General features: G+C 45.3%; 2 protein-coding genes and 1 long non-coding RNA gene across 4 annotated transcripts; 2 read left to right on the forward strand and 1 right to left on the reverse strand.

Annotated features, from left to right (window-relative positions):
- Positions 1-15,564: 15,564 nt before the first annotated feature.
- Positions 15,565-87,877, forward strand: LOC103125606 (A-kinase anchor protein 17B-like). Of its 2 annotated transcripts, XM_060183467.1 has the most exons (8): positions 15,565-15,902; positions 16,761-16,879; positions 24,641-24,782; positions 36,190-36,291; positions 60,707-61,481; positions 65,631-65,761; positions 78,122-78,443; positions 83,188-87,877. In XM_060183467.1, the coding sequence occupies exons 5-8, from the start codon at positions 60,723-60,725 to the stop codon at positions 84,796-84,798; spliced, it is 2,823 nt and encodes a 940-aa protein (XP_060039450.1). In that variant the 5' UTR covers positions 15,565-15,902; positions 16,761-16,879; positions 24,641-24,782; positions 36,190-36,291; positions 60,707-60,722; the 3' UTR covers positions 84,799-87,877. The 2 variants fall into 2 exon arrangements, with proteins under 2 accessions (XP_060039450.1, XP_060039451.1); XM_060183468.1 differs by lacking the exons at positions 15,565-15,902; positions 16,761-16,879 and having other exon boundaries at positions 24,611-24,782.
- A 3,628-nt stretch (positions 87,878-91,505) lies between these two features.
- PGRMC1 (progesterone receptor membrane component 1) lies at positions 91,506-103,120 on the reverse strand. The gene is made up of 3 exons (XM_007536414.3): positions 102,700-103,120; positions 98,488-98,643; positions 91,506-92,882 (listed from the first exon to the last, which is right to left on the reverse strand). The coding sequence occupies exons 1-3, from the start codon at positions 103,022-103,024 to the stop codon at positions 92,779-92,781; spliced, it is 585 nt and encodes a 194-aa protein (XP_007536476.1). The 5' UTR covers positions 103,025-103,120; the 3' UTR covers positions 91,506-92,778.
- Positions 103,121-103,254: 134 nt separating this feature from the next.
- LOC132535769 (uncharacterized) lies at positions 103,255-135,733 on the forward strand. Its single transcript, XR_009547467.1, has 3 exons — positions 103,255-104,042; positions 134,944-135,242; positions 135,545-135,733. It is a non-coding gene; the product is annotated as an uncharacterized LOC132535769 (long non-coding RNA).
- The last annotated feature ends 7,799 nt before the right edge of the window (positions 135,734-143,532 follow it).

Genomic DNA, 143,532 nt, shown 5'->3' on the forward strand with positions numbered 1-143,532 from the left:
CCTTGTGTCTGGGGTACCAGCTGAATATGTTGCAAAAGTTTCTATGAGTTCAATTTTAGAAAAAAAAACCAAATAGATTATATATGATATGTTATATAATATATAATTTTTATTTGATAGGACAGAGAGAAATTGAGAGGGAAGGGGAGACAGACAGACACCTGGAGCACTGCTTCACCACTTGTGAAGCTTCTCCCCTCTGCAGGTGGGGATTGGTGACTTGAGCCCAGGTCCTTGTGCATGGTAATGTGTGCTCTCTACACCATCTCCTGGTTCCTAGATTGCCGATATTTTACATGACTAAAAAGGGCAAAGGTTATGATGATGATGATGATGATGATGATTTCCTAGACTATAAGACTGCTGGAACCAAAGTGTAGAGATGATCCAGCCTAACCTCACCCTCATTATACAGCTAGAAAAACTGAGCTTCAAAGAAGTAAAATAAATCGCTAGAGGCCGCCCAACTACTGCAGAATCTGGATGAGAATGAAGTTCCCCAATTCATATGCTTTTTTTTTTTTTTTTTTACAAAACTCCAGCAACCTTTTCCAGCCAATGAATCACTCCTTGCAGCAACTCAGTGAAGCTGCTTGCTACGATTTATCTTGACTTTTAGAACTCTTTTGCAGAAGTGATTAGATGCCTGTAAGCCCAAATGGATTCTCTAGCACTTAAACATGTCTTTTCTCACTCTATGAAAAACAGACTCTTAAGCAGGCTTATTGTCTTAGGAATTTTCTTGCTGTTTCTCCTATGACCAGTTGAAAAGATCACCCCTTCTCATCTGACATTTGAAATTCCTTTTTCTCTTAGGCACAAAGCCTGCATTTGCATAGCAAGGCCAAGTAAATGCATAGATGGGCTGCATCTCCTTGTTCCTTTCAGCAAATGAATGAGTGGGGGAAGGCATCCCTTTGCCTGTCGGGTTTCCCTTCCACATTCTTTCCTTGGGATGCAATTTCTCTTTCTTTTTAAAAAAATATTTATATTTATTAATCACTGACTAGAAACAGAGAGGGAAATCAAGAGGGGAAGGAGGAAGAGAGAGGAGAAGATACAGGGAGACACCTGCAACCCTGCTTCATCACTCATGAAGCTTTCCCCTTACAGGTGGGGACCAGGGGCCTGAACCTGGGTCCTTGTGGTCTGTAATGTGTGCACTTAGCCAGCTGTGCCATCACCTGGCCCTGGGCTGCAATTCCTTATCTGCCCTCTGTTATATGGAATAAGCCGGGGCTGAGTCATGAATTTCCTTAGGTAATTTACTATGGGAATTGTTGCCTAAATATGATCAAATTCTTTGCTCAGGCAGACTTTAATTAAGGCTGGCATAGTCTCTCTGTGTGTGTGTGTATGTGTGTGTGTGTGTGTGAGAGAGAGAGAGAGGGAGAGAGAGAGAGATTTTTCTCACTGCTTTGGACTGACAGGTTTTAGATAGAGACAGGGAGACAGAGAAAGAAAAACTCTATAGCATCGAAACTTCCTTCAGTGTGGTGGGGGCTGACTTGAATCTGGGTTCTACCTATGGCAAGGCAGGTTAAGTGCATTATCCAAGTGACCTATTTCATCAGCCATAGAATACTCTTTAATTACTCATGCAAATGAGGAAGAATTTATTATTATTTTTTTTTAGAACAGAGAGAAATTGAGAGGGGAGGGTGAGGTAGATAGATAGACAGACAGACAGAGAGACACCTGCAGACCTGCTTCACCTGCAGGTGGGGAGCTGGGGGCTCAAACCAGGATCCTTGTGTGGGTCCCTGCATTTTGTACTATGTGCTTATGACCTGCTGCGCCACCACCCGATCCCCCTCCATAGATTCCTCACCGCATCCTTCCCATGAGAAGACTCATAAATTCTCTGACCTTTCTTCCCAAAAGATTTAAAGATAAAAGATGCCTTATTTCTTGATAGAAAAGTCCCCTCTCTTATTTCCCAACTAGTGCACCAGTGGCCAGTTAAATAAGAGAACTTTCCCTTCTGTCCTGTGGATATAGAAACTAGCCCTGAAAATCAGTTAACCTAAGGTGAACATTTGTCTTTTCTTTAGTCCTTTTTTTTAAAAAAAAATATGTATTTATTCTTTTTTTATTTTTTTTATTTTTTTAATTTAAGAAAGGATTAATTAACAAAACCACAGGGTAGGAGGGATACAACTCCACACAATTCCCACCACCCAATCTCTATATCCCACCCCTCCCCCGATAGCTTTCCCATTCTCTATCCCTCTGGGAGCATGGACCCAGGGTCATTGTGGGTTGCAGAAGGTAGAAGGTCTGGCTTCTGTAATTGCTTCCCCGCTGAACATGGGCGTTGACTGGTCGGTCCATACTCCCAGTCTGCCTCTCTCTTTCCCTAGTAGGGTGGGTCTCTGGGGAAGCTGAGCTCCAGGACATATTGGTGGGGTCTTCAATCCAGGGAAGTCTGGCCGAGGAAGAATTTATAGTTTGGTATTTTTTATATCTTTTCCCTCCTTATATTTGATATGACAGAAAGAAATTGAGAGGGGAGGGGGGTAGGGAGGGGGAGACACAGAGAAATACCTGCAGCACTGTTTCACTGCTCATGAAACTTCCTCCCCGCAGTTGGGGAATGGGGGCTTGATCCTTGGTCCTTGTGCATGGGAACATGCGCATACCACCAAGTGAGCCACTGCTCGGCCTCTGTAGTTCAATATTTGAAATAAAGGGAGTCAGAGAAGTAGCTCAGTGGTAGAACACACATTTCACATGTATGAGTTTCGGGGTTCAAATCCCAAGATCTCCTTCCCCTAATTCACTGAATAATTAAAATATTAATAAAAACAGCATGTTTTTGTTGTTTTTAACAAATAAATAATCTTGTTTAAATAATTAAAAATAACAACAACAACAAAAGTTGAATTGAAGTGGTTGTATCATAGACCCAGAGAGTAGGTAAGCTAGAGTGCTTGGGGTCTCTTGTCTGTCCTTTCTCAGATTTTCTTTTTTTTTTAGTTTTAAAAATTATCTTTATTTATTTATTGGATAGAGACAGCCAAAAATCGAAGGGAAGGGGGTGATAAAGAGGGAGAGAGAAAGAGAGACACTTGCAACACTGCTTCATCATTTGAAAACTTTCCCCCTAGGGGCCAAGTGGTGGCTGGTGCACCTGGTTGAACACACATGTTGCAATGCACAAGGACTGAGGTTTGAGCCCCCAGTCCCCACCCCCATGGGGAAAGCTTTGCGAGTGGTGAAGCAGGGCTGCAGGTGTCTCTCTGTCTCTCCTCTTCTCTATTGCCCCCTTCCCCCTCGAATTCTGGCTGTCTCTAGCCAGTAAATAAAGAAAGATAAAAAAAAAAAAAAGCTTTCCCACTGTAGGTGGGGGCTAGAGGCTAGAACCTGGGTCCTTGTGCAGTGTAATATGTGTGGTCAACCAGGTGTGCCACCATCCAGCCCTATTTCTTGGATTTTCTTCATGCTAGTAGTCCCTGCTCCCATGGCATCTGCCACGGCATCCCACCAAAGCTTGTTCTCTCCCTAAAGTTCCATTAGTGCCAAAGTATTTCCTCACACCATAAAGATGCCCAGGACCCCAATGCCCCAGACTTGAACAAGAGAAGCAGAGGGAATGCAAACAAAGCTGGAAGCAATTTAGGGAAACATCTCATTTGATGTGACTGAGGGGGAAGCCATGATCACTTGTCCACATCTGATAATAGCAGAGTGGGGAATTTGAATAGCCTGGGAAGGGTTCAACCTGCAGGTGTGTTCACTTCCTCCTGGGTGGGGAGGACAGAAAGAAATTGAGAGGTGTGGGGAGATAGAGAGGAGAGACACAGAGAAATACCTACAGCACTGCTTCACTGCTCATGACGGGCGGTGCACAAACATAAGCATGGATTTAAGGATCTGGGTTCCAACCCCGGCTCTCCATTTGCGGGGGGGGGGGGGGGGAGAGCAGGGGTCGCTTCACAACAGGTGAAGCAGGTCTGCAGGTGTCTATCGTTCTCTCCCCCCTCAGTCTTCCTCTCCTTTCTCCACTTCTCTCCGTCCTATCCAACAACGACGACAACGATAACAACAATAATAATCACAACAACGATAAAACAACGAGGGCAACAAAAAGGGAAAAAATAGCCTCCATTTGGATCGACCAGTCAACGCCCATGTTCAGCGGGGAAGTAATTAAAGAAGCCAGACCTTCCACCTTATGCAACCCACAACGACCCCGGGTCCATACTTCCAGAGGGATAGAGAATGGGAAAGCTATCAGGGGAGGGGATGGGATATGGAGATCGGGTGGTGGGAATTGTGTGGAGTTGTACCCCTCCTATGCTACGGTTTTGTTAATGTCTCCTTTCTTAAATAAATAAAAAAGAAAATAGCTTCCAGGAGCAGTGGATTCGTGGTGCAGGCACCGAGCCTCAGCAGTAACCCTTGGAGAAAATAAAAAATAAATTAAATAATTAATAATAAGTAAATAAATGAAAAAGAAAGAAAAAAGATGGCCTCCAGGAACAGTGGATTAGTAGTGCTGGTGATAACCCTGGAGGCAAAACAAAACAAAACAAAAACAAAAAGTTTGGTTCTGTATTCAGATGACTCGAGACTAAAACTGGCAAAATATGCGGGCCAGGCGGTAACGCAGCGGGTTAAGCGCACATGGCGCAAAGCGCAAGGACAGAAGTAAGGATTCGGGTTGGAGCCCCTGGCTCCCCACCTGCAGGGGGTTGCTTCCTAAGCGGTGAAGCAGATCTATTTTTCTCTCTCCCTGTTTTCTGCTATCTAGATTTTTCTCTGTCCTATGCAACAACAACAGCAATGACAACAAGGACAACAAAAGGGAAAAAAATGGCCTCCAGGAGCAGAGGATTCCTAGTGCAGGCACTTCTTCTTCCACTGAGCCCCAGCGATAAACCTGGGGGCAAAACAAAACAAACAAACAAACAAACAAAAAAACTGGCAAAATACACAGAAACCTTCTGATAAATGCAATGGGGCTGTATATGCCATCATTATTATTATTAATATTATTATTTCTTTTTTTTTTTACTCTTTTTTAAATGTTTTATTACTTTTTTTATTTTATTTTTTTTTATTTAAGAAAGGATTAATTAACAAAACCATAGGGTAGGAGGGGTACAACTCCACACAATTCCCACCGCCCAATCTCCATATCCCACCCCCTCCCCCGATAGCTTTCCCATTCTCTATCCCTCTGGGAGCATGGACCCAGGGTCATTGAGGGTTGCAGAAGGTAGAAGGTCTGGCTTCTGTAATTGCTTCCTCGCTGAACATGAGCGTTGACTGGTCGGTCCATACTCCCAGTCTGCCTCTCTCTTTCCCTAGTAGGATGGGTCTCTGGGGAAGCTGAGCTCCAGGACACATTGGTGGTGTCTTCAATCCAGGGAAGTCTGGCCGGCATCCTGATGACACCTGGAACGTGACTGAAAAGAGAGTTAACATACAAAGCCAAACAAATTGTTGAGCAATCATGGACCCAAAGCTTGGAAAAGTGGAGAGGTAGTATTAGGGAGGTACTCACTGCAAACTCTAGTATACTTCTGCTTTCTTACTTTGGTGCCATACTCCAAACTCAGTCAATTTCTGCTTTGCGTTTCTACTTCTTTTTTTTTTTTTACATGCATAACATTCCCCAGATTCCCATTTAGCAATACAACCCCCACTATTTAATTCATCATTTTTCATGGACCTGTATTCTCCCCACCCACCCACCCACCCACCCCAGAGTCTTTTACTTTGGTGGAATATTCCAATTCCATTTCAGGTTCGACTTGTGTTTTCTTTTCTAATCTTGTTTTTCAACTTTGGCCTGAGAGTGAGATCATCCCATATTCATCCTTCTGTTTCTGACTTATTTCACTCAACATGATTTTTTCAAGGTCCATCCAAGATCGGCTGAAAACGGTGAAGTCACCATTTTTTACAGCTGAGTAGTATTCCATTGTGTATATATACCACAACTTGGTCAGCCACTCATCTGTTGTTGGACACCTGGGTTGCTTCCAGGTTTTGGCTATTACAAATTGTGCTGCCAAGAACATATGTGTACACAGATCTTTTTGGATGGATGTGTTGGGTTCCTTAGGATATATCCCCAGGAGGGGAATTGCAGGGTCATAGGGTAGGTCCATTTCTAGCCTTCTGAGAGTTCTCCAGACTGTTCTCCACAGAGGACCCCTCACAGAATGGGAGAAGATCTTTACATGCCATACATCAGATAAGAGTTTAATAACCAACATATATAAGGAGCTTACCAGACTCAACAACAAGACAACAAATAACCCCATCCAAAAATGGGGGGAGGAATTGGACAGAATATTCACCACAGAAGAGATCCAAAAGGCCGAGAAACACATGAAAAAATGCTCCAAGTCTCTGATTGTCAGAGAAATGCAAATCAAGACAACAATGAGATATCACTTCACTCCTGTGAGAATGTCATACATCAGAAAAGGGAACAGCAGCAAATGCTGGAGAGGATGTGGGGTCAAAGGAATCCTCTTGCACTGCTGGTGGGAATGTCAATTGGTCCAACCTCTGTGGAGAACAGTCTGGAGAACTCTCAGAAGGCTAATATTATTATTTCTATTATGATTTCCTTGTGCTAGTCGATAACATTAATAACGACTGCCACCTCTCCAGATTCAAAGGAGGTCTCGAAACTTTACATCAGGCTCAACCTGACTCTGTTGACTGGCTATGGAAGAAGGGCAAACGCTAGAAGAAGAAGAAGATTAATAACTCATAGATTCACATGGGGATCTTTTTTTCTTTATTGAGGGGATTAATGGTTTACAGTCAACAGTGAAATACAACAGTTTATACATGTATAAAATTTCTCAGTTTTCCACACAACAATTCTGCCCCCTCTAGATCCTCCTATGCCATCATGTTCCTCATGGGTCTACATTAGGAAAGAGGAGGTCCAGGACTGGTGAAATACCATCATGGTTCTGCAAAAAAAAAAAAAAAAAAATGAATGTTATGTCTGAGGCAATAAAAGTCCTAGGTTCAATGCCTAGCACCACTGTAAGTCAGAACTGAGTAGTGCTCTGATCCAAAGAAACAAACAGCGAATAAAAAAGAAAGAGGTGGTCCAGAGACACATTTAACCATAGAGAGAAATTTTGGTTTTTTTACAGAGCCATTACCCCTCAAAGCACTTAACTCCTTATAGTGGGGGGAAAAACTTGCTTTCAGGGGCTAGGGAGGAGGAACCCACAGAGTAGTGTAGCATCTAGGGTGTAGTATTATTAAATAACCTTCTTTATTCTGGCTGAAGTTTTGCACTAGTGTGACACCAATTTATTTTCCCAGAGCACTGCTCAGTTTTGGTTTTGGATAGTACTGAATATTGAACCTGAAATTTCAGTCTTAGGCATGAGGGTCTTTTTGTATCAACAATATGTTATCTGTCTCCCCAACTTTCATATTCCTTCCTTCTTTCCTTTCTATTTTTTTAAAGATGAAGTCTTTCTTTCTTTCTTTCTTTCTTTCTTTCTTTCTTTCTTTCTTTCTTTCTTTCTTTCTTTCTTTCTTTCTTTCTTTCTTTCTTCTATTCTTCTTTCTTTTTACCAGAGCACTGCCCAGCTCTGTCTTATGGTGGTGCAGGGGATTGTCCCTAGGACTTTGAAGCCTCAGGCATGAGAGTCTCTTTGCATAACCATTATGCTATCTACCCCATGCCCTTTCCTTCCTTTTTCAATTTATTGTCACCAAGGTTATTGCTGGGGTCTGGTGCCTGCACTACGAATCCACTGATCTTACGGCTATTTTTTCCTCCTCTGTCTTTTTTATTAGATAGGACAGATAGAGATTAAGAGGTGAGGAGGAGATAGAGGTGGAGAGACAAAAAGAGAACACTGCAGACCTGCTGCACTACTTATGAAGCTTGTGGGGCTCAGGGGCTCAAACCCAGGCCCTTGCACATGGTATCATGTGCATTCAACTGGGTGTGCCGCCACCCGGCCTCCTTCATACACTTTAATATTTATAAATTACAACCCAGGTGCCCAACAACAGATAAATGGCTGAGAAAGTTATGGTATATTTACTCAATGGAATACTACTCAGCCATTAAGAATAATGAACCCACCTTCTCTGACCCATCTTGGATGGAGCTGGAAGAAATTTTGTTAAGGTAGGTAAGTCAGAAAGAGAAAGACGAGTATGGGATGATCCCACTCATAAAAAGCAATTGAGAAAAAACAGACGGGGAAAAACAAAGTAGAATTTGACTGCATTTGGAGTATTTCACCAAAGTGAAAAAAAAAAACAACTTCTGGGTGGGGGAAGAATGTAGGTAGATTTTTAGCTTCACTATAAGGGGGTGGGGTGGGGACACAGACTTTTGGTGGTGGGAACGGTGTTAATATACTAAACAAAAGAAAACTTACAAATTGCTTATGAGAGAGTTTTTCTAGGAATCAAAGATAGGTGGAAGTCAGAGTAACACTCTACCACATGAGCTGCCAAGGATTGAACTAGGACCCTCAGACATGGAAGTGTGATTCTCTGCCAGCTGAATCATTTTCCCAGCTATCCTTCATAAACTTTCTCTTCAGACCCAGAAGCATGAACTCCTATTATATGTTACACATAGTTACCTTGATCCTACTCTCTCTCTCTATTTCTTTTTTGTTTGTTTGTTTTGCTTTATCTTCAAATCATTTTATTGGGAGGTTCATGGCTGACAGTACAGTTGTTGACACATGGTTACAATTTCTCGTCTCCCCATGCTAAGTGTCTGCAAAATACTCTCACCCCCTAGCTTAGCCCTTTTCCACCATCATGCACCAGGAACTCAAGACCTGCTCCACCTTCTCCCTTCACCTTCTTCCCCAGAGTCCTTCGCTTTAACACAATATTTTATTAGTGATTTAATAATAATTGACAGGATCGTAGGATTAGAGGGGTACAATTCCACACAATTCCCACCACCAGAGTTCTGTATCCCACCCCCTACACTGAAAGCTCCCCTATTCTTTATCCCTCTGGGGGGTATGGACCAAAATTCTTTATGGGGTGTAGAAGGTGGAAGGTCTGGCTTCTGTAAGTGCTTTTCCCCTGGACATAGCTGTTCACAATCAATCTATACCCCCAGCCTGTTTTTATCTTTTCCTACTGCAACAAGGCTCTGAGGAGGTGAGGTTCCAGGACGCATTGGTGAGGTCATCTTCCCAGGTTAGGATGGTGTCGTGGTAGTGTCTGCAACTTGGTGCCTGAAAAACGTTAAGATATAAAGCAGGACAAATTATTTAATAATCAGGAACCTAAAAGGTAAGAATAGAGCAGATGAGATTTGGGTTCCTCATGTTGGAAAAAAGCTAGGAAGTCCATTTTAGGCATATTCCAAGAGGTCCATGACATGAGTAATTTTTGCCTGAGCCCAATAGCTAAAATGCAGGTAGGCTAAAAGTATTGTCTGGGAAGATGGTGTCAGAGTTTAGAATAGGATAAGAAAGCTGGATAAGGACAGAGAGTATTCCCCAAATATGAAGAAAGTATATCAATTCCATTAACTATAGACCCCACGGACCTGACCTAGGGCCCATATCTATTCATATTTAGCACAAGAACCTATATAACATCTAAGTTCCTGTCAGTCTGAGCTCACAGTCCATGGTCACAGCTAGGAACATTTTGAGCTGCACTCATTTCAGGACCAGTCTTCCTCGAGTGGCAGTGTAGGCTGTCCCAGCCTTTCTTCAGAGAGTGGGGCATAGTGCAATATTTTTATTGGGTTAAGTGACACATTGTAGTGTGGAATTTGATGTGTTTGGATTGATTTCTCCCTGATCTTAGAAAAGGACTCCATTGTTTTCACACATTAAGTTCCTCACTCAGACATCTGCCGAACATTCTAACAAGCTGGGATTGGGAAAACCCAAATAAAGGAAAAGCATAAAGGAAAGAGGCTACAGATTGTCTCTTATATTCAAACTTCTGATCTGAGTGGAATGAGCTTGAATACTGTGTGAAGATCCTTGGTGCGGCAGGGAATGCCCATCTCAGTTTCACCCAACACTTGAGTCACTTGGCTGAATCTGAAGTCCAAACCAATTACTCTGTGACACTGTGGGACACTGTGAATAGAAGCACCTGCTGAAGACAGTGAATCAGATTCTCCTAAAATCACACACCACCTGGTAGAACACACACATTACAGCTCACAAGGACCCAGGTTCAAGCCTGCAGTCCTTACTTGTAGGGAGGAAGCTTCACAAGTGGTGAAACAGCGCTGCAGGTCTCTCTCTCTCTCTCCCTCTCCCTCTCCCTCTCCCTCTCCCTCTCCCTCTCCCTCTCCCCCCTCTCTCTTCTTTCCCTTCTCCCCTTTCCTCTCAATTTCTCTCTGTCTCTATCCCAAAATTAAAAAAAAAATCATATGCCACACCTAGACACAGGGAGGTGCTCAAGATGTGTTTGTTCAATGAATAAATGAAAGAAATGCATCAGTCTGTTGTGGGTCAGAATGAAGAGGGTATGAAGCAGGTTAGTTCAGACTGTAAATGGCATAGCCAGCAGGCTGGCAAGACAGCTCACCTGGACAGTGCACTTTGCCATTCCCACGACCTAGGTTCGAGCCCAGTCCCCACTTCCCTGGCAGAAGCTTCAGTGCTGTGGTCTATCTATATATCTATCTCTATTTCTATCTCTATCTCTCCTATCTGAAAGAAGTCAACAGCAGGTGGAACAGTTGCTAAAGCACTGGGGTTTCAAGCAATAGGTCCCAAGTTTGATCCCTGGCATCAATGATACACTGATTCTCTCCTTTCTATCACTCTCATACGTACATATATAAACACACCCAAAATTTAAGGAAGTGAAATGTTTTTAAAAAATATTAGGGTGGGGGTGATAGCTAATGGTTATGCAAACAGACTCTAATGCCTGAGGCTCCAAGGTCCCAGGTTCAATCCCCCACACCATCATAAAGCCAGAGCTGGGCAGTGCTCTGGTAAAAAGAAGAAAAAATTACCTTCTCTTTGTGGTCTGGGAGGTGGTGCAAGAGATAAAGCACTGGATTCTCAACCATGAGGTCTCAAGTTCAATCCCTAGCAGCACATGTACCAGAGTGATGACTGGTTCTCTCTGTTCACCTTTCTCATGAATTAATAACAATATATTTTTTTAAAAAAAATGTTGGGGCCAGCAATATAGCTCACATTGACAGTGCACTGCCTTGCCATGTGTACAATCCAGATTTGAGCCCTGTCCCCACTGTGGGAAGCTTTGGAGCTGTGGTGCCTTTCTCTTTCCACCCCAAAATTGAAAGAAATCTTGTTGCTGGCAAAAAAAAAAAAAAGTTAGCCCAGAAACAACGAAATTACACTTGAAGAACTGTCTAGCTGTGCAAAAAAAGAGAAATTTTTATATTTATTTACTTATTTTCACTTTTGTTGCCCTTGTTGTTTTTCATTGTTGTTGTAGTTATTATTGTTGTTGGTGATGTTGATGTCGTCATTGTTGGATAGGACAGAGAGAAATGAAGAGAGGAAGAAAAGACAGAGGGGGGAGAGAAAGACAGACACCTGCAGACCCGCTTCACTGCTTGTGAAGTGACCTCCCCCTGCAAGTGGGGAGCCAGGGGCTCAAACTGGGATCTTTGTGCTGGTCCTTGCGCTTTGCGCCACTGTGTGCTTCTTCTTCTTCTAGCGTTTGCCCTTCTTCTGTAGCCAGTCAACAGCATCAGGTTGAGCCTGATGTAAAGTTTCGAGACCTCCTTTGAATCTGGAGAGGTGGCAGTCGTTGACTATGTGGGTCATAGTCTGTCTGTAGCCGCAGGGGCAGTTCGGGTCGTCTCTGGCTCCCCAGCGATGGAACATAGCGGCACACCGGCCATGGCCTGTTCGATAGCGATTGAGGAGGGCCCAATCATAACGTGCTAGGTCAAAGCCGGGTTGACGCTGGCAGGGGTCTGTGATGAGGTGTTTGTTCTTTACCTCAGCTGACTGCCAACTCTGTTTCCAAGAGACTGGAACAGAGAAGTTCAGTGTAGGCGTAGTGGACCAGATTGGGTGACGAGACGTCAAGCGTTGGACAGGGTGGGCGAAGATATCCGTGTATATTGGCAGGTCCGGTCGAGCGTAGACGTGGGAAATGAACTTAGATGATGCCGCATCCCGACGAATATCTGGCGGGGCGATGTTGCTAAGAACTGGCAGCCATGGAACCGGGGTGGAACGGATGGTTCCAGAAATTATCCTCATGGAGGAATATAATTTGGAATCGACCAAGTGGACATGGGGGCTACAGAACCATACTGGGGCACAGTATTCTGCAGTGGAATAGCATAATGCCAGAGATGATGATCGTAGTGTGGAAGCGCTCGCGCCCCATGAGGAGCTGGCCAGTCTTGCAATGATGTTATTCCTCGCACCCACCTTTGCTGCAGTTTTTATGAGATGTTTGTGAAATGACAGAGTGCGATCGAGAGTAACGCCAAGATAGACTGGCTGGGCTTCATGCCGGATTCTCGTGTCGCCAAGCTGCACATTAAGCTCACACGAGGCTTAACCCACTGAGCTACCGCCTGACTCCCAAAAAGAGAAAAATTTAAAAGGTTAGTGAAATTTGAAGGGACATATGCACCCCTATGTTCATAGCTGTATTATGTACAACAACCAAAGAGTGAAAGCAGCCTAAATGCCCATCAACAGATGATGACTGGCTAAAGAATCTATGGGCTATATACTCCATAGAATACTACTATGCAATCAAAAAGGATGATATTGTGTCCTTTGCGACAGAAATGGATGGAACTGGAGGTGATTATGCTTAGTGAAATAAGAGATGAAAGACACCTACCAGATGGTTTCATTCATATGTGGAATCTAGAGATCAGATGCGCGTGAACTTGAATAAAGAATACGGAAGCAAACAAACTGTTTCTAAGACTTGTGAGCACTGTGGCGGTGATCTCTGGAAAGTGGGAGGGTGGGAACACAGAACTGTGGTGATGGGTGTGGTGTGGAGCTAGACACTGTAGTAGTACCATCTTGTAACCCATTATGAGGCACAAAAATCAATCAATTAATTGAAAAACAATGGTTCATTAGCTAGCAACAACAAAAAGCTAGTGAGCTGTTAATATAGTTCACTTGGGTCGTGTACTGCTTTGCCATGTGTGTGACCCAGGTTTGAGCCCCCCGCCACTGCATTGAAGGAAGCTCTCTCTCTCTCTCTCTCTCTCTCTCTCTCTCCTCTTTTCTCTGTTTCTATGTAAAGGTAAATGAATATATCTGTAATGGCAGCACAGAACAGTGAAGCCTCAATGATGAAAAGAAAGAGGAAGGAAGGAAGGAAGGAAGGAAGACAGAAAGACTGACAGAGACATGCCAGAGACCGTGGCTCATTTGCAAAATAACAGGAAGTGCAGTCTCCTTGAAGCACAGTGTGCTCTGTCTGCCTTGGAGGTAGAACTGACAGAAATAAAGTCAGTCAGGTGAGGCCAGGTCATTAAGGTTTTTGGTAGTATGCCATGGTTTTAAGATCTTATCCAGAAAACTAAAGGAGACAGAAAGCAGAAAGGGAATAGAAAGGAACTTGAAGCCACTGTGGGCCTTAAGGTTGAGGCATGGTGGTGGAATTACATTTATTATTATTTTTAATATTTTATTCTTATTACTTTTATTTTTGGCCATCACTAAAGTTTCACCACTCTGGGTGACTTTTTTTTCTTTCTTTATTGGGGGATTAATGGTTTACAGTCAACAGTAAAATACAGTAGTTTGTACATGTGTAACGTTTTTCAGTTTTCAACATAGTGAGGTAACTTTTTGAGAGAGGGAGGGAAGGAGAGACAGAGAAAGAGAGAGGGAGAGGGGATGGGAAGGAAAGGGAGAGAGAGAGAGAGGGAGAGAGACACCACAGCATCAAAGCTTCCTCCAATGTGGTGGGAGCTGGGCTTGAACCTGGGTCACACACATGGTAATACCTTGGTGTTTTGGTATTTTAGAATTGGTGCCAGTTAATGAGATAGACTAGGGGAGAAGAGAGAGGCACATTGGGAGGCCAGCCAGGAGCGTGCAAGCAGAGAGGCAAAATGGCCAGTTGTGAGGTTCTTTGGCAGTTGTACAAACAGGATGAAGTCCAGAGCAAGGCAGAGATGGAGTGATATTTGGAACAGAAAGTATGGTCAAAGAGAGAACAAATGGCGTATCGCACCAAGGTAAAAGACTCTGGGGTGGGTGCGTGGGGAGAATACAGGTCCAAGAAGGATGACAGAGGACCTAGTGGGGGTTGTATTGTTATATGGGAAACTGGGGAATGTTATGCATGTACAAACTATTGTAGTTACTGTTGAATGTAAAACATTAATTCCCCAATAAAGAAATTTAAAAAAGGAGAGAGAACAAATGATCACTGCCCCCACAACTAACAAACAAACAAACCACAGTGATGATTTCCAAGGACTCAAGTTCAAAACAGAAAGGCTGTGATAGCAACAGCAGTCAGTGGAGGAGAGCAGAGTGGAGTGGACAGTGCAGATAAGATGCATGGGCTATGCACTGTACAGGCATGTAAATCAACACCACCTGCAAAGTTTAGTGTCCAGACAAGGTCAGCTCTGTGCCTTATGGTTGGGAGGGAAGGATGGACTCAGTCACTGCCTTCCACTTGCAAAAAACACAGAAAAGAATGGACTTCAGCAAACAGAAAAACAGAAGTCTTTACAGAGCTAGAGCCTGGAAGAATCACGGAGCCCAAAGATTCAGCTTTGTATTGTTGGGCCATCCACCAGAAGAGGGGTGAAGTTAGCTCTGTGTGGACTCGAGGGGGTGGGTGGGGGACAGAAGTTAGCAGAAGGTCGATGCCACTTCGCCTCAAGCTAGGAGGCAGAGAGTCAAGATGTAGACCGCAGAGTAAGAGAGACCAGGTCACTAACAGTTGTTGGGTCCAGAGGATGGAAGGGCCCCTGGGCTTGGGACCAAACAAACACAAAGAAAGACTTTCTTTTTTTGCGGGGGGGGGGGTGGTGGTGGATGACTTTCGCCCCTGGCAGTGACCCTGCGAGGTATAAGTTGTGGTCAAGCAGGTGTCTATTTGGCAGCCCAGTTAGGGGGCTGGGGGTGGGCTGCAAGGCCTCTCTGGTTAACCTACTTTTTTTTTTCTCCATCCTAATGGATTTTAAGGAACGAGGTCGCCTGGGGAGAGTGCTCGGGGAGCAGGCGGACCTGGGCCACAAAATCTCTGTAGCTTCGCTGGGGCGTGGGGGCTGGGTGGAGGGGTGGGGCTGCTTAAAGCCTAGTAGTCTGCAGGCGCCGCTTGGCGTAGAACTTTGCAGCCTCCGTGCACGAGTGAGGCAGGCTGGCTTGAGCTGGTCCCCAGGCGGCAGCGATTGGCCCAGGGGCCCAGCAGGGCGGGGACATACAGTTGTTGCCATTGGTGCCGCAGGCCAGTGGAGGGCTGGCGGCCTGGGGGCGGGGCCGGCGCGGGTAGGTGATTGGCTAGGCGGGCGCCCACCACGGGGAGCGCGCCGGCGGGAGGGCGGGGAGGCGCGAGACGGGAGCCGGGAGCCGGGAGCCAGAAGCCGCGAGCCAGGATCCGCAAGCCGGGAGCCGGGAGCCGGGAGCCGTGAGCCGGGAGCCGGGAGCCGGGAACCGGGAACCAGGAGCCGGGAACCTGGAGCCGGGAGTCAGGAGGTGGCGTGCGTGACGGCGAGCTAGCCAGGCCCGCTGCGGGGAGAGGGGGCGACCGGGGCGTCGGCAGCGGGGTGCGTGCCTGCGTCGCCAGCTTGGATGCGGCGGGGACGCTGCAGCGCCGGGGTTCTGGGTGCAAGCTGCTCAACAGCTGGCCCCGCGGGAGCGCCGGGCCGCCTGGGTGGGTGCAGCCGAGGCGGTCGGGGAGAGGCGGCAACTCGAGTGGAGGCGCGGCGGCGGCGGCGGCGGCGGCGGCTTCGGGGGCTTCAGGTAGACGTCCTCCTCCCCCCTCCCTCCCCGGCCCCCGCCCCTGTTTGCGGAGCGGCGGCCACGTCCCACTGCGTCTCGTCCTCCCCAGCTGCAGGGAGCGGTGGTCCCAAGCGGACGGGGCCACGGGGGACCCTGGGAGTGGATGCGGTGGAGGGAGCGGGGGGAGGGTGCACGGGAGACTCGGCCCGCCCCACCCGGTGACCCTGCAGCTTTGTCCGCAGATGCACCGAGATTCTTGTCTGTCCTCTCTCCCCTCGCCCCAGACCTGCCGCACCTTCTCCCCTCGCCCCTGGCGTCGCTCTAGGGGGCGCTCACGCCACCGCTCCAGCCGAGGTCAGGAGAAGCAGCGTCCCCCCCCCCACTCCACCCCCCCGGGGGCTTGCTGGTCGCGACACCCCGTTAGTGAGAACGGAAGATCCCCTTTCCTATTCCATCTAGATTCTTCCTTAGGAGCACCCCACCACCGGTGACCCCAAGCCTTGGAGTCAGGGAGTTGGCTAGAGTCTTAGCTTGAGGTTTCTGGCGCGCATGAAATAAGGTCATTTCCAATACAACTGGGAGGATACAACTTGGGGTGCAGGGCAAGGGGCTAACACAGTCAGCTAATGGGAATGGCCCACGCGGTGGGAGAAGCTCCCATGTATTTCCCAGAGCTGGGAAATATTATTCTTGCTCTTGGGGGTTGGGTGGGTGGACGAGGGTGTGGTGGTAGTGGTGGTTGGTGTCTAACTTTCTACCATTTCACTTAAAGCCAAGCACCACCGCGGGCTGACTTTAGCAGGCAACCACTGGCATACTGGCTTCAATCTGAAGGTTGCCTGCTCTATAGGCTTCGCGTTTTCCCTGTGTCTTTTGCAGATTGTGACTTAGGTCTCCAAGATCGTGCTCATCCCGTGCTCTCTGGATCCAACTCTCCTGCCCGCCTCTGCTCTAGGATCCTTGGTGCTGTCCAGCACTAGCCTGTGCAGCCTGCTTGGGTAAGACTGACCTTCCAGCTGAGAACACCTCTTGGGGATCATCTCACGCACCTCTTAAATTCTGTTGTGGTTGTCTGCTTGCTTTTTTTTTTTTTAATTGCCACTAGGTTTATGGCTGGGGCTGGGTGCCAGCTGTACGAATCCATGGCTCCTGGTGGCCATTTTTCTTTTCTTTCTTTTTTTTTTCTCTCCCCTTTCTATTTTTTTTATTTGATACAACAGAGAAAGAGACACTTGCAGACTTGCTTCACTACTTGTGAAGCTTTCCCCCTGCAGGTGGGAAGTGGGGGGCTCAAAACCTGTTCCTTGAGCGTGTTCACTTAACCAGGTGTGCCCCCAACTGGCCCCCTGTTGGTTTGCTTTTGAAAGGATAGGATTTTCCAGTACCAGTTTTTTTCCTTTTCTCTCCTTCCTCCCTTCTTTCCTTCCTTCCTTCTTTCCTTCATTCCTTCTAGTAGAACACTGCTCAGCTCTAGTTTATGGTGGTGTTGTGGAGTGAACCTGAGACCTTGGAGCCTTAGGCAGGAAAGTCTTTTTTTTTTCTCTCTCTCTCTCTCCCCAGCCTTGTTTTTCTGTGCCCTGTGTTTGCTCGGGAGGGAGTTACTAGAATCTGGGAATAACTCTCTGGAAGGTACATAGTAAGTGTTCAGTGGACTAAGCCTTGTGTTGGTGGGATCCCCTGTGATTGTCTACAGCAAAGGGTGTTGGGACTGACTTGAGGTGGCCAGCTCAACTCCTGCTACATGGGCTTTCCATTTAGTTCCAGTCAAAGATCATCCCCCCCCACCCGCCCCATTTCATGTGCTATAGTCAGGAGACGAAAGGAAGCACAGAGATCTGATTGTGGCGGCACTGGGATGTGTGTGACTTGCTTTAGATGGTAAGGCAAGCCACTACCCACTGAGACTAGGTGGAGCTCCAGTGGCACAATCGGTTAGTGCGAGGTATTTATACCACGGAGAATGGTGAGGTTTCTCTCTTCCCAGCATGCTCTTTGCTAGAGAAGTACTTGACTGAGTTGCTTCCAGGCTGGGGCATTACTGGTGCAGCTCATAGATCTGACATCCACTTGATACGGCCTGTGAACTGGTGTACCTGGTGCTTGAAGTTATAGGAAAGTCCAACTGGAGGGCCAAGGTGGAATCATGACTTGGGTCACAATCCAAACCAAGGTGGACATTGGTGAAATTCAGTGGGGTCTTTCTCAGAAGAGATGAGAGGGAGGGAGGGTGGGAGGGGACATTATAATGGTTACGCCAAGAGACTTCTATGCTGAAGTCCCAGGTTCAGTCCCCTGCACCCCAAAAGCCAGAGCTAAGCAGTGCTCTGGTCTTGCTGTAACTTTCTCTTTGTATCTCTCTTATTAAAATCAATAACTAAAAAAAAAGAGAGATGAGAGAAGTGCTGGAGGTATTTCCAAAAGGGAAGAAAGTCTGCTATACCAATAAGAGCTCATATTAGCTGGGCACTTACTGGAGGGTATGTCACTATGTGATTTTTTTTTTTACAACTTTTATATTACTTGATAGGACAGGGAGAAATTGAGAAGGGGAGGAGTGAGAGAAAGGGGGGGGAACCTGCAGCAGCACTTTATCTCTTGTAGAGCTCCCCATCTGCAGGTGGGGACGGGGGGCTCCAACCCATGTCCCTGTGCATGGTAACATGTATGCTCTACTGCGGGCACCACCATTTGACTCTCTCTCTCTCTCTCTCTCTCATTTTTTACAGTTAAAATGATTTCCTTTATTATTTATTTATTTATGTGAGGGAAGGAAAGAGAGAGAGAGAGAGGGAGAGAGAGGGAACCAGAGCACCAATCCAGCATTTGCAATGCTAGGGTAGAACTTGTGACCCTACACTTGAGAGCCCAACACTTCATTCATTGAGCCACCTCCTTTTATTTTTTCTCTTCTTAACCAGAGCACTACTCACCTCTGGCTTCTGGTGGTGCTGGGGGAATTGGACTTGGGTCCTCAGAATTCAGGCATGAAACCTGTTTACATAACCATTATGCTGTTTTATCAGCCCTGCAGCATTTAAACCAGAAAGAAAAAAGTAAAGAAAAGGAAAAATAAAAAAAAAAATTAATCAAAGGGGGTACTGGGCAGTGGCGCACCTGGTTAAGCACACATAGTACAAAGCTTAAGGATACACACAAGGATTCGAGTTCCAGCCCCCTACTCCCCACCCGCTTCACAAGCTGAGAAGTAGGTCTGCAGGTGTCTGTTTTTCTCCCTCTCAATTTCTCTCTGTCTTATCCAGTAAAATGGAAGAAATATCCACCAGGAGCAGTGCATTTGTAGTGCTAGCACCGAGCCCCAGCAATAACCCTGGAGGGAAAAAATAATTAATAAAAGTAGTTCCTGGGAGCCAGGTGGTGGCACAGAGGGTTAAGCACACATGGTGAAAAGCGCACGGACTGGCATCAGGATCCCGGTTCGAGCCCCCGGCTCCCCACCTGCAGGGGGTTCACTTCACAGGCGGTAAAGCAGGTCTGTAGGTATCTATCTTTCTCTCCTCCTCTCTGTCTTCCCCTCCTCTCTCAATTTTTCTCTGTCCTATCCCACAACAACAACAGCAGTAACAATGACGATAAACAACAAGGACAACGAAAGGGAAAATTTTTTTTTAAAAAAGTAGTTCTTGATAGGATTCCTCTCTCCTCTCTTCCTCTGTCTCTCTTTGCCACCAGGATTATCACTGGGACTCACCGCCTACACAACTCCACCACTCCTGGTAGTCATTTCTTATCTTATTCTTCCCTCTGGGTAGAAGATTAGAGAGAGAAAGAGAGAGGGAAGGAGCGACAGCACAACACCACTCTGCTACTTGTAAAACATCCCCCCTGCGAGTGCTCTCATATGGTGACCCAGGGACTCAAATCCAGGTTCTCATGCTTATGACGTGTGTACTTGACCCTGTGAGCCAACTTCCAGCTCCCCAGTAATTAGCACTTCTACCATGTGACATAATCACCATTTCTTTTTGGTTCTAGTCTTTTAGTAAGTTTGAGGATTTTCATGCACTGATCTGTTTACTCAGTGTATCAGATACATTTCCTGTTGAGGTTTTATCAAGGCACACTGGTACCCTCAACCCACGCCTGTCTCAGCTCCGACCCCTGGTAACCACCATTTCTCTCTCTGGTCTTGTGACTTTGGCCTTTTGCAGATTACACTCAGGGGATACTGTCACACAGTTATCTTTCTCAGTCTGACTTGTCTCACTTAACACAGTGCCTGGCACAGAAGCTCCTGTGAGTGTTATTCAAGATGCAGATTCTCAGGCTTCCACTTAGACCTGCTGCATGGGAATCTTTGGTATTTCATTTTATTTGAAGATACTTTCATTTATTTTGAGTAGAGACAGAGAAATTGAGAGGACAGGGGGAGACAGAGGTGGAGAAAGGGAGCCAGGTGGTGGTGCACCTGGTTAAGTGCACACATTAGAGTGTGCAAGGACCTAGGTTCAAGCCCTTGGTCCCCACCTACAGGGGGAAAGCTTCACAAGTGGTATAGCAGTGCTGCAGTTGTCTCTGTCTCATTCCCTCTCTATCTCCTTCTCCTTATCAAGTTTTCTCTGTCTCTATCTAATAATAAATAAATTAAAAAATAGATGGAGAGAAAGAGAGAGACTGACCTGGAGCACTGCTTCACTGATTGTGAAGCTTACCCCCCTGTAGGTGGGGACTGGGGGGCTTGAACCCTTGTCCTTGTTCACTGTAATGTGTGCATTCTACCAGATGTGCTAATGCCCAGCCCCAGGATGGATTTTTTTTGGAGGGTGTGATCTGTGAAGCCCTCCCCCCCCCCCCAGGAGCTCCTATGAGCCCAGGGCTCAAACCTAGATCCTTGTGCATGGTGACATGTGTGCTCTACTGAGTGAGTAGAGCCAGTTCTTTTTTTTATTATTATTGTATTTATAAAAAGGAAACAGACAAAACCGTAGGATAAGATGGGTACAGCTCCACACAGTTCCCACCACCAGAACTCTGTATCCCATCCCTTCTCCTGATAGCTTTCCCATTCTTTATCCCTCTGGGAGTATGGACCCAAGGTCATTGTGGGATGCAGAAGGTGGAAGGTCTGGCTTCTGTAATTGCTTCCCTGCTGAACGTGGGTGTTGACAGGTCGATCCATACTCCCAGCTTGTCTCTCTCTTTCCCTGGTGGGGTGGGGCTCTGGGGAAGTGGGGCTCCAAGATACATTGGTGGGGTTGTCTGTCCATGGAAGTCCAGTTGGCATCTTGGTAGCATCTGTAACCTGGTGGCTGAAAAGAGAGTTAACATATAAAGCCAAACAAATTGTTGACTAATCATGAACCTAAAGGCTGGAATAGTGCAGATGAAGAGTTGGGGGGGTGGTCTCCGTTCTGTAGATAGCTAGTAGGCCTATTTTAGTTATATTCCAAAGGGCCCGTGACTGTACTAGTCTTTTTTTCCCTGAGCCTGACATCTGATATGCAGGTGGACCCAAGTTATTGTCTGGGGGAGATGATATCATGGCTGGAAAAAGGACCAGAAAGCTGGATCAGGGAAGAGAGTAGCTCCCAGATATGGGAACGGTGTATAAATATTATTGACTGTAAACCCCATTGACACCTGCCAGTTCTTAACTGGGCACTCTCACCATCTTTTGAGGTTGTAAGGGGTGAGGTAGCCACCCACGTGGACCATAGCAGAGGTGGACATTTGCATCCAGCTTGACACCAGTCCCTGAGCTGTAACAGATCTTGCCAAAGGTGGTGTGTGTGTGTGTGTGTGTGTGAGAGCTGTGAGCAAGTCTTTGAAATCTAGGTGAGATTGAGGAACGGAGTGAGGACATTTGGCTGAGGGGACTGGCAGCATTGGAGCTGAAGGGTGTCAGGGAAGATGGGCTTGGACACAGAGACATGATCAAATCCAAGGCAAGTGGGTCTGGGTAGTGACAAATTCAGTTGAGTACACACAGTACCATGTTCAAGACCCCCCCACAGAGGGGGGAAAGCTTCAGTAGTGGTGAAACAGTGCTGCAGGTGCTCTCTCTCTCTGTCTCCCTCTCTGCCTCCTCTTCCCATTTCAACTACCCTTTGTCCTATCATCAAAAATGAAAAAAACAAACAAAAAGTACATGGTACATGAGGTAGGGTAGGGCCAGGCTGGAGGGAACCTTGAAGGGAACTTGTGATTCAATGCGGTAAGAAATAGGAGAGAGTGGTCCAGGAGGTTGTGCAGTGGATGGGGCATCGGACTCTCAGGCATGAGGTCCTGAGTTCGATCCCCGGAAGTGCATGTACCAGAGTGATGTCTGACTATTTCTCTCTCCTCCTATGGTTCTCATTAATAAATAAATAAAATATTAAAAAAAGAAATAGGAAAGAAAGCCTGGGGAAATAATACAGAGATTCTTTCCTGCTTGAGGTGCAGATATCCCACGTTCAATCCCCAGCACCATCATAAACTAGCGATAAACAGGGCTTTGAATAAAAAAAGGGAGTGAGGGAGTTGGGCAGTAGCGCAGCGGGTTAAGTGCCGGTGATGCAAAGCACAAGTACCCGGCATAAGGATCCCGGTTCGAGCCCCTGGCTCCCCACCTGCAGGGGAGTTGCCTCACAAGCAGTGAAGCAGATCTGCAGGTGTCTGTCTTTCTCTCCACCTCTCTGTCTTCCTCTCCTCTCTCTAATTTCTCTCTGTCCTATCCAACAACGACAATATCAACAACAATAATAACTACAGCAATAAAACAACAAGGGTAACAAAAGGGAATAAATAAATGCTTTTTTAAAAGAGAGAGAGAGAGGGAGAGGGAGAGGGGAAAGAAGGAAGGGAGGACGGATGGAAGAAAGGAATAACTGGGAGAGGCCAAAAAATTTGTAGCAAGGACATACATGCCAAAGTTAGTACCAATTGTGTGGGGTGCCCTACTGGGGTACCCACGACCATCATTCCTCTAAGTAGATTGTTCATCTTAATCACTCACTGGTGACCAAGAGATAAAACGCGGTGGGGGGGGGGGGGGATAGAGAGCACAGTGGTCATGCAAAGCTCCAGCTGGAGCTGAGCCGAGCTGCGCTCTGTGGCCCTGTGTTTCTGAATATATCCTGATTTCTGAGGGAGTTATTCACCCTTTTTTGCTAATTTATCAAGAGAATGAGGTGGAAAGGCTCGTACTACATAGCCATACTTCGTGACCACCAGGAGTGTAGTTTTCCCTGGAATCACCTGGCCTGCTCTCTGCACCACCCCCCCCCCCCCGTCAGTATAGGGCTTCCTTGCTGCTTTTCCAGCCCCTGAGGGACAACAACAGTGGAGACACACAATTATAACTTGGTGAGGCTTTAGTTCTCCTCCCTTCAGCAGTGTGTGTTGATAAAACTCAGACTGGCGGTGATGTTTCAACTGGCAGACTGCCGGACTGGTACCAGCCGTTCCTGAGTAGTTATGGACTTTCAGCCCCAGGAATCTCTCCTTAAGGTCCTCTGTCCATGAGCCGCATGTGTTTACACTCACCTGTGGCTTGGTGGGTTCCTGGAGTGATCCTAGTCTTGTTGCGTTCTCAGGTGATCCTAAGACCATCATCCCTATGCCACGTTTTCTTGAGAACCCCACAGAACTGTCAGTGTTAGCATCTAACCTTTGGTTTTGACTCCCCAGCACTCTTGGCCAAAATGATTCCAGGGTTCAGTGTGCAGAAGGAGCAGGCCAGAGCGAAGGGTACAGGGTCATGGTGAGCCCTAGATGGCTGTGATTTGGCTTACATGTGGTGGTGGTGATGATGGTGATGATGATGATGACGATGTTGATGATAACCAGGGTTATTGCTGGGGCTTTGTGCCTACACAACAAATCCACTGCTCCTGGTATGTGGGTTTTCTTCTTTTAATGAAGGATAAGAGATAGAGACAGGGGAGCTTGGTGGTAGCGCAGCGGGTTAAGCGCACATAGCGCAAAGCACAAGGACTGGTGAAAGGATCCCGGGTTCGAGCCCCCAGCTCCCCACCTGCAGGGGAGTCACTTCACAGGCCGTGAAGCAGGTCTGCAGGTGTCTATCTTTCTCTCCCCGTCTCTGTCTTCCCCTCCTCTCTCCATTTCTCTCTGTCCTATCCAGCAATGACGACATCAGTAACAACAACAATAAGAACTACAACAATAAAACAAGGGCAACAAAACAGAAAATAAATAAATATTTTTAAAAAATAGATAGAGACAGACAGAGAGAGAGAGATAGAGCGAGAGAAAGCGCTGCAGTATTGCTCTGTGGCTTGTAAAGCTTCTTCCCCTGCAGAAGGGGATTAGGGGCTTGACCCAGGTCCATGTGTATGGTAACATGTGCCTTTTACTAGGTGAACCACAATTTGGTACTGGCCTGCAGGGTGTTATAAAAAGCCGTGGAGTGTGTGCAACCCAGATTTGAGCCTGACCCTTGGTGCATTGAAGGAAACTTCAGTGCTGTGGTCTCTCAGTGGCTGCCTGCCTACCTACCTACCTACCTGTCTGTCTGTCTATCTCAGTCAGTCTGTCTGTCTGTCTGTCTGGGGAAAAAGCAGTGGAGTGAGGGGTCAGCATTGGAGAACAGGGCTGGGGTGGCAGCACAGTGCTTCTTCAAAAAGCCTTTCATGCCTGAGGCACCACAAGTCCCAGTGAGGTTCAGTCCCCAGCACCACCATAAGCCAGAACTGAGCAGCATCCTGGTATAAGTAAATCAGTTAAAAAAAATAAAGAACAGAGATCTACAAAACTCAGAATTTCTTGCTTTTCTCTCTTTCTCCCTCTGTCACGACCAGGGCTTCACCTCTTTGGTCTGAGTTTTTCCAGACAGAAAGAAAGAGAAAGAAGAGCCACTGCAGCACTGAAGCTTCCTTCAATGTAGTGGGGCCAGACTTTTGAACTGGGCTCCGTCACGTGGCAAAGCAGCGCACTAACCAGGTGAGCTATTTCACTGGCCTTTTCCCGCTTCTCCCAAATGATCCAAAGACTTGATGTGCGTGGCACTGGGTGACAACAGAACGGTGCAGTGTTGGCTCCTTTTAGCTGGGGTCTGAGTGCTGATGTCACCACCCGCCCTCTTTTCCTGGGACCTGCCTGACTGTGGGGTCCCAGACTCCAGGGAAACCAGCCCCACCTAGGAGGAGTCTCACTCGATTAGCTTCCTGACTCACGGCGTAATTCAGGGAACATTGGATCGAGGCAGAACCAACTCTGTGAAAAGAAAACAGTCTTGAGTTTTCAGTCCAGCTATTTCGTGCTATTATCCAAACAATTCATATTGATTTGCCTTTGGTCTCCATAACTATTTGGGCTGTCAGAAAAGTCATGATGCATTTTTGCATAGAAACACATCAAAGAATATGTCATGTGGGGCCAGGCGGTGGCACACCTGGTTAAGGGCTCACATTATAATGCTCAAGGACCCAGGTTCAAGCCCCTGGACCCCAACTGCAGGGAAGAAGCTTCATGAGTGGTGAAGCAGGGCTGCAGGTGTCTCTCTGTCTCTCTCCCTCTCTAGCTCCCCCCTCCCCTCTCAATCTCTCTCTTTCTCTGTCCAATAAATAGATAAATAAATAAATAAATAAATAAGTAAATAATCAACGAAAATATGTCATAACTTTTACAGAAACAAAATATAACACTAGAGGCATATGTCTTTGTGCTTGTAGACGTGGAGAGACCTCACTGAGCCTGTCACCAAAGCCCTAGTGCCATTCCTACTTCCCTATCCTCACACTCTACCACTAGTCCTCTAGTATTTTTCGGTCCAAGAGTTATTTTTGCTGCATCATTTTAATTTTTCATAGAGGAGGAGAGACACCTAGGGGGAGAGAGACAGAGACGAGAGACACAAGCAGAATTTCTCCATGGCTCATGATGTTCCCTTCCCCCTTCCCCCTCAGATGGGGCCCAAGGATTTGAACCTGGCTTCTTGTACTTAGTCAATGTGTGTGTGTCTACCAGGTGAGCCACCATTTAGTCCCACTTTTGTTGAGTTCTAAGGGGGAATAACCTTTTTAATTATTGCTGTTCATGGGCATTACTGCTCCAGGCTGACTCTCGAGAGAGAGCAAGAACGAGAGCGAGAAGGGGGAGAGAGATCACAACACTGAAACTTAGTCCAGTGTGGTGGGAGCAGGGCAGGAAGGATCTTTTTAAAATTTATGTACTCGGGGGCCAGATGGTGGTGCACCTGGTTAAGTGCACACATTACAGTGCCCAATGACGTAGGTTCAAGCTCCTGGTCTCCATCTGTAGGAGGGAAGCTTCATGAGTGGTGAAGCAGGGCTGCAGGTGTCTCTCTGTCTCTTTCTCTTCTTATCTCCCTTCCCCTCTCAATTTCTGTCTCTATCCAATAATAAATAAAGAAAAAGAAAGTCTCAATCCCCAACATCACTGTGAACCAGAGCTGATCAGTGTTCTGGTGAAAAGGAAAAAAAATTACTTATGGGGTGGCGGGGGCAGAGGCGGGGGGACGACCAAAACACCATTCAGCTCTAGCATCTGCTGTGCTGGGGAATCAAACCTGGGACTTAACACCTGTAAACCTTGCAGCCCGCTCATGATGTCAGCTGAACTGGGGACCTCGGAGCCTCAGGTGTGAAAATCAGTGGCATATTCATTGTGCTTTCTCCCTGGCCCCCTAGTTGTCTGACTTTCTCTTTCGAGACTCAGCTCTTTGAGGGTGAATCATCACCATAGCACCCAAAGTGTCTTTAAATTTTTTTTTCTGAACCGGGGTCCCTCACGTGGCAAAGCAGCGCACTAACCAGGTGTGCTATTTCACTGGCCTTTCCCTGTTTCTCCTGAATGATCCGAAGACTTGAAGCATGTGGCACTGGGTGACAGCAGAGCTGTGCAGTGTTGACTCCTTTTAGCTAGGGTCTGAGTGCTGATGTCACCAGTGTTATTGCTGGGCCTCAGTGCCAGCTGTATGAATACACTGCTCCCAGTGGCCATTTTTCCCCTTTTCCTTTCTCCCTTCCCTTCCCTTCCCTTCCCTTCCCTTCCCTTCCCTTCCCTTCCCTTCCCTTCCCTTCCCTTCCCTTCCCTTCCCTTCCCTTCCCTTCCCTTCCCTTCCCTTCCCTTCCCTTCCCTTCCCTTCCCTTCCCTTCCCTTCCCTTCCCTTCCCTTCCCTTCCCTTCCCTTCCTTCCTTTCTTTCTTTCTTTCTTTCTTTCTTTCTTTCTTTCTTTCTTGCCTCCAGGGTTATTGCTGGGGCTTGGTACCTGCACTATGAATCCACTGCTTCTGGAGGCCATTTTCCTCCCATTTTGCTGCCCTTGTTGTTACCTTTGTTGTCATTATTGTTGTTGTCATTGGATAGGACAGAGAGAAATGGAGAGAGATGGGGAGACGGGGGGGGTGGGGGAGAAAGATAGACACCTGCAGACCTGCTTCACCACTTGTGAGGCAACTCCCCTGCAGGTGGGGAGCCGGGGGCTCAAATTGGTATCTTAAAGCCATTGTGCTTTGTGCCACATACACTTAACCCGCTGTGCTATCGCCTGACCCCCTTTCTTTTCTTTATTCTCCCCCCCACCCCTTTGATAGTATAGAGAGAAATTGAGAGGGGAGGGGAGAAATAGAGAGGGAGAGAGAATACTAGACATGTGCTGACTTACCTTACTGTTCATGAAGCTTCCTCTCCAGAGGTGGGGAACAGGGGCTCGAACCTAGGTCTTTGTATATGGTAACATGAGTGCTGAACTGGGTGCACACCGCCCAGCCCCCACCCCCTAAGTGTCTTAGATGAAGTAGATGCTTGCTAGGTACTCTAGATTAGTCTCCATGCTCACTGATTAATATTATTTTTGCCACCTCTGGGACTTCACTGCTCCCAGCTAACTTTTTTTTAGATATAGATAGAGGCAGAGACAGAGATAGATAGATAGATAGATAGATAGATAGATAGATAGATGGATGGATGGATGGATGGATGGATGGATGGATGGATAGATAGATAGATAGATAGATAGATAGATAGATAGAGAAATCAAGAGCCAGCCAGCCCATAGCACTGGAGCTTCTTCCAGAATGATGTGGGCCAGCCCCAAACCTGGGTTGTACACATGGCAAAGCAGCACATTGCCCACAGATGAAGGCCAATAACCCCCAGGGCATGAAAGACATGCAAGTGTACATTATCAGTTTGCTGTCCAACTTTAGGCGATATTACTGGAAATTTCAATAACCAAGTAAAACCTCTATTGAAAAATATTTTATTTATTTAATTTTTTATTTATAAAATGGAAATATTGACAAGACTATAAGAGGGGTAAATTTCCATACATTGCCCACCACCAGAACTCCGTATCCAATCTCCTCCCCTGATACCTTCCCTATTCTTTATCCCTCTGGGAATATGGACCCAGGATCATTATGGGACGCAGAAGGTGGAAGGTCTGGCTTCTATAATTGCTTTCCTGCTGAACATGGGCACTGACAGGTCGATCCATACTCCCAGCCTGTCTCTCTCTCTTTCCTTAGTGGGCCAGGGCTCTGGGGAGGCGGGGCTCCATGACACATGGTGGGGTCCTCTGCCTAGGGAAGTCAGGTTGGCATCATGGTAGCATCTGGAACCTGGTGGCTAAAAAAGTTAAGATATAAAGAAAGCAGAACAAAAACGTTGACTAATCATGAACCTAAAGGCAAGAATCTTACAGATGAAGATTTGGGGTCTCCATTTTGCAAAAGGCTAGTAGGTCTATTTTAGGTATATTCCAGAGGGCCCATGACTTTACTAGTTTTTGCCTGCACCTGACATCTAATATGCAGGTGGACCCAGGTTATTTATTTTTAATGAGAGAGATAGTGGATAGATAGATAGGCCAGAGCACTGCTTGGCTCTGGCTTACAGTGGTGCTGGGGATTGAACCTGGGACCTCAGAGCCTCAGGCCTGAAAGGCTTTTGTAGAACCATTAGGCTGTCTTCCCAGTCTCAAGTAAGACCTCCAAAATGTGGCAAATGAGCCAACTATCTGCCATAGATAAGAGTGAGCATTAAGTTCCTACTGTATACTAGACAAGTGAACTAAGTTCAGGGAAAGTGCTCGCTGACATATTGATCCTGGAATGTTCTGAGGAGGTGACATTCACGCCATCTCTGAAGACTGAGAAGGAACTAGCTGGCTGGGAGAAAAATCTTAGGAGTGAGAGCACTTCAGTCAGAGGGTAGCTCAAAGACCACAGCCCCAGAAGCAAACGTGGGACATGTGCAGACAGTGACAAGGCTAGTCTAATGGGGATGCAGAGATGAGTAGAGAAGGAGTTTAAAAGGATAAGGTTAGGGGTTGGGTGGTGGAGCATCTGGTTGAGCGCCCATGTGACCATGCACAAAGACACCAGCCCCCACCTACAAGATGGGGGGGGGGGCTTCCTGAACAGTGAAACAGGGCCACACATTCCTACACATTCTCTCTCTCTCTCTCTCTCTCTCTCTATTTCCCTTTCCTCTCCATTTCTCTCTGCCCCTATCCAAAATAAATAAGCTTATGGTGATAAGTGCACTTAACCGGACATGTCACCACCATATTCCCACTATCGAAAATAAATAAATAAGACATTTTGAAAAAAAAATGGATAAGGTTTTGGGGGGGCAGGTGGCATACTTTGTAGAAAACACACACACACTCAGGCACAAGGACCCAAGTTTGGGCCCCTGGCCCCCACATGGGAGCACCTGTGACATGGGGGGGGAGCTTTATGAGTGGTGCTGCAGGGACTCTCTTGTTCTCTCTCTCTCGTTCTCTCTCTCTCGTTCTCTCTCTCCCTTTCTTTAACTTTTTAAAAGAAAAAAGTGGTTGCTGGGAGTGGTGGAGTCCTGCAGGCACTGAGCTCCATTGATAACCCTAATGGGTGAGAGAGAGGGAGAGAGAGAGAGAGACCCTAATGGGTGAGAGAGAGGGAGAGAGAGAGAGAGAGAGACCCTAATGGGTGAGAGAGGGAGAGAGAGAGAGAGAGATTAGGTGGCACCTGCTGAAGGTAATCAGTATGGATTTTGTTTAGTGTATGATGAAAAACCTGGAGGGTTTTGAACTGAAGCAACACTCTTTGACTTCCGGTTTTAAAAAATCCTGGGTTGGAAGACAGAATAATTGTTCTGCAAAGAGACTTTCCTGCCTGAGTCTCCAAGGTCCCAGACTCAATCCCCAGTACTACCAGAAGCAAGAGCTTAGCAGTGCTCTGCTCTGCTCTGTCTGTCTGTCTATCGGTTTATCTCTCCCTTTGTATCTTTCTCTCTCATTAAAATAAAACATTTTAAAAAATCCTTCTGGGGCTGGTGAAATAGTTCGCTTGGACAGTGCCCTGCTTTACCATGTACACAACCTAGATTTGAGCCCAGCTCCCACTGTATTGAAGGAAACTTCAGTGTCGTGGCCTGTCGGCCTCTCGGTCTCTGTATCTAGAGGAAGCATCCCTCTGGCTGTTAGGTAGCCTGGAGTCTGTGGGCTCAGGAATGGCAGAAGAAGAGAGACTGGGAGACAAGCAGTGACACTGGAGACAGGAAAGGTAGTGTCCAGCTTGCTTGCAGAAGGACTGAGGTGGAGTGGAGGCGATATCTCTGGTGTCAAGCCAGGTGTTGGGTCAGGTTGAAACTGAGAGTGGTGGCGGAGCAGGCAAAATTCTTTTGTGAGCAGGGTGGGGGGTGAGGGGGGTGCCATGGGTGGGGATAGAAGCCAGAGATGGGCTACAGGTCTGGAAAGTAGAGATTGCAGGCTTTGGGGGTGTGGCCACTGGGAGGGTCCTGCACTGGCTAGCTTCCCACTGGCTCAGTGTGTGGAGCTGAGATGTTGGGGGGAACTAACCCATGTGGGGCTGGCGAGGGACAGACAGGTGAGGCTGGTGGGAGCTCCAGCCTGTCTAAGACCGAATGCAAATGAAAATGGCTTTAGGTTGCCGTTGTGTACTGATCCAGGTCACCAAAACAGCCAGGACAGATGAGTGGCTAGGAAAGGGGGGGGTTATATAGCCACAGTTGAATACTACTCAGTCGTTACGAATGATGAGGTCATGTCCTTCACCTCATCTTGGATGGCCCATGTTAAGTGAGATAAGCCAAAAGGAGAGGGCTGACTATGGGATGATCTCGCTCATAGGCAGAACTTCACAAATAAGGACCAAAAAGGGAAACACAACGTAAAACTTTGGACTGGGTAGGGTCTATTGCACCTGAGCAAAGGACTGTGGGAAGGGAGGGCAGGGAGAGGGTTGGGTGGGGGGAGCTTTGGAGTCCTGGTGTATTATGGTGGAAACAGATCCAAGTTGGGGGTGAGAGTGTTTTGCAGATATCTGTCATGGGGAGATGAGAAATTGTCTCTGTATCAACTACTACTGTGCGATAAACTATTAATTTCCCAATAAAATTATTTCAAAAAGGGAAAGCAGCAGAGATTGCTTCTGTTTAGGAAAATGGCTAAAGCTTTCCTTCAGCCTTAGAACCTTTCTTCCTCTTACCTCACAATCATCTGTATTCCTTATTTATTTTTATTGGAGAGAGACAGAGAGAAATTGAGAGAGAAGAGGGAGATAGAAAGGGAAAGAGACAGAGAGACACCTGCAGCCTGCTTCACCACTCATGAAGCTTCCCCTGCAGGTGGGGATCAGGGAAAGTGTCCTTGCACACTGTAATGTATGCACTTAGCCAGGTGCACCACCGCCTGACCCCAGCATCTGTATTCCTGAACCAGGATCCTTAAGACCAGTTATGAACATTTTGGAGCTGTTGGATTTGGGGACCTTCGTTAATCAGGTCATCAGTTGGGCAGGGGTAGCTAGCATAATGACTATGCAAAGAGACTGTCAGGCCTGAGAGGCTCCACAGTCCCAGGTTCAAGCCCCCACACTACCAGAAGCCAGAGCTGAGCAGTGCTCTGGTAAAAATTAAAAATAATAAAGTCATCAGTTAATTTTCACTAACATATTCTCATTAAATAATCAAATTTTCATCTCAAATAAAACAAAAAAATGAAGCACTCACAGGAGGGCAGGGAATCGCATGTGCCCGTGCTACTGGTTACTCTTTCTGAGGAAAGCCAAATGGACTTTCTCTTTGACATGGGCGTCCAGTTCAAGGAGAGACTGTTTCAAATGGATATTGTGCTGTGCTGGGGGAAATAGCTCACCTGGATAGTATGCCTGCTTTGCAATGTGCACAAGCCAGGTCTGAACCTGGCCCCACTGCACTGGAGGGAACTTTGGTGTTCTGGTCTCTTTCCCTCTTTTTTTTTCTTTTAATTTTTATTTATAAAAAGGAGACACTGACAAAAACCATAGGATAAAAGAGTACAACTCCACACAATTCCCACCACCAGAACTCCACATCCCATCCCCTCCCCTGATAGCTTTCCTATTCTTTATCCCTCTGGGAGTACGGACTGGCTTCTGTAATTGCTTCCCTGCTGACAGGTCGATCCATACTCCTGGCCTGACTCTCTCTTTCCCTAGTGGGACAGGGGTCTGGGCAGGTGGGGCTCCAGGACACATTGGTGGGGTTGTCTGCCCAGGGAAGTCAGGTTGGCATCATGGTAGCATCTGGAACCTGATGGCTGAAAGAAGAGTTAACATATAAAGCCAAACAAATTGTTGACTAGTCATGAACCTAAAGGCTGGAATAGTGCAAATAAAGATTTGGGGGTCTCCGTTTTGTAGATACTTAGTAGGCCTATTTTAGAATCTTTCCCTCTTTCACTTGAAGTAGTGAAACCCTAATGATGACCAAGTAAATAAGGAACAAAAAAAAGGAAGATTTTCTGCAAAGATGTTCTTGGTGAGGCACTTTTTTCTTTTCTTTCTTTCTTTTCTTTTTTTTTTTTTTTTAACTATAAACATTTAATTTTATTTGAGCCTGGCAATCACAGAAACACAGATCTGTTCATTTGTTATATATACAGTTAGAATTTAGTTGAAATGAAAAGACATTCAGTTCCCATCCCGCAGGTGGGAACAGGACCCTGTGTACTGAGTTGGGTGATGCACCTCCTAGGCCCCTAAAAGACACCTAAGTTCTCGGGGTTCCCCTTCTCCTTAGTAGGTACCTGCTGCTCCGTGTCTGAGTTAGAGTCCTGCTCCTCATGTGATAGCAAGAGGATAGCAAGGCAGCGACTGTACCAGTGAGCTCTTTCTTTCTTTTTTTAAAATTTCTTTACTGGGGGATTAATGCTTCACAGTCGACAGTAAATACGGTAGTTTGTCCATGTATAACCTTTTCTCAGTTGTCCACATAACAATACAATCCCCACTAGGTCCTGTACTCCCCCCACCCCACCCCAGAGTCTTTCCCTTTGGTGCACTACACCAACTCCAGGTTCTACTTGTGTTTTCTCTTCTGATCTTGTTTTTCAACTTCTGCCTGAGAGTGAGATCATCCCATATTCATCCTTCTGTTTCTGACTGATTTCAACTAACGTGATTTTTTCAAGTTCCATCCACGATGGTCTGAAAACAGTGAAAATCACTCTTTTTAATTAGCTGAGTGTAGTATTCCATTGTGTATATATAGACCACAACTTAGTGAGCTCTATCTTGACACACCTTCAATTCATGATTCACCTTGCAACCTGCCAGATAAAGGATCCCAATATAGTCGAATTAACTGAAGCAAGTGAAGACATCTCCCGTCTAAGCCTGCCATCTGTAATTCCCAGTAAAACCACGTGTACCTACTTCCCCGTGAGAGCGTATCCGAACACTGTGAGGTACTTTTTTCATACTAGTCATATCTAGTTCTTTTCCTAGAAAGAGCAGTGCACTTTGAAATAATTGGTATATTTATTTATTTCAGTGAGAGAGATGCAGAGAGAGAGATAGAGATAGAGAAAGAGAGGAAGGAAGGAAGGAAGGAAGGAAGGAAGGAAGATAGGCCAGAGTGCTGCTCAGATCTGGCTTATGGTGGTGCTGGACATTGAACCTGGGATCCCAGAGCCTCAGGCAGGAAAGTCTTGTGGAACCATTATGCTCTCTCTCCTGCCCAACAGTTGGTATATTGTACCAAAGCAAAGGACCCTGGGGGAAGAGGTGGAAGAGTGTACTGAGGTCCTGGAGCACAATGGTAGAAAAAGACTTAAGTTGGGGGTGTGAGTGTATTACAGAACCCCGTTACCAGGGAGCTAAGAAATTGCACTCATGTGCCACTTGCTATACCATAAATCATCACACACAATAAAGTGACTCAGAGAAAACTAAAAGGGAAAAGAATTGGACTTGGAGATGCCTCACCTGGTAGAATGCAAACCATGCTGCATGTGAGGACTTGGGTTCGAGCCTTTAACCACCACATGGGAGCACTATGCAAAGGGGAAGTTTCAGGAGTGGCGAAGCAGTGTTGTGGTGTCTCCCATTTCTCTATCTCTCTCCCTCTTCATCCCCCTCCCTTCCCCCTCTCCTTCCCCTCCCTTATCTTTCCCTCTCTGTCTTTCACCTTCTATCTGAGGGGAAAAAACAAAAGCCCAGCAAGAGTGGTGGAATGATGCAGATATAAAGCCCTAGTGGGGAAGAAAAACGGAAGGAAGGAAGGAAGGAAGGAAGGAAGGAAGGAAGGGAGGAAAGAAGGAGCACACCCACAGGGAGGATATCTAACACATCTGTAGTAACTAAATTAAGGGTCTGGGAGGTGGCACACCCTGTGAAGCACACACATTACAGTGAGCAAGGACCTGGGTTTAAGCAACCCCGGTCCCCACCTGCATGGAAAAGCTTCTTAAGTGGTGAAACAGGGCTACAGGTCTCTCTCTCTCTCCCTCCCTACCTTCCTCCCTCCCTCTACCCTCCAGGGTTATCACTGGGGCTCAGTGTCTGCCCTATGAATCCCACTGCTTCTGTGGCCATTCTTTTCAATTTTCTGGAAAGGACAGAGAGAAATTGAGAGGGGGAGGGGAAGATAGAGAGGGAGAAAGATAGACACTTGCAGACCTGCTTCGCCGCTTGTAAAGTGACCCCCTCCCCTACAGGTGGGGAGCTAGGGGACTCGAACCAGGATCCTTAGACCAGTCCTTAGGCTTCATACTGTATGTGCACTTAACCTGGTGCCCCACTGCCCATCCCCACCCCTCCCCTCTCAATTCCTCTCTGTCTCTATCCAATAATAAACAAAGATAAAAATTAAAATATCTAAATTGAATTTCGACAGACATCTACTGTAGGCATGGAAGGTGAGAGATGCATTGGCCGCATGGTAGCGGAAATCGTCATTAAACAGGTGTGAACCCCCAGTTCAGGATAGCACTCAAGCAGCACTGTGTGAATGTTACATGTGCCCAGAACTGTAAAATGCAGTCATCTAATTTTTCCCCAACAAAGTATGTCTGGTGCTTGTTTAACCATTTTATTGGGAAAGGGGAGAGGTAATGGCTTACAGTACCATTGTTGACACATAGGGACAATCTCTCACCTCCCTGGGATAATAGATGTCTGCAAAATAAAATAAACTCTCTGGGGGCCGGGTGATAGTGCAGCGGGTTAACTGCACATGGCACAAAGCATAAGGACCCGCGTAAGGATCTCAGTTCGAGCCCCCAGCTCCCTACCTGAAGAGGGGGGGTCACTTCGCAGGCGGCGAAGCAGGTCTGCAGGTGTCTGTCTTTCTCTCCCCCTCTGTCTTTCCCTCCTCTCTCCATTTCTCTCTGTCCTATCGAATAACAACAGCAATGCTAACAAGGGCAACAAAAGGGGAAAAAAAGGGCCTCCGGGAGCAGTGGATTCGTAGTGCAGGCACCCAGCCCCAGCAATAACCCTGGAGTTAAAAAGAAAAACAAACAAACAAACAAAGAAAAATACTTTCATCTTGAACTGAGATCCTGGTCCACCATCGTGTACCAGGACTCCAATCTCCACCTAATTTTCAAAAAAAAAAATTTTTTTTCCTTATTTATTTCTTGGATCAAAACAGATAAATCAAAAGGGGAGGGGGAGATAGAGAGGAAGAGAGAAAGAGAGACATCTGCAACAGTGCTTCACCATTCAGAGAGGCTTCCCCCTGCTGGTGGGGACTGGAGGCTGAAACCTGGGTCCTTGCGCATTATATGTAACCTGCCTGCTCTACCAAGTGCACCACTGCCTGGCTTTCTAATTATTTATTTATTCTTAATTATCTTTTTATTTCTTTATTATTGGGTAGAGACAGAGAAATTGAGAGGGAAGGGGGAGGAGGAGAGGGAAAGAGACAGAGAGACACCTGCAGCCCTGCTTCACCACTCATGAAGCTTTCCCCCTGCAGGCGGGAACCAAGAGCTTGAACGTGGGGGCCTTGCACATTGTAACATGCACGTTCAACCAGGTGCACCACCACCCAGCTCCTGACCTAATTTCTTTGTACCCCCTATTGATTCTGTACCTCTATCTCTCTGGCAGCTGTTGCTGATCAGGATGCCACCACACAGCGACCTGCTATGATGTCTTTGTGAATTGTGGTGTCTCCACTGTCCCTTCTCTTGATCACCTTTCTGCCACTAGGTATGGGGGTACAGTCCAGTTGTGTGTGGGGGGGTGGTGAGGGGCTCATGGTGGAATTAAGTTCACCTTTGGGTTGTGGAAAGGTTGGGGAGTTGGGTGGTTCTCAGAACTCCTTGGCAGTTGAGCCCAGTCCAGTGTAAAGGTTGTTTCCGGCCTGTAGGTGGCGACGGGTGGGCAGAAATATTGTTGGTGCCAATAGAACTCAGAAACACACACACAATGGTGACCTCAGCGATGGACCTTTCCCACAAGTAGAGCTCTGACTCTTTTTAGTGAGCAAGGGGAAAAAGGACAAAAGCTGGCCAGCCACATTCCTATAGCCCGATGGTTTGCCCTTTTTTTTTTTAACACACACACACACACACACACTTTATATATATATAGTGTGTGTGTGTGTGTGTGTGTGTAGGGAGAGAGGGAGACAATAGCAGCACTACTTCACTGCTTGTGAAACTTCCCCCCCTGCAGATGGGGCCTGGGGGCATGAGCCCGGGTCCTAGTGCATTATAACCCGTATCTTCCAGTGAGTACACCACCACCCAGTCCCTTCAGTGGCTTGCTTTTAACTAGCAAAAGAGACAGTGTTGAGGTTACTTGAGTAGTGTGGGAATCTAAGAGCCCGAAGGGTACTGTGGTAGAGTGCACACTTTACCATGCACAAGGACCTAGGTTCAGTCTCCCATTCCCCACCTGCATGGGGAAAGCTTCATGGCTAGTGTAGTAATGTTGCCCATCTCCTTCTTGATTGCCCTCTCCCCTCACAATTGCTCTCTGTTTTTTTTTTTTTTTTTGCCTCCAGGGTTATCGCTGGGGCTCAGTGCTTGCAACATGAATCCACTGCTCCTGGAGGCTATTTTTTCCTTTTGTTGCCCTTGTTGTTTATTATTATTATTGTTATTGATGTCATTGTTGTTGGATAGGACAGAGAGAAATGGAGAGAGGAGGGGAAGACAGATAGTGGGAGAGAAAGACAGACACCTGCAGACCTGCTTCACTACTTGTGAAGCGACCCCCTCCCCCCCACAAGTGGGGAGCCGGGATCCTTAAGCCGGTCCTTGGAACTTTGCGCCATGTGCGCTTAACCTGCTGCGCTGCCGTCCGGCCCCTTGCTCTCTGTTCTGTCAAATGAAAGAAAGAGAGAGAGAGAGAGAAGAATGAAAAGAAAAAAAATGGCTACTGGATGCGGTGGATTTGTCATACTGGCACCAAGCCTCAGTAATAACCCTGGTGACAATAAAATACATACATGCAGTGGCCAGATGGTGGTACACCCAGGTAAACTTGCTCATGACCATGAGCAAAGACCCAGGTTCAAATCCTGCTCCCCACCTGCAGAGAGGATGTTTCAGGACCTATGTGAAACAGGTTTGTAGATGTCTCTCTTTCTCCCTCACTTCCTCTCTCCCCCTTCCCTCTCAGTTTCTATCTGTCCTTGCTAATAAAAGTAAAAGGGAAAAAAATGGCTGCCAGGCTCGGTGGATTAGCCGAGTAGGTACTGAGCCCCAGGGATGACTCTGGTAACAGTAAAAATAAATAAATAAACACAAAAATATGAACATACTTACATATTTAGCTCCCCCCTTGCTATCATTAAATGGCTACTTACTGGCCCACAGAATGAGATAAATGCATTTGTAGAGAAAATGGGCCGAAAATCTTTTCTCAGGTTAATTTCTTTTCTTTTTTTTTCTTCTTCTTTCTTTCTTTCTTTCTCTCTCTCTCTCTCTCTCTTTTTTTTTTTGTTGATGATTTTATTAGGGGAACAGTGGTTTACAGGACAGTTGTTGACACATGGGTACAGTGTCTTTTAAAAGAAGGATTTATTGTTATTTCTTTCTTTTAAAAAAATATTTATTTATTCCCTTTTGTTGCCCTTGTTGTTTTATTGTTGTAGTTATTGATGTCGTCGTTGCTGGCTAGGACAGAGAGAAATGGAGAGAGGAGGGGAAGACAGAGAGGGGGGAGAGAAAGACACCTGCAGACCTGCTTCACCACCTGTGAAATGACTCCCCTGCAGGTGGGGAGCCGGGGGCTTGAACCAGGATCCTTACGCTAGTCATTGCGTTTCGCACCATGTGTGCTTAACCCACTGCGCTACCGCCGGACTCCCTGTTATTTATTTCTTATGACAGAGGAGGGAGAGAGAGATAGGACCATAGCACTGCTCCACTCTGTCATAAGGTGGTTCCTGGGATCGAACCTGCGGTCTCTGGGGCCTCTGGCGTATAGGTTGGTGCTCTTAACAGGCTGAGGCATACTCAACCCTGGATACAGTTTCTCATCTCCCAGTGACAGGTATCTGCACACCATTCCTCCCACCCACCCTAGTCCCACTTCACCCTTGGGCACTGGGTACCTGGGGTCCCCCCGCCACCACCCCCCCAGCCCAGATTCCTTTGCTCTGCTGTAGTATACCCCACCCTGTGCTGGTGACTTCATTTCTTTTCTTTCTTTTTTATTGGGGGTGGTGGTGGTGGTGGTGGTTGCTGTTGTTGGTAGTGTCAGTGGTTTATAGTACACCTGTTGGCGTATGGATAAACTTTCTCATCTCCCCATGATAGGTATCTGCAAAGCACTCTCACCCATGCCTAGGTCTTTTTCCACCATCATGCACCACCAGGACCCTAGAGGTTCCCCCCACACACACACCCAACTCCCTCTCCCAACTCCCTCTCTCCCCCACCTCCCCAGAGTCCTTTGCTTTGGTGCAATACACCAAACCCAGTCCAAGTTCTACTTTGTATTTTCCCTTTTCTGTTCTTGTTTCTTAAGTTCTCCCCAGGAGTACAGTCATCCTGTATTCATCTTTCTCTTTCTGGCTTAGCTCACTTAGCATGATTCCTTCAAGTGACCTTATTTCTTTTCTTTTTTCCCTTTAGTGGAGGATTAACGTTTTCTAGTCGATAGTCAACACAGTAGTTTTTTACATGTATAACATTTCTCAGTTTTCCACATAACAAGACTTTATTTCGATTGTCCTCACAAACACTTCACCTTCAGCAGAAGGATACCTAGACTCTAGATGAAGGAGCATCAATGTGATTATTGAAAACAGGGAAAGGGCACGAGGAATTGAAGTTGCCTGAAGACTCGAATCCCCATGGACCCAGTTTCCTTCATTTCAAGATGAAGCCATTTTGCCAATATCTTTTTATTTTAATTTATTTATTTTTCCCTTTTGTTGCCCTTGTTGTCTTTTTATTATTGTTGTAGTTATTACTGTTGTTGTTATTGATGTTGTCATTGTTGGATAGGACAGAGAGAAATGGAGAGAGGAGGGGAAGACAGAGAGGGAGAGAAAGATAGATACCTGCAGACCTGTTTCACCACCTGTGAAGTGACTCCCCTGCAAGTGGGGAGCCGGGGGCTCAAACTAGGATCTCTTTGCCAGTCCCTGTGCTTTGCACCACATGTGCTTAACCCGCTGTGCCACTGACCAACTCCCCCTTTTTTAATTTTTTAAAAAAATTAAATTTATTTTTTGGATAGAGATAGAGAAATTGAGTTGGGGAGAGGATGATAGAGGGGAAGAGAGAAAGAGAGACACCTGCAGCACTGTTTCGCCACTTGTAAAGCTTCCCCCTGCAAGTTGGGATCAGGCAGGGGCTTGAACTTGGGTCCTTGTACATGGTAATGTGTGTGCTCAACTGGGTGCACCACTGTCTGGTGGCAAGAAGAAGCATTTCTACCATGGTGCCCCTCCCCTCTGACCCCCCACTGGTGGTAGAAGAGATTCTTTTTCAGTAGAGTCCTATTTCATGAAGGGATAGATTCGTCATTGTTTGGGTCTTTGGGCCTCCACAAGTCCCTTCCTTTCAATCGTAAGAGCCCTCCCTGTGAATGCTTTAGAACCACCTTGATTTGGAAAGTTGGTCATTGAAAGTGCCTGGCATTGACTACATTCCTGCCATTGCAACATCGAGTGCTTCTCATCTTAACGAGGTGACTTGCATTTTTTTTTTCAAGATCAAAATAGATGGTTAGCCTCCCTTCTTGAAATTGTTTGGGTTAATGGTGTGCCAGAACCTGTGGGCATTTGTCCATGACCTCTGTCAAGAGCAAGGGAACATTTCTGCTAGGATAAAACCCATTAGAATGGGCTTGGGGAGATAGCACAGTGCTTCTTGCAAAAGACTCTCAGGCTTCTGAATCCCAGCTTCAATCCCCAGCACCACCATAAGCCAGAGCTTAACAGTGCTCTGGGAAGAGCAAAAGTAAATAAGTAAATAGACAAGCAAAGCAACAAAGCCCATTGGGCTTTTGTACTCACCAGTAATTTGGAAATCATGGTGATTTGAGCCAAATACCTTTTGGCTATCCCACTAATGTAAAATCTGTTGGTCATGTTATATATAGTAGATACATTTTGCAAAAACAGTTAAGTAACTCTGCAGTTTAAGAGCCTTGAGAGGGGAGAGAGGAGGAGGAGGAAGAGGAAGAGAGAGAGAGGCAACACCAACTATTTTGAAAGGATATTCGTGGGTAGGGGGACACAGTATAGTGGTTCTGCAAAAAAAAAACTTTCATGCCTACAATTCCAAAGTCCCAGGTTTAATCTCTGGCATCACCGTAAGGCAAAGCTGAATAGTGCTCTGGTAAATAATAATAATAATAATAATAATAATAATTTTTAAAAAAGATAATATTCACTTGTGCAGGTCAATTGTTCTGTTTGTTCACTGTTTTTTTTTAAATGCCCCATTCAGGGAGCTGGGTGATGGTATCCCCAGTGATACCATTCACCAGGACCCAGGTTCAAGCCCCTGGTTACCACCCTGCAGGAGGGTGCTTCACAAGTGCTGAAGCGGTGCTGTAGATGCCTCTTTTCCTTTCTCTCCTTCCCTATCTACCCCTTCCCTCTCAATTTCTGTCTCTGTGAAAGAAAGAAAGAAAGAAAGAAAGAAAGAAAGAAAGAAGGGAGAGAGAGAGAGAGAGAGAGAAGGAAGGAAGGAAGAGGGAGAGAGGGAAGGAAGGAAGGAAGGAAGGAAGGGGGAGAGAGAGAGAGAGAAGGAAGGAAGGAAGAGGGAGAGAGAGAGAGAGAGAAGGAAGGAAGAGGGAGAGAGAGAGAGAGAAGGAAGGAAGAGGGAGAGAGAGAGAGAGAAGGAAGGAAGGAAGGAAGGAAGAGGGAGAGAGAGAGAGAAGGAAGGAAGGAAGAGGGAGAGAGAGAGAGAGAAGGAAGGAAGGAAGAGAGAGAGAGAGAGAAGGAAGGAAGGAAGGAAGGAAGGAAGAGGGAGAGAGAGAGAGAGAAGGAAGGAAGGAAGGAAGAGGGAGAGAGAGAGAGAGAAGGAAGGAAGGAAGGAAGAGGGAGAGAGAGAGAGAGAAGGAAGGAAGGAAGAGAGAGAGAGAGAGAGAAGGAAGGAAGGAAGAGGGAGAGAGAGAGAGAGAAGGAAGGAAGGAAGAGAGAGAGAGAGAGAGAAGGAAGGAAGGAAGGAAGGAAGGAAGGAAGGAAGGAAGGAAGGAAGGGGCTCCGGGAGTAGTGGATTCATTGTGCAGGTACCGAGCCCCAGCAGTAACCCTAGTGGCAAAAATAAATAATGATGATAATAATAATAATAATAATAATAATAATAATAATAATAATAATAAATCAAGCCCCATTCAAATGTCCTCACTAACATTCTGGTAGCAAATAGTTCTGAGTGAGAAAGTCAAAGACTTTACTGATTTTTTTTTTTTTTTTTTACCAGAGCACTGCTCAGCCTTGGCTTATGGTGGTGCAGGGGATTGAACCTGGGACCTTGGAGCCTCAGGCATGAGAGTCTCTTTGCAGAACCATTATGCTCTCTACTCCCGCCTGGCTTTATTGATTGTCTACTGCACTCTGGGAGAATGTCTCTCTACTCTGGCGTTCTGCTGTTCCTCAGTCAAGTTCAGCCCCTGGTATAGAGACAAGGGAGCCATGGGCAGATGATTTGAGAAGGCAGCCCACACTCTTTTTGAGATTTTTTTGTTTGTTTGATTTTGTTTTTCCCAGAAATGCTCTGGCCCGAGGAGCATGTAGAGTGCCCTATTTTGGGAAAGCTATGTACACAAGGGTCTGCTGGAATGCGCACTGGGTATAGATGCCTGAATAACAGCCATGCTTCAAGGCTGGAGGGGAGGAGAGCTCATTCTCTTAGACGAAGTGTCCGCAGCAGTGCCGCCTTTCACAGCAAGTGTCAAAGAAAGATAGGTGCTGTGGGGGAGGGGCGGTTGTCAAGATCACAGTTGAACCTAATAGGACAGAGGGCCAGTTACATATTTCCCCCCATTTTTTTTTAAATTTAATTATTTATTTATTTATTCCCTTTTTGTTGCCCTTGTTGTTTTATTGTTGTAGTTATTATTGATGTCGTTGTTGTTGGATAGGACAGAGAGAAATGGAGAGAGGAGGGGAAGACAGAGAGGGAGAGAAAGACAGACACCTGCAGACCTGCTTCACCGCCTGTGAAGGGACCTGCCTGCAGGTGGGGAACCGGGGGCTCGAACCGGGATCCTGATGCCGGTCCTTGAGCTTAGCGCCACCTGCGCTTAACCCGCTGTGCTACAGCCCGACTCCCATTTCCCCCCATTTTTATGTGACAGAGAAGAGAGAAATAGGGGAGGGGGCACCTGCAGCACTGCTTCACTGCTCGTAAAGCTCCCCCCCATCACAGGTGGGAGCTGGGGGGCTTGAACCTAGGTCCTTGGGCATGATGCATATGCGTTTTATGGTTTCAGGCGCACTATCCATATCTTTAACCCAACTGCGTTGACTTTTCTGCCTGGAGTGAGGCAGTGATTCATTTGCTATTATTATTTGTTCTACTTATTACCAGTGATCTATTTATTATCATTATATCATTATTTGATAGATAGTGGGAGGTAGAGGGAAGGGGAAGATGAGGGAGGGAGGGGGAGAGAGAGAGAGAGAGGGAGAGAGAGAGAGAGAGGGAGAGAGAGACTCCTGCAGATCTGTTTTACTACTCGTGAAGCTTCCCCTTACAGCTTGATGGAGACCAGGAGCTTGAACCTGGGGCCTGGTTGGTGCATGGTAACGTGCACTCTACCAAGTGCATCACCTCCAGCCCCAGTTAAGTGTTTTAATTAATATCCACCTTTTTTCTTTTTTTAAAAAAAATATTTTATTTATTAATTAATGAGAAAGATAGGAGGAGAGAGAGAAAGAACCAGACATCACTCTGGTACATGTGCTGCCAGGGATTGAACTCAGGACCTCACGCTTGAGAGTCCAATGCTTTATCCACTGTTCTACCTCCCGGACCACTAATATCCAGCTTTTTGATAACTTATGGGGCTCTTAATTATGGCATTCCTGAATATCAAGCTTTGTTGACTAAAGTAACCTGTGCATATGACAGATAGGGACATGAAAAGATGTTGGGAAAACTATGAAAGAACTCAAGCCTTACTGACAGTTGAAGGAATTTTATGTCATAGCATAAGAACTTGATCTCAGGAATTCCACCTATTTAGATAGGTCTATTTTTGTTATATAAAAATATCCGGAAGACATAACTATATCTAGTAAATAATATATTTAAATAGGTTCCCTTTAGTTGATTTTTTAAATATCATTCTCTCTTTTTTTGATTTTTTTTATTAGTAACCAGAGAAATTGAGAGGGGAGGGTGAGGGAGAGGGGGGAAAGAGAGACACCTGCAGCTCTGTTTCACCACTCCTGAAGCTGCAGATGGGAACCCGGAACTTGAACCTGGGTCCTTGCAGCTGAAACATGTGCGTTCTGCTAGATGTGCGACCACCCAGCCCTGGTTTAGTTGATTTTAAAAACAGGATTAAGGGGGACTCAGGCAGTAGTGCAGCGGGTTAAGTGCAGGTGGCACAAATTGCAAAAACCAGCGTAAGGATCCCGGTTCGAGCCCCCCAGCTCCCCAACTGCAGGGGAGTCACTTTACAGGTGGTAAAGCAGGTCTGTAGGTGTCTGTCCTTCTCTTCCCCTCTCTGTCTTCCCCTCCTCTCTCCATTTCTCTCTGTCCTTTATAGTTACAACAACAATAATAAACAAGGACAACAAAAAGGATAATAAATAAATGTGAAAAAAATTAAAACAAACAACCAAAACAAAAACAGGATTAAGGGGCCAGAAGGTGGTGCATCAAATTGAGTGCACATGTTGTAATATTCAAGCCCCCGGTCACTACCTTCAGGGGGGAAGATACATAAGCAGTGAAGCAGGGCTAAAGCATCTCTTCCTCTCTCTCTCTGTCTCTCTCTCTCTCTCCCTCCCTCTCTCCCTCCTTCCCTCCCCTCACAAATTTTCTCTGTCTTTGTCAAACAGGAGAGAGAAAAAAAAAAGGAAAAAATGGCCTCCAGTAGTGGTAGATTCATTTTGCAGGCACTGAGCCCCAGCGATAACGCTGGCGGCAATTTAAAAATATTTAGAAGTACATGTTTTGTTAACATGAATAAAAACAGAAGCCATAAAAACAAACAACTACAGGCGCCCAGCAGTGGCACACCTGCTTGAGCACACACATTACTATACACAAAGGTCTGGCAGGGAGAAGCCTCACTAGTGGTGAAGCAGGTCTGCAGGTGTCTGTCTTTCTCTCTCCCTCTCTGTCTTCCCCTCCTCTCTCATTTTCTCTCTGTACCATCAAACCAAAATAGAAATGAAAAAAAAAAAAAAAAAGAAAGGCAAGAAAAGGAAGGAAGGAAGGAAGGAAGGAAACAATGGCTGCCAGGAGCTATGGATTTGTAGTGCCAGCACTGAGCCCCATAGAGAACCCTGGTGGCAATAAAAAATAAGAAAAGAAAAGCCAGTAAAAGCTAAGAAAAAGAGGAAGAGGAAGAGGAGAAGGAAGAGGTGAAGGAGGAGGAGAAGAAGAAGCAGAAGAAGAACAAGAAAAAGGAGGAGGAAAACAAGAAGAAGAAGAAGAAGAAGCATCAGTAGCAGCTATAAGAAACCTGCAGGTGGGGGCTCTGGCGGTACAACGGGTTAAGCGCACATGGCTCAAAGCACAAGGATCGGCATAACGATCCCGGTTTGAGCCCCCGGCTCCCCACCTGCAGGGGAGTCACTTCACAGGCGGTGAAGCAGGTCTACAGGTGTCTATCTTTCTCTCCCCTTCTCTGCCCTCCCCTCCTCTCTCCATTTCTCTCCATCCTATCTAACAATGATGACATCAATAACAACAATAATCACCACCACCACAACAACGATAAAACAACAAAGGCAACAAAAGGGGGAAAATAGCCTTCACAGCAGTGGGTTCATAGTGCAATCACTGAAGCAATAACCCTGGAGGCAAAAAAAAAAAAAAAGAAAGAAAGAAAAGAAACCTGCAGGTGAAGGGCCATCCTTTATTCCTATCCTCCCAGTCTATTTCCCAGGGAGAAAACGGTGTTCACAATATGCATATCTTTGCAGATGAGAGAGAGAGAGAGAGAGAGAGAGAGAGAGAGAGAGAGAGAGCCAGAACATTGCTCAGCTCTGGGTTATGGTGCTGCTGGGACCTCAGAGCCTCAGGCATGAAAATCTCTTGCAGAACCCTTATGCTGTCTCCCCAGATCCCCATTTTGCTTTATTTAAAAACACCGCATGGGGGCCAGGCAATGGCATACCTGGTGGAGTACACACATTACCATGTGTAAGGATCAGGGGGTTCAAGTTCCCAGTCTCTGCCTGTAGGTGGGAGCTTCATGAGCAGTGAAGCAGATCTGCAGGTACCAGTCTCTCTCTCTCTCCTCCTCTCCCTTCCTCCCCCTACCTCCCACTATCTACCAAATAATGATAATAAATAGATCACTAGTAATAAATAGAACAAATAATAATAATAATGAATCACTGCCTTACTCCAGGCAGAAAAGTCAACTCAACTGGATTAAAGATATGGATAGTGCACCTGAAACCATAAAATGCATATTCATCATGCTCAAGGACCTAGGTTCAAGCCCCCCAGCTCCCACCTGTGATGGGGGGAAGCTTCATGAGTAGTGAAGCATTGCTACAGGTGTCTCTCTGTCTCCCTCCCTATTTCCCCATCCCCTCTCAATTTCTCTGTCTTATAAAATAAAATAGAAAGAAAGAAAAAAAGGAAAACCATGGCTGATGAGAACGGTTGATTCGTAGTGCTGGTACTGAGTCCCAGAGATGACCTTGGTGGCAGTAATATATATATCCTGCACATCTTTCCAAGCTAGTCAGTACAAATCTCCTTCCCTTCCTCCCTCCCTCTCGTCCTGCCTTCCTCCTCCTTCTCATCCTCCTTCCCTTTCTTCTCTTCCAGCAATCTCCTCTTGTTTCATTCATTGTCGGTTTCAGGCCTGAAGCCTCCTTAATGGAAAAACAGAGCTACATAGATGAATAATCATGTGCTTCAGAGCCACACACTGTTTAGTCCATTTGTAGTGACTTGACAGCAGTTGCCAATGCTGTTGCTGTAGCAATGAAGCCATGCCATGTGTCAAAAACTGTCATTGTGCATACCAGCCCGTGTGTGTGTGTGTGTGTGTGTGTGTGTGTGTGTGTGTGTGTGTGTGTGTGTGTGTGTTGCCACCAGTGTTATTGCTGGGACTCAGTGCCTGCCTGATGCCATCTATCCTGGCTTCTTTGCTTTCTTCTATACAGAGGGAGAGAGAGAGAGGCAAAGAGAGAGAGACTGACAGACAGACAGACAGACAGACATGGCAGGACCACTCCACTGCTGGTGAAGCTTCTCCCCTGCAGGAGCCTACATATATAGGCCAGGAGCTCGAACCCAGGTCCTCACGGGTGGTAATGTTGCATGAGTCACCTGCAGCATCTTTCCCCCTCAATATTTTTTCTTTTTCTTTTATTATATTTTATTTTTGTTTATTGCTACCAGAGACATATCACTGGGTTTTGGTGCCTGCATGATGAATCCACCACCCCTGGGAATTCTTTCTTTCTTTTGTTCTCTCTCACACTCGCTTTAAAAAAAAACAAACTTTTTAAATAATTATTTATTTATTATTATTGGATGGAGACAGGGAGAAATTGAGAGTGGAGGGAGATAGAGAGCAGGAGAGAGACAGAGAGGCACCTACCACCTTACTTTGCCATTCATGAGCTTTTCCCCTGCAGGTGGAGACCAGGGGCTTGAACCCAGGTCCTTGAACACTGTAATGTGTGTACTTATCCAGGTGTGCCACTGCCTGGTCCTTCCTTCCTTTTTTTTTTTCCTCCCTCCCTCCCTCCCTTCCTTCCTACCCCTCCTCTCTTCCTCTTTCTTTCTTTCTTTCTTTCTTTCTTTCTTTCTTTCTTTCCTTCCTTCCTTCCTTCCTTCCTTCCTTCCTTCCTTCCTTCCTTCCTTCCTTCCTTCCTTCTTTCTTTCTTTCTTTCTTTCTTTCTTTCTTTCTTTCTTTCTTTCTTTCTTGATAGAAATTGAGGGGGAGTGAGAAATAGGGAGGGGAAAAAAGAGACACCAGCACTGCTTCAACACTCATGAAGCTTCTCCCGTGCAGGTGGGGACCAGGGCTTCAAACCTGGATCCTTATATATGTGCATCCTACCAAGTACACCCTACCAAGTGCACCACTGCCTTCCCTTCTCATCATATATATATGGGACAAAATAATTATAGGGCACTGGTCAGTTCTGGTTTATGATGGTATGGGGGATCGAACCTGGGACTTTGGAGCCTCAGGCATGAGAGTCACTTTGCATAACCATTATGCTGTCTACCCCTGCCCTCTCAATATTTTTTTTTTATTTCTTTACTGAGGGGTGAATGGTTTACAGTTGGCAGTAAAATACAGTCGTTTGTACATGTGTAACATGTCTCAGTTTTCCACATAAGAATTCAACCCCCACTAGGTCCTCTTCTGACACCATGTCCCAGGACCTAAACCCCCCCACACACCAGTCCACCAACTCCAGTCCAAGTTCTGCTTAGTGTTTTCCCTTCTGATTTTGTTTTCAACTTTTGTCTATGAGTGAGATCATCCCATATTCATCCTTCTGTTTATGACTTATCTCACTTCACATGATTCCTTCAAGCTCCATCCAAGACGGGCTGAAAATGGTGAAATCACCATTTTTAATAGTGAGTAGTATTCCATTGTGTATATAGACCACAACTTACTCAGCTACTCATCTGTTGTTGGACACCTGGGTTGCTTCCAGCTTTTGACTATTATAAATTGTGCTGCTATGAACATAGGTATCCACAGATATTTTTGGATGGGTGTGTTTGGTTTCTTAGGATATATCCCCAGGAGAGGAATTGCAGGATCATAGGGTAGGTCCACTTCTAGCCTTCTGGGAGCACAATATTTTTTAAAACTGTGATTGCAAGATTTCTTCTTTGCTCTGGGAGAATATATCAAGATGAAGTATGGAAAAAAAAGACAAAATCTGTATAAGTATTTGATTTTTTTCCCCTCCGGATCATTCTATTGGGGGTAATGGTTTACAGTCCAATTGTTGACACTGGGATACAGCTTCTCATCTCACTATGATAGGTGTCTGCAAATCATTCTCACCCCCAAATTTGGTCCTTTTCCACCATTGTGCACCAGGAGCCCAATGCTCTTAGCTTTTAATTTTAAGATCTAGCATCTGTGGTCAGTAGGGAAAGAACTGAGAGCAGGGGAGAGCGGAATAGCTCACTAGGATTGCGTGCTGCTTTGCCATGTGTGCAGCCCAGGTTCGAGCCCTGCCCCTACCACACTGGAGGAAGCTTCAGTGCTGTGGTCTCTTTCACTAAACAAACAAACAAACAAGAATAGACATATACTGTATTGTTGAGGGACAGGAATTCAAGTTGAGGATTTTCAAGAAGGCCTGTGTTTTTTTTCTTTCTTTTAATTTATTTATTTTCCCTTTTGTTGCCCTTGTTTTTTTTATTATTGTTGTAGTCATTGTTGTTGTAATTGATAGTGTCGTTGTCAGATAGGACAGAGAGAAATAGAGAGAGGAGGGGAAGACAGAGAAGGGGAGAGAAAGATAGACAGCTACAGACTTGCTTCGCCATTTGTGAAGCGACTCCCATGCAGGTGGGGAGATGGGGGCTCAAACCGGGATCCTTACACTGGTCCTTGCACTTTGCGCCACATGCGCTTAACCTGCTGCACTACCGCCCGACCCCCTTTCTTTCTTTCTTACTCTTTCTTTCTTCCTTCCTTTCTTTCTTTCTTTCTTTCTTTCTTTTTTTTTTTTTTTTTTTTAAGAACACTTGGGGCCTCTTGGGGAAGTCAAAAGTGAACTTACATCACACGACCCCCTCCTCAGACTGGGTGTGGAGTCCTTCACCTGGACGAGGTCACGGCCAAACCAACCTGATGAGGTCTGCAGGTGTGTTTACTCGACACACATTTTTCAGGCTCTGCAATTACTGTGATTTAGTTCCAGCACCTGAAGATCAGATTTCTCGAGTCTCCGATGGCCCTTGAACCCCTAGTGGGCTGGAGCTGAGGAGCCATGTCCCTGTGGATGGAGCACTGTCCCCAGGTGCTGCTTCAGTTCTCCCAGTTCACAGTGACATTTTATTTTATTTTATTTTATTATTTTATTTTGCCTCCATGGTTATCGCTGGGGCGCTGTGCCTGCACTACAAATCCACTACTCCTGGAGGCCGTTTTTTCTTTTTTGTTACCCTCATTGTTGTTGTTGTTATTGTTGCCATTGCTGTTGTTGTTGGATAGGACAGAGAGAAGTCGAGAGAGGAGGGGAAGACAGAGAAAGGGAGAGAAAGGCACCTGCAGACCTGCTTCACTGCCTGTGAAGTAACCCCCCCAAGTAGGTGGGGAGCCAGGGGCTTGAACCGGGCTCCTTATGCCAGTCCTTGTGCTTCTTGCCATGTGCGCTTAACCCCCCTGACTTTTTTTTTTTTTTTTTGCCATGAGGGTTTATTGCTGGGGCTTCGTGCTTGCAAGATGAGTCCTTTACTCCTGGCAGGTATTTTTTCCATTCTTTTCCCCTTTCTGTGACAGGTCAGAGAGAAATTGAGAGGGGGAGGTGGGAGAGAGGGAGACACACCTGCAGTACTTGTTTCACCACTTTTGGGGCTTCCCCCTGCGGCTGGGGAATGGGGACTCAAACCTGGGTGTTTGCACAGGGTAATCTGTGTGCTCAATCAGGAGGGCCACCGCCCAGACCCCCTCCCATCTTTCTGCCTGATGTTGTCACTTGCAGGAGTTATTTTGAGTTGTGGCCTCTGAAACAGAATTGCCTGCTTGTTGCATGTTACCACACGCAAGAACCTGGGTTCAGGCCCCCAGTTCCTTCCTGCGAGGTGGTGGTGGGGGACCTCCAGGGGTGTGGAGTAGTGCTACAGGTGTCTTTCTGTTTCCCTCTCTGTCTCCCCCTCCCTCTCAGTTTATTCCTGTCTATATCAGAAAAGAAAGAAAAGGGGGAAAATTGACCACTGGGATCAATGAAGTCTTTGCGCAGGCCCTGAGCCCCAGTGATAACCCTGGTGGGGAACAAAATTATTTTTCGAAAAAAGGAAAGAGCAGTCCGGGAGGTGGTGCAGTGGTAAAGCACTGGATTCTCAAGCATGAGGTCCCGAGTTCAATCCTCAGCAGCACACGTACCAGAGTGATGTTTGGCCTTTCTCTCTCCTCCTGTCATTCTCATGAATAAATAAATAAATTCTATTTAAAAAAAGGAAAAGAAAAAAAGAAAAGAACTGACTGCTTGCTTTTTGCTGCAGCCAGAAGTGATGACATTTTCCCCAAAAAAACCTGTCAAACATACAGTACATTCAAATGCCCCCAAACTGTCTTTGATACAATTTTCTCTGGCATCAATAAGAGCCACTATCCCACTTCAGGAAGGCAGAGTGAGTGAAAAAAATAGACACGACTCTGATTGTGTCTCGCCCTTGAGAAGCATTGGGGGCAGGTTCATTGCATCTCAGAAACAGCGAAGGATTTTGGTGGGCTTTGTGAAGTTGATCTCTAGTAGAAGAAATCGAAGTTGTAGTTGATCCACAAGTTTGAGATTATTCTTGTCCCATTGATTTATACCATCGTACATGTGTGTACATGTGTATGTCCCACTCACGTGTGTGTGTATGTGTGTGTGTGTGTGTGTGTGTGTGTGTGTGTGTGTGTGTAAAACACACTCCACCTGCCACGGCAGTTCCTGTGAGAAAGTGAAGTTTTGAGGCTGAGCAGTAGTACACGTGGTAGAGTGCACATGTCACCACGTTTGAGAACCCAGGTTCAAGCCCCCAGTCCCCACCTGCAGAGGGAAAGCTTCATGAGGGGTAGAGCAGTGCTCGAAGTGTCTTTCTTTCTCTGTATCTGTCTCTGTCTCCCACTTTCTCTCTCTGCCCTCTGTTTCTCTCTCTGGCTCTATCAGGAAAAGACAGAGACCACCAGAAGCAGTAGAGTCATCATGCAGGCAATAACCCTGATGACAGGGAGAAAGAGAGTGGGGAGGGGGAGAGAAGTTGAAATAAATTCCCCTTTATATTTAATGAGTGACTAAAACACAGCTCTTAATAGTTTAAGTCAGTTAAGATGTTATTATTATTGTTACTATTTTTCACCAGGGTTATCATTGGGGCTCATTGTCAGTTGGGGTCCCCCATTCCCAGCAGTCATTTTTCCCCTTTCTTCTCCTTTTCCTTTTTTTTTTTTTTTGATAAAGGTGAGAAAGAGAAGAGAGACACCCGCAGCACTACTCCATCACCCATGAAGCTTCCTCTTTACAGATGGGGACTGGGGGCTTTGAACCTAAATCCTTGTGCTTGGTAACATGTGTGCTGTATCTGGTGTGCCACCACCTTGCCCCAGATATTCTGTTTCATTGAAATAGTTATGCATGGGGCCAGGCAGTGGCTACCTGGTTGAGTGCACACACTACCATGCACGAGGCCCCAGGTTCAAGCCCCCCAGTCACCACCTGCAGGGGGGAAAAGCTTCATATGTGGTCTGCAGGTGTCTCTCTTTCCATCTCTACCTCCCCTCTCAGTTTCTCTATTCAAAATTAATAACTAAAATTAAAAAAAATTTAAAGGAGCTACTGTGTAAAAGAGTTATGGGGGAGTCAGGTGGTAGCGCAGTGGGTTAAGCGCATGTGGCACAACATGCAAGGACCGGTGTGAGAATCCCAGTTCGAGCCCCTGGCTCCCCACCTGTAGGGGAGTCGCTTCACAAGCAGTGAAGCAGGTCTGTGGGTGTCTGTCTTTCTCTCCCTCTCTGTCTTCCCCTCCTCTCTCCATTTCTCTCTGTCCTATCCAACACAACGACATCAATAACAACAACAGTAACTACAACAATAAAAAATAAAAAAGAGTTATGGAACGATTTCTGAACTTCCTTCTTCTGTATACCTAGCTTTGGCAGAATTATATCCTGAACAACACTGCAAGAAGCAGTTTTGACCATGTTTTCTTTCTCACTGTTATTTCCCTGGGGTAAGTTTCTAGAGCAGGTTCCTGGCTCAAAGAGGGTGAGTTGATTTTTGTTCCATGGGTTGGGTTGCTCTGCCAAATTAGTCCAGAAAATGCTGGCATTAATTTACACTTTCCGTAGCAAAGTATCAATGTGCCTGTCTAATTATTATTATTATTATTATTATTATTATTATTATTATTATTATTATTTCTTACTGAAGTCTCCCAGGGTTGGATATTTATTTGTTTGTTTTGGTCATCCCCAAGGCTTCTGTGATAGAAAGAGACAGAAACAGCAACAGAGATACAGAGAGACACACACACACACACCAAGGCACCAAAGTGGGGAGGGGACCAGGCTTGCACTTAGGCCACATATGACAAAGCAGTGCACTAGCCAAATCAGCTACCTAGCCTGGCCCAGGGGTTTGTGATTTTTTTTTTTTTTTTTTTTGGTTTATGTGTGCAGCAGGGATTCAGTGGCATTTCATGTCTGGGAATGAATGACAATGTAAACATATGTGTAGTCAGTTAGCCATAGTAAGACAAACCACCCTCAGACAGAAGCCTCTTATTATTTCTCACAGGTATGTCGAACAGAAGTGCCATTTTGCTCAGGAGTGTTGAGGCCACTCCAGTGGGACTGACCTCACACGGGAGTGGGTGGTCATTGTTGAACTCACCAGAAGCGAATGTCATATGGCTTCCCATCCTCGTGCAGGCCAGTTCAGCTTTGTCCCCATGGGGTGATGGCTTTCCAGGAGAGCAAGTGTTACCTGAAACTTTGCTTTCATATTTTATTCATTTATATATTTTAGATAATGGCAGAGAAATTGAGAGAGGAGAGGGAGATAGGGAGGGAGAGAGACACCCGCAGCCCTGCTTCACTGCTCTTGAAGCCTCTCCACCCTTGTAGGTCGCGAACAGAGGCTAGAACCTGCTGGGCTAGCTTCGCGGGTTGGAGAGAGGACCAGGGACTCATGGCCGAGCTGGGAACGCAGTTCAATCTTTATTGATGAGGAATGCAGTGCAAGCTAGCTAATCTAATCTCTCTTCATTAGAAAGCCCTGTCCTTTATATCTCCTGAGGCAGAAGTGTCAGATTGGAGGAGGATGTACATAGGATAGGGGGTGGGGAGAAGGAAACAGCTATTGAACCAGTGGGGATTAAAAGGTGGAAAACAGGATGTGACTAGGAGAGGGGGCGGAGTGGAAAAGAGCTCGAATCAGTGGGGATTAAACCAGTGCAAACAAAACAATGATTATGTAAATAGACCACAGCATCAAGCAATGCAACAGAAGGGGTCTTAGAAGCAGAATTTAGAAGCAGACCAACATGAACCCAGGTCCTTGTGCATAGTAACTTGTGTGCCCAATTGGGTGCACCACCACCCAATGCCACTTTGTTTCTTCTTTTTATTTATTTATTTGTTTTCCCTTTTGTTGCCCTTGTTTTTTATTGGTGTTGTAGTTATTATTGTTGTTGTTACTGGTATCATCTTTTGTTAGCTAAAACAGAGAAATGGAGAGAGGAGGGAAAGACAGAGAGGGAGAGAAAGATAGACACCTGTAGACTTGCTTCGCTGCCTGTGAAAGGACCCCCTCTGCAGGTGGGGAGCTGGGGGCTCAAACTGAGATAGATCCTTATGCTGGTGCCTGTGCTTCGTGCCACGTGCGCTTAACCCTCTGTGCTACCCCCCCGACTCCTGCCACTTTGGTTTAGAAGTGGCATTCTGTTACTTTTGCCCCCTGCCATATTCTGCTGGCCAAGAAAAGGGCCAGTTCATACTTAAGGGCAGGGAAAAAATCGACTCCAGTTCTTACACTTTTTAAATAATATATTTACTTTAATGAGAGACATACAGATTATATATATATATATATATATATATATATATATAGAGAGAGAGAGAGAGAGAGAGAGAGAGAGAGGGGAGAGAGAGAGAGAGACCGAGAGACCCCAAGACCAGAGCACTGCTTATCTCTGGCTATTGGCATTTCTGGGGATTGAACCTGAGACTTTAGAGCTTCAGGCATGAAAGTCTTATAGAACCATTATGCTGTCTCCCTGGTCTTACTCCAGTTCTTGAGAGAGAGAGCTATCACTCAGCCACATAAAGGATCCAGGGAAAAGTAGAAATTGCAGGCATACAAACTGCCAGAACTCTGTAATGAAAGCTGTTGTACATGGTCACATTTATTATTTATTTATGTGTTTATTTATCAGAGTTAACAGAGAGAGGGAGCAGATCATCATTCTAGTACATGTGATTCTTAGGATCAAACTTGGAACTTCATGTTTAAATCCAAAATCTTACCCAGTGAGCCACTTTTTGAGCCATAGAATTCATCTTTTTTTAAAATTTATTTATAAAAAGGAAACACTGACAAAACCATAGGTTAAGAGGGGTACAACTCCACACAGTTCCCACCACCAGAACTCCATATCCCATCCCCTCCCTTGATAGCTTTCCTATTCTTTAACTCTCTGGGAGTATGGACCCAAGGTCATTGTGGGATGCAGAAGGTGGAAGGTCTGGCTTCTGTAATTGCTTCCCCGCTGAACATGGGCATTGACAGGTAGATCCATACTCCCAGCCTGCCTCTCTCTTTTCCTAGTGGGGCGGGGTTCTGGGGAATCAGAGCTCTTTTTAAGCCTTGTGCTTATTCCCACAATGTACTCATTGATTCAAATTGAAAAACAGAGTCAGGGAGTCGGGCGGTAGCACAGCGGGGTAAGCGCACATGACGCAAAGCACAAGGAACAGCGTAAGGATTCCAGTTTGAGCCCCTGGCTCTCCACCTGCAGGGGAGTCACTTCACAGGTGGTGAAGCAGATCTGCAGGTGTCTTAGCTTTCTCTTCCCCTCCTCTTTCCATTTCTCTCTGTCCTATCCAACAACAACATCATCAATAATAACTACAACAATAATAAAAACAACAAGGACAACAAAGGGAATAAATAAATAAATAAATATTTAAAAAAAGAAAGAAAAACAGAGTCATTCGAGTGGTCAGTGGTCTGGCTCCGTGGGCTGAGTACAAGGCTTGCATGTGGGAGGCCCAATGTTCAGTCCCTGGTGCCACAAGTAATGGAGCAGAGCAGCATTCTGATCTCTACAAATACATAGATAATTAAGTAGCTTTAAAATATATAGGGACTGGGGGAGTTGGGCTGTAGTGCAGTGGTCTAAGTGCACGTGGCACAAAGCACAAGGACCGGCGGAAGGATCCTGGTTCGAGGCCCCGGCTCCCACCTGCAGGAGAGTTGCTTCACAGGCGGTGAAGCAGGTCTGCAGGTGTATTATCTTTCTCTCCCCCTTGCCGGGAGCCGGCCCCAGTGAATTAAGAGTCCCTGAAGGAAAGGGGGAGTCAGCAAGATGGATCAAGTGAGAGACATATCAGCTGTTTAAAGTGCAGGAGAGAGATGTCTCTCTACCCTCTGTCTGCAGAGGTTTATTATTTAAACACTTTTTGCCCAGATGTAGTTGACATTATGTAAGAATATTTTCATTAACATCAAGGATACAGATGACATCATGTATAATTGTTTTCATTAACATCAGGAATAACCTTAAACAACATTATTATTATCATAGGTATGTTTTCCTTAGAAAGTTCCCTAGGTCTAGGTCATCCTGATCTCCCCTTGAAAGTTTCTTGGGTCTGGGGTAGCCTAAATCTCCCCTTGAAAATTTCCTGGTTCTGGGGTAGCCTAAATCTTCCCTTGAAAGTTTCCTTGGTCTGGAGTAGTCTGAATTTCCCCTTGAAAGTTCCCTTGAAATGACCATCTGTGTTTTGACCAGCTCCCTGTTCTGACCTTCTGTATGAATAAACATTTTTCTCTGGAGCTAAATCTAATAGCTTTTATTTTTAATCTTGAGTCTAACTAGATCATAGTAAGCTGTCCACCTAAAGAAATCTTTTGCTGTAAAGTAAGAACACACCATGGGGGCTCTTTTCTGGTTAGCCTTTGCATATATGAAAGTTCACTGACTTCTAGCTAATGAAAGTTGACTTACTTCCACCCATATATCCTAACATTAGCTATTTAAGTACACAACCTAATTTAACTCATCATGGATGCCTATAAGTGGAAGCAGGGGGTTTGTGTGTGGGGGTAAGCAATAGGGCCTCTTTATATTTAGATGGAGATCACAGTCTGCCACTCATGCTACAAGCTTTTGGTCTGAGTCCAGCTAATTGAGAAGCTATAGTGGTGACAAGTAGCTCTTTTTCTGAAAGCCTCCCAATGGGTACAGCAGCTTCAGCTCCTAGGCCATGTTTAGTCTTGTCATGCTCACTGCCATGATTGTTGTCACAGTGTACTTCCCCTGGGGATCTCTTTCTCTAGTCCCCAGGTAATGTTTGTGTATTTGCAGTATAGCCAATGAGTCCTCAAGTTATCAATGTAATTAAAAACAAATATTTTCAGTTTAGTCTAGAACTTCCCACTCTGCAGTAGGTTCCGGTCTGTTGGACTTTGGCAACAGACATGACGTCACCTCCGCCATTACACAAAAAGGATGAATAGTTTCCATCCAGTCCTGGCTTGCTCAGACTTTGTCTGACAGCAGCCATGACATCGCCTCCACCGTCTCATCTCTGTCTTCCCTTCCTCTCTCCATTTCTCTCTGTCCTATCTAACAATTATAGCATCAACAACAACAGTAGTAACTACAACAACAATAAAAAAAGATATAGGGACTGGACAGTGCTGCATCTAGTCAAGAACACACATCACTGTGCGTGAGGACCCAAGTTCAATTCCCTGGTCCCTATCTGTGTGTGTGTGTGTGTGGGGGGGATGTTTCATAAATGCTAGATCAATGCAGCATGTCTCTCTTTCCTCCTCTCCCTCTCTACCTCAGTCTCACCCTCTATTAAAAATAAAAGAAAGCAGAAACAAAAGGATGAATATGGGATGATCTCACTCATAGGCAGAAGTTGAAAAACAAGATCAGAAGGGGAAAACACTAAGCAGAACTTGGACTGGAGCTGGTGTATTGCACCAAAGTAAAAGACTCTGGGGTGGGGGGAAGGGTTCAGGTTCTGGAACATGATGGTAGAGGAGGACCTAGTGGGGGTTGTATTGTTAGGTAGAAATGTTATGCATGTACAAACTATTGTATTTTTACTGTAGACTGTAAACCATTAATCCCCTAATAAAGAAATTAAAAATAATAATAATAAAGAAAAGGATTGAGATGGTAGTGGAACCATGTAGGCACTGAGACCCAGTGATTACACTGGTGACAAAAAAGACAAAAATAACTTAAGTAATTAGAGTCTCTCTTGAAATTTCCAGTGGGGGCATTATAAGCCAATTAGAATATTAGTTGTTTATTTTTAGATAGAGACAGGGAGGGAGAGAGAGAGAGAGAGAAAGAGGGAGAGGGAGAGAGAGACAGAGGGAGAAAGAGAGAGAGACATAAAGTACTGCTCAACTCGTGTATTGCAATGTCAAGGATTGATCCTGGGGCCTCTGGGATCTCAGACATTCAAACTCTATGCTCTGACACTGAGCTGTCTCCCTCACCCTTAGTTTATTCTTTTTTATTATTGTTGTTATCACTATCATTATTTAGTTTTATTTGTTTGAGAGTATAGAAATTGAGGAGACAGGGTGATAGAGAGGGAGAGAGAAAGAGAGACACCTGCAGACCTGCTTCACTGCTCATGAAGCTTTCCTTTTACAGGTGGGGAGTGGGGGCTAGAACCTGGGTCTTCACACCCAGGGTAATGTATGTGCTCAGCCAGTTGTGCCACCACCCAGCCTAGTTTATTCTTTATTGAAAGTATTTATTAACACATGAGTGGACGAAGGAGAGAAAGAGCCAGATCATCACTCACTCTGACAAAAGTGATGGCAGGGATCATCATTTTTTAAAACAATTTTTTGTATTTATTTTCCCTTTTGTTGCCTTTGTTTTTCATTGTTGTTGTAGTTATTATTGTTATTATTGTTGTTGTTATTGTACAGAACAGAGAGAAATGGAGAGAGGAGGGGAAGACAGAGAGGGGGAGAGGACGATAGACACCTGCAGACCTCTTCACCGCCTGTGAAGGGACTACTTTACAGGTGGGGAGCTGGGGACTCGAACTGGGATCCTTCCACCAGTCCTTGCGCTTCGTGCCATGTGCCCATAACCCGCTACGCTACAGCCCAACTCCCCATCATTTTTTTTTTTTCATCACTAGGCTTTCACTGCTCTGGAGGTGGCGGGGTGGGGGAGGGAGAGAGAGAGAGAGAGAGAGAGAGAGAGAGAGAGAGAGGGAAGAGACCATAACACTGAAACTTCCCGCAGTGTACCTAGGGACTCAAACATGGGTCACACACCTGGCAAAGCAGGCACCCTCCCAGGTGAGCTCTCTCTCCTGTCCCTTAGCCTACTTGTGATAGTCATTCTTAGTTATGGGGATTTTCATAATTTCTAAATATCAGTTATGATACCAGAATTTCACAACTGACCTTTTTTTTTTTCTTTTTTTCCTTTCTTTCCTTCTTTTTTTTTTTTTTTTTTTTGCATCCAGGGTTATCACTGGGGCTCATTGCCAGCACTACGAATCCACTGCTCCTGGCTATTTTTTTTCCCATTTTGTTGCCCTTGTTGTCACCCTTGTTTTGGTTGTTATTGTTATTGTTGTTATAGCCGTTGTTGCTGCTGGATAGCACTGAGAGAAATGGAGAGAGGAGGGGAAGACAGGGGGGAGAGTAAGATAGACACTTTGCAGAGCTGCTTTACCGATTGTGAAGTGACTCCCCTGCAGGTGGGGAGCCAGGGGCTCAAACCTGGATCCTTCTGCTAGTCCTTGTGCTTTGCACCACCTGTGCTTAACCCGCTGTGCTACCACCCAGCTCCTTACAATTGACCTTTTCTAAGATCATTTAAATGATTACAATAATCCTGAGTTTTTGCAGTCAATCCAAAAGCAATAGTCTAAGATGTTGCAAACAAAGATAGCACCTCTGAAACAATTGGAAGGCATGACAACTTGATTGATTTCTTTTTTGTTGCCTCCAAGGTTATCGCTGGGACTCAGTGCTCCTGGAGGCCAATTTTTCCCCTCAATTTTTGTTGCCCTTGTTGTTGTTATTGTTACTGCTGTTGTTGTTGTTGGATAGGAAAGAGAAAAATCAAGAGAGGAGGGGAAGACAGAGGGGGAAAGAAAGACATCTGCAGACCTGCTTCACCACTTGTGAAGCAACACCCCTGTAGGTGGGGAGCTGAGGGCTCAAACTGGGATCCTTGTGCCGGTCCTTGCATGTGTACTTAACCCAGTGCCCCACTGCCCGCCCCCTAACTTGATTGCTTTTAATCACAATCCTGTGTTGAATGTGTTAAAATATTCTCTGCAACTTTTGAACTGTGACTTTAAATTAAGTAATAAAAATAAATAACCATTGATAGAAGTTTTGCAATTCAGCACATCTTAATTTTTCTCTTGAAAGAATTGAGTGTTGACTCCTATTTGTGTTGCAAATTACAGTAAGCTCACTTTTTTTTTTCATTTTTCTCTTGAGATGTTATCTTTGGAGAAAGAGACCAGGTGTATTCTCATACTATGCTAGTTCAGTATTGCTGTCCTAAGAATTTCTAGAACCTAGTATATTTGGTCTTGTCTTTGATAACCATTAAGAGGACAGTCCAGGGGCTGGGCAGTGATATACTTGCTTGAGCAAACACAAGGGCCCAAGTTCAAGCCTACCCCCCTATTTCTTACCTGCTGGGTGGAAGCTTCACGAGCAATGAAATAGTGTTTCAGATCTCTCTCTCTCTCTCTCCTCTCTCTTTGTATCTTCCCTTCATTGCTCAATTTCTCTCTATCCTATCAAATTAAAAATAAATCTTAAAAATAAAATAAATCAAAAATGGCAGTCCAAAATAGTGCATGACCTCACTGACAATGATTCTCACTGACACAAGAAACTTAAGAAGTCAAATTCTTGGTGTATTTTATGTGAAGACACGTCTGATTGGAGTAGTTGTTTAATATACATAAGCACACACCTACACAAATGTGTGTGTGTGTGTGTGTGTGTGTGTGTGTGTGTGTGTGTGTGTGTTGACCCTTACATATAGAATGTTGTCTTGTGCCCTCTAAGGTATCCGGAGGCTACCATGACCATCACAGTAGTGTACGACAACTCTGAGGTAACCGAGCTCTGTGCAGCTCAGCACCTCTACCTCAAGCCCATCGCCAAGCTGATGATCAATGTGTTGCTCCCTGAGTGCACAGAGCCCATGAGGCCCTTCTCCAACTGGGAAGTCCTTGACAAGCTCAAGAGCCTCATCTGCCCTGACCAGTTCACCACCGTCCGGCTCTCCAAGAGCACGAAGGACTTCATCTTATTCGAGGGAGAGGCAGAGACACAGAGACTGATTCAGATCTTCAAGACCAGGTTACATGGGAAGTTCATCAAGCTCAACGGCCTGAAGACTGACCTGAAGGTGGTGGCCACAGATGCCCAGGGAGAGTGGGAGCACTTCCCCAAAGACAGGGGGGAGCAGGATTGGAGCGATGAGGAGGAGGAGGAACAGGACCTGGAGAAGAGCCCAGATTCCATCTACTTTGAAGGTTTACCCTGCAAGTGGTTTGCACCCAAAGGTTCCAGTGGGGAGAAGCCCTGTGAAGAGATCCTCCGGGTGGTCTTTGAGAGCTTCGGGAAGATCAAGAACGTGGACATCCCTATGCTCGACCCCTACAGGGAGGTGATGACAGATGGCAGCTGTGGAGGCTTTAACATGGGCTTGCAGACCTTCGAGGCCTTCATCCAGTATCAGGAATCCACAGACTTCGTGAGGGCCATGGATTCCCTTCAGGGGATGAAGCTATTGCTTAAAGGTGATGATGGCAAAGCTCTGGCCTGTAACATTAAGGTAAGGAGGCTCTTGTTTCCAGCTGCTCAAATGCTCCTGAGTACGTGCCGCGCAGGGAAATCTCCAGAATAGAGACTCTGACCCAGTGAAATACATAATCAGCTGCTAATGGGAAGGTTTGTGTTAGCATCACTCAGTGGGTTAGGAAGAAAGATCAAAAAAAGCAAAAACATACCTGTATGATGACCTGTGTTCAAGCCTCAACTCCCCACCTGTGTGTGTGTGTGGGGGGGGTGCTTTATGAGTAGTGAAGCAGTGGTGCAGGTATCTCTCATTCTCTAGTCCCATTTCCTCTTGATTTCTTCTTGTCTCTGTAAGAAAAAAAATAGCAAAGGGGTCAGGTGGTGGCACACCTGGTTGAGCAAACACATTACAGTGTGCAAGGAGCTCCCTGTTTCCACCTGTAGGGTGTATAGCGGGGAAACTTCAGTGTTGCAGGTCTGTCTGTCTGTCTATCCATCTATCTTGTATCATTTAAAAAAAAATCATTTATTTGTTATTGGATAGAGACAGAAATTGAATGGGGAGGGGGGAGATAGACAGAGAGACATCTTTAGCCCTGCTTCACCACTCATGAAGCTTTTCCCCTGCAGGTGGGTACCAGGGGCTTGAACCCAGGTCCTGTCATATTGTAGTATATGTGCTTAACTAGGTGTGCCACCACCTGGCCCCTTCTCTCTTCTATCTGTGTCTCCCTTCCCTCTTAATTTCTGTCTCTATCCAAAATAAATAACTTTAGAGAGGAAAAAAAAAAAGGAGAACAAAAGACTGCCAGGAGCAGCGGATTTGTTGTGCAGGTACAATAATGCCAGTGGTAAAAACAAATGAACAAACTAATATAATCCAGCTACCAGGCATGTTGCCAGCTGTGGGTTTAACGGCTGTTAAAACCTGGGAGTCTGGGGCTGCCAAAGCTGCTCGCCTGGAGGGTGCACCTGCTTTGCCAAGTGTGTGACCTGTGTTCAGTCCCATCCACTACTGCATTGGAGGAAGCTTCAGTGTTGTGATCTCTCTGTCTGTCTGTCTATCTCTTTATTTGTGGAATGTCACCCTGGAGTGATAAATCCCCATAACAACAGCAGCAGAAGAAGGAGAAGGAGAAGAAGAAGAAGAAAGAAGAACGAAGGAGGAGGAGAAGAAGAGGAAGAAGTAGAAGAAGAGGAAGAAGAAAGATCTAGGGCTCTACCTTAGCTTCTTGAGAGAGAAGAAGAAGTATAAGAAGGAGAAGAAGGAGAAGGAGAGGGAGAAAGATCTAGGACTCTGCCTTAGCTTCTTGAGAGTATTAAGGAACTATTCATGGTTTACGGTGGTGCAGGGGATTGAACTTGGGCTTTTGGAGCCTCAGGCATAAGAGTCTTTTTGCATAACCATTATGCTATCTACACCCTCCCCCCTTTTTTTACCACCAGGATTATTGCTGGGGCTCAATGCCAGCACTATGTAACCACCACTCACGGCAGCCATTTTTCCTTTATTTTTTTCTTATTTTATTTGATAGGATAGACACAGGGAGGAGAGGGGGTGATAGGGAGGGAAAGAGAAAGACATCTGCAGCCCTGCTCCACCACTCGTGAAGCTTCCCCGCCTGCAAGTGGGGAGCGGGACTTCAACCCAGGTCCTTACATGTAGTAATGTTTGCACTCAACCGAGTGCACCACTGCCCGGCCCTAGATTCTTCGTGGTCTTATAGTACTAACCACATATGCTTATTCAACTTCTTTCCTTCCTTCCTTCCTTCCTTCCTTCCTTCCTTCCTTCCTTCCTTCCTTCCTTCCTTCTTCCTTCCTTCTTCCCTCCCTCCCTCCCTCCCTTCCTTCCTTCCTTTTTTTTTTTTTTTTTTTACCAGAGCGCTGCTCAGCTCTTGCTTATGGAGGTGCGGTTTGATTGAACCTGGGACCTTGGAGCCTCAAGCATGAGAGTCTTTTTGCTTAACCAGTGTGCTATTTCCCTCATCCTATGCTTATTCAGTATGCTAAGTGGCTGAGAGAAGAGTATACAGCTAGAAACCATAGAGAGAGCAGCTTAGTCCCTCTTTACTCTTAAGGTCACAGCTTCTACACGATCTAGGTAAACTAGTAAGACATAACCACAACACACTTGGATACCTCTTTCAAAATCAGTTTGTCAATCTAGTCACGTCACCGCACTGATGCCTGAGTACTTGGGAATCTCTTTGTTGAAGATGAAACCCAGCATAGCAAAGGATGCAACTTAACCTTCCTTTTCCTCTAGCATGGACTTGAACGTTCAGCTTTAGTAGCTGTATATGTGTGTGTGTGTGTGAGAGAGAGAAAGTCTATATGTGCAAAGCTAGTTATGTTAAAAAAGAGTGCATTCTTTTTTAAAAAAGATTTACTTTAAATTTTTTAAATTATTTATTTATTCCCTTTTTGTTGCCCTTGTTGTTTTATTGTTGTTGTTATTGATGTCGTTGTTGTTGGGTAGGACAGAGAGAAATGTAGAGAGGAGGGTAAAACAGAGGGGGAGAGAAAGTTAGACACCTGTAGACCTGCTTCACTGCCTGTGAAGCGACTACCTGCAGGTGGGGAGCCAGGGGCTCGAACCGGGATCCTTCCAACAGTTCTTGCGCTTTGCTCCACGAGCACTTAACCCGCTGCACTATCACCCGACTCCCAAAGATTTACTTTTGTAACACAAGGGAGAGGGAGGGAAAGACCTCTCCCAGAGCATCACTCTGGCACTTATGATGCTGAGAATTGAACTTGGGACCTCATGCTTGAGAGTCCAATGCTCTATCTACTGTGCCACCTCCCTGGTATGCTAAAAAGTACTGTTTTTTTTTGGTTTTTTTTGCCTTCAGGATTATTGATGGGGCTTGGTGCCTACATTATGAAGCCACTTCTCTTGGAGGCCATTTTCCCCATTTTGTTGCCCTTGTTGTTGGCGCTTGTTTTTGTTGTTATTGTTGTCATAGCTGTTGTTGGATAGGACAGAGAGAGATCAAGAAGGATGGCAAGACAGAGAGGGGGTGAGAAAGATACCTGAAGACCTGCTTCACTGCTTGCAAAGCGACCCTCTGAAGGTGTGGAGCTGGGGGACAACTGTGATCCTTACTCTGATCCTTGCACTTTGCACCATGCGCGCTTAACCTGCTGCACTACCATCTAGTTCCTGGAACTTTTTTTTTTTAGTTGCCACCAGGGTTATCACTGGGGTGCAGTGCCTATGTGATGACTCTTTCACTCCTGGTCACCATTTTTTCCCTTTCATCTGTTGATAGAGGCAGACAGAAATTGAGCAGGAAGGGGGAGAGAAAAGGAGAGGCACCGACAGCACTGTTCCACTGCTCGTGAAATTTCCCTCCCACAGGTGGGGACAGGAGACTTGAACCAGTTACTGTGCACAATCGTGTGTGTTCTACTAGGTTCACCATCACCTGGCCCCTGCCACCTTTTATTGTGTTTTATTTACCTATTTAGTTTTGCCACATGGACTATCACAGGGGCTTGGTACCTGCATGACTCTACCATTCCCAGTGGCCATTTTTTGAGAGGGTGAAAGAAAGACGGGGGAAGGGGGCGAGAGCTGCAATACAGCTCCACCATTCATGAAGCTTCTTCCCCCCCCCCACCCCCACAGGTGGGGACTGAAGACTTGAACCCAGGTCCTCAAGTATGATAACATACGCACTCTACCAGGTGTGCCACCACCTCCCTTTATTTTCCAAGCCAGTCTATCCCCAGTGCCTAGACATGCTTTTCACCCTGTGGTTCACCAAGTGGCCAAACCATCATTAGAGTCAGATCATGTATCTCACTTAAAAAGAACACACACACACACACACACACACACACACACACACACACACACACACACACCAGCTCAGTTGATCTTTGCAACAAGTCAGATAGATGGTGCTCCTGTTCTTCCAGGTCTGTGTGCTGATAGCACGGTGCTGTGATGTCACTATGACTATAATGGGTTTCATCCACAGGGATTCTGAAGCCTGCAGTGTCACTGGGCAAGCTGTGAAGCAGCCTCAGAGCAGTATGGGAGCTAGGCTGGGCTGATGGGTGGACAGTCCTTCCTCACTTGGCTTTGAATGGCCAGCTGTCACCTCTGGGACCTGGGACCTGCCAGGGCAGCTGGCTACCTTTTCTAATAGGATTTTATGTTGTTTGGGGACAGGTGATGTTTGACACTTCCAAACACTTCAGTGAAGGGGCTATAAGGAGGCGAAATCAGGAGAGGCTGAAATTGCAAGAGTTGGAGGAGGAGAGAAAGAAAGAGAAGAAGAGACAAGAGCAAGAGGCTGAAAGGTGAGGGGACCAGCTTAACAAAGGAGTTGTGCTACTTTTGATTTCGATATCTGGGATGGGAAGAGATCTTTCTTTTTATTTATTTTTATTTATTTTTATTTATTTTTAAATTTATTTATTTATTTTATTTTATTTTTATTTTATTTATTTATTTTTATTTACTTATTTATTTTTAAAATTTTTATTTAAGAAAGGATTAATGAACAAAAACATAAGGTAGGAGGGGTACAACTCCACACAATTCCCACCACCCAGTCCCCATAACCCACCCCCTCCCATGATAGCTTTCCCATTCTCTAGCCCTCTGGGAGTATGGACCCAGGGTCGTTGAGGGTTGCAGAAGGTAGAAGGTCTGGCTTCTGTAATTGCTTCCCCGCTGAACATGGGTATTGACTGGTTGGTCCATACTCCCAGTCTGCCTCTCTCTTTCCCTAGTAAGGTGTGTCTCTGGGGAAGCTGAGCTCCAGGACACATTGGTGGGGTCTTCAATCCAGGGAAGCCTGGCCAGCATCCTGGTGGCATCTGGAACCTGGTGATTGAAAAGAGAGTTAACATACCAAGCCAAACAATTTGTTGAGCAATCATGGATCCCAAGCTTGGAATAGTGGAGAGGAAGAGTTAGGGAGGTACTCACTGCAAACTCTAGTGTACTTCTGCTTTCAGGTATATATTTTGCAGTAGTTTATGGGTACGTGTGAACATAAGCTCTCTCTCACCGAAACTGGTGTATATCTAGGTTATGGGACTTTGTTAGAAAGTGAACTACCTGAGATGAAATTAGAGTGTACTATAAAAGGAAAGGTCTCACCCGAGTAATGAAGCTGAAGGGTTGTCATTCCACACGTGAAGTCTCTGGACACAGTCTGAGGTGAAGCATGTTGAGGTGGCAATCACTGCGTTGGTTAGGTTGTGATCGGCAGATGCAATATTATTTGGTTTGGATTGGGAGATGCATACGGGAAAGTGGGCCCTATCCAAGGGTTCCAGGACTGGGGGAAGTAGAGGCTCTATAGTGGAGATGTGAGGTTCCTGCTGTCTTAGGGTTCAAAAAGACAATCGATAGTTAATGTTATCATCACATTATTTGGTAATTGGGTTAACTTTGAAAAGTCCTTTTGTTATGGTTTGCTGTACAGTATCCAGTATCTTGTATATAGCTGTGCTATTGAATGCTTCTAATCTGCTTGGTCTAGGCTTTTGAGAGAGTCCACATATCAAATACACAGCCTATATATTAAAAAGATTCAGTTTGTGTTTTGAGAAACTTTGAGACATACAATTGATTTCCCCCCTCTCATATTAATTAACTACTGATTTATATGTCTACATTTTGCTAGGAGTGTACATAAACACCATTCCCACCACCAAAGGACTGTGACCCATCCCTCCCGCCCACTCCCACCCCCCACTGGCCCAGGAAGCTGCATGTCTACCCCTCACCACTGGGTTTTTACTTTGGTGCCCTACTTACAATTTGATCCGGTCCTGCTTTTAGTTTCCCTTTCAGATCTTCTTAATCAACTTCTGTTGATGAGTGAGTGGGATCATCCCATAATCATCTTTATCTTTCTGACTTAGTTCACTTAACATAATTCCTTCTAGCTCTATCCAAGATGGGTCAGAGAAGGTGGGTTCATTGTTTTTGATAGCTGCATAGTATTCCATTGTGTATATATACCCCAGCTTTCTCAGCCACTCATCTGTTGTTGGGCACCTGGGTTGTTTCCAGGTTTTAGCTATTATGAATTGTGCTGCTATGAACATAGGAGTACACACCTCTTTTTGGTTGGGTGTTATGGAGTCCTTGGGGTATAACCCCAGGAGAGGAATTACTGGATCATATGGAAGGTCCATGTCTAGCCTTGTGAGAGTTTTCCAGACTGCTCTCCACAGAGGCTGTACCAATTTACATTCCCACCAGCAATGTAAAAGGGTTCCTCTGTCCCCACATCCTCTCCAGCATTTGTTGCTGCTGTCCTTTTTGATGTATGCCATTCTTAACAGGAGTGAGGTGGTACTCTCTGTGCCTCTTGAACCTTGATATCCTTTCTGTTATTCAGGTCTGGGAAGTTTTCTTGTATTATTTCCTCTAGAATGTTTGCTTCCCCTTCCTCTCTTTCTTCCTCTGGCAGGCCAATTATACGAATGTTACTTCTTTTGAGATCATCCCATATGTCTCTGTTGTTGTTTTCAGTGTCTCTCAATCTCTTTTTAAGCTCTTTCACCTCTTTCTTCGTTTTCTCTAACTCATCCTCTGTCTGACTAATTCTGTTTTCTGCTTCTGTTAGTCTGCTTTCCCTTGCCTCAGCTTCTTTCTTCATTACAGCTATTTCAGCTTTCAGTTCTCTAATTGTCTCAATCAGTATTTTCCTTGGGGGTCTCAACTGTTGTTTCCCTAATACTGCCATTCCTTTCCTCCAATGTTGTTTTCATTTCTGTGATTAATAAGTTTATTATTGCTTGCATACTTTTCTTATCTATGGTTACTTCTGGCTGATTTGTAGTTTCTTCTGGGCTCTTATCTTCATTCATTGAAGTAGCAGTTTTATTTGTTTTTGATCTACCCATTTTTTTATTTATGTGTTTCTTTTTTTTATGCTCTGTTGTTCCTCAGTTGTTGTGTCTTGAGTACAAGTAACACTGTACTAAATACCTTTATGACAATTGCACTCACCAACCTCCGGAATTACAGTAGCAACCGAAGTAAGTATTGAAGTAGTTTAATCGTTACCAGTTAGCCAAACAATTTCTCCAGTCCGTGAAAAAATAGTAACCAAATCCCAGTGAAGAAAGAGAAAAGAAAGAGAGGATAGCAAGAATAGACAGTTATGCAAATCTACTATCCACTGTATATTCTAGGGGTAACAAGAGGGGAAAGGGAACGAGAGCAGAGATACACACATAGAGAGTCCACTCTGAGTCAGATTTCGTTTCCAGAAGATGTGATCAGAGCACACGCTGCTAGCAGCTTCTCAGTCCGCCATCTTCCTGGAACCCACAGAGATCTTTCTTTTTTAAAGATGGGCTGGGAATTTGCTTGAACTGGGATCCTTACACCGGCCCTTGCACTTTGAGCCACGTGCGCTTAACCCACTGCACTGCCGCCTGACCCTTTGGGCATATTTTCCGATCAGGCAATTGACACTACAGCTTCTTTACTTAATAAAACACTTGTCCTCAAAAGTAGCCTTGTTTCAGGATGACAGAAATCCATAACCCCTTCTTTTTTACTATACATTTTATTAGTGACTTAATATTGATTAACACAAGTATAAGATAACGGGTATAGTTCCACAGTGTTCCCGCCACCAGATTGTGTCCCCATTCCCTCCACTGGAAATTGCAGTGTTTTCTTAACCAGATCACTGTTCATCTCTGGGTTATGGTGGTGCTGGGGATTGAACCTGGGACTTTTGGGGCCTCAGACATGCGAGTCTTTTGTGCTACTAATGGCACTATCTTTTGGTCGACCAGGAACATTTTTTTTTTCCAGATAGAGATAGAGACACAGAGTGAAAGACAACAGCACAAAGGTTTCCTCTAATACAGTGGAAGCTAGGATCGCCTGGGATGTACATATGACCAAGCAGTGCGCTATCCAAGTGAGCTATTGCCCTGGCCCCACCGGGAACTTTTATAGAGGAACTATTACCGTAGCGGGCTGTAGACTTAGCTCACCTGAATAGCATACTGCTTCGCCATGTGCATGACCCAGGTTTGAGCCTGGTCCCTACCACATAGGAGAAAGGTTCAGTGTTAGAATCTCTCTCTCTCTCTCTTTCTCCCTCTCCCTCTCTCCACTCCCCCCCATATTGCTTCTCTGTATCTTAAAAAAGAGAGCCTACCAGGAGCCAGGCAGTGTTGTTGCAGGTTAAGTGCACATGGTACGAAGCACAAGGACTGGCTCCCCACCTGCAGGGGGTTCGCTTCACAGGCGGTGAAGCAGGTCTGCAGGCGTCTTTCTCTCCCCCTCTCTGTCTTCCCCTCCTCTCTCCATTTCTCTCTGTCCTATCCAACAACAACGGCAGCAATAACAACAACGATGAACAACAAGGGCAACAAGGCAAAAATAAAAATTAAAAGTATGAAAAAAAGAGAGCCTACCAACTTGAAAGGTTTTCTAATTTCCCTAAAATTTACCCAATTTTACTTAGCCTAACAACAATTTGTTTGTTAGTTTCTTTGATGTTTGTTTTTTCAGACATGGGGCCATGCACATGTGTGATTTCACTGTTCTGGGTTGTATTTTTACTTCCAGAAAGAGAGAAGGAGAGAGAGCATAGTGTCAGAGCTTCCTCTGGTTCCATATTGCCTTCCATATGGTACTGGGACTCAACCTGGGCCTGCCAGAATGGCAAGGCACATACCTCTCGCTCCAGTCCAGGAAAAAAAAAACTTAGTTTATTTTACTTTTGTTTTAAAAATATTTTCTTTGGGGGGTCGGGGTGTAGTGCAGCGGGTTAAGCACACATGGCACAAAACTCGAGGACCGATGTAAGGATCCCAGTTCGAGCCTCTGGCTCCCCACCTGTGGGGGGGGGGTCACTTCACAAGTGGTGAAGCAGGTCTGCAGATGTCTTATCTTTCTCTCCCCCTCTCTGTCTTCCCCTCCTTTTTTCTCTCTGTCCTATCCGGCAACAACATCAATTATGACAATAATAATAACTACAACAATGATAAAAACAACAAGGGCAACAAAAAGGGAAAAACAAAGAAATTAATTAAATATATTAAAAAAGATAATTGAAAAAACATTTTCTTTGATACAGTCAGTAATAATCAGACTGACTTATTGACAAGAAGCCATGGCTTTGGTGAAACTTTTTAAAAGAGGCATTTGGGAGAGAGAGAGGATATGAACCAGAGCGTTACTCTGGCATAAGCAGTGGCAGGAATTGAACTAGAGACATCATGAACACAAGTGTGATGTGCTACCCACTCTATCACCTTCTAGCCTTGAGACTGTTTTTTGTTGTTTTTCCTGACGGAGGTTTCCTTGTGTGAAATTAAGGTCGATCTTGTATTCATTTCTTTGACCTTTTCATTGTTTCAGCTTGGGAGCTTGAGCCTGTAAAGGGCTATTAGCCTGCTCAAGGTTTGCCAACAGCATGTGAATGGGCCAGAGCTACTTGTTTTGAACACAGTTTAACCGTCTCCCCCATCTCCCCTCCCATGGCAACACTTCCGGTCTTTCCTGTTAATAGTAGCCACGCAAAAAAGGGGAGAAAAACAGTGATGTTCCATGTGACCTTTTGGTTTGTGTGTGTGGGAGAGGTGATAGGCCTTACTCATCAAGGTCACATCTATGACACTTGTGCATAAGTTGAGCTCGGTCAAGGTAACTATTACCCAGTTTACCAGGCTGAACACAAAGTCCGGATAAACCTCCAGCTTTTGGCTCAGCCTTCACTCAGGTACATGCCCCCTCCCTCTGTGGTCTCCACCCCCCCTTCCCTTTGCTTCCTCCACAAGCTCCTGACCAAATGCATTTCAACTTCCAGAAGTCATCAGTAAGAGAAAAACTCACCTCTTTCTGAATCCATGTGTTTTTCACAGTTGGGTGCTGTGTTAAGTAATCTGTACCAGGGAGCTACTCTTACTTTAAGGTTCTCTGAGTGCCTAGCCTTACCTCAGTTTGCTTGTGTGAGACTAGCTCATATGAAGTTTCGGTCATAAGCATGAGATTCTCACTGTGAGTGTTAAGTCTGGTCATCCCTGCTTCTTGTGCTTTGAGAAAATAGGGGATATTTCACTGCTTCTGGGTTAATTTTTTAAAATATTTATTTATTCCCTTTTGTTGCCCTTGTTGTTTTATTGTTGTGGTTATTATTGTTGTCGTCGTTGTTGGATAGGACAGAGAGAAATGGAGAGAGGAGGGAAAGACAGAGAAGAGGAGAGAAAGCTAGACACCTGCAAACCTGCTTCACCGCTTGTGAAGCGACTCCCCTGCAGGTGGGGAGCTGGGGGCTCGAACCGGGATCCTTGTGCCAGCCTTTGCACTTTGCATCACGTGCACTTAACCCACTGTGCTACCGCCCGACTCCCAATTTTTTTTTTCATTTAATGAGTGGGGTGGGGAAGGATGAGATTGATAGAGCTTCCCCTGGTGCTATAGCACCTCCCATGTGGTGCTGGGGCTCAAACCTGGATTGTGTATATATCTAGGACATGTGTCCTACCTGGTAAGCTCTCTCACCTTGCATTGGGTCTCTAAATACATCTGATTGACCAACTCCATCATGCATTTCCCCTGGCTGATACATCATGGTGTCATCTGATCCTAAGTCAGACTTTAGGGTCAGTAATACCAGAGTCCCAGTAGCCTGAGTGAGCTGTCCTTCTGACTTGAGGCAAAGGGCTGGCAGGAAAGCCTATGACAGTCACTTTTTGCCTTATGACATTTGGCCAGTGACTTGTCACAGTGGTCCCAATGGACTGCGCCACAGAGCCTAGTAGCTATGCCATCTGGGCTGAGGTAATCACACTCAGTGATATTTGCACAATGACAAAAGCCCTCCAGTGATGTGCTTCTCAGACAAAAGGAATTCCCCAGCCCCTGTCCTTCAGTGAGCCAGGCTCCTAAATACCTTCTCAGTGGCACAGTAATTAGAAACCAAAAACTTCCTCAGGCTTTGAGCTTGGGGTTTATACAAATAGGAGACTGATTACATCACAGTTATATAGATACAGCAAAATAGGCAAAGGGGCAAAGACCGGCTAGTCATGATGGGCGGGGGGTCATGAGTCCATGTTACCAGCACTCGGCTACATGTGTTCAGGTCCCGAGGGAAGCAGCATGGCAGGTCCCAAGGAGGAGAGCAGGCAAGGGGCAGCAGGAACAGAGACCAACTTCTGCCAGACACTGACTTAAATCAGTTTCTACAAACCCACAATCTCTTGCTTGATATTTACTAGTACTTTTTTTTTCCTGATTTGTTTTTCAATTTTTATTATCTTTATTTATATTAATTAGATAGAGACAGCCAGAAATTAAGAGGGTAGGGGGTGATAGAGAGGGAGAAAGACAGAGAGACACCTGCAATAATGCTTCACCATTTGCAAAGCTTTCCTCTTGCAGGTGGGGACTGGGGGCTTGAACCTGGGTCCTTGTGCATTGTATCATGTGCACTCAACCAGATGCGCTACCACCCAGCCCCTGTTTTTTTCCTGATTTTTAAAAATATTTATTTATTCCCTTTTGTGGTCCTTCTTGTTTTATTGTTGTAGTTATTATTGTTGTTGTTGGATAGGACAGAGAGAAATGGAGAGAGGAGGGGAAGACAGATGTGCTGTCAGTCTAACATGAGGAATGCTTTTACGGTAAAAGTGGAGAAAGTGTTCAAGAACACAGGTTGCCTTCTCTGTATGACAAGTGACACGTAACAGTGTCCACAGAGATAGGAACCAATTTCAGTTTACCAAATCGAGGTATGTGTACAACATCCATTTGCCACAATTCATTGCTAGAAAGTTCTCTGAGATAAACAACCACAGGGAGGGGGGTGGTGGTGGTATTCACAAGTGATAGCTGGCCAGTCTAGACATGAAAGAACCATGACTCGTGCCTGAGAAATATCAAATCATTTAACTAAGGCTTAGCACCTTGGTTAAAACAGGAGTAGGAATTAGTAGCCAAATTCAAGGTAGCACACACTGCTAGTCTATATGTACCATGCAGCTTAGTGACCTGGGGCAAATGACAAATTTTAATTTGTCCTTCATAATCAGTATCAATAATTCCAGGATGTACTTGGGCGTTTTGAGAGGTTAAACTAGAACACCCTAGCAAAAGATGAGTATTGGGGAGAGGACCCCAGACTCTGGTAGGTACAATTTCTATTTTATATCTTCCAGTTAAAAAGCATAGGAGCATTATAAAGCATTTCACAATAAACAGTGGCTTCTACGATAAATTTGAGTGAATATACAAATCCATATCCCATTATTCTAGTAAGTCATGTCCCCATAGAGAAACTTAAAGGTCTAAGACATAGGGGCACAGTAAGGTGACCCATTGTGGTCCGTGCCTGTAGTAAGTGGCTGTCATTCACAGCTGTCGAGTAGCCCTCATTGATGTGCCGGGCAGAGGGCCAGGGCCTTACTTTTTGTTTCCTGGCAGAGTATTGTCTCTTACATAAATTCTGGATGACAGTGGGTTGCCCAGTAAAACCTCTTTTACAAAGTAGGCATTGATAAATGGAGGTTTTGAATAACTGTCATCTCTAGTTATTTTATAATTACATTGTGGGAGATTTCCATAACAATTCCTCTGTATATAACCTTTTTTTTTGTTGCATTTAAAACAAACCTTATTTTGCATGGGCTGTACTGGCCTGGTTTACTGCAGCGATAACATGTGCTTTATGGGTTTGAGTCCCTCCCTCAGTCCACACTTTTGCCATCTGAGCAGTATTTAAATCTTGACCTTTAAGTGGCCAGATAACTCCTTTAGAATCTTGGTTTGCATTATCATAGGCTAATTACTTAATAACAATTTTGGCTACCTTTTTATTACCTGTTGCATCTTATAATCTGTCCACAAAGTCCATGTAGGATTCTGTGCCTTTCTGGAAGACAGAGTTAAAAAGACCTCTCAGGAGTGTTGGGATCTGGTATCTCATTCCAGATTATCTGATTGTCACCTGTGCAGCAAGGCACAGCCCCTTTTTTCCAAGGTTCATTTGTTCACTGGGAGAGGCAAAATTACCTTCACCCACTAACTGACTGGCTGGGATCTTCTTGTCTACAGCTAGAGCTGTAGCAAACTCTTTGTATTTGTGGGAACACAGAGCACTTGCAGAATTTGGCATACCAATTTTCACCTGTTGTTTCCAGTCATATGGGAGAAGATAATAAGCGTCTGCGATAGATGTGACACGGCCTCTAGTAAAAGGAGTCTGTAATCTTCGGTGCTCAAATGACTGTCTAGGATCTTTGTAAACCTGATAGGGCAAAGTTTCATTATTATTATTTTTTTTTCGCCAGTCCCTTCCTCTGTAGTAAGCACGGGAATAGTGTGAAGGTCAGACAAACCATCTTGCTTAAGCCCTTCCTGAAAACATTGCTCAATAACACTTTTGAACGAAATTTGACTGCCTTTCTCACTGGCAGCGGAGAGGTCTGAGTCTGTGGTAGTGAAGAGAAGCAGCGGAGAAGTTGGAGGAGCAGAAGTTAGAGAGTGGTTAAGTGAAGCAGAGTCATGTGATATAGTAGGTTGAAGTTGTTCCGGAAAGGAGTCTGGTGACTTCACAGGAAGAGGCAGAAAAGTTAAGGAAGGAGGGGAGGAGCAGCTAGATAAAGAATTTCTATGGATCAGAGGTTGCAGGGCTCGGGCAGCAGGAGAAAATCTTTCTCTCCCCTTCTCTGTCTTCCCCCCTCTATCCATTTCTTTCTGTCCTATCTAACCACCACAACATCAGTAACAACAATAATAACTACAACAACAATAAAAACAAGCTTAACAAAAGTGAAAATAAATAAATAAATAAATTTTTTTAAGTTAAAAAAAAAGAAAGAAAATGGTGTGGTGTGGTGTGGTGTGTGTGGTGTGGTGTGGTGTGGTGTGGTATATGGGACCGTTAAACAATATGGTGACAGGCCATGTTCACCCCATTCTCTGGTTAAGTCTGTGAATAGATAGGCGAGAATAAGTTTGCAAGAGAGATACAGGCAAAGCGGCTTGCTTTGGCTCAGTGAGAAAATGCAAGAAAGGTTGGGTTTCAGGTACACCAGAAATGGTTTGTGCCTAGGAGGCAGCTGAGAAAGAAGATACGGATTCCAAGTACGGAAGAGAAGGAGAGGTTATGGAAAAGTTTTGTTATAAAGAAACCTGCACTTGCTTCAGAGCAAATAGGCAGATATTATAGATCTGAAGCTGTTTTGCTGTGACCAAACTGGTATTTTTATATAAATGTCATTTTTTTTCCATATCTCAACCGATAAATGTCCGTGTTTGGGAAGACATGTGGAGACAACTTTAATTGTGTGTAAAAACTTATATAATTCTTGGCTGGAACAATGAATTTTATATAGCTTTAAGTCTCCTTCAGTTGTCTGAGGTGAATATATTCTTCCTTAGAATGTAATATCCCAGGGGCCCAGGCACTTGCGTGGTGGGTTAAGCGCTTATGGTGCAAAGCACAAGGACTGGCTTAAGGATCCCAGTTCAAGGCCCCAGCACCCTACCTGCAGGAGTTCGCTTCACAAGCTGTGAAGCAGGTCTGCAGGTGTCTTTCTCTCCCCCTCTCTGTCTTCCCATCCTCTTTCGATTTCTATGTCCTATCCAATAACAACAATAAACTGCAAGGGCAACAAAAGCAGGAAAAAATAGCCTCCAGGAGGAGTGGATTCGTAGTGCAGGCACTGAGCCCCAGCAATAACACTGGAGACAAATAATATTAATATTCCCATAGTGAGAGTTTCAAAAAGGGTGAAAATAGAAGAAAGCTTAAAACTAAACCTAGATCATTTACCAGGAGCTAGCATATGCCAGTTGGGTCCCTCCCTGATCATCTTATGGAGTCTAGAAGTATATGTTTAGTCAGTCAAAAAAACAGCAGGCAGAAACGGTAGAGATTTAAAAAAAAATTGACATGTGGTAGATTTAAAGTTGAATCAAAACCATAGCGGGCAAAAAACAGTGTGGGTCAGACAGATCAAACATGTGTGGATATATATATTTTTTATTTATAAAAAGGAAACACTGACAAAACCATAGGATAAGAGGGGTACGACTCCACACAATTCCCACCACCAGAACTCTGTATCCCATCCCCTCCCCTGATAGCTTTCCTATTATTTAACCCTCTGGGATAATGGACCCAAGATCATTGTGGGATGCAGAAGGTGGAAGGGCTGGCTTCTGTAATTGCTTCCCCGCTGAACATGAGCATTGACAGGTCGATCCATACTCCCAGCCTGTCTCTCTCTTTCCCTAGTTGGGTGAGGCTCTGGGGAAGCGGAGCTCCAGGACACATTGGTGGGGTTGTCTGTCCAGGAAAGTCTGGTTGGCATCATGCTAGCATCTGGAACCTGGTGGTTGAAAAGAGAGTTAACATACAAAGCCAAACAAATTGTTGAACAATCATGAACCTAAAGGCTGGAACAGTGCAGATGAAGAGTTGGGGGGAGTGTCTCCATTTTGTAGATAGCTAGTAGGCATATTTTAGTTATATTCCAAAGGGCCTGTGGCTATACTGGTTTTTTTTCTTCTTTTTCTTTTATCCTCTGAGCCTGAAATTTGATATGCAGGTAGATCCAAGTTATTGTCTGGGAAGATGATATCATGGCTGGAAAAAGGACCAGAAAATTAGATCAGGGAAGAGAGTAGCTCCCAAATATGGGAAAGGTGTATAAATATCGTTGACTGTACATCCCATCCATTTGATCTGATCTGGGGCCCAGATTCAGCTTAGGAGCCTATGTAACCTCTGCATCCCTGTAGATCTGAGCTCACATTCTGTGGTCATGAGTAGGAACGTTCCAAGCCGCCCCAATTTCAGGACCCATCTTCCTCAGGTGGAACATAGAGTATGATGTTCATGCACATTCTCTGCCGCTGTTGATCCATGTTGAGGGCAAGGTCCTATGGGGGGGCATGTGTGGGTAATTTAAAGTTGAACCGCATCAGGAAAAAAAAAGGTGGGGTAACTCAGCAACACATTTGGGCCCCATATATCATAATTAAAAGGTGAAAAAAAAAGGGAGTCGGGCGATAGTGCAGCGGGTTAAGCTCAGGTGGTGCAAAGTGCAAGGATCGGAATAAGGATCCCGGTTCAAGCCCTCGGCTCCCCACCTGCAGGGGCGTCGCTTCACAAGCAGTGAAGCAGGTCTGCAGGTGTCTGTCTTTCTCTCCCCCTCTGTCTTCCCCTCCTCTCACCATTTCTCTCGGTCCTATCCAACAATGACGACATCAATAACAACAACAATAAAAAACAAGGGCAACAAAAGGAAAAATAAATATACATTTTTTTTTAAAAAAAAGATAACTCTGGCATAGCTTTGAGATGGGCGTTTAAACAAATGAGAGGTTTATTACATTGCAGTTATTTAGGGATAGAAAAATAAGCAAAGAGGCAAAGATCGGCTAGTCATGATGGGCGGGGAACATGAGTCCATGTTACCAGCCCTTGGCTACATGTTCAGGTCCTGGGGGAAGCACCATGGTGGGCCCTGGGGAGAAAGAGCAGGCAAGGGCAGCAGGAACAGAGAGTGCCTTCTGCCAGGCAGACATTAGCTTAAATCACTTTCTGTAAACCCATAATCCCTTGTGGGTTTGTGTAAGTCTATAGTATGCTTGTCAGGCCATATGCTAATTACGCTTATGTTCCAACAAGTGGTTGACTCTTACTCATTGTGCAGAAAACGGAAAGAGGAGGAAAGGCGAGCCCAGGAGAAGAGGAGGAAGGCCCGGGCCAAGAGACGTGCCCTGAAGGAAAAGGACCGCCACAGGCAGAGGAAGCAGAAGGACAGAGCCAAGGTGGAGGAGGCCATTAAGGAGGTTGCGGAGGAGCCCACTGAAGAGGTTGCGGAGGAGCCCACTGAGGAGCCCTACTCATCCTCGCCCGAGTGGGAAGAGAGAAAGTACCTGCTGGCTCAGAGGCGGGTGGAAGCCCTTCGCTTACTACGGGTCCTCCTGAGGGACATTTCAGTAAAACTCTTTTCCGGCCCTCGTACACTTAGGGTAAGTACTGACCTCTCTGAAGCACACTTTCCCCTAGACTCAGGACCCTGTTGAAAACGAACTTGGTGGAACAGTGTGCATCCATTGAGCTTTGTTTCCGATGGGCTGGGTTCTGATCACTTCATTCACAGGAGAGGTGCCCCAGATCCCCCAAGTAAGGAGCAGGGTCTTCCTTTGCCAGAAAGGCTCTCAAAGTCTTCATTTGACAGTTCATATTTTGTGTTTTTGCATATAGAAACTCACCTGAGGGATTTTTTTTTTTTTTTTTTTTTTTGGTTAACTAGAGCACTGCTCACCTCTGACTTATGGTCGTGCTGGGGATTGAACCTGGGACCTCAGAGCCTCACATGAGTCTTTTTGATGAACCATTATGCTGTTTCCTGGCCTGAGTCTTAGAGTTTGTTTTGTGAACTGTGGCCTCACCTTTTGTCTTGTTAAGCAATCAGGGAGTCCAGCGATGGCGCAGCTGGTTAAGCGAACGTGGTGCAAAGCGCAAGGAGCAGCGTAAGGATCCGGATTTGAGCCCCTGGCTCCCCACCTGCAGGGGAGGCGCTTCACAGGCAGTGAAGCATGTCTTCATATGTCTGTCTTTCCCCCTCTCTGTCTTCCCCTCCTCTCTCTACTTCCCTGTGTCCTATCCAACCATAACGACATCAATAACCATAACAATGTTAAACAACAAGGGCAACAAAAGGGAAAATAAATAAATAAATATTAAAAAACAAGCAATCAAGCTAAGTAAATCAGGATAGGGGGAAGGAAATAATCTCTCATTTACACTTATAATAACGTATACTAGTTTTTGCATTTATTAATATGAGAGAGAAAGAGAGGGAGTAGGAGAACTAGACTATCACTTTGACACATGAGATGCTGAGGATTAAATTCTGGACCTCATGCTTGAGAGCACAATTTTTTGACCCACTGTACTACCACCTGGGCAACTGGATTATTTATTTATTTATTCATTCATTTATTTATTTATTTTTGGATAGAGACAGTGAAAAGGACCACCATAGCAAAGCATCCTTCCATGAGGTGTGCGGGGGGGCAGGCTGGAACCTGGGTCAAGGACATGGCAAATCAGCACACTATCCAGTTGAGCTATTTTGCTAGCTCCGTGTGTGTGTGTGTGTGTGTGTGTGTGTGTTTGTGTGTGTGTGTGCCTGTGCGCGTGTGCGCACTTTAGTTTGCTTATGTTGTGGAGGATTGAACTTGGTACTTTGGAGCCTCAGGCATGAGAGTCTATTTGCATAACCATTATGCTGCCTACCCCTGCCCCCAACCCTTTTTATTTTATTTTTTATTTATATTTTTTATTATTTGTTTTCTCTTTTGTTGCCCTTGTTTTTTTATTATTTTTGTTATTGTTGTTGTCATCATTGTTAGATAGGACAGAGAGAAATGGAGAGAGGAGGGGAAGACAGAGAGGGGGAGTGAAAGATAGATACCTGCAGATCTGCTTTACCACCTGTGAACTGACTCCCCTGCAGGGAGCCAGGGGCTTGAACCGGGATCCTTACTACTGTCCTCGCGCTTTGCACCACATGTGCTTAGCCCGCTGCACTACCGCCCGACCCCACTTTTAATTTTTTAAGTTTGCCTTCATGACCGCTGAGAGTGAGTCTTTTTTAAGACCTTGTCTCTTTAAATGTGGACGTTGTCTAATTCTCGACCTAGCTGATCCCTTCATTCCCCAGGTCCCCAGGTCCTATCCCAGGCTATGTGGTAGCACTACAGTGCTCCCTTTGTCTCTGGGGGTTCAGGGCACACTCTTGCAGCAGGCTGGGGCCTGCTGGCCACACCTTTCACTTGCCCTGTAGTTGTACAGAGCATACAGCCCTGTGAACAGAGCCACTGCCAGTGCCCACAACTCCCACTCCTTCTGCTTCCTCCATGTATTAGCTGTGTGGTCTGGACTACAGGCTTTTTCTTTTTGTAAATTGCCACTGGGGTTATCTCTGGGGTTCAGTGCCTGCATTGCAAATTCACAGCTCTAGGTGACCATGTTTTCCTTTTTTTTTTTCTTTCTTTCTGTGTTATTTTATGAGACCAAGAGAAATTGAGAGGGGAAAGGGAGATAGAAAGATAGACACCCCCACCTGCAGGGGAGTTGTTTCACAAGCGGTGAAGCAGGTCTGCAGGTGTCTCTCTTTCTCTCCCCCTCTCTGTCTTCCCCTCCTCTCTCCATTTCTCTCTGTCCTATCCAACAATGACGGCATCAGTAACAACAAAAATAATAATTACAACAATAAAAAAACAAGGGCAACAAAAGGAAATAAATAAATATTTTTTAAAAAAGAAAGATGGACACCTGGGAGTCAGGTGGTGGTGCGGTGAGTTAGCACAGGTAGTGCAAAGCACAAGGACAGGTGTAAGGATCCCGGTTCGAACCCCCAGCTCCCCACCTTCAAGGGAGTCGCTTCACAAACCGTGAAGCAGGTCTGCAGGTGTCTAGCTTTCTCTCCCCCTCTCTGTCTTCCCCTTCTCTCTCCATTTCTCTCTGTCCTACCCAACAACGACGACATCAAGAACAACAATAATAGCTACAACAATAAAACAAGGGCAACAAAAGGGAAAATAAATATTTTTTTTAAAAAAGAAAGATAGACACCTGCAGACCTGCTTCACTACTCATGAAGCTTTTCCCCTGGAAAGAAGGGTCTCGAACCCCAGGTCGTCCTTGATCATGTAATGTGTGTGCTCAACTGGGTGCACCACCACCCAGCTCTTTTTCTTTTAATTTTTTATTATCTTTAATTATTTATTTATTGGTTGGAGACAGCCAGAAATCAAGAGGGGGGTAGAGAGGGAGAGAGACACCTACAGCACTGCTTTACCACGTGGAAAGCACTCCCCCTGCAGGTGGGCACCGGGGACTCGAACCTGGGTCCTTACACATTGTAACATGTGCAGTCAACCAGGTGCGCCACCACCCGGCCCCCACCACCCAGCTCTTACATCTCTTTTCTGTGTTTCTTTTTTATTTTTGTGCAGCAACCATCTTAGTTCTCATATTGCACAAGAGACATTCTTATCCATTATCTGTGTGTGTGTGTGTGTGTGTGTGTGTGTGTGTGTGTGTGTGTGAGCGCACACACGTGCACACACTCATTTGCTTTAGTCATGCACATTCCACATGTGAATCCTTTTTGTTCCAAATAATCCAATCTCAGCCTTTCTGATTGCAAAGTAGTACTTCATTGTATATACATCCCACAGTTTCTTTTTTAAAAGACTTTATTTGGGGGGCTGGGTGTTGGTGCACCTGGTTGAGCACACACGTTATAGTGCGCAAGGACCCAGGTTCAAGCCCCCATTCCCTACCTGCAAGGGGAAAGCTTTGCAAGTGGTGAAGCAGGGCTGCAGGTGTCTCTCTGTCTCTCTCCCTCTCTATCTCCCCCTTCCCTCATGATTTCTGGGTGTGTCTATCCAATAAATAAATAAAGATAATTTAAAAATTATTTTATAACACTTTTTATTAATGAGAGATGTAGGAGAGAAGGAGGGGGTAGGGAGAGAGGAAGAGAGAAAGAGAGAGATAGAGAGAGAGAGAGAGAAAGAAAGAAAGAAATGGAACCAGAGGATCACTCTTGTATGTGTGCTGGCAGGGATTGAACTTGGGACCTCATGCTTGAGAGTCTAATACTTTATCTACTATGTCACCTCCCAGACCACCCCCACAATTTCGTGGGGCATTTAGGTTGCTTCCACACATTGGATATTGTGAATAATGCAGCTACAGACATGGGGGTGCATATAACCTTTCCAATTTGTGCTTACCTGCCCTTTGGATATATTCCTACGAGTAGTATTGCTGGATCATAGAGTATTTCCATGTGTTTTTGCTTAAGGACTCTCCAAACTGTCGTCATTGTCATCGCCGTCTTCTTCATTTATTTTATTTATTCTTATTTCTTTATTTTTTACCAGAGCACTGATCAGCTCTGGTTTATGGTGGTACAGGGGATTGAACCTGGGACTTTGAAGCCTCAGGCATGACAGTTTGTTTGCATAATGCATTATGCTATCTACCCCTGCCCTATTATTATTATTATTTATTTTCCCTTTTGTTGCCCTTGTTTTTTCTTATTGGTGTTGTAGTTATTACTGTTGTTGTTGATGTCATTTTTGTTGGATAGGACAGAGGAGAGAGAAATGGAGAGAGGAGGGGAAGACAGAGGGGGGGAAGAGAAAGAGAGACACTTGCAGACCTGCTTCACCGCCTTGTGAAGGGACTCTTCTGCAGGTGGGGAGCCAGGGCTTTGAACCAGCATCTTTATGCTGGTCCTTGTACTTCGCTCCACATGCGCTTAACCCGCTGTGCTATCGCCTGCCCCCCCCCCCCCCGCAAATTGTCTTCTGTAGGTGCTGTACCAGCTTGCATTCCCACCCACAGTGTAGGGAATTTCCTTTTTCTCCACATCCTCGCCAATACCTGTCATTTTCTGTTTAGTTGATGTAGGCCATTCACATGGGTGTGAGGTGGTTTCTCTACCGGTAAGTGATATGGAGCCTTTCTTTGGTCCTATGTCTGTGGGTGTTTATTTTTTTCATGAGAGATTTTTTCCCCATTTTTTTTTCATTTGTGACTAATAGTGGGTTACAGGTTTGTAAGAATAAAGGATTACAAGAGTCCACACCACACCCACAAATCAAAATTTTGTGTTCCCACCCTCTCATCTCCCAAAGGTAATCACTATAGATTCACGTGAGATTTCTTTTTTAACCTTTCTCTTTGAAGGAATCCACAGAGCTAGATCCAGAGGAGGGAAATGGTGCAGACCCCAAAGCTAACGGTGTTCTTGGCAACACACCGGGGAACCCGAAGAAAGCAGACTTAAATACTCAGCATCTTCACAACCAGGATGATGTACCGACACGTCATATTGCCAAGCCAGACAATAAACAGAGGCAGAAAATGAAGAGGAGGACTCACTTTCAAGAATCTTCCCACCATCCCGAGAAAAAAAGAACACGCCACTTATCCAGGAAGGCGAGAACTAGAGAAATGTTACCCCGTGCCTGTGTTTTGGTCTCTGACCAGAATTCTTTGCAAGTCACTATGATTCAAGATCAGTCTTTGGAGACAGAAGACTACCGTAGTTCAAATGGTCTCTGTCTTTCCAGATTCTCTGCATGGCATCACAGCCAGAAGCAGAAGGTATACGAGACTGATGAGTTTATTGACTATCTGCTCAATTATTACCAAGCTCCGGAATATAGCCGCGTCTGCCTACAGCCAAGTGACTTGATGCATGAATGCCACTGGCAGCGGGCTGTCCACGCTACAGAGGACGGACTGCAGATCAGTTTGAGAAAGCTCTGGTGTCACTCGAGCAACCTGTCCCCAATGCAGTTCCCAGGAGGGATAGCATCGCCTCAGGAGGAGAACCACTGGACAAAGATCTGTGCTCAGCAGACAGCACCAAAGAGTGGGAAAATGGATTATATCCGAGAATGCATGAAGCAGTTGCAGAATCCCCGCAGCGTCCACGAACCTGATTGTCACCTGTCACTAGATGAGGAAGAGAGTTACCTGATGGAAGAGACCCAGATTCACCAGGTCAAAACTTCTAGAACCTCAGGGAAAAGCCTAGCATTCTCCCCAGCCAGGTCAGTCGATGTATATTTGAACTTGAGTGATTTCCTTGAGGAAATCAGTAGCGATTCAGAATGCTTCAGTGAAATCCTCAGCATGGACAAAGAGGAGAAAGAGAAATCCATGACCACATGCTCCAGCTCTCCCGAAAGAGGATTCATCAACACAGATGAAGTCGGCACCTTCAAGCAAGTTCCATCTAGTCAGCAGACCCAGTATTCGAGGTGGCCACATGAAGCAGAGGAGAAATGCTTGAAATTCGAGCTTAGCAACCCAGGCAGCAGGGTCAAGTGTGCAACACAACGTACGTGGCTTGAGTGTGAACCCGGTTCCCCCAGAGATGAGAATACTAACAAGAAGAGGGCATTGCTGGTCACTGCCCACCTTTCTGATGCCTACTCCCACCAGGAAGACAACCCTGAAGATCCTTTAGACAATGTCTGCAAAAAGAGGAAGAAGTGTAATGACAAGACCTTTGGCCAACGAGTGAGCGACAGGGCTTCTCATGTGCCAGGAACACCATCCAAAATGGCGAATGCTCGCCACCTAAGGGATGTCTCCCAAAGAGGAGACACCCCATGGGAGTCTGAATATAACCAGGATACCAGAAGGTTCAAACAGCATGAGAATGTGAAAGCTTGCATGCCAAAGTCTGGCGATTCTTCTGTCGAAGAGAACGGTGAGGAGTACCTGGACAGTGGAAGCTACGTAGGAAGCAACCACACAAGTTCTTTATATTTCCAAATGTTCTAAAGATCTCTTAGGGCAAGAAAATCCTCATCCACCACACACACACACACACACACACACACACACACACACACACCACACACACACACACACACACCACACACACACACACACACACCACACACACACACACATACACACACACACACTCACACTCACTTTCATTTTTTTTTTATTTAGTTATTTATTTAGTTATTTATTTTGTGCAAGAAGAACATGTAAAGCCAAATAGAGGTCCTTTGCTAGCAACTCCAGAGCAAGAATGCAACCCTGCAGAGATTGGGCTGGGTTCAATGCAAACTGTCATTTGTCTCACTGAAGTATAAAGTGTCAATTGCACTGCAGATATGCTAGCAAGCTTGGGAAAGGGAAAAAAAAAAGATTTGAAAACAAGATCCAGATTCAGAAGCTGGGTAGAATAACGTAGTTGCCAAGTGTCTTGATCTAAGCATGCATTTCTACTGCTCAGCTAGCTACTGGGTGCCAATGAGAGCACTTGAACACCAAAAGGAGCTGAGATGCCCCTCTGTGGACTCCTTAGCTGTCTATAATGCCATCATTTGGTGTCATCCATCTTCCGAGGGGATGACAAGAGTGCCAGTAAGGATCTTGCTGCATTCTTTAATCTGATCAGAAAGACCACGTGCAGCAACAAACATGCCTGGCTTTTATCTAGAAAGAATTAGAGACGAGAAGAGAGACGGCAGCTAGAACACATGGTAGACTTTTTCATGGCATCAGAGAGATTCATAAGCTCCCACTGGGAGGAATGTCAACGTGTTAATATAACCATCGGACTCTGATACCTGCCCTTTGAGAGACAGTTCTGGCAGGGAAAAATAATCTAAGGGGGGGGGGGAAACTCAGTCCTTTGAGGCTTTTGCAGACAGTAGGCCATTAGGCAGAGCTGCCTTGTGAAAAAACACCCTGACATTCTCTCCCATAGAAGGAACAGGGTTACAGTGACGGGGCCACAGGGACCTGTAGAAGGATCTGTTGGAAGATTCTGGGGCACCCCCAAGGGCTCTTGAAAAAAGAAGACTGACAGTGTCTTGTTTCAGGTGATAGAATCCTTTCACTCAGGGTTGGGTGACATCATTTATCAGTAGTTACCGAATCCCATCTCCCCCCACCCCACCCCACCCAAAAAAAAAAAACTGATTTTTATAAACCAATCTACAAGTGCCTCCTCAATCCTTTATCACGCCATGGAATTAGGAAGAGTCTAAGGGCCGAGACCAGAGTTTTCTAGTTGGGGGCAGGGGTGGGGGGGTTGGTACATGTGCAGGATTTAAAAACCCTTCACATAGATGATTTATCTTTTTTCCTTACTGGTTTCGGACTTCTCAAATACATTTTTCAACAATAAGATTTATATATATATATATATATATATATTCACAAAGATTTACCACCTTCATGCATGTTCTCTTGAGAGCTCAGCAGATTCTTCATTCTGCCTTATATTGGATTTAGGATCTCAGGGGCAGTCGATGGCCTTCTTGTTCCCTTCCCTTCCCTTCCCCCCCGCCCCCCGCAAACAAGGCCCTAGTATCTGACATGGCAATCAATGACATCAGTGAGCTCAGACTGCCTGCAGCAGGGAAAAGGGACTGTCAGCTACAGGCAGCACTTTCATCATCGCACGATTCATTCCAGTCTTAACTTGATAACAGTAAAGTGCTAGCTGGTAAAGCCAGCATGGGATGCCAGTCAGCACCCTTGCCCGGAACAAAGAGGCAGCAGGTGTGCTCAAAACCAGCCTCTACAGCTCTCTGGCATCTTAAAGGGCTACGCAGACTTCTCATTTATTGAAACTCTTTGTCACCAGATGTTTCATTGATCAACCTTAATAGAAGTGATGGTAACCCATGCAAAGGTTTGGCAAGGCATGGAACACCACAGATGATCTTTAATCCAAATTGGGTTGGGGGTAACTAACCAACAAGTCATTTGTGGACTTTTCTTGTCTTTGACTTGACTTTCAAGCCAGGAACACTGCTGTCCAGACTCAGTTTGGCTTGTCAAAGTCTCAACAGTTGCTCACAGGGCGAGTGCCTTTTCTCCTCTGTAAGGACTAGCTAGCAGTGTGTCTATTAGTGTTTCATGTACTGTTGTCCACGGTAGCCTTGTAAACTAGGAACAGCTTGCCTCTTGTCAAGCACCTGTTGGTAACTAGGTATTAACTCTATCCTCTAGTGAAACTCTTGCCTCCTTATTGTTTCTCATTTCATGCCATGGAAGCAAAAACCAACCAAACAACAAAAACAAAACAATCATTCTGCACTTGTCATGGAAAGCACCTCTACTTGCTTTAGAAATAAAAGCCCATCTCTTCTTTAACTTGCTAACTTTCCTTTGCAGTTTGTAGGCATGAAAACAATTTGCTGCTCAGTGACCCAAGATAAAACGAAACTGCAGAATATAGCACGTGCTTTTTTTTTTTTTTTATAGTAGAATTGAGAAGTCACTTCTGTATAACATTTTGATCTTTTGTTTTGCTTAATACCATCCTTGGACCTCTGAGGGAAAATCTTCAAGTACCAGTCTTATGTTTATTTTTCTGTACAACCTTGGATTTTTATTATGTCTTGTGGCACTGTGGTCTAGAGCTAAGTTAACATTCGCTGCATTGGCCTTAAACAGGGAATAACAACTCATCCTGTAATTTTGATTTGAGTGGCCTCATAAGGAATCAGGACAGAAAAGACTGTAATCACTTGCCTATTGCTTGACACTGTTATCTGTTGTTCTGTTACTTATGTGGCACAGAAGTGTTTTCTCACACATTTTTCTCTCTGTCCTATTACACAAAGACCCCAGCTTTCGACTCCGTTTTTAAAAATGGCTGTTTTCATGTTTTCCCCTGTGTGTGCAACTGCTAGTACTTTAAAAATGTTGAAGATCTGTGTTTTGGGTTGTTTTTTTGTTGTTGTTACTTCCTGTTTGTTTGGAATTCTCAGGTGGAAAAGCCACAGAACCTGATGATCTTGAAACTAGGAACCAAATACATGTATTTTCCTTTATTGCAAGAATGTTTAAACTGTGACCTTTCCAATAAATGTTGATAATTCCATTCTGAGGCCATTTCTCTTCTTTTTCTTTTTTCAGGGACTAAGATAAGCATTTGTTAGGAGAAAAGTAAAGACAAAAAAGGGGAAGAAAGTACAAGCTTTGTAGGCATGTAGAATGAATATATATATGGGGGGGGAGAGATATGAAGGTCCCAGCCCCAAGACTTCCAAGCTTTATAGTCCCTTCAGAAGAAGGGTGGCCCCTTCAGAAGATACGCTTCAGCCTTTGTTCTTCAGGCGCTCACATCTGCCTCCATCAACAGTTTACAGCTTTTTTGCAGTCAGGGAGGTAGCCCTCAGGATATGCAGACAGACACACTGGTGCTTCTGGGCCCTGCCTCTGGTCCTTTCTCCCTGCTCCTTTTTTTTTGACTTAATAATGATCAAAAAGATTTTAGGAGGAGGGGTACAATTCCACACAATTCCCACCACCAGAGTCCCATATCCCATCCCCTCCATTCCTATTCTTTATCTCTCTGGGAGCATGGACTCAAGATCAGTATGGGGTGCAGAAGGTGGGAGGTCTGGCTTCTGTAATTGCTTCTCCACTGGACATGGGTGTTAGCAGGTCGATCCATAGCCCCAGCTCTGAGGCCATTTCTAACTGTAGTATAATTCTGATTTGCACTCACATGACCAGCCTACTCCCTCTCGCTCCTCTTTTTTTTTTTTTCCCCCTCCTTGGCTTGCTTGTTAGAGAACTAATACTTTTTTTTTTTTCAGAACTGTTCACAACATAAAATGGGTCATGCTGAATGGTCTATGCTCATGGATCACTAGCTGGTGATACCAGTTTACTACTTCTCATTGTGTATAAAGAGATCACATTTGGGTTGCAGACACTCCTCCCTGAAGTGGTGTGTTTTTTTTTTCCTTCTGCCTTTTTCTTTTTCTTTTCCCTGATTATTAAAGGGAACAGAATGACCTGCATGGAATTTCATTCCATCTCTTCAGCACCCGATATAGTAATGTTGAAGGTATTCAACATGCTAAATGTGTGTGCTCTACCAGGTGCACCGCTACTCAGCCAGCTGGTACAGTGCATTAAAAAGAAAGTGTGGGGGGGTCGGGCGGTAGCACAGTGGGTTAAGCGCATGTGGCACAAAGCGCAAGAACCGGTGTAAGGATCCCGGTTTGAGCCCCCAGCTCCCCACCTGCAGGGGAGTCGCTTCACAGGCGGTGAAGCAGGTCTGCAGGTGTCTTATCTTTCTCTCCCCGTTTTCCCCTCCTCTCTCCATTTCTCTCTGTCCTGTCCAACAACAAGTAACATCAACAATGGCAATTCTTCTTCTAGCGTTTGCCCTTCTTCCGTAGCCGGTCAACAGCGTCAGGTTGAGCCTGATGTAAAGTTTCGAGACCTCCTTTGAATCTGGAGAGGTGGCAGTCGTTGACTATGTGGGTCATAGTCTGTCTGTAGCAATGGCAATAATAATAACCACAATGAGGCTACAACAACAAGGGCAACAAAAAGGGGGAAAATGGCCTCCAGGAGTGGTGGATTCATGGTGCAGGCACCGAGCCCAGCAATAACCCTGGAGGAAAAAAAAAAAGAAAGTGTGGGTGTGGGGTGAAGCAAGGGCCTTCAATCAGGTCTGAAGACCATTTGAGAGTTAACTGCGTTCCTACATGCTGCCTCCAGTAGTATATAACAAAGGCAGACTGGACCTTCCAGAATAGTCTGGGTACTCAGGCCTGCCCCAGTTGTGCTGGTGCAGAGAAAAGTCTGTCTCGAGTGAGGCAGGGCCACTGACACACACACACACCTCTGCCCCCCCCAACCCATGGCTGGAAAGGACTACCATACCCTTTTAGCACTTTTTACATAATCCCACTTAAATTCCAGGGTTTTTTTTAAGCTACTATTTTTGTTTTTAGTTGATAGAGAAACAGGGAGCGAGATGCCTTCAGCCCTGCTCCAGTGCTCATGGGGCTTCCTCGCTGTAGATGGGGACTAAGGACATGAACCCAGGTCCTTGCACGCAGTTAATGTGTGCCAACTTGAGAGGTTTTCAAACCGAAGTCCTGCCTTAAGGTAAATATCCCATTAGAAGCTGGGTTAGTTCTGCAGGAAGGGAAAGTGATAGTCTCTGGACTAACTTTCACTAGGCCCTGCCTGGGCTTTTTTTCCCCCCTCTTGGCATTAGCAAACCTATTTCACTGTGTAAACAGAGTCGTTTAATCTTCACCTTGAAATGGGATTTCAGGTTGCAAAGATGGCTCAATTTCTCCCTTCCACCACTGTCCCAAATAGTCTTCAAATTGCTGAGCACAAATAGGCAATTTGACTAATTCGTTGAATGAAACTAAGTTAGGCGCAGAGAGAAGGGCAAGTTCAAAAACAATAAAAATGGATCAGGGCTGAAGGCACACATTACCCTGAGCTAAGACTTGGGTTCAAGTCTCCAGTCCCCACCTGAGGGTAGGGGAAGCTTCACAGTGGCGTGCAATACTGCAGGTGTCTCATTTTCTCTTAAATATTTTAACAAGGGAGCCGCTTGGCTGGTGGCTCATTGGGTTAACCTCACATAGTACGAAGCGCAAGGATCCCCACCTGCGGGGGTGTGTGTCACTTCACAGGTGATTAAGCAGGTCTGCAGGTATCTTTCTCTCCTCCTTCCCTTTCAATTTCTTTCTGTCCTATCCAAAAAAATGGAAAAATTGACTACCAGGAGCAGTGGACTGTAATGCAGGCACTGAGCCCCACCAATAACCATAGAGGCACAAATAATAACAAAACAAAAAATAAATGTAGATAACATGATCTGATCTAGTCACTTGTTAAAAAAAATGAAAGCAGGGCTCGGCGGTGGTGCTTTGGTTTAGTTAAGCACATATAGGATGAAGCACAAGGACATGTGCAAGGATCTGGGTTCGAGCCCCCTGGCCACCTGCAGGGAGGTCGCTTTACAAGTGGTGAAGCAGATCTGCAGGTGCCTCTCTTTCTCCCATTCCCCTTTCAATTCCTCTCTGTCTTAGTCAATAAAACAGAAAAAATTGCGTCCAGGAGCAGTAGATTTGTAGTGCGGGCACTGAGCCCCAGCACTAACCCTGGAGGTTAAAAAAAAAAAAAGAAAGCAATGAGCCTTCTTGGGTTCAAAGTACATCGCTAGTCTGAAAAATCTGTGATCACTTTAATAGTAAAATAACCAATCACTCAATCGACAGTTCTAAGTTGCACCTATGAAACTAACCACATAGCCAAATCAGATGCCCTTCTCTTGACAAGAGGTGGCAGACCGTAACTACTGGAAGGATCCCTAAATACATTCCAAATCAAATGATAAGTTAAATCCAAACCCTTCTAGGCTGGTGAAATCACTCACTTGCCATGTGCACGACTCAGGTTTGCGCAGGGAGACCCCATGGCATTGAAGGAAGCTTTGCTGCTGTCTGTGGTCTCTTGAACTCTCTTCCTTCTAAGAAGGCAGAATTTGTCAAGCCACACAATACATTCAATTCACTATTTAACAGGGCAAACCAGAATCTGGTTTGTGGTTGGACTTCTATGTACTTCCTTTGGAATTTAAAAATAAATAAATAAAATCACCCCAAAGTGAAACTAAGTCTTGAACTCCAGCGAAATGATTGAACTCGGATTTCTCAAGGGCTAAGAAAAATGAAAAGACTTAACACACATTACTGTATACAACCATATTTATTAACTGACCAAAGCACTTCATTGTGTTTTCTGATTTGAGGTAAAACCATTAAATACGGGTCATGAGGAAATACAGTGACTATTTTAACTACAACTACAAGAGTTCTGAAACCTCACTAGGTGTTCATATAATACTTTTACAAATTCATACAACTGTACAGTCTACTTTAAGCTAAGTTTACTGTTAAAGACCAATGTCAAAGACCTAGACACTTGACTACTACTCTTGCAGTGGTTATAGCTTTGTAACAACAGAATGACTCTCCCCTTATGGATCTACTTCGAAGAAAAAAAAAAGCCCACTTGTCTAGTGTTGTGTACTGCTTCATTAACTACCCATCTCCTTTAAGGAGATTGGATGCCTATTCCTTGCTCCTTTCCTGCACAACCCTCACTCATGTCAAATTGTGGGCAGTAATCATTCCCTCATTGATGACATGGGGACTAGATAGATGGTCCTACCATCTTCCTTATACATGCAGATATCTAGGCAAGCCAGCTTAATTTTGCTCCCCCCAAAGCTTTTTTTTTTTCCTTTTCGTGTTCAGCTCTTGCTTTCACCCTCCCTGTAGATTAAAATGCCAATGAGGGCATCTGATTGTCCAAAGGACAAAGAAGCAGTCAAGATGCACAGTGGATCTATGCCTTTCAAGGTAGCTCAGCTTTGAGCTGCCACTGTGTGATGAGACAGGTCTCTAATCGATACCTAAGGCTTTGGAACACTGCAGATTTCCTTAAGAGGCATATCAACCCAAAATCGTGCAGCTAAGTCAAATGAGAAGTCAGGGCTTAGTTGTCCTTATGGAACATCATGGTTTGGAAATTCAACCCTTGTCCTTGGTGCTTGAAGGGCCTTTTACACATTGGATATTTTTATTTAAACCTCCTGGTTGGGGGATGTCCCAGTTCTACCTCTCCAGGTGAAAAAGAGGGAGCAAAATTGAGACTGAGCCAGCACTAACCACAGACAGAGGAATAGTAATGACATTGCGGCCTTGCAGTTCACTTTCTGGTTGTGTGACATACAAGACGTCTCATGCACTCATTCTCAAGACAGAAGTTAAAATGTTGATCAGTGTCACTAGGGATATTAATTAAAAAAAAACCACACACACAATTTTTTGTTTGTTTTGTGTACAACACGGTCAAACCTGTTCTAGATATCACAATCACCAACGTTTGCAAGACAGACTGGAATGTTACAAATGATTCTGCAGGATACAAAAATAGATCTTGTGCCCACCGAATGCCTCAGTCAATCTTGCGAGCATTGGCATCTTTGGAGTCCTCGTCATCAGAGTACACGGTGGGCTCCTCCCCTTCCTTCAGCAGCTTGCCCACGTGATGGTACTTGACTGCAGGCAGAGAAGAAATCAGTCAGTCATTCTCCTGCTCTACAGGGAATCACCACCTCCTCCCCTTTCACTGTGAAGCATTCAATCAGGGGCCTGTGATCTAACCCTTAATGTGCTGGGCGGTGACACAACTGGTTGAGGAGGTCACTATGTACAAGGACCTGGGTTCAAGCCTATAACCCCCACTGGTGGGGGGTGGGGTGGATTCATAAGCAACAGAGCAGTGCTGCAGGTGTCTCCCCTTCTCTCTATCAAAAAGAATAAGTGAGGGGGCTGAGCAGGGGCTATACCTTGTTGAGCATACATGTTGCAATATACAGGGACTCAGGCTCAAGACCTCTGGTCCTCACCTGTAAGAGGAAGCTCAGTGCTGGAGATATCTCTCTTACTCTATATATATTCAAAAGAAAGTAAAAAAAAAAAAGTGGGAAAAAAAGGCAGCTGGAAGCAGTGGAGTGGTGTACATAGCTCACCCCAGTGGTTTATGTCACTGATTGCCAAAACGAGATGTGCTTGTGTAGGGGCATGTTTGGAAGAGCAAATGCTCATGATGAACTGGGTTAGAAACGCTGGAAAAACACCTCGTGCCAGAAGGCTCTGCTTTGCAAACCATGGAGGGGTGTGTGTGTGTGTGTGTGAGAGAGAGAGAGAGAGAGAGAGAGAGAAAGAGAGAGAGAGAGAGAGAGAGAGTGAGTTTTGGAGAGAGAGGCGCTTTCCAGAAAAGGAAGGGTTAGGGTTAGAGAGAGAGACAGAGACTGAGAGTGAGTTATGGAGAGAGAGAGGTGCTTGCCAGAAAAGGAAGGGTTAGGGAGGGAGGGAGGGAGGGAGAGAGAGAGAGAGAGAGAGAGACTGAGAGTGAGTTATGGAGAGAGAGGCACTTTCCAGAAAAGGAAGTGTTAGGGAGAGAGAGAGAGAGAGAGAGACAGAGAGAGACAGAGAGAGACTGAGAGTGAGTTATGGAGAGAGAGAGAGGCGCTTTCCAGAAAAGGGTTAGGGTTAGAGAGAGAGAAAGAGACTGAGAGTGAGTTATGGAGAGAGAGAGGTGCCTGCCAGAAAAGGAAGGGCTAGGGAAAGAGGGAGAGAGAGAGAGAGAGAGACTGAGAGTGAGTTATGGAGAGAGAGAGAGGTGCTTTCCAGAAAAGGAAGGGTTAGGGTTAGAGAGAGAGAGACTGAGAGTGAGTTATGGAGAGAGAGAGAGAGAGAGAGAGAGAGAGAGAGGCGCTTTCCAGAAAAGGAAGGCATGGAGTCCAGAAGGTGTCCAGGTGAGAGGGAATCCAGCTGGGGAGTGGAGGGCGAGCAAGTGGGCAGGAGGTGAAGAGACAGTAAGTTCAGTTAAGCAGGTGCAGAAAGAGTCTGCAGGATGTGGCAAGCAACCTGAGGAGTCTGGGCTTCTCTTGTAGGTGGCAAAGGGCACCTTGCCCACAGTCATGTGGGACAAGGGGCTGACACAGAAGAAACAGTGCTTTGGCAGCAACAGGATGGCAGTGGTAGGGGCAGATTCCAATGGAGACCAGAAGAGAGGAGAAGCGGGGATCCTGTGAAGAAACAAGAGCCCAAATAGGTGGGTCCATGGGAATGGACAGAGAGTGGCAGGAGAAACTTATGAGAGAATATGAACCACAGCATCACTCTGCCACATGCAATGCCAGGGACCAAACTTGGGACCTCACACTTGAGGGTCCAACACTTTATCCACTGCACCATTTCCTGGGCCAAGTTAATGAAATGACAGCCTGAAAGGCCAGGAGAGGGAAACCTTCTGGAAGTTCCTACCAGGGATAGGAGGGGTGGAATTAGTAATGGCAAGAAGGGGAATGTCCTGGAAACCACTTTGGAGAAAAGGCAATTCAGCTAAGTTGTGAGGACAGAAACCACATCATGGGTAGTAAGAAGAGATAGCGAGGAGACACAGCAGTGGTTGGAGCAAACCATTTGTTATTTAAGATTTTATTTATTTATTTATTGGATAGAGACAGAAGGGGGGAGATAGGGAGAGAAACAAAGAGAGACACCTGCAGCCCTGCTTCACCTGTTGTGAAGCTCCCCTCCTATAGGTGGGGACCATGGGATTGAACCCGGGTCCTTGTGTGCTGAGATGACTGCACCACCACCCGGCTCAACCACATATTTTTAAATGTGTATTTATTTTCGTAATTTGAGAGGATATAGAAATTGAGAGAGGAGAGAAGAAAAGAGAGAGAGCGGGAGAGAAAGAGACATTTGCAGCATTACTTCACTGCTCATGGAGCTCCCCCCCCCTCCGGAGGTGGGGACTGGGGTCTTGAACCTGGGACTTAGCACTTGGTAATATAGGTGCTCAATTGGGTGCGGCACCACCTGGCCCCTCAACCACTTATTTTATTAAGTTTAATTAATTAATTAATGTATTTATTCTTGCCACCAGGGTTATCACTGGGGCATGGTGTTTGCACAACTCCATTCATGGCAGCTACGTTTGACAGAGGGCAAGACAGAAAGAATGAGGACAAGGGAAGGGGAGAAAGGAGAAAGAGAAACACCTACGGTACCACTCCGCCACTTGTGTCACTTCTCCCCTGCAGGTGGGGACTGAGGCTTGAACCTCGGTCTTTGCTCATGGCATCACGTGCACTCTACCGGATGAGCTACCTACCATCTGGTCCCTGGAGTCAACCATTTAGAAGATGGAAGTTGTGGTGATAATCTTGTGGATGGAGAGGACAGCAGAATGTGGAACCTTCCTCCAGCAAGGAGAAGAAGCTACACATGGTCAAAGACAATGGTGATGGGGGGGCGGGGCAGCAGGTGGGAGCACTGGAGACTGAAGAGGACAAACCAGAAAGTGAAAGTGAAGAGGGACAGAGGAGTTTCAAGCCCCCACCAGGGTCACAGTGTTTTCCGGCTATGCCAATGTAGGATCAATCCTCATGTCCCAGGCCAAGAGAACTTCAGTCTCCTCTTTCTTGTGCTTGAGAGTCCAGCGCTTTATCCACTGTGCCCCCTCCTGGTCTGCTGGATCTCCTCTTTCTCAATACAGGTTGGAATGAAGAGTAACCGAGGGGCCAGGAGGTGGCTCACCCAGTAGAGTGCACGGGTCACCATGTATGAGGTCCCGAGTTCAAGCCCCCACTCCCCAGTTGTAGTGGGGGGGGAGGAGCTTCACGAGTGGTGAAGCAGGGCTACAGGTGTCTCTCTTTCTCCCTGTCACTCCTTCCCTCTTAATTTCTCTGTCTCTATAAAAATGAAATAAAGCAACCTGTTGAACCAGGCAACCAAAGCTGCCTTTGTGTGTGACATAATCAACAGAAACAATTGGAACTTCCCTCTTTGAACAGATTATACAGGTCCCCAGGGACCTGGGGACCAAGCAAGACAGATACAAATACAAGCCAGGTGGCACCCACTCAACCTATTTTTAAAGGCACCGATGCCAGCTTTGAGTGCCTCTTAAATGTTACCACAGTATTTGAGGTTAGCCTCAAAGTGAGGGGTCAAGGGGTAGCTACACCTTTACCCCATCGATGAAGGCAAGCCCCCAAAAGTAGGAGCTCTGAAAGTTAAAAAATGACAACTCACTGGTTGAATCAATACGTTCAGCTCATAGAAGAATGGATTAGTGCAAAGGTATGCTTAGGATATAAAAGCAGAGGGACTGTGCTAGCTAAATTATGGGGGGGGAAAAGAGTCGCCCGGAGATCTGAAAACCAGACTCTGAAGTCCTTAACTGGCTACTTATTAACTCAGAAATCTTACTGAGTTTGCATTATTTGTTTTAATATTTATTTTCCCTTTTGTTGCCCTTGTTGTTTTTTTATTGTTGTTGTAATTATTATTGTTGTTGTTACTGATGTCATCGTTGTTGGATAGGACAGAGAGAAATGGAGAGAGGGGGTAAGACAGAGAGGGGAGAGAAAGATAAGCCACCTGCAGACCTGCTTCACCACTTGTGAAGCAACTCTCTCCTACAGGTGGGGAGCCGGGGGCCCGAACCGGGATCCTTAAGCCAGTCCTGTGCTTTGCGCCACATGCACTTAACCCGCTGAGCTACCACCCAACTCCCAAGTTTGCATTATTTTGAAAGAAAATGGTAGGACTATGCCTGTGGTAGGTGGCGTACCTGGTTAAGCACACACGTTACAATGTGCAAGAAACCAGGTTCAAGCCCCTACTCTCTACCTGCAGGGGGGATGCTTTACAAGCAGTGAAGCAAGTACTGCAGGCATCTGTCACTCTCCTCCTCTCCCCTCTCAATTTCTCTCTATCCTATCATATAAAGAAAAAAAAATGCCTATAAGTGGATTCATTGTGCAGGCACTGAGCCCCAGTGATAAACCTGGTGAGAAGAAAATAAAGAAAGAAAAGAAAAAGGTAGGATTTAGCCCAAAGAGCCAATTCTTTTTTTCTTTCTTATTTGTGATAGTGACAGAGAACAGGAGAGGAAGGAGGAGATAGAGAGACATCTGCAGCAACTGCTCCACCACTCATGAAGCTTCCCCCCATACAGGTGGGGACTATGAGGTTTGGACCCAGGTCCTTGCACATGGTAATGTGCACTCTACTTGGTGCACCATCTCCCCGCCCAGCCCCAAGCCAGTGTTAATTTAACCCATGAAGGTGAGCAAAGGAACACAGCATTTGAAATGAACAACCCTTCCCCATAGACCTGGCCATGATCTTTATAAACTATTACAGACTTAGGCGAGGTTGCTATTTCAATCCTTGATGGGGGGAAACGTCACTAAGTCGGCTCCTTAAAACACTTCAGTTGGACAAAAAAAAAAAAAAAAAAAAAAAAAACAAAAAAAAAAACAGCTCCTCAAGTCTCAGAATGTGAGTGATAATCCTTTTATCCCCCTCCCAAGACCCTCACAGCCTGCTATAGCATAAGCCCAAGAAACAAGCGCCTCTTCTCTTGCTTAAAAAATCCAGACACTATTGTTGAATTCTAGACATCATTTGTAGATGGGTCCAGCATTGGGCTTGATTCAATTCAAAGAGAAGCTGTTCTGTAGAATACAAGCCTCACATTCTTCCATGGACACGTGGACTGCTTTTAAAATGGCAGGCTCTGTAAGAGAGACTTTTTTTTTTAAATCCCTCATTCTGTGGCCAAAATAGACTCTCTCCTTTTTGCTACATACCATATACCAAATCCTAATAGTGCAGAATCTATGCAAACCTCTTAAACACACACATATGAGGTGGGGGGGGGGGCGTGACACAGCAGAGAAATAGTTGGGTGCACCATGTGAGAGGCACAGGTTTGAGCCCCTGGCCACCACATGGGCACACCTGCATGGGGGAAGCTTCATGAACAGTGGAGCAGTGAACTGGTGTCAGTCCTCCTCTCTCACCCTTTATCTTAAACAAACAAGTCTGTTGGGAGTGGTGGAGTCTTCCAAATATATATAGCCCCAGTGATAAGTCCAGTCGTGGAAAAAAAATCACAGCAAATGACTCAGCACTGCTGCAATTATTTCTAGCCATGAACTTGATCTGTCCCAAGATTCAGGAGCCTATCACAATGCTCTCGAGTTTCAGGCTGCTTAGAACTAACTATTGTACTGCTGTACACTCCATTACTGGTGGAAATCTGATCCTGGAATCATTTAAAAAGACAACTTACAAGTGAATTGAGAATCCCAGTCACTCAGGGTCTCCTGCTGGGCAGGAGTGAGGTCAGAAAGGTCGTCATATTCATCCTTCAGGGCTTCCTTATCCAGGCAGAAAGTGGCAAGACCTCTGGATGCATCTCTTCCAGCAAAGACCCCATATGGCCCCTCTTTCAAAACAAAACAAGAGCAGAGATCCAGTTTTCATTAGACAATCAGCTTTCTGTGGGGGTTCCTACTCAGAAAAGGGCTTCTCAACCCAACCACTCTCCAGAATAGCAATTTCCAATCTAGAACAGGGGCTGTTGATACTTTGTGCATGATAAGAGCAGATGCTGGGCAACTTTTAGCTTTCATAATGATACAATGTAAGCTTTTAAGTAGCCAAAAAGGAAATCAAAAAAGGTTATACTTTTATCCTTTTTTTCAGATATTTTCAAGTAGCTAATTTAAAAAAAGCTACAAATGACTATCTTCTAGGGGTGAGGGCATCCAAGATAATTCTGAGTTCATGGGTCAGAATTCAACTATGGAATATTGACCTGGGAGCTGGCTCTGTCCTAGGAACTTGGGTTGTACCAACAATACAGTTTATTAAGATAACAAACATGAAGGCCTATGTGACATTTTCTTATAAATGCCTCTTGAGATTTGTGTCAAAAGTGTTTGAGAGTGAGAGAGAGATCTTTGGATGCTAGGCTGTATAAATAAATGCTAACGTGATATCGGTAAGAGTCTTATACTATCAGTGATTCAGAAATCTATTCACACATTACAGTCTTCTTCACTGTCTTTGAATAGGAGGTAGAAACAATCTGAATAGTCCCACCGTGATTTTTGATGGGTTTGTAGAAAAGCCTGTGAAAATACTAAAAATTTTCTTGGAAAAGAAAAAGGTCCATGAATCAAGACCCCCCCTCCCCCCAAAAAAATAACTCTCAGATATTAGAGCATTGCTACATACAACATTATATTGAGGGGGTGAGAGTGTTATGCAGAAACCTATCATGGGGAAATGAAAGGCTGTACCCATGTATCAACAACTGTAATAAAACTATTAATCCTCCCCCAATAAAAATGATTGAACATTTGGTATAAAGGGCAGCAAGCCAATCTTAGGCAGGTAAAGCTGATACTTTACCTTATTTACATATTGCACAATAAAAAGAATCCTGTGTACTTTAAACAGTGTGCTTCTTCCTCAAAGGCAGACTGGGTACAGCCCTCACATTAAGGTTTAGATGGGATCACCATGCCAAGTCTGAGAATGGGTCACATTTCAACATGCCCAGGTTACCTGACACCGCCATCCACCCACAACTTGATTTTTTTGTTTTCTAAATGAGATGAAATGTATGATCCATTTTTAAATGCAAGTCAGGTTCCAGAAAAAAGGTCATATATTATTATTATAAATCAGAGCATTGCTCAGTTCTGGCTTGTGGTGGTGTTGGGGAATGAAGTTGGATCTCAGAGTCTCAGGCATGAAAATCTTTTACAGAACCATTATGCCATCTCCCCAGTTATTTATTTTAATGAGATATATGGAAAGATAGGTAGAAAGACAGGCAGAGACACCAGAACACCGGTCTCAGCTCTGGCTTATGGTGGTGCTAGAGACTATCTCTAGGATCTCAGAGCCTCAGGCACTAAGTCTTTTTGTAGAACCATTAGGTCATCTCCCCAGGCCCCTCCCCAAATGGCTGTATTTAATCCTTGCTACATGCCGCCATTTCCACTAGAACAGGTTCAAACAAATAAACAAAGGACCTTCATGGTTTTCACCGACACCACCAATGGAAGTGGTAGACCCTAGTGCTTGAAAAGAGGTCAGCTAGGGCTGGGGAGACAGCAGAGTGGATCTGCAAAAAGATGTTCATGTCTGAGGCTCTGAGGCCCAGGTTCGACCCACAGCACCACCATAAGCCAGAGCTGAGAAAAAAGGTCAGCTATACCAGTTTGGACCTCACCATTTCAGAAACCATGGTTGTAGAATACTTAGGCATGGCCTCAGGGGTGGAGGAAGCATTTAAAGTCTCAGGAGGAAAATGATTCAGTGCAATGCACAGTTAATAGAACATAAACCCTGTTCTGAGCACAGAGGTGTACTTTTACCACACAGTTTGCTACTGTGTTCTCCGTAGCCACAAAAGGGCTTCGTGTAGAACAACAGGTGTTTGGATGAGTAATATGAAGGCATGCTTTATTACTTGAAGTTTTACTGCCAAATGAAATCACAGCTTTCTGGACTTGTGAAATGGCAGTGCAGGGCAAGGACGAGAGAAAGAGAGAGAGTAATCTGGCTATGAGTTGGCTTGTCCTTTTTCCTTTCAGAGCCACAGCTAAGGCCCTGGGACCAGCAATACTTTGCATTATGTCCCACAGCTATTTGGCCATCCATCCAACCAGGGCTAGAACTGGGGTTGCCAGATTCCTGGTTTTGTAATCTGGACACAGGCCTCCTCCTCCCTCCCTCCCTCCCTCCCTCAATGACTTTGCAAAGTCCATTGAAGGATGCTGCCCTGTACACGTGCTCTGGCCCCATCAGGGCGTATGTAGCTTGGTCATGGCAGGTCTGTAGAAGCCTAGTGAAATATCTCACTTGAATTGTGCACTGCTTTGCCATATGCATGACTCAGGTTTAAGCCAGGGCCCCAGGGAATTTAAGAAAGCTGTAGTGCTGTGGCTTTTCTCTCTTGAAAAACCAAAATTGAAAAATAATAATAGAACAGGCCTTGTTTTCCAGAGTCTGCCAATTCCTTGCCTACAAAACCAAACAAACAAACAAAAAACCACCTAGTCTTTTAAACTGTTGATGGGGGAAACAGTGAAACAGGAGGGTTCCTAGTAGCCCTGAATCTGTCTGATTCTAATTAGCTAGCTAGACCGGGAGAAAAAAAAACAAAGCTGGAGTGGGTAGGATGAGATCAGAACCTTCTAGACCCTTCCCTTTCTACAGACATATGGTTAGCACACATATGACAGCACAGTCATTGTGGGCACGCTCCAGAGCTCCCTACCCCCCACTTTTTTTTTTTTATTGGAGTCCATACTGAGGCACCAACAGCTCTTTCTCCATGCTGAAGATTCCATAAAGCAGGATTGTGGGAATCTGGGCTGCTTCTCACATCTGCCTGGTGGAAGGGGGTGGGGTAAGGGGAGGCTGTTAAAACGCATTAAGCCTGGACCTCACCCTTCACACAGGCTCCTCGGGTGCTTGCAGAGGGTTAGACTGGGAATCTGTATTTTTCCTGAAGCAGATCAGGTGACCGTGCTCCTCAATCAAGCTTTTCTTCTCCAGTGCCCCCCCCCCCCACTACACATACATACACGCACACACGCACACACACAAGCAAATCCCCACAACCAGCAGGCTTGGTCAGCCTAGCCCTATTGTTTCTGGGGATCCTCCCACTTCTAGCTCCCTCCATTTCTAGTGTGTGCGTGTGTGTGTGTGTGTGTGTGTGTGTGTATGTCTTGTAGTTCTTTATCTCCTGCTATACAAGAAAATAGTCTTACCTTCTCCACTTGCCTTACCACCTTTTGTCTGCTCCCTTCAGCCTCCTTGCTCCCCCCACTCCCTGCCATCACCTCCCTGCCCCCTCTGGAATCTCCCTTGTTCTCTTCACAGCTGCCCCCTCCCGTGTGCACACACACACACACCAAACACACACACCGCACATACCTAACACATGCCACATGCTCCGCGCACGCGCAGCGCGCTCACAGCCTGGGGCCCCGCGTTCACCTGTTAATCTCATCTCTGCGTCTGTCTCCGCCGAGGCCCCAAGCCCTCGCACCGCAGCCCCCCCATCCCACTCCTACCCTCTCCTCGCGACCAGATTTCCCTCCTCCCGCCACCCTCCACTAGCTACCCCGTGACGCTCCCGTTGCCTTCAACCAGTCTAACCCCATCCCTATCCCCTTCCAGAGAGGCTCCCAACTCGGATACCCTGAAAGACCCGGGGCTCTGCGATCTGCTACGCCCCCTTCCAGACCTGTCTGCCCCCCAGTCCCAGCTTAAGCGTCCGAGTCCCGCTCCTCCACCCGCGCAGTCCTGGCTCCGAAGGCGCCGCTTGGCAGCAATGCGACCCCAGACGGCCCACGATCCGCCCGGAGCGCCTCACGCCCCCTCCCCATCCCAGGGGGCCGCCATTTCTCCCTGCTCTTGGGCCCTGTCTTTTGTCTGCTCGCCCCCTCCCTCCTTCCCTGGCGGATCGCCGTACCCGGCCCGTAGAACTTGCGGCCTTTGGTCACGTCGAACACCTTGCCATTGATGGCCATGAGTATGCGCGGGTCCTGGATGCCGTCGAAGCGCCGCAGCTCTGCTGGGGTGAAGTCGCGCCGCTTGAGGCGGGGCAGGGGGGGCGGCTCATCGTCGTCGTTGTCTCCGGCCGCCTGCTGGTCCCCGCGCACGATCTTGTAGAGCAGGAAGATGCAGAGGCCGAGCAGCAGCAGGTTGAGCGGCGACGTGAATATCTCATGCAGCAGCCCGCCGCTCTCCATGTCGCCCGCGTCGGCGGCGGCCGCCGTCACATCCTCGGCAGCCATGATCTCGAGAGTCAAGGTGGGGCCTGGCTAGCTGAGCTCCGGAACCCGCTGCTTTCTCCTCCCTCTCGGCAAGCTAGTGGCAAGGCGCGGGGTTGGGCGGCGGGACTAGCTAGAGGACGAGGCGGGGCCCGGATGGGGCGGGGCCTCCTCCCTGGCCACGCCTCCTTTGTGACCACACCTTCCCCAGGTCCCAGAAGCGCCGCTCTCAGGCCTTGCCTCGTCCATGGCCACGCCCCATCTCCGACCACGCCCTTCACAGGCCGCCACGGCAAGCCCCCTCGTTAGCCATGTCCACCTCTGACCACGCCTCCGTCTGGCCCCCAGTTGGTTCAAGTCCCCCCAAAACCCAGCTCCAGCCTTGCAGCTTCCTCCCACCTCAAGCCCAATTTCCTTTCCCCAGGCGGCGACAGCAGGGAGCCCACTCCTCCCGCTGTACCTGCGAGGTTCTGACCTCACGCCGGCTTCACGATGACCCCTCGCCCAGCCTTCCTCCACTCCCCCCACCCCAGTTGCTCCACGCTCCACTACACATTCGGGGAGCCTGGGCCCCTCCGCCACCTGTTGCGTGCCAGACGCTTAGGCCATGGCTCCTGTTGCGTGCAGGCTGCTCCCGGCCTGCCATTCCGCAGGCTCAGGGCTCTCCGGGAATCTCTTGGGACCCAGAGTCTGCCAGTCTGTCTATCTCTATCCAGGAAACCCTCTCCACCAGCTCTTTCTCCACCTTGAGAACCTTCTTTCTAGTCATTATCCCTGAAGCCTCTGCTCTCATCCCCACCCCCCAGCCCCCACCCCCAGATGCGCTGAGGCGGACATCCCCGGGATGTCTAAAGCCACTGGCCCTCATCTGCACAACTCTCCACACTAGCTGGGGAAGTCGATCGGATGGCCCGGATTTCCTCTGCATTCCTTCTCGAAAATCGAGACCCTTTGGCAATCACTGGCTTGTGCGGGCCCCCAAGACATCATCAGCAAGCAATGCTTTGCTGTGCACGGCCTTTTCCCGGATCGATCCCCAATAGTGAGCAAAGTTTCTTTATGCTACAGCACTCTTCTATTCGAAGTCTCACGAACCGCACTTGGCGGTCGCCATAAGCCTCGTGGCCGGCGAGACGGCTCCCCTCCCTTCCCAGGTATACTGCAGGGCCTTTCTGTGCTGGCCTGAGCTGGCCTGAAGGTGGGCGGTGGGGGGTAGGTTTTCTCTGTCCCTTAAGAGTTCTCATCTGCCCGCCCTCTTCATTGTGCCCGGGGAAGGGAGCGGAAGAAAGGATGGGGTGGGAGAGAAATAATTAAAACCAAGCCAGGATTACATCTGCTGCCCACAGCTGTACTTTTCCATCGAGGGTTCTGTCTGATTGCACACAATTGACTCCCCCTCTCAACACAGGAGAATTGAGAGAAATGGTTTCTTACCTCAGAATTCTAAAATTTTCTGGCACAAACAACTTCCTCTCCCCCTCCCCAGCCAATTTCTTAAATCATTTAAAAGTGCCCAGGAACAGAGCAATCTTTAGTGGAACCCACACATTTTTTTTTCTCTCACAGATCTAAATTTAGGATTAGCTGAAATGGCTCGTCCAGATCTTTTGTCAAACCCCTTTGATTTAATCAAGGGGAAACAGGCTCAGATGGAGTACACTCTGCTGTAGTTAGAAAGTAGTTATCTTTTCTTTTTCAAATAAAAGTGTATGACCAAGACATTAAAACAAAAAAATCTTATGAACAATATCTTTACCTGCAACGAATCCAACAAGGGCTGGTATTTTTCCCCTAAAGGTTTATGTACTCACTTACGTACTGCTTAATTTTGTGTTTTATTTTTATTTACTTATTGATGAGAAAGGAGAGAGATAGAGATAGAGGGAGATCCAGAGCATCACTCTGGCACATGCAATGCCAAGGACCTAACTGACGACCTCATGCTTGAAAGTCTGATCCTTGAGAAAGACCCAGAGCATCCCTCTGGCATAGAGGATGATGGGTACTGAACTCAGGACCTCACAATGCAAGACCTGTGCTCTACCACTGAGCCACCTCCCCAGTCACAATGGTTAATGTCTTTTTAAAATATTTTATTTTGTCTATTCGACAGAGACAGGAAAAATCAAGCAGGAAGGGGGAGATAAAGAAGGAGTGAAATAGACACCTGCCACACTGCTTCACCACTTGCAAAGCTCATCCCCCCCCCACAGGTGAAGACTGGGGAGGGGGTGAACCTGGGTTCTTGTACATCATAGCATGTGCTTTCAACCAGGGGAGCTAACACCCTTTGGTATCTTTTTTAGGGACATTTCATTTCATTTTATTTTATTGCCACCAGCATTATTCCTGAAGCTCAGTGCCTGCTCGATGAATCCACCACTCCTAATAACCATTTTCTCTTCTCATTTTTTCCTTTTTGATTTGATAGGAGAGAGGGAAATTGAGAGAAGGGAGAGACAGGGAGGGAGGAGAGGAGGGAGGTAGAGAGAGAGGCAGACAGACAGACACTGACTTCTAGCCCTGCTTCACTGCCCTTGAAGCTTTCCCCTGCAGGTGGGGAGCAGGGGTCTGATCCTGATTTCTTTTTTTTCCCTTTTTTTAAAATAAAAAATTATTATTATTTTAAGTATTTATTTGCCTTTTGTTGCCCTTGTTGTTTTTCATTGTTGTTGGAGTTATTATTGTTGTTGTTATTGATGTCATCATTGTTAGATAGGACAGAGAGAAATGGAGAGAGGAGGGGAAGACAGAGAGGGGGAGAGAAAGACAGACACCTGCAGACCTGCTTCACTGCCTGTGAAGTGACTCCCCTGCAGGTGGGGAGCTGGGGGCTCGAACCAGGATCCTTATGCCAGTCCTTGCACATTGCACTGCCTGCACTTAACCAGCTGCACTACTGCCCGACTCCCAAAATTTATTATATTATTATTAATATTCCCTTTTGTTGTCATTGTTGTTTTTATTGTTGTTGTAGTTATTATTGCTGTTGTATTGATGCTGTCTGTGTTGGATAGGACAGAGAGAAATGGAGAGAGGAGGGAAAGACAGAGGAGGAGAGAAAGATAGACACCTGCAGACCTGCTTCACTGCCTGTGAAGCGACTCCCCTGCAGGTGGGGAGCCGGGGGCTTGAACCAGGATCCTTACGCTGGTCCTTGCATTTTGCGCCACCTGTGCTTAACCTGCTGTGCCGCCTGAGTCCCCTGATCCTGGTTTCTTGCACATGGTAACATGTGCATTCAAATGGATACAGCCCCCCTCTGTCTCCCCAAGGAACTCATTCTCATTGATAAGAAAATCCTTAAAGATCTAATCAATAAAAGAACAAAAATAGGAATAGGTTGCTCAGTCAAGAAGGGATACAGTAAGTTAATAAGCATATGAAAAATGGTCAAGGGGCCAGACGGTGGCACACCTGGTTAAACACACACATTACAGTGCACAAGAACCCTGGGTTCAAGCCCCCAGTCTCCATCTGCAGGAGGGAAGCTTCATGAGTGGTGAAGCAGGGCTGAAGGTGTCTCTTTGTCTCTCTTCCTCTCTATCTCTCCTACCTCTCAATTTCTCTTTGTTCAGTAAATAAATAAACATTAAAAATATTTGAGGGTGCCAGGGGTAGCACAGTGGTTTAAGCACTCATGGCACAAAGCGTAAGGACCAGCTTAAGGATCCCGGTTCAAGCCCCTGGCTCCCCACCTGCAGGGGATTTGCTTCACAGGCGGTGAAGCAGGTCTGCAGGTGTCTGTCTTTCTCTCCCGCTCTGTCTTCCCCTCCTCTCTCCATTTCTCTCTGTCCTATCCAACAACAATGACATCAGTCATAACTACAATAATAATAACAGTAAAAAAAACACAAGAGCAACAAAAGGGGAAAAAAAAAGCCTCCGGCAGCAGTGGATTCATAGTGTAGGTACCGAGCCCCAGCGATAACCCTGGAGGCAAAAAAAAAAATTATGTTCAGTATTGATAGCAGCAAACAGGAAGGTACTATTGTCTTATAGGAAAGATGGGAGCAAGGAGGGGGCTTACTCAGTAGAGCATGCCATGTTCAAGGAAATGGTTCAAACCCACCCTCTACCGTCCCATGGGAACACCTGTAGGAGGGAGGTGTGTGGTTCTACAGTGTCTATTCTCTCTCTCTCTTTGCCTCTTTCCCGAAAAGAAGTCCAAAAATAATATATTTTAAAAATACATAATAATATACAACTGTTGGTAAGGAAAACAAAGGTAATTTAAAACAGTGCAAGGACCCGTGTAGGCAAGGACCAGCGTAAAGATCCCAGTTCGAGCCCCCTGGCTCCCCCCACAAGCAGTGAAGCAGGTCTGCAGGTGTCTATCTTTCTCTCCCCCTCTGTCATCCTCTCATCTCTCCATTTCTCTCTGTCCTATCCAAAAACGACATCAACAACAGTAATAATAATAACTACAACAATAAAAAACAACAAGGGCAACAAAAGGGAATAAATAAATAAATATTTTAAAAACACATTTATTTATTTATTTTTTTAATTACCTGAGGAGGGCCTATGATTTGCCATGTCTGAAGCCCAGGTGCTAAGTCTGGGACCAGGAGGGGAAATTGGTGCTGTAGTCTTGGTCTCTCTCAATGAAAATATGTTGGCTTGTAAGCAGGGGATTATGCGTGTGCAAGACCCAGGGTAAAAAAGAAAGGAAGAAAGAAAGAAAAGAGAAAGTAGAGAAAGGAGAGAATGAAAGGAAGGAAGGAAGGAAGGAAGGAAGGAAGGAAGGAAGGAAGGAAGGAAGGAAAGAAGGAAGGAAGGGGAAAGAGGCCAGTGGTAGCACACCTGGTAAAGTGCACATGTTTTCAAGTGCACATGTGAAGGGACCCAGGTTCAAAACCCCAGATCCCACCAGCGTTGGGGGGGGGTGAGGGGAGCTTCATAAGTGGTGAAGCAGTGCTGTAGATTTCTCTCTCTCTCTCTTTCCCTTTCTCTCCTCTAATTCTGCCTTCCATCTCAGTTTTGCTCTGTTTCTATCCAATAAATTAAACAGATAAATAAATACATAAAGAAAAGTAAAAGGACATAAAACTAAAAGTAAAGAAAAGAAAGAAAAAAATTCACCTGAGTTGTGATAAAACTGTGAAATGGTGTCACAGTGTATGATGTAGCCTTCTAAGTATTGAGAAGAGAAAAACAGGATATAAAACTATATACGACCCTGGGTCTATACTCCCAGAGGGATAGAGAATGGGAAAGCTATCAGGGGAGGGGATGGGATATGGAGATCAGTGGCGGGAATTGTGTGGAGTTGTACCCCTCCTATCCTACGGTTTTGTTAATGTCTCCTTTCTTAAATAAAAAAAAAATTAAAAAAGAAAAAAAACTATATACAGTCTGGAATCAGCTACGTAAAAAGCTGCCAGAGAGGAATCCAGGAAGGATCGAAGGACACTACACTGGTGTGATACTCAGTGGTGTCATTTCTATAACACACACACACACACACACACACACACACACACACACACACACACACATACACACACACACACACACACACCATGCACCCACACAGACCTTATTTTGCAAGACTGGGGAATGTTTAAATATAATTGGATTTCCTTGGACTATTTCTTTCTCATAGAGAGTTCCAAATTAAAACAAAACAACAGTCCACAAGCTCCTTCCTAGATAACGCCTATTGGGATTTTTTTTAAAGCTTAATTAATTAACTAATTAATTAATTAATTAATTAATTTATATCAAAGCACTGCTCAGCTTTGGCTAACAATAGTGCTGGGGACTGAATCTTGGACCTGAGAGCTTCAGGTATGAAAGTCTTTTTGCAAAACCATTATATTATCTCCCCTACTCTTGTTTCAGGTTTTAAAATGCAGGAATGGGGAGACAGCATAACAATTCTACAAAAGAATTTTGTATCTGAGGCTCTGGGGTCCCAACTTCAATCCCCAGCACCACAATAAACCAGAACCGAGCAGTGCTCTAGTCTCCGTCTCTATCTTCTCTATGTATCACTCTCGTTAAATAAGTGATATATTTTTTAGAAACTTCAAACAATAGAAATATACAAAAAGTTAAGTCCATCTCCTCACCCCTGATCCTCCTCAAAGATAGCTGCTACTAAAAGGGGGACACAAAAAGAGGAAGACAATAAATAAAAAAGGGAGACATGGTCTGATACCTTTTTACACATGAAATACACACACACACACACACACACACACACACACACACACACACACACATACAAACTGTTCTTGAAAAGACAGTGTGGAATGGTGGTCATAAGGGCTGGAGAGTGGAGAGACAGAAGGGATGTGGTTTAATTAAGGGGTACACACCCTATTACCTGATGTTCTCACTCACAATATGGGATATAAAGAAATAAAGGAAAGGTGCTGACGAAACAACCCCTGATTGATCCCTGGATCTGGACCACAGAACTGAGGCGGCCAGAGAGGGTTGTATGTGGAGGGGACCTCAGTTTAAATGCTTTGATGGTGACTGTGACAACTGACTTTTGAAGAGGTGCAAAAAAACACTCATGAAACATACACTTGGATGAAAGTCCATTTCACCTCAGAAGCAGGTCTTCTCTCTTTTCTTGCTATCTTTTGCAGATAGAGTCAGGAATTGACAAGGAAAGGGTCTACAGAGAAGGAGAGAGAGAGAGAGAGAGAGAGAGAGAGAGAGAGAGAGAGATGCAGTCCTGCTTAAAAAATAATAATAGGGGGGTCGGGCGGTGGCGCAGTAGGTTAAGCGCATGTGGCGCAAAGCGCAGGGACCGGCGTAAGGATCCCGGTTCGAGCCCCCGGCTCCCCACCTGCAGGGGAGTCGCTTCACAGGCGGTGAAGCAGGTCTGCAGGTGTCTATCTTTCTCTCCCCTTCTCTGTCTTCCCCTCCTCTCTCCATTTCTCTCTGTCCTATCCAACAACGAATTGCGTCAACAAGGGCAATAATAATAACCACAACGAAGCTACAACAAGGGCAACAAAAGGGGGAAAAAATGGCCTCCAGGAGCGGTGGATTCATGGTGCAGGCACTGAGCCCAGCAATAACCCTGGAGGAGGAAGAAAAAAAATTTAAAAAATAATAATAATAGGTGTACCTTTTGACCATTATACTGCTCGGCTCTTGGTACTGGTGGTGTCTGGGACTGAACTGAGACTTTTCACATGCAAGGCCTGGGTATTAACCACTGCATATTTTCTCTATCCTACCCCATCCCCTAATCATTCTGTAACTTTAATTTTTATTATCTTTATTTATTTATTGGATAGAGACAGAAATTGAGAGGGAAGGGGGTGATAGGGAGAGAGACAGAGAGAGACCTGCAATACTGCTTCACCAATCACAAAGATTTTCCCCTGTAGGTGGGGTCCGGGGGCTCAAACCTAGGTCCTTGCACATTGTAACATGTGCACTCAACCAGGTGTGCCACCACCCACCCCCCAAATCATTTTGTCAAAGATTTTATTTATTTATGAGAGAGACACATAGAGATAGAAAGATAGATAGATAGATAGATAGATAGGGGTGAAAGACACTATCATTCTGGTATATGCAATGTTGAGGACTGATTTCAGGGGTTAGGGGGCGGATGAAAAAAGTCATCCTAGAGAGGTGAAGCCTCAGCAACCACCCAAAAGACAGAGAGTGATGGAGGGATATATATATATATGGAATCCTGAATTTTAAAAAAATATTTTGTTTATTTATTAATGAGAATGATAGGAGGAGAGAGAGAGAACCAGACAGCACACCGGTACATGTGCTGCTGGGGGTTGAACTCGGGACCTCATGCTTGAGAGTTCAGTGATCTATCGATTGTGTCACCTCCTGGATAACTGAAATCCTGAATTTTTTAATAGTATTTAAAAATTTGATTTTATTTTTATTTATTTATTCCCTTTTGTTGCCCTTGTTTTTTTTTAATTATTGTAGTTATTATTGTTGTCGTCATAGCTGTTGTTGTTGTTGGATAGGACAGAAAGAAATGAAGAAAGGTGGGGAAGACAGAGGGGGGAGACAAAGAGAGACACCTGCAGACCTGCTTCACTGCTTGTGAAGTGACTCCTTTGCAGGTGGGGAGCCAGGGGCTCGAACCGGGATCCTTAAGCCGGTCCTTGAGCTTTGCGCCACGTGCGCTTAACACGCTACACTATCACCCGACTCCCAAAATCCTGAATTTTTTTATGAGCCCTGCTGCTTTTTCTATGTTGACCCCTCACTCCACAGCTTTATATAATATGGTGGCTGGCACCAGGTGGTAGAGAACACACATTACTATGCATGAGGACCCAGGTTCAAGCTCCTGGACCCTGTCTGCAGTGAAGAAGCTTCAGTAGCTGTGGAGGAGTGTTGAAGGTCTCTCCTTCCCAGTCTCTCCCTCTATTAAAAGAAAAAAAAGCTGCCAAGAGCAGTGTATCCATTGTGTGGTCAGTGATAACCTGGTTGCAAAACCAACCAACCAACCAACCAAACTAGCAGTTCTGAAGTTCTCTGGAAAGGTCATCTCCAGAACAGGAAAGATGCATTTGTTGGGCTTTGAGCTTCAAGCCAGTTTCTAGCCATACACATGACCTAAGGACAATTTACTTCCAAGATGCCTGTGAAGTCTTTGACTGCAAACTTCCTGCCTCCTTTGAATGCTTTTCAAAGACTTCCATAAACTTTTCAAAGGAAAAGAAGAGAGAGAGAGAGAGAGAGGGAGGGAACCCAGCCATTGGCCAATTAGCTGTTAAATGTGTGGAAAATTATTCAACTGTACTAGTGATCAAATCAATTCAAAGAAGCATAGTAACAAGGTATAATTTCAGTGTTGGCAAACTTCCAGCAAGATAAACTTTCTTGACATTACACTGGCAAGAGTAAAATTGCTAGAAGGATCCATGTTGTTCTTTGATGAATTTCAAAACACTCCACCAGCCTATGTTCAGCATATAATAGGTGCTCAATAAATATTTGTTGAATTCAATCATACTGCAAGTGGGTAGAGGCTTTCTACAATTCTCTTTAACTGTCTGCCACAAGCACCTCAAATATGATTCATGATCCATGACCAAGCGATTTGACTTCCTGACATTTTTTTCCTCCCTAGAGAATTACTCAGAGTTGTCAATGGAAATGTTTATATTTTATTTCATTTTACTTTATCAGAGCACTGCTCAACTCTGGTTTATGGTGGTGCAAGGGATTAAACCTGGGACTTTGGAACCTCAAACATGAAAGTCTTTTTGCATATGCATTATGTTCTTCCCAGCCCTCCACTCTCAACTGAGATGTTTATAGAAAAATTACGGAGTCGGGTCGTAGCGGGTTAAGCGCACGTGGTGCAAAGTGCAAGGATCAGCGTAAGGATCCCTGTTTGAGCCCCCAGCACCCCACCTGCAGGGGAGTCGCTTCACAGGCGGTGAAGCAGGTCTGCAGGTGTCTGTCTAGCTTTCTCTCCCCCTCTCTGTCTTCCTCTCCTCTCTCCATTTTTCTCTGTCCTATCCACTGACAACAACAAGAATAACTACAACAATAAAACAAAAAGGGCAACAAAAAGGAGTAAATAAATAAATATTAAGAAAAAAGAAAATTTATGGGGGAGTCGGCGGTAGCGCAGAGGGTTAAGCACACGTGGCGTGAAGCGCAAGGACTGGTGTAAAGATCCCTGTTTGAGCTCTGGTTCCCCACCTGCAGGGGAGTCGCTTCACAAGCGGTGAAGCAGGTCTGCAGGTGTTTATCTCTCCTCCTCTCTGCCTTCCCCTCCTCTCTCCATTTTCTCTGTCCTATCTAACAATGACGACATCAATATAAGTAAAACAACAATGAAAAAAAAAAAGAAAAATTATGGTGGGGGCTAGGTGGTAGCACGCCTGGTTAAGCACACATACCACCATGAGCAAGGACCTGGTTCAAGACCCCACTCTCCACCTTCAGGGGGGATGCTTCACGTGGTGAAGCTGGTCTGGAGGTATGTATCTTTTTCTCTCACCCCCATCTGTCACTTCTCTCTCAATTTCTCTCTATCTAGTAAAAATTAGAGAGGAGAAAAGGGGAAAATGGTCACTGGGAGCAGCGGATTTGTAGTACAGGAACTGAGCCCCAGTGAAAATCTTGATGGAAAAAAAAAAAAAAAAGAAAAACCACCACCAGGCATGATCTATGGTAACAAACACCAGAAATCATGTAACTAGCCAAAGAAACACACCCTAGCTCACTCAGAGAAAGAGTCCAGTGTCCTTTCCACCTCAAAAGCCCAGTAGGATGCTCACTCCCCCTGCTACCCGCTTACCTTTAGGATTTTGTGACTCAGTTCCCATCCACATCCCTGAACAATCTACTCCAAACAAAAGGGCCTCCTATTGGCCCTGGGGGACAAAAAAGAACACAAAACCTCTATGTTCTGATTCAGCACCTCTGTACTTAGTGCTCCTTTTGCTGGCAACAGTGTGCACTCTACCTGGTGTGCCATCGATCATCCCCTCTGCTCCACTTGCTGGAATGTCCAGTTAGGCAGGCAGTCTTCTGGAGTTTTTCCCTTCCTATTTTATAATCTCAAAACATCTTCCCTCCACCTTGCCATCACTCTTCCTCCCAAGGTCATCACATTTCCTGTTTCCTGTCATTTGCTTACCTTTTCTTTTCTTTTTTTTTTTCTTCTTTTCTTTTTTTGCCTCCAGGGTTATTCCTGGGGCTCGGTACCTACACTACAAATCCACTGCTCCTGGTGGCCATTTTTCCCTATTTTGTCATTATTATTATTAATTATTATTGTCATTGCTGCTGTTGGATAGGACAGAGAGAAATCGAGAGAGGAGGGGAAGGCAGAGACGGGAAGAGAAAGCCACCTGCAGACCCGTTTTACCCGCTTGTGAAGTGACCCCCCTGCTGGTGGGGAGTTGGGGACTCAAACCGGATTCCTATGCCAGTCCTTGAACTTTGCACCATGTGCGCTTAACACGCCACACTAACGCCCGACCCCCCCTTACCTTTTCTCATTGTCTCCTCCAACTTGAGCCTAAGCCACATGAGAATAAAGAATGGGTTGACTGTTTTCTACTCATTTATTATTATTATTATTATTTATATTTTATTTATGTATGATTGGATAAAGACAGAGACAAATTGAAAGGGTCCTTGTGCACTGTATTGTGTGTGCTTAACCAGGTGCGCCACTGCTTGGCCCCCATTTTTTATTATTTACTCTTCATTTCTACTGGTGGTTTAATAGGGGTTGGCACGATAATAAGATGGCAGGGTTATAAAGTTTCACACCACACCCATCACCAAAGTTCTGTACCCCTCACCAATAACAACCATAGTTCTCTCAAAGTCTAAGAGACAGGTTGCTTATTTCTCCTTTTCCCTCCTGCTCCTCCTCTTCTTCTTCACAAGTTCATATGATTCAGCTATATATTTCTCACATGAGTGAGGCCATCTGGCGACTGTCTTTCACCTCTTTTCTTACTTCATTCAAGCATAATCACCTGCAGTTCTATTCATTCTACCCCAAAGGATACAATATCATCTAACTTTTACCTCTGCGTTCATAGCTGTATATCCACAATAGCCAGTGGGCGGGGACAGCCTAAATAGCTATTGAGAGATGACTGGATAAAGAAGTTATGAAATGTATACTCCATGTTATACTACTCTGCAATTTAAAAAGATGATATTGTGTCCTTCGGGACAAAATGAATGGAATTGGAGGTGATTAAGCTTGGTGAAATAAGTAAAGAGATGAAAGACAACGGCCAGATGGTTTCACTCATATATAGAATCTAGAGAACTGAGAAAACACAACCTCGCAAAAATATAAAAGTAAACAAACTATCTCTGGTGAGACAGTGGTTATTGTTGGGAGGATGGGGCACAGAATACTGGTGGTGGGTGCAGTATATATAGTTATACCCTGTAATCCTACAATCTTGCAAACCACTATTAATTACAAATAAAATGGCTTAAAATAAGTTATAGGAGATATACCTCAAGGAATATTGCATTGTGGTAAAAAAGATGATACTGTATGTATCATTTGGGAGAAAATGGTTTGGCTCATATGTGGAATCTAGAGAATAATCTCTTTCCTTCAGAGTTGGCTGTGCTGTACTTGGATGAGTATAGAAGGCATCTAGTAAGCACTCAGTAAATATTAGTGACCTTGAGTCAGTTTGAGTTGGAAGCCCATTGAAGAACTGGCGTAAGGATCCTGGTTCGAGCTCCTGGCTCCCCACCTGCAGGGGAGTCGCTTTGCAAGCAGTGAAGCAGGTCTGCAGGTGCCTGTCTTTCTCTCCCCTTCTCTGTCTTCCCTTCCTCTCTCCATTTCTCTCTGTCCTATCCAACAATGACGACATCAATAACAACAGCAATAATAACTATAACAATAAAGACAACAAGGGCAACAAAAGGGAATAAATAAGTAAATATTAAAAAAGAACTACTTAAAAAAATTACACACACACAGAGGAAACTCTGCAGGAGATGCACCCCGGATCAACCACAGCTATCTCTGACTTGTGAGGTGATGGGTAACCTTGTGTTCTTTCTTCGTCCAATGGATCTAAATCATTTATTTATTAATTTGGGGCTTAATAGTTTACAGTAAATACAGATGTTGGTACATTGGTAAAATTCTCAATTTTCTGCAAAACACTCCCACCTCAAGCCTAGGTCCTCCCCCACCATCATTAAAAATTTTTTTTTTCATTATTTATTGGCTAGAGACAGCCAGAAATCAAGAGGGAAGGGGGTGATGGAGAGGGAGAGAGACAGAGAGACACCTGTAGCACTGCTTCACCACTTGCAAATCTTTCCCCCTGCAGGTGGAGACCAGGGGCTTGAACCTGGGTCCTTGCGTATTGTAATACGCTCAAGCAGGTGTGCCACCAGCTGGCCATCCGCCACCATTAATTTTTTTTTTTTTTTTTAACGATTGTACAAAGTAACATGGTCAGTGATAGATGTCATGCACAGCAGCCTCCCTGACAGGCTGGGCCATAGCCCCTCTGTGTGTAGTAGGTGAACTCATTCAAATTTGTGGCATCATACCATATGATGTTTGAATGGTGAGTTGTCTTTCTGAGAAGGTACCCCCATCATGAGACACACTGACTGTACAAAGTTCAGACTTTAAAAATATATATGTTTATATATTGGATAGAGACAGTCAGAAATCAAGAGGGAAGGGGAAGATAGAGAGGAAGAGAGACAGAGACACCTGCAACATTGCTTTATCATGCATAAAGCTTTCTCCCTGCAGGTGGGGACCAGGGGCTGGAACCTGAGTTCTTGTGCATTGTAACATATGCACTCAGCCAGGTGTGCCACCACCTGGCCCCACAAAGCTCAGACTTTTGAAGAATAACTCAAATTCCAGAGGGCTTAGGTGGTCCAGTAGAGCATATATGCTACCATGAACAGGACCTGGGTTCAAGCCCTGTCTCCACCTGCAGGGAGGAAGCTTCATGAGTAATGAAGCAGTGCTTCAAGTCTCTCTGTCTCTCTCTTCTTCCCTCCTTCCCTCCCTCCCTCCCTCCCTCTTTCCTTCCCTCTCAAATTTTTTCTGTCTCTTTCCAAAATAATTTAAAAAAATGTTTTAAAGGAACCCAAAGTCCAACATTACCGGTGATGTTCTGAATAATAGAATCATGTGGAGTCTATTTATTACCATTTCTTTTCCATTTCTTATACCAGAGGAGGAAACACTTGGTAATGAGATTTTCATTTCATTTCATTTTTGTCACCAGGGTTATTGCTGGGGCTCGGTGTCAGCATTGCAAATCTACCACTCCTGGTGGACTCTTTTCTTTCTAATTTTTTTATATGATAGGCTAGAGAGAAATTAGAGGGGAGGGTGACATAAAGAGAGGGGGGAGAGAGAGAGAGAAGGAAAGAGAAAGAGAGACACCCGCAGAGCTGCTTCACCATTTGTGAAATATCCCCCCTGAAGTGGGGAGTTGGGACTCAAACCCCGGGTCCTTGCACATGACATTGTGTGTCCTCAACCAGGTGTAACACTTTTAGTAATGAGATTTTAAGAAGAACCAAAATGATCACCATTCGACCAACCAACCCTTCCTGAGCCTCTACTCCATGCTAGGCTCTATGGTAGATGCTGGAGATGCTAAGTCTTTGTTCCTCAGAGAAGGGATTCAGGGTCTAGCAAAAGGAGACAGTCCAGGAAGTAGAGAAAGCATAATGGTTCTATGGAAGATTCTCCTTTCTGAGCCCGCAAAGTCCCAGATTCAACTCCCAGCAGCACCAAAGGCCAGAGTTGAGTAGTGTTCTAGTCCTATCTATCTATCTATCTATCTATCTATCTATCTATCTATCTACCTACCTACCTACCTACCTACCTACCTACCTACCTTGCTCTCTGTATCTCTCTCTTCCATTAAAATAAAACCAAATTAAAAAAAAGAAGAGGAAGCCCAAAGTTTATAGATGCTGTGGTTATGGTCTGTATATGGTGAGGGGGAGGCAGGCAAAGGAGAGATGGGAGGCCAGATCCAGAAAGGTTTCATAGAGTAGATGACACTTGAATTGTTTTAATTATTTAGCACCAGGTGGAGAGAGAAGGGATGCATTTTCTTGGGAAACCAATGGTTCATAAACTTGAACAAGAGTCAAAATAATCTGGAGAGAGCATCATTTAAAATGTCTGCTTCATGGGGGCGCTGGGTGGTGGTGCAGCAGGTTAAGCACACATGGCACAAAGTGCAAGGACCGGTTCAAACCCCTGGCTTCCCACCTGCAGGGGGTTCACTTCACAAGTGGTTAAGCAGGCCTGCAGGTGTCTGTCTTTTCCCCTCTCTGTCTTCTCCTCCTCTCTTGATTTCTCTTGGTTCTATCCAACAACAACGACAGCAATGGAAACAGTAACAATAACAACAACAAGGGCAACAAAATGGGAAAAATGGCCTCCAGGAGCAGTGGGTTCATAGTGCAGGCACTGAGCCCCAGTAATAAGCCTGGAGGCAAAACAAATTTGCTCCATGGATCAAACCCCCCCCACCAAAACAAACAAACAAAAAACAACCAAACAACCCCCCCACAATTCCCATCCAGCAGGTCAAAGGGGAAGGCTGAGAATCTGCATCTTGAATACTTGAATAACACTGACAGGAGCTTCTATGCCAGGCACTGAATTAAGTGAGACAAGTTAGACTGAGGAAGATAACTGTGTGACAGCACCCACGGGTGGAATCTGCAGAAGGCCAAAGTCACAAGACCAGGGTACGGAGTTGAGACAGGTGTGGGTTCAAGGTACAAGCCTGCATAGAGTGGGAATGCACATGGTATGCTAAGTAGACACCATAATCATCAAACTTGCTAAGGGACTAGAACCACAAAGAAACAGTGATTACGGGGGCTGGGCAGTGGTGCAGTGAGTTAAGTGCACATGGCGCGAAATGCAAGGACCAGCATAAAGATCCCGGTTTGAGCCCCCAGCTCCCCACCTGCAGGGGAGTCGCTTCACAGGCGATGAAGCAGATCTACAGGTGTCTATCTTTCTCTCCCCTTCTCTGTCTTCCCCTCCTCTCTCCATTTATCTCTGTCCTATCTAACAATGACGACATCAATAACAACAACAATAATAACTACAACAGCAATAAAAAACAAGAGCAACAAAAGGGAAAATAAATATTAAAAAATTCTTTTTATTATATTTATTTATTTGATAGAGACAGCCAGAAATTGAGAGGGAAGGAGGAGGTAGAGAGGGAGAGAGATAGAGAGACACCTGCAGCCATGCTTCACCCCTTGCAAAGATTTACCCCTGAAGGTGGGGGACCGAGGGCTTGAACCCGGATCCTTAGGCACTGTAACATATGCTCAACTAGATGCGTCACCACCCACCTCCCTCTTTTTCTCTGTCTCCTCTTTCCCTCTTGACTTCTGGCTGTCTCTATGGAATAAATGAATAAAGATAATAAAAATTAAATTAAAAAAGGAAAATAAAAAGAAAAAATAGAAAGGTGACCAGGAGTGGTGGGGTCTTGACCACTGAACCCCAGTGATAACCCTGGTGGAGAAAAAAAAGGTTCTAAGTGTCACTGTCATAGAATGGCGATCATATTGTGCTGTTGTATGCATTCGATTCATGTCATGTTATCTGTCAAACACCTTTTTAAATATTTATTTATTTATTTTCCCTTTTGTTGCCCTTGTTGTTGTAGCCTCGTTGTGGTTATTATTATTGCCATTGTTGATGTCGTTCGTTGTTGGATAGGACAGAGAGAAATGGAGAGAGGAGGGGAAGACAGAGAGGGGGAGAGAAAGATAGACACCTGCAGACCTCTTCCACCGCCTGTGAAGCGACTCCCCTGCAGGTGGGGAGCCGGGGGCTTGAACCGGGATCCTTACTCCAGTCTTTGTGTTCTGTGCCACGCGCGCTTAACCCGCTGTGCTACCGGCCGACTCCCCAGAGAGTTTTCTTATCTCTGGCTCATAGCTGAAGAATCATGTGTTCAGGGCTGGCAAAATACCTCACTGGGATAGTGCACTACTTTGCCATGTGTGAGACCCAGAATTGATTCGGTCCCCACTGCACTGAAGGAAGCTTTGGTACTGTGGTCTCCTTCTCTCCCTCTCTCTCTACTTTCTCTGTTTCTCTAAAAAACAAAAAACAAACAAACAAACAAACAAAAACATGGTACAGAGAAGTTAAGGACTGTGCCCACAGTCAACCAGCGAGGAGGCTGCAGCATCAGAACCTCAAAACACTGCGTCTGGCTCCAGTGTTGGGTGGTTTACTATAAACGATTTGATTGGATAAAAAGGGACACTCAATGCTTTAACAAGTGGGAAAAAGCCCAAGCTTGTCAGGTAAAGGAGGGACTACAAAAGCTGAAAAAAGGAGTGGGGCATAGTGGTTATAAAAAGAGACTGTCATGCCTGAGGCTCCAAAGTCCCAGGTTCAATCCCCCGCACCACCATAAGCCAGAGCTGAGCAGAGCTCTGGTGTTTCTCTCTGTTTCTCTATCTATCTATCTATCTATCTATCTCCCTCTCTCTCTTTCTGTGTCTCTCTCAAAAGTAAAATAAGTAAAGTACTTTTTAAAAAAAAGCTGGGAAAAGGCAAGAAATTGGCTTACTTCAGAATGCCCTTTTTGGTCAATGGCAGGCCACCCTATCACCTGGGGCTCTAGTCAGAGAATCCTTGAATTTCCACATAGATACAATAGACCTACACTTCTATAGACCTCTCTCTCCACCATCACTGGTTAGGAACATCAATTATCATAAGCCCTTTTGAAGGCCTCTCCAGGACCTTGCCCTCACTATAGAGTAACAATGGTAGGGACTGCCCCACTTTCTGAAGGGAGGCTGAGTCAATCTATACAGCCACTCCATGAAGATTGGTCCTGAAATTAAGGCAGCCTAGGATATTCTCAGTTATGATCATTCACTGCAAGCTTAGACTGACAGGGACTCAAGGTTACATAGGCTCCTGTGCTGAAAATGAATATACATGGGCCCCGGGTCAGACTGATGTGGTAAACAGTTAATTATACTTAGATATTTTCTTCAATATTGGGAGCTACTCTCTGACCTAATTCAGCTTTCTAGTCCTGTTCTCAACTCTGACATCATCTTCCCAGACAATATTTTTGGTCAGCTTCCATGTTAGCTATCAGACTTCAGCAAAAATCACTAAAGTCATAGGCCCCTAGAAACATACTTCTGTTCCTAAACAAAAATGGACTTCTAAGATTATTTTCACCCTAAAATACCTATTCTCATATGTTCTTGGTCTCTGTTTATTTTATTTATTTATTCATTTGTTTGTTTATTTATTTATTTATTTGAAAAATAGGAGGAGAGAGAGAAAGAACCAGACATCAATCTGGTATATGTGTTGCCGGGAATCGATCTCAGGACCTCATGCTTGAGAATGTAGTGCCCTAGTCACCTCCCGGACCACAGTTCCTGTTTATTAAAGATTTGTCCTGCTTTATAGCTTACCACCTTTTAGCCACCAAGTTACAGATGCGACCATGATTTCATCCTGAACCCCCTGGGCAGACGACCTCACCAACATGTTTCAGAACCCCATCTTTCTAGAGCCCTGCCCCACTAGGGAAATACAGAAAAAGGCTGGGGGTATCAGTTGACCTACCAACACCCATGTCCAGTGGAGAAGTAATTAGAGAAGCCAGATCTTCCACCATCTGAACCCCATAAACAATTTTGGTCCATACTCCCAGAGGAGTAAATGTTAGAGGAAGATGGCCAAAGGGCTCTGAACTCCAATTCCATCAGGACCCGGAGACAGAAGAGGGGAACAAAAAAGGACTATATATATTGTCAACTCACATCTGTGATCTTGGGAGAATTACTGCAGTTTCCAGTGGAGGGAATGGGGACACAGAACTCTGGTGGTGGGAAAGGTGTGGAATTATAAACCTGTTATCTTCTAATTTTGTAAATAAATATTAAATGACTAATAAAGATTTTAAAAAAACATTTGACTGGAGGTTGGACACACAAGTACTGGGGTTCAACCCCCCCCAGTTCCCACCTACAGCAGGGAAATTTCATGAGCAGTGAAGCTATACTATAGGTATCTCTCTTCCTCTCTTTCCCTTTCCTTTTGAGTTTTTCCTGCTTCTGTCCAATAATACATAAACAAAGACAGAACAGAAAAACATTTATTATTTTTAAAATTTTTTCCCTTTTGTTGCCCTTATCATCGTCATTGTTATTATTGATATTTTTGCTGTCGTCGTTATTGGATAGGACAGAGAGAAATGGAGAGAGGAGGGGAAGACAGAGAGGAGGAGAGAAAGACAGACACCTGCAGACCTGCTTCACCACTTGTGAAGCGAACCCCCTGCAGGTGGGAGCCGGGGGTTCAAACTGGATCCTGATACTGGGCCGTGCACTTTCCGCCATGTGCGCTTAAACCGCTGTGCCACTGTCCGGCTCCCACAGAAAAATATTTTTAAAATAAAGCTATTTGGGGGCCAGGTGGTGGTACACTAGGTTGAGTACACACAGTACCATGCACAAGGTCCTGTGTTCAAGACCCCACTCGCTACCTGCAAGGGGGTAGGAACACTTCATGAGTAGTGAAGCAGGTCTTCGGGTATCTTTCTCCCTCTCTATCTCCTCCCCATCTCAATTTGTCTCTGTCACATCAAATAAAAAAAATAGAAAGGAACAAAAACTAAAGTTATTTGATTCTCTTTTCAACAAATGTACTAGGACTAAGGTGATTCCAGAACAGGAAAACACATTGCCGAAGACTGGAGAAATAATCTGAGCACACAGAGACATGGGGGTGGGAAACTGTGTCCATTCTGGGAAGACATTTCCATGACTCCTCGTCGCTGACAAAGTCAAGTTCAAAGTTCTTGGTGTGGCTAGCTGGACGGTGGCAGACTACCCAGTTTCACCCCTCCACCCCTTGCCAAAAGCCCTGGTGGTTGACAGCTTGTGACTGAATCCTCCTCCTGAGTGCAAGTAGGGCTGAAGAGAGCTTGCTATGTGGTGCAGGGGGTAAAGCTTTGGGTTTAAAAGCACATGGCCCCAAGGTCAATTCCTGGCATTGAGTATGCCAGAGTGATGCTCTGGCTCTCTCTCATGCTAAACCCTTTCCAAAAAGTGCTCTTTGCCCAAAGCTACACTGGTATCTTAAGAAAGCCTGGAGGTAAACAGGGGGTGTTAAATAAGGCCTGTCTCCTTGGGGACCAGGTAGTGTCGTGCCTGGCTGAATGCACATCTTATAATGCACAAGGATCCAGGTTCAAGCCCTTGGTCCCCATCTGCAGGGGGGAAAGCTTCACAAGTGGTGAAGCTGTGCTGCACGTCTTTTTTCTTACTCTCTTTCTCCCTATTTCTTTCTTTTTATTTCTCTCGATCTCAAATAAATAAATAAAAAGTCTGTTCCCTTTGCTCCAGCCAAGGACTCCTCCATGGTGCCAGCCATGCAGGTCCCAATGACAGCCTTGCTTCTCGCTCTTTTTTAAAAAAAGAATTTTGGGGGGTTGGGCACACCTGGTTGAGTGCACATGTTACAATGCACAAGGACCCAGGTTTGAGCCCCCAGTCCCCACCTGCATGGGGAAAGCTTTGCAAGTGGTGAAGCAGTGCTGCAGGTATCTCTCTGTCACTATTCTTCTCTATTTCCCCCTTCCCTCTTGATTTCTGGTTGTCTCTGTCCAATAAATAAATAAATATAATAATAAAAAAGGAATTACAGCTGGTAATCTGCATCTGTGTGCAGCACAACCTAGGCAGTAGCACAGCAGGATAAGCGCACTTGGTGCAAAGTGCAAGGACTGGTGTAAGGATCCCAGTTCAAGCCTCCAGCTCCCCACCTACAAGGGAGTAGCTTTACAGGCGGTGAAGCAGGTCTGCAGATGTCTATCTTTCTTTTCCCCTCTTTGTCTTCCCCTCCTCTTTGTAAAAAAAAAAAAAAAAAAAAGAATTTTTAAAAATCTTTATTTAAGGGAGTTGGGCTGTAGCGCAGTGGGTTAAGCGCAGGTGGCGCAAAGCACAAGGACCGGCATAAGGATCCCGGTTCGAACCCCGGCTCCCCACCTGCAGGGGAGTCGCTTCACAGGCGGTGAAGCAGGTCTGCAGGTGTCTATCTTTCTCTCCCCCTCTCTGTCTTCCCCTCCTCTCTCAGTTTCTCTCTGTCCTATCCAACAACAACGACAACAACAATAATAACTACAACAATAAAACAAGGGCAACAAAAGGGAATAAATAAATAAAATAAAATATTTTTTAAAAAAATATTTATTTATTTATTGGAGACAGACAAAAATAGAGAGGGACTGAGGTGAAAGGGGAGAGAGAAAGAGAGAGAGAGAGAGAGAGAGAGGGAGAGAGAGAGAGAGAGAGAGAGAGAGAGAGGCATCTGAAGCTCTGTTTTACCACTCGCAAAGCTTTCCCCTGCAGATGGGATCCAGGGGCTCAAACTCGGGTCCTTGCATATTATAATATGTACGCTCAACCAGGTTTACCACCACCCAGCCCCGACAGCCTTGTTTCTCCAGGGAACCCAACCTTAGGCTCTAGCCTCCTTTGCTATGGCCTCAGGCTGCCTGCGCAACTTTCTCTCCTTCTGCTTTCTCTTTCCCTTCGTCTCTCCAGATACATCAAAAACAAGGAGTGCGATAGCCACAAGCAGGTCACGCCTATGCTTCATGCAGGCTGTAACATTCATCTCTCACAGCAAGTTAGGCTTTTTCTCTCTAGAGGAAGTTAAGGGGCTGGGGGAATAGCTCACCTGGATAGTGTGCTGGTGAGCCATGTGTGTGATCCACGTTTCAGCCCTGCCTCCACTGAATTGGAAGAAGTTTTGGTGCTATGGTGTCTGTCTCTGTGTTTTCTGTCTCTATCTAGGATAGATGGATAGTTAGATAGATAAAAGAAGGAAGGGGTCAGGGAAGGAAGAAAGAAAGGAAGGGGCCTGGCAGTGGCACACACAGCTGAGCACACACATTACCGTGTGTAAGGACCCAGGTTCAAGCCCCCAACCCCCACCTGTAGGGGGAAGCTTCATGAGCAGAGATACAGGTCTGCAGGTGTCTTTCTTTCTCTCTATTTCCCCCCTCTTTATTTCTCTCAGTTCCCCCTTGGTCCTACCATATAAAATAAAAAATAAAAAAGGAATAAAGATAAGGACACTATCACCGTCTCTTTACAAAGGATGGACCTGATACACAGTGAGACCACATAACTGGCTCTTAGTCACACAGTCAGAGGCAGAGCTGGCATTGGAACCCAGAAATCTGGTTCCAGAGCCCATGTTGCCCATGCCAACACATGTGCCTTTCCACAGCATCGGGCAAGTGCAAGTACTGAGGATGCCTGGGAGGGGTGGATGGCTGGAACAGGGATATGAATGACGAGCCTATGTGAAGGAGACCTGAGGGTCTGTCTCTACAGAGCCAAGAGCAGAACTACAGAGGGGACCTTGTACAGAGATGGGGGCTGTTTGAAATGTGGTTCATGTGGGGCCAAGAGGTGGTATACGTGGCGGAGCTCACATGTTCCAGTGTGCAAGGACCTGGGTTCAAGCCCCTGGCCCCCATCTGCAGAGGAGGAAGCTTCGTTAAGTGCCAAGTCTCTCTTTCCCTTTCCTTCTATCTTCTCCTTTCTTCTCAACTTCTCTCAGTCTCTATTCAGTCAATAAATAAATACAATTGAAAGAAAGAAAAGTGATCCACAGACCAGTTTGTGGCTTCAGCTGGGAGTCTGTGGGAAATGCAAATTGAGGCTGGGGAGATAGCATCATGGTGATGCAGATGACTCCCATGCCTGAGGCTGTGAGGTCCCAGAGTCAATTCCCAACACTGCCATAAACCATAGCTGAGCAGTGCTATGGTCTCTCATTAAAATGAATAAAATATGGGGGGGGGGAAGAAATGCAGGCTGGTTGGCAGGATCCCACCCCTGTTGAATCATAAACATGAAAGTCATTCTGTGCATTGATCTTTAAAAGACACAGGCTTAAAGGATTGCTCTCAGCAGAGATGGTGAGGAATGTGTCCAGTTGGATGTTTGGACTAAGGGCTCAGGGCAGAGGTCTGGATCGGAAAGATAAGAACAGCAGCTCCGGGCCTGTGGGTGGCAGCTGAGCTCAGGGGTGCTGAATCACAACAGCAGAGATGATGAGGGACAGAGGTCTCACCAAGGTTCATTGCATAATGTACGGCACCAGTGCTGAACAGTGTTGACCCTGGAGATCTGAGTCGGGTCAAAGGCATGTTTATCTGCCCTTCACGTTGTGTTGATTTTTGAAAGTACTGGCTATCAGCACACAAGCAAATACATTTACAGTCAGCTTGGGTTTCTGCTGGCTCTTAAGGGAAGTGCCCTGGGTGCTGACACATAGTTAAGAGCTAGAGGAGCAGGTGCCTTGGTAAGAAGGCACACGTGTGAAAGAGATGCTCTCCCCTGTACTGTGCCCCCAACACAGAGACCACACACTGCCAGATGTATTTTTAAATTTGTGTAAACTCCATTTGCTCTGTTCTGGTTAATGGTAAGGGGTTTTTATCCCTCTGAATCTGCTGAATAGAAAGAAGTAGAAGGAGAGAACATGTTCCTTGGTCAGTTTTCAGTGTATCCACTGTTATTCTACCCTCAGCCCTGTTACTTGGTCACTTTTCAGTTTACACATTATCACTCCTCCACACTAAGCCTGTTTCCTGCTGAATTTCAGTGTGTACGTACCTACTCCTCCACAAATCTTGTTTCTTGGCCAATTTTCAGTGATCCAGCGTTACTCCTCCCCCAGTCCTATTAGGACTTGGTCATTTTTCACTGTATATATTGCTATTCCTCCACCAAGGTCGATCACAATTTCCAGCATATACATTGCCCCTCCTCAACTCCTACTTCTTGGTCACTATCAGTGTATCCATCAGCACTCCTCCACCAATCCTGTTACAGGATCAATTTTCTACCTTTTTTTCTTGCCTCATTGCTGGGGCTCGGTGCCTTCACTGAGAATCCACTGCTTCTGGAGGCCATTTCCCCCCATTTTTGTTGCCCTTGTTATGGTTGTTATTGTTTCCATTGTTGTTGGAGAGGACAGGGAGAAATCGAAATCGAGAGAAGAGGTGAAGAAAGAGAAAGGGGGAGAGAAAGACAGACACATGCAGACAGCTTCACTGACCGTGAAGTGACTCCCCTGCAGGTGGGGAGCCGGGGGCTCAAACCAAGATCCTTATGCTGGTCCTTGTGCTTTGTACCATGTGTGCTTAACTAGCTGTGCTACCACCCGGCCCCCAAATTTCTACTTTTTAAAATATTTTATTTATTTACTTTTTAGATAGAGACAAATTGAGAGGAAAGTGGGAAGTAGAGAGGGAGAAAGAGAGAGACACCTACAGCGCTGTTTTGACACTTGTGAAGCTTCTCCCCTACAGGGGGAGACTGGACGGTTTGAACCCAGGCCCTTGTGCACTGTAATAAGACTGCCCAACCAAGTGACACCACCTGATCCCTAATTTTGTTCTTCTTATTATTAGTGATTTAATAATGATTTATAAGATTATAACAGGGGTGTAATTCCATAGAGTTTCCACCACCAGAATTTTGTGTCCCATCCCCTCTACTGGAAGCTTAACTTACTCTTTATTCCTCTGAGATACGAACCAAAATTCTTTATGGGGTGCAGACGGTGGAATGTCTGGATTTTGTAATTACTTCTCCACTGGACATGGACACTGGAAGGTCAATCCATATCCCCAGCCTGAGGCTCTGGGATACATTGGTGAGGTCGTCTACCCAGGGAAGTCAAAATGGAATCCTGGTAGCATCGGCAACTTGGTGGCTGAAAGGTGGTAAGATACAAAGCAGGAAAAATTGTTTAAGAAACAGGAACCCAAAGGTAGGAATAGAGCAGATGAAATTAGGGGGTCTTTGGGTGGGAAGAAGCTAGGAAGTCTATTGTAGGTATGTTTCAAAGACTGCATGCTTTAGTCATTTTTGCCTGAGTTTGACAGCTAACATGCAGGTGGACAAAGAATATTGTCTGGGAATATTGTCAGAATTGAGAAAAGGCCCAGAAATCTGGATTAGGGCAGAGAGTAGTTCCCTTAATCCAGGAAAAGTATATAAATACCATTAACTGTAAATCCCATTGATCTGTCCTCGGGCCTGTGTCTATTCATATTCAGCACAGGAGCCTGTATAGCTTCTGCATCCCTGTCAGTCTGAGCTCACATTCCATGGTCACAGCTAGGAACATTCTAGGCTGCACTCATTTCAGAACCCATCTTCCTTGAGTGGCAGAGTAGGCTGCCCAGCCTCCCTTCGGAGAGTGGGGCAGTCCCTACCATTGCTGCTCTACAGTGAGGGCAAGGTCCTGGAAGGGTTCATGAGAGAGCTTATCATGATGTTCCTGATGGAAGTGACCTGGTCCCTGATTTTCAATGGAGAATTTTTTACTTTTCCACTAATCCTGTTTCTTGGTCAGTTTTCAGTGTATATATTGTCGCTCCTCCACCAAGCATGTCTCATGGTTAATTTTCAGCATATCTGTGGTCACTTCTTCATTCCCACCTTACTCACATTACTTATCTGGCATCTATTAGGTTGATGATTGCAAATAAGAAAGAACAGCCTAGGAAGAATCTCAGGTGCATGGGGCGGGGAGGGGGGTGTATTGCAGGCATCTGTAGGAGAGGAATTCACCGAGGAGACTGAGAATCAAAGTTCCTAGCTGTTGAAAGCTAGCTGGGAGAGGGCGGGCTGGCAGAAGCCAAACATGGAAGAGAAAGCTTGTAGGAAGGAGAGGATCCCAGGGCTGTTCTCTGCAGAGGGATCAAGACAGATGGACAGACTTTCATCTTTCATTTGGACTAGACCATTAGGAAATCTTGGGTAACCTGTGCCAGAGGTCTTTCTGCATGGCTTGAAAAGAGTCCTTGTATGGGTCTAGTGCTCTCCTTTCACATCTGCCCTTCTTCACCATGGTGGAGCGGGGATAGCAAGAAGGTAGATTTCTGGTCTTTCTGGAAACTGTAATAGACTCTGGGCTGTAGGAGCAGCACTAATAGATGTCTACAGGTTGACCAGACAGGAGAGGGGGTGGGTATTGACTAAATCTGTGACAGGTGGCAGGGAGGGAGACTGGAGTGAGTACACTGCAAAGAATAGGCAGGTGGAGGGAGGGGAGGGGACGGGACCTTATACCTCATCCTTCAAGAAGGAGGCCAGAAAGCATCAGGGCTACCCTTCCCCCCCAGGACAAAATAATTCACCCCACACAGCCAATTGTCCCCCAGACGTAGGAGGCAAGGTTAGCTGCTGGAGGTACACAGTGGGAAGGGAAGGGAGGGGGGAAGAGCAGAGACCTTGAGTGACAGCCAAGGTTAATATTTTCACCATTCACTCCATAGGGGCTTTTAGCAACAGGAAGAAAACAGGAGCAATGCAGGTATTATGTTGCCTAGGCAACCCAGCAGATTGTGAGAGCACCAGTAGGTTGTTTTCATTCTTATTAACTCGTTCACATCCAGAGTCGGGCAAGAGAGAATCACTGGGTAGCTGGGGCCAAAATGGAGAGAATTCTGAGCTAGGGAAGACAGCATACCAGTTGACACCACCATAAGCCACAGCTGAGCAGCGCTTTCTCAGGTCAAAAGGATGATGGTGATAATGATAATGGTATAATAATGGAATAAGATAATTCTGCTGCATATGACCCAGGTTTAAATAAAATGAAAGGAATCATCAAACATGCAGTTTTAAGGTGACAAAGACAAGGGCAGGGGAGATAGCATTTTAAAAAAGAAAGAAAGAAAGAAAGAAAGAAAAAGAAAACAGGCTTTCATGCCTGAGGCTCCCAGCACCGCCGTAAGCCAGAGCTGAGCAGTACTCTAGGGAAAAAATATATAAATAAATTAAAATAAGGTGTCAGATTCTCCCATCTCTTCATGCCTCATACCTGTGTTGTCTTCTCTTACTCCCTTCCCCCCTTTCCGCCCCCCCCCATATCAATGTGGATGTATGGGTATGACCTCAGGACCCTACCAACCAGAGAGTTTCAGGTTAAACACACAAGGATTATTCCTCTTGGTCTGGGGACATAGCTTAATGGTTCTGTAAAAAGTCTCATGTCTGAGGCTCCGAGGTCCCAGGTTCAATCCCCAGTATCACAAGCCAGAACTGAGCAGTGCTCTAGGGGAAAAAAAAAAAGAAACTATTCTTTCTCCTTTAATCTATCCCTCACCTCTGCAACGACAAGATAATCTAGCCCTCTCTTGTTTTCTTTACTACTGATTCATTGCTAAGTAAACTTGATTTTTCTCTCCCTTATTCAATCCTGTCTTCAAGGATGACCAGGGCTTCTTGGAAGGAGGGTCAAACGTTACTTGACACAGGAAGAGAGTAGAGGCTTTACTTAAAAAAATTTTTTTTAAAAAAGATTTATGGGAGTTGGGCGGTAGCGCAGCAGGTGAAGCATACGTGGAGCGAAGCACAAGGACCAGCATAAGGCTCCCGGTTTGAGGCCCCGGCTCCCCACCTGCAGGGGAGTCACTTCACAGGTGGTGAAGCAGGTCTGCAGGTGTCTATCTTTCTCTCTCCCTCTCTGCCTTCTCCTTCTCTCTCCATTTCTCTCTGTCCTATCCAACAACGACGACACCAATAACAACAACAACAACAACAATAAAACAACAAGTGCAACAAAAGCGAATAAATATAAAATTAAAAACAAAGATTTATTTCATTTCACACAAGAGAGACAAAAAAAGAGGGAGAGGAAGAGAGAAAAGAGCATCACTCTGCCACAACACACATGATGCAAGGGATTGAACTCAGAACCTCAGGCTTGAGAGTCTAGCACTCTAGCTGCCGCTCTACTTACTGAACCAGTACTCCCCCACCCCCCTCAGGGTATTGAGAGACTGGGGTTGTTCTGTTTGAGAGTGGAGACCTCTGGGGGTGGGAGGAGTGCAGTACAGCCAACCTCACCCCACCCCATCCTGCTACCCACATTCCCAGCTTAGGATGAATGAGGGAAGGAGGCTGATGCAAAAACACCTGGGATCTTAGCCCCAGCCCGTCACACCTAAGAAGTTCATTGCAGAGGTGGGGGAGACAGCATAATAGTTCTGTAAGCAAGCTTCATGTCGGGGCTAAGCGGTGGCTCACCTGGTTGAGTGCACATGTTATCAAGCACAAAGACCTGAGTTTGAGCCCCCAGTCCCAACTTGCAGAAGAGAAGCAGGTCTGTAGGTATCTCTGTCTCTCTTCCTCTCTATCTTCCTTCCCCCCTTCAATTTATTTCTGTCCTATAAAATAGAAAGGAAAAAATGGCCACTGGGAGTGGTAGATTTATAGTGTCAATACCAAGCCCCAGCAAAAACCCTGTTGGCAACAGAAAGAAAGAGAGAGAGAAAGAGAGAGAGAGAGAGGAAGGTCTCATGCCTGAGACTCCAAGGTCCCAGGTTCAATCCTTAGCATCACCATAAGCCAGAGCTGAGCACTGCACAGGGTATGTCTATAGTCTCTGATGGAGTTTTAGCCTCTGGGATGGGTCACCTTCCCCATGCTGGTGCTTCCTCATTCCTGTTGGCTTTAATATCCACACCGATATTCCATCCCACAGCCCAGCTTTCCAATTCACTACCTTCCCTTGCCATTTCCTCTGCCCAGTTGTTATCTACTCTCTTTTTTTATTTATTTTTACTTATTTTATTTATTTCATTTATTTATTTATTCATGAAGAAGACAGATAGATATATATTTCATTTATTTATTCATGAAGAAGATAGATAGATAGATAGATAGATAGATAACTAGACATCACTCTGCTACATGTACTGCCGGGGACTGAACTTGGGATTTCGTGCTTGAGAGTCCAGTGCCACCTCCCGGACAACAGTGGTGATCTGTTCTCTTGGGCACATACTATACTATACCTCTCAAAAGCTCAGCCCTTGGGAACCCTTCAATTGTCCTTCTAGTCCCTAACTGTGGATGAATGGCTGAACTGTAGCAGTAGACATGATACTCTAAAGGCTTGTCTCACTTGAAAACGATTGAGGGTTGACATTTATGACAAACCCACAGCTAACATCATCCTCAATGGGGAAAAGCTAAAAGCTTTCCCCTTGAAATCAGGAACCAGACAAAAATGTCCACCATTTCCACTGTTATTCAACATAGTCCTCAAGGTCCTCGCCAGTGCAATCAGACAATAAAGGCATACAGGTTTGAAAAGAAGAAAACAAACTATCACTATTAGCATATGGCATGTATCATATCTAGAGAACTTCAAAGACTCCAGCAGGAAAAAAAATGACTGGAAATAATTAATAAATTCAGTAGCGTAGTAGTATACAAAATCAGTACACATAAATCTGTGGTATTTCTGTACACAAACAAGGAATTAGAAGAACAGGAAATACAGGTCTCGATCCCATTTACGACGGAACCCCAAAATATAAAGTACCTTGGAGTGAATCTCATGAAGGAGGTGAAGGATCTTTATAACAAAAGCTATAGGACATTTCTAAAAGAAATAGAGAATGACACACAGAAATGGAAGAACATTCCTTGTTCCTGGATTGGAAGGCTAAACGTTGTTAAAATGACCATTCTACAGAGGAGGGCTTACTGCAGGTCAAACCGTTATGTGGAAAACTGGGAAATGTTATGCATGTACAGACAACTGTATATTATTGTCAATTGTAAACCATTAATCCCCCAATAAGGAAATTGAAACAAAAGGCCATCCTACCAAAAGCAACCTACAATTTCAAATGCAATTCCTATCAAAATTCCAATGACATTTTTTAAGCAAATGGAACAACTTATCCAAAAAATTGTCTGGAACCACAAAAGGCCACAAATTGCCAAAGCACTTCTGAGAAAAAAGGAAAAATATGGAGGTATCACATTGCCAAACTTCACTTTATAATACAAAGCAATAGTAATCAAAACAGCCTGGCACTGGAATAAAAATGGACACTCGGGTCAATGGAGCAGAATCAAAAGTCCAGAAATGATTCCATCTCACACATATACAACCACCTAATATATGACAATGGGGTCAAAACCATTCAGTGGGGTAAAGAAGGTCTCTTCAACAGATGGTGCTGGGAAAACTGGACAGCCAAATGCAGAAAAGTGAAACTAAACCACCACCTAACACCATACACCAAGGTCAAATCAAAATGGATTAAATATCTAGATACTAGACCAGAAACTCTAAAGTTTATGGAATAAAATATCAGTAAAAATTTGCAGGACTTTCACATCAAAAATATATTTGGAGACTCAACCCCATGAGCATGGGAAATGAAAACAAGAGTAAATAAATGGGATGACATAAAACCAAGAAAATCTACACAATGGAAACAAATTCCACAGGAATTACCAGGCAACACAGTAAATGGGAGAAGATGTTTGCACATCCCACATCAGATAAGCGACCGATATCTAGCATCTAAACAGAACTGGGACAGATTTACAGAACAAGCAAAAATAACTCAATGAAAGACTGGGCCAAAAAAAAACCAAAGAACTAAAGAACTAAACTTTGCTAAAGTTTTCTCAAGAAGAGATACACATGGCCCACAGACACATGAAGAAATGCTTCACTTCACTTATCATTAAAGCAATATAAATTATAAACCACACTGTGATACCATCTCACACCTGAGAGAATGGCTTCCATCAACAAATCAGGAAATATCTACCCTATAGCCCTGCAATTACTCTCCTGGGGATATATTCTAAGGAACCCAACACACCCATCCAAAAAGATTTGTGGATACCTATGTTCACAGCAGCACAATTAGTAATAGCTAAAACCTGGTAGCAATCCAAGTGTCCAACAACAGATGAGTGGCTGAGCAAGTTGTGGTCTATATACACAATGGAATACTACTCAGCTATAAAAAATGGTGACTTCGCCGTTTCCAGCCCATCTTGGATGGAGCTTGAAGGAATCATATTAAGTGAGATAAGTCAGAAAGAGAAGGATGAATGTGGGATGATCTCACTCTCAGGTAGAAATCGAAAAACAAGATCAGAAGAGAAAACACTAAGCAGAGCCTGGACTGGAATTGGTGTATTGCACCAAAGGAAAAGACTCTGGGGTAGGTGGGTGGGGTAGAGTTCAGATCCTGGAACAGCATGGCAGAGGACCTAGTGAGGGTTGTATTACTGTGTGGAAAACTGGGAAATGTTATGCATGTACAAACTATTGTTTTACACATTAATCCCCAATAAGGAAATTTAAAAAAAATAGGAAGTGACAGGTGTTGGAGAGGTTGTGGAGAAGAAAAAACTCTGCTACACAGCTGGTGGAAATACACTCCACTGATACATAACTTTTGCACATGCAGAGTTTTGCTATTATATTATGCCCATTTTATGACGCACAAACTGAGATGGAGGTTAAGTTGCCAAAGATCATCCGTTTAGTGAGTTCTCTGTCAGATGATCTGCCTTCTTTTTGTCTTCAATCAGTCTTCTGTCAGAGGTGCCCAAGTGGGTGGGTAAAATTCTGCATAAGGTACAGCCTTATTAAGCCCAGTTTCTTTGACTCTCCTCATATCTGCTTATTTAGGCTGAGACCTCACTTTTCTTTATGGGCAATAATGACAACAAGCTCTGAGCGTATAAATTATTCTGCCAACCTCTAGTCAGTACCTTCAGCTAAACTGCAAATTGAATTGCTGGGCTGGCTGAATAACTCATTAATGATGAGTTATCTGCTTCACTATGCAGGAGGCCCAGGTTGGAGCCCAGCCTCCACTGCACTGGAGAAAGCTCCAGTCTTGTGGCCTCTCTCTCTCTCTCTTTCCTCTCTCCTCTCTCCTTCTCTCTCTCCCTCTCTCTCCCTCCCTCTCCCTTTCCCTCTCTCTCTCTCCCTCTCATGAAGGCCAGGAGAAGTGAAGTCCTGGTGACAGAAAAGACAAATTCAACCCGAGTCAAAAGCTATGCTCTGACACCATCTCCCCAGACAATACCTTTAGCCCACCTGCACTTTAGCTGTTGGGCTCAGGCAAACATTAGTAAAGTCCTGGGCCCCTTGGAATATACCTAAAGTAGATCTACTAGCTTTTTACAAAATGGAGACCCCCAAAACTCATCTGCTATATTCTTGCCTTTAGGTTCCCGACTATTAAACAAATTTTTAAAAAATGATTTAAAAATATTTATTTATTTATTCCTTTTTGTTGCCCTTGTTGTTTTTTTATTGTTGTTGTAGTTATTACTGTTATTGTTATTAATGTCATTGTTGTTGGATAGGACAGAGAGAAATGGAGAGAGGAGGGGAAGACAGGGAGAGAGAAAGATAGACACCTGCAGACCTGCTTCACCACCTGTGAAGTTATTCCCCTGCGGGTGGGGAGCCCAGGGCTCGAACCCGGATCCTTACACCAGTCCTTGCACTTTGCGCAACCTGCATTTAACCCGCTGCACTTTCGCCCAACTCCCATATTAAACTATTTGTTCTGCTTTATATCAATGCTTTTCAGGCACCGAGTTGCAGATGCTACCATCATGCCAACCTGACTTCCCTGGGCAGATGACCTCACCAATGTGTCCTCGAACCCCACCTCTCCAGAGCCCTGCCCCACTAGGGAAAGACAGAAACCAGATGGGGGTATGAATCAACTTGTCAACACCCATGTCCAGTGGAGAAGCAATTACAGGAGCCAGACCTTCCGTCTTCTACACCCCATTATGATCCTGGGCCCATGCTCCCAGAGGGGTAAAGAACAGGATAGCATCATCCATCTATCTCACTACAAGTCTGGATAGAGCAAAGTATTTGGTAAGGAAGGCGTCCCTCTATCCTGCCTACCTTCTAGAACTAGACCTCAGTCTCCTCTTGCCTTTGAACTGCAACTGTGACACAGACATTGCAGGTCTCTAACTTGTAGATGGCAGATTATGGGGGCCTCTCACCTCCACAGTCATATGAATGAAATATCTATCTATCTATCTATCTATCTATATCCTATCGCCTCTTGTTTCTTAGAATTGTCTTTTTATTTATTTTGCAATAAGCATGTTCCATGCAATACTTACTGTTTTGCTTGTTTGTTTGTTTGTTTGTTTGTTTATTGTGACCAGGTAACTGGTTACCTCATTCTTCCACCTGCTGGATCCTCCCCTGCAAGTCACTGAGGAGATTAATGTATGAAGAGCAAACAGCTTCTCTGGGTTCAAGGGGAAAGAATTATGGCTAGGGAGGTGTTGCAGTGGATAAAGTGTTGGACTCTCAAGCACAGAGTCCTGAGTTTGATCCCCGAGATCGCATGTGATAAAGTCATACTCTGCTCTGATTCTCTCCTCCTTCTTCATTAATTTCTATTTTAAATTAGGGGCCAGGTGGTGGCACACTCTGTTGCATGCACACATTACCATATTCAAAGACCTGGGTTCAAGCCCCTGGTCCCCACCAGCAGGTGGAAAGCTTCACAAGTCTTGAAGCAGGGCTGCAGGTGTCTCTCTGTCTCTCTCCCTCTCCTTTCAATTTCTCTCTGTCCTACCAAATAAAATAGGCAGGGAGAAAAAAAGGAAAAAATGGCCACTGGGAGTGGTAGATTCAGTGCTGGCACCGCGCCCCAGTGATAACGCTGCTGGCAATTAAAATATTTTTAAGTTAATTTATTTGTCTATTTATTTTAGATAGATAGTAACAGAGCATTGCTCTGGCACATGTGATGCTGGGGATCAAACTGAACCTCAGGCTTAAGAATCTGAGAATCGGGAGTCGGGCAGTAGCGCAGCGGGTTAAGCACAGCTGGTGCAAAGCGCAAGGACTGGCGTAGGATCCCGGTTCAAGCCCCCAGCTCCCCACATGCAGGAGAGTTACTTCACAAGCGGTGAAGCAGGTCTGCAGGTGTCTATCTTTCTCTCCCCCTCTGTCTTCCCCTCCTCTCTCCATTTCTCTCTGTCCTATCCAACAACAATGACATCAATAACAATAATAATAACCACAACAATAAAACAACAAGGGCAACAAAAGGGAATAAATAAATATTAGAAAAAAAGAATCTGAGAATCCTGTGGTCCGAGAGGTGGCGCAGTGATAAGGCTTTGGATTCTCAAGCATGAGGTCCTGAGTTCGATCCCTGGCAGCACATGTGCCAGAGTGATGTCTGGTTCTTTCTCTCTCCTCCTATCTTTCTCATGAATAAATAAATAAAATCTTTACAAAAAAGAATCTGAGAATCCAATCCTGTTTTCCTTACTCACTGTGCCACCTCCTGAGTTGTCTCTAACAGATCCCTCTCTCCACCATCACTGGTCATCTCCATCTGGAACAACATCATAAACCTTTTTGTGGGCCTCTACAAGACCTTGCCCTCAATGTAGAAATAACAATGGCAGAAACTGCCCCACTCTCCAAAGGGAGGCTGGGTCAACATATTCTGCTACTTAAGGAAGACTGGTCCTGAAATGAGTGCAGACAGAACACATGTGCACATGTACCCATAAGTTAGGGGAAAATATACACCTTAAAGCAAAAGTGCACAATAGTTTGCAGTGACCCAAAAACAGCAAGCAAGTAGAAAAATCTAAAAAAAAGAAACCAAAAAATGATACTTATATACCTTTCCCATATTTGGTAGCTACTCTCTACCCTGATCCAGCTTTCTAGTCCTATTTCCAACTCTGACACCATCTGCCCAGACAATACCTTTGGTCCAGCTGCATGTTAGTTGTCAGGCAAAAATTAAATTCCTGAGCCCCTTGAAATATACTTAAAATAGACCTACTAGCTTTTCCCAAAATGGAAACCCCAAAACTCATCTGCTATATTCTTGCCTTTAGGTTCCCAACTATTAAACATTTGTTCTGCTTTATGTCTTGATGCTTTTTCAGGCACCGAGTTGCAGATGCTACCATGATGCCAACCTGACTTTCCCAGACAGAGGACATCACCAATGTACCCTGTATCCCCACCTCTCCAGAGCCCTACCCCACCAGGGAAACACAGAACAGGGTGGGAGTATGGATTGCACTGCCAATGCCCATGCCCAGCAGAGAAGCAATTACAGAAGCCAGACCTTCTACTTTCTGCTCCCCATAATGATCCTGGGTCTATGCTCCCAGAGGGATAAAGAATAGGAAAGCTTTCAAGGGAGGACATGGGATACAGAACTCTGGGGATGGAAACTGTGTGGAATTGTACCCCTATAAGGGGTTTTGTCAATATTTTTACATTATATTTTATTTTTATTTTATAAATATATTAATGACAATTAAAAAACGAATGTTCCTAGCTGTGACCATGGAATGTGAGTTCAGACTGGCAGGGATGCAGAGGTTACACAGGCTCCTGTGCTAAATATGGGGCCTAGGTCAGATTGATGGAGTTTACAGTTAATGGTATTTTTGTACTTTTCCCATATTTGGGAGCTACTCTCTGCCCTGATCCAACTTCATTGCCCTCTTCTCAACTCTCACATCATCTGCCCAGACAATAATCTTAGCTCACCTGCAAGTTAGCTACTGGGATCAGGCAAAAATCAGTAATGTAATGGGCTTCTTGGAATATATCAGAATAGACTTCCTAGTTTCTTCTAACATGAAGATCCCCAAATCTCACCTGCTCTATTCTTACCTTTAGGTACCTGATTATTAAACAATTTGTTCTGCTTTATATATTAGTGCTTTTCAGCCACCAAGTTGATGATGCCAACCTGAATTCTCTGGATAGAAGACCTCACCAACATATCCTGGAACCCCACCTCCCAGAGCCCAACCTCACTAGGGAAAGATGGAAACAGGCTGGGGATATGGATCAACCTGCCAACGCTCATGTCCAGCAGAGAATCAATTACAGAAGCCAGACCTCCCACCTTCTGTACCTCATAAAGATCTTGGGTCTAGGCCTGGGTGGTGGCGCACTTGGTTAAGCGCACACATTACAGTGTGCAAGGATCTGAGTTCGAGCCCCTGGTCCCCACCTGCAGGGGGAAAGCTTTGCAAGTAGTGAAGAAGGGCTGAGGTGTCTCTCTGTCTCTCTCCCTCTCTATCACCCCCTTCCCTCTAGATTTCTGGCTATCTGTATCCAATACATAAATAAAGATAACAAAAAAAAATTTAAAAAAAAAAAAGATCTTGGGTCCATATTCCCAGAAGGGTTAAGAATAGGGGAGTGGGAGTCGGGTGGTAGCGCAGCAGGTTAAATGCACGTGGCACAAAGCACGAGGACCGGCATAAGGAACCCGGTTCAAGCCCCTGGCTCCCCACCTGCAGGGGAGTCACTTCACAGGCGGTGAAGCAGGTCTGCAGGTGTCTCTCTTTCTCTCTCCCTCTGTCTTCCTCTCCTCTCTCCATTGCTCTCTGTCCTAAAAAAAAAATAGGGACGCTTCCAATGGAGGGGATGGGATATGGAACTCTGGTTGTGGGAATTGTGGGAATCCCACAGACTTGCCAATCATTATTAAGTCACTAAAAAAAAATAAATAAAATCAGAGAGAAAGAGGGAGAGGGAGAGGGGAAGAGGGAGGGGAAGAAGGGGGGAGGGGGAAGGAGAGGGAGAGACAGAGAGATAGAGAGAGACAGAAAGAGAGAGGAGAGCAGAAATGTGAGAAGAGAACAGAGCCATAGCGCATGCCAAGACTCCTTGGGGGGCTGCTATTTTTTTTTCTCCCGAAGCAGCAGGCTGGGATGCCAGGGTCACTGGCTTCCTGTCATCTTTAAAGGGCTGTCACGTTGGTCCTCTCTGCTGGGAAACACACTCAGCTCTGGCTACCCTCCACGCCCAACCAACAACCTTCTTTACAGATGACCTCAAAGTCTATGGCTTCTGAGTGCTCCCAGGCAGGGCTCACCTCCTGTCTAGCGACAGCCCCAAGGGAAGCCATTGTAACACACACCCCCTCAGGGGGTGATCTGGGGGCTCCAAGCTTGTGGGTGGTTAAAGGAGTCACTCACGTCTTTCCAGGGAGCACCAAGGACAGCATTCATCATCTGGGAGCCACAAGGAGGCATCTACTGGGAGGTAGCTGAAAGGAAGAGCTGGCTATCACTGGGCAGCTTCTGGCCTTGTTTTTGAGAGAAAGATGACCCAGATGGTCACAAGTGGGCCACAGTGGTATGGAGCCAAGCAGGGAGGAGGCAAACCCCACCACTTTCATTGGCTACCTTGGAGACTAGGCTCCCCAGTTTATTTTCAGGTCCCCACAGGGGACTGCCTGGAGGAGGTATTTGGGGATGTGTATATGTATGTACTTTATTGCCACTAGCATTATTGTTGGGGCTTAGTGCTAGCACTACAAATCCTCTGCTGTTGGGGCCTGCTTGGCCCCTGATCTAGGCCCAGCAGACACTCCGTAAGCCTGGCTCCAGTTTCGCTGAAGGTCACTAACTTCCTCAGAGTGACACAGCACTTCCTGTAGGCCTTAGGCCGTGCCTGAATTCACCTCTGCCCTCCAGCTGATGATGCATAAAGAGCATAGGCCCCACCGACAGTGACGCCACCTCACACCACCTCTAACGTCATCTCATCCTACCTTTCCATCCCTGCCTCTACCCCCTGCCTATAAAAATGGCCTTTTCCTCAATAAAGCAAGTCACTGCCTTGACAAAACTCCCGACTTGGTGTCTTTTCTTTTCTCAAGTCGCCGACACTCTCCCTCCCACTCAGCCCCAGAAGTGGGGTCCGGCTGGTCCAGATCTCCCTCCTCGCGACTACCTGTCATCAGGGAGAACCCAACACTCTGCTCCCAGCAGTGACTAAGTTTCCTTCCTTACTACTTTCCTCCCTTTTTCCCTCTCTCCCTCCTTTCCTCCCTCCCTTCTTTCTTTTCCTTCCTTCCTTCTTTCTCCTTTGTACTTTAATTTGACAGAACAGAGATAAATTGAGAGTGAAAGGGGGAGATAGAGAGGGAGAGAAAGAAAGACATCTGCAGACCTGCTTCACTGCTCTTGAAGCTCCTCCCCCCACCCCCCAACCCCCGCAGATGGGGAGTGGGAACTCAAAGTGGGAGTCCATGTGCATGGTAATGTGTGTGCTCAACCAGATGTGCCAACACCCAGCACCCCCTTTTTCAAAGACTTGTTTGTTAAGGAGGGGGAGAGAACCAGAGCATCACTCTAGCATGTGACACCAGGTTGAACTCAGGACCTCATGTCTGAGAGTCCAAAGCTTTCTCCGCTGTACCACCTCCTGGTTCCTGCCTTTTCACTGGGGCTTCCTATGCTTAATTCCATGGCTCCCAGATGACTCTATTTTTCCCCCCCAGATAGGGTTGAGAGTCACACAGAGAGAAGGAGAGACACCACAGCACTGCTCCAACGCTTCCCTTTTTCATGGTGCTCCCATATGGTGGCAGTGGCTTAATTCCTGACCTGACCTAGGCTTTTAAAATATAATAAAAATAGCAAATGCTATTTATTTATTTATTTATTTATTTATTTTTGTTTGCTTTTTTGCCAGAGCACTGCTCAGCTCTGGCTTACGATGCTGCTGGGGACCGAATAAAGGACCCCAAGCATGAAAGTTTTTGTGCAGAAAGAACTATGATGCTATCTCCCCAGCCCAGCCTATTTTAATAAAGCTAAATCTGATGAAGCTAACTTTATACTTTCTTGTAATGATATGTGTTTTATAGAAAGGACTTAAGGGGGCCTGGTGGTGGTGCAACCCGTTAAGTAACACAGTACTAAGCACACACAGTACTAAGCACAAGGACCCGCACAATGATGCAGGTCGCCCCTGCTCTCACTTCCCACCTGCAGGGGGGACGTTTAACAAGCAAAGAGGTGAAGCAGGTCTGCAGGTGTCTTTCTCTCTCCCTCTCTCAATCTCTCCTCTCTCAATCAGTCTTACCCAATAAAATGAAAGAAGATGGCCACTGGTAGTAGTGGATTTGTAGTGCTATCACCGAAATCTAAGGATAACCCAGGAGGCAAAAAAAAAAAAAAAAGGAGTTCGGCGGTAACGCAGCGAGTTAAGCGCATGTGGTGCAAAGCTCAAGGACAGGCGTAAGGATCCCGGTTTAAGCCCCCGGCTCCCAGCTGCAAGGGAGTCGCTTCACAGGCGGTGAAGCAGGTCTGCAGGTGTCTATCTTTCTCTTCCCCTCTCTGTCTTCCCCTCCTCTCTCCATTTCTCTCTGTCCTATCTGACAACGACGAGAACAATAATAACTACAACAACAATGAAAAACAACAAGGGCAACAAAGGGGAAAACATAAATAAGACAATATAATATAAAAAATATTTAAAAATAATATAAATAAGACTATAATATAAAAAAGAAAAATATAAAAAGACAATATTTTCAGAAATATTAAGGAGGTAAGAAAAGTGAGGCTCTCATAGGATTGGGCGGGGCTGGTAGGTGGTGCACCCAGTTGAGTGTCGTATGCTTTACATTGGTTTGTTCTAACCCTCCCCCGCCAAGAGAATTGGATCAGTCCAGTTAATTTCCCGGCCCGCTTGGCCCCGCGCCAAGGAACCCCGAGAGAGGGTTCCTGAGTTCGAGAGTGCTAGAGTTTCAGAGGGTTCCCCAGTATGAGAGTTCCTGAGTTCCAGAGTAAGGGAGAGGGTTCCTGAGTTCGAGAGAAAAAGAGAGAGTGCTTGTGCCGCGCAAAGAGACAGCAGAGTTCTGTTTGGTGATTAGTTTGTGTTAGTTTATGAATCGTTGTTCCTGAATAAAGAAATACAGCTTCCCTGCCCAGCCGTTGTCTCCGCGTCTCTGTTACCCGCCCGTAAAGCTAGCCCGGCAAGAGCCTTGCAAATTTTAACAACAGTTGAGCACACGTTACAGAGTGCAAGGACCTGGGTTTAAGTGTCCAGCCCGCACCTGCAGGGTGAAAGCTGCAGTGGTGAAGCAGTGCAGCTGGCATATCTACCCCATCTCTCCTTTCCCTGCTTCCCTCTCTGCCTCTGTAATCCCCTTCTCTCTATATGTCTATTTCTCTCCAATAAGTAATACAAATAAAATAAAAATTGAAAAGAGTCTCACTGCATTTGTATATGTGGAAATCCACGAGATCTGAACATGAGTTGAAACCTGCAGCTGAACAAGTACAATCTCCCCTAAGGAGAATATGTGGACATGTCATGCAATGATTTTTGCTTATTAATTATTTATTTTGCAGACATCAAAGAGAGAGAGAGAGAGAGAGAAGAGACCCCCCACCCCCTCATAGCAGTACTTTGTTTTCCTCTGTGCACAATGGTCTTTTTTTATCATTCTTAAAATATTTAGTCAAATGTATTTATTTTGGATAGAGACAGAAACTGAGAGGGGAGAGGGAGACAGAAAGAGAGACACCTGCAACACTGATGCATTACTGTGAAGCTTTCTCCTTGCAGGTGGGAACCGGGGGTTTGAACCCTGATCATTGCACATGGTAACATGTGCCCTCAACCAGGAGTGCCATTGCCAGGTCCCACAATGTTCTCATTATTAAATCAGGGAGACACATGCTTGACACATTCTGATAGCCAGAAACTTTCAGAAGAGTTAAAAAGAGACTGTTGTAGACTACGAATCATTCAGGCAGAAAATGACAGATTTACCCATCATGTTTTGATGAGAACAAATAGTTGTTTGCACATTTTTCTTGCCACACCTGCTCTGGCCTGCCCAGTAAAAACACATTAACCAAAGTGTGCAAATGGGTTAAGCATGGTTTTTGAAACAACAGCAATGGGAAAGCACCATCTTTACAGTCGGTAAGCTCTGTTCTGTGCTTACCTAGAAAACCCGGTGACATTTGTAAATGGGTACCTTTAGGCAAGCTTTGTGCTTTGTAAATATCTCTGTGAAATACAACATTTCTGTGCATTAAGGTGAAATGCAACAGAGTAATCCATAATTATTCTTCCATTAATTGCTCTATTTATTAGGATAACAATGGTACAATATTCCCAACAGTCTTATTTGATCCCAAGCTCCTTGGATTGGATTTAAAGTGAGACCAAGAGCAAGTAAATGAGGAATGCCACCAACTTAAAAAAATTATTATTATTAGCTATGTACCAGGTTTGAGTTAAAACAAAAGGATTGAAATCTGATAAAGTATACAGTCAAATATGGCAGGCATTCACTTTGGGTGTAAAAATAATTCATTGCATCTATCTAATCTTGTAA

This window comes from Erinaceus europaeus, chromosome X, assembly GCF_950295315.1.
Source record: "Erinaceus europaeus chromosome X, mEriEur2.1, whole genome shotgun sequence".
Lineage (NCBI taxonomy): Eukaryota > Metazoa > Chordata > Mammalia > Eulipotyphla > Erinaceidae > Erinaceus > Erinaceus europaeus.

Excerpts from the sequence above, each read along its gene's own strand:
- LOC103125606 (XM_060183467.1), top strand. The coding sequence starts at position 60,723 with ATGACCATCACAGTAGTGTACGACAACTCTGAGGTAACCGAGCTCTGT. Across the intron at positions 61,482-65,630 it reads CTCTGGCCTGTAACATTAAG|GTGATGTTTGACACTTCCAA; the intron begins GTAAGGAGGCTC and ends GTTTGGGGACAG. Across the intron at positions 78,444-83,187 it reads CCGGCCCTCGTACACTTAGG|GAATCCACAGAGCTAGATCC; the intron begins GTAAGTACTGAC and ends TTCTCTTTGAAG.
- PGRMC1 (XM_007536414.3), bottom strand. The coding sequence starts at position 103,024 with ATGGCTGCCGAGGATGTGACGGCGGCCGCCGCCGACGCGGGCGACATG. Across the intron at positions 98,644-102,699 it reads CCGCAAGTTCTACGGGCCGG|AGGGGCCATATGGGGTCTTT; the intron begins GTACGGCGATCC and ends TTGTTTTGAAAG. Across the intron at positions 92,883-98,487 it reads CTGGGATTCTCAATTCACTT|TCAAGTACCATCACGTGGGC; the intron begins GTAAGTTGTCTT and ends CTCTGCCTGCAG.